This window comes from Somniosus microcephalus, chromosome 3, assembly GCF_052327205.1.
Source record: "Somniosus microcephalus isolate GS21.2 chromosome 3, FLI_Smic_1.0, whole genome shotgun sequence".
Lineage (NCBI taxonomy): Eukaryota > Metazoa > Chordata > Chondrichthyes > Squaliformes > Somniosidae > Somniosus > Somniosus microcephalus.
In genome coordinates, this window is record NC_140989.1 from 238244135 (window position 1) to 238388313 (window position 144179).

A 144179-nucleotide genomic window follows, 5' to 3' on the forward strand; every position below is an offset into this window, starting at 1 on the left:
CCCGCCAAAATTGAAACAATGAACTAACCTGATTTGGCACGCAGATAAGGGGCCATCGGAAAGAGTATAACTGTAGGCCCTTAGTAGCAATCGGCGCTGCTGTCTTCTTCTCTCTGGTCACTCTGCTCTTGTCAGGCTTGGGGCTGCCGCCGCTAGCACTCATGCCTTGGCCTTGTGGCGGGTCTCTCCTCGCTCCCCACAGTAAGATTCCAGCAGTCAAGGACATCCATACCAACAGCAGGAGAGGGGAACAAGACCCAAGTCCATAGTCATCCAGGACACCCAGGCCGCAAGTAGGGGCGAGACGAAACTGAGCAGGTAGGCCAGGACTTGTATAGTAGCCATACGTGATGAGACGAATCGAGACGAAGAGTAGGGTAGACCCGACAAAGAGCAGAGAAGGGCAGCAGAAGACGTATTAATTAAAAAACCCGAGCGCCGAGTTATAAGCTGACGCTCGGGGAAGAAAGTATCTGAGGACAGTGAGACAAAGATGGTTGGGCGAACCCTGCAATTAAGCTGGCACTTGGGGGCAAGCCTCTCGTTGAACATTGCGAATAAATGCAAGTGTCCATGCCATGACGAATATGTTGGCGTTCTAAGAATGGGTAGTAAAATCTAAGCAGTAAAAAGTGCTAATCGTCTCATTGACACAACGTTACCGCTGACGACCGCCCGAGGGAGAAGAAGAAGAGAACCCATCGTGACGAGACGACGACGGCAGCTGAGGAGAAAAAAGGAGTGTCGCAGCAGCAGCTCCAGCACCGCACCCTGAGACCACGTGGCGATGGGGTACCTAAAAGGATAGAAGACCAAACCTCAAAAACCCTCATCGGTTAAAAACAGCTGGCTTTGCTTTGGATTGGTGAGCATGAATTCTGGCCCCTCATAGCTTAATCTAGTTAGGTATAGGGGTGGGATAAGGATTAAGGGGATTGTTAAAGTAATTTTTTTCCCCTCGATGTGTCGTGTGTTCCCCATTCCCTGTATAAGTATATAATAGTTATTTTGTATTTGCCTGTATTTTATACTAGTGACTTCTCATAAGACTGTTTTAATTTCTGTTTTAATAAAATCTTGGTTTTTCTTACACCGAACCACTTGTCTACTCGAGCCTTTCTGTATCGCCGCCTGTACCTAAGTCCGGTGTCTAGAACCCAGGGGCATGGGAGCGATTCGAACCGCTCACCAACAGTCAGGGGCATAACTGACTGGGCGCACGCGCCACCCGCCACCCCCTACAGTTTCTCCATATAATAGCTGCCTGTTCAGCTTTAATTACTCCAATATATTTCTACGGGGTAGGCCTTAATGCACTACTGTGTACTTTGGAAGCTTCTTCAGAGGCAAGCACACCCATCGCAGTGCATCATACTTTCAGTGGCACTGCATGAAAGAAAGCATGTGGCCATGAACTAGCATAAACTGATTGCACCTGCTATGCCATCTGAAGCAAGGGCATCTTTAGGTGCCATTCAGCATGGGGCTTGAAACTAAGGTCTGAAACTTGGATCCACCTCTTTTTCAGGCATGCTGCAGTACTGACCGATGTGGACACTTCTATGGACTAGTACAAAGGACAACTTGTTTGGCAACTAACTTTTTCATCATGAACATGCCATCATCATCATCAGCCATTTAACAGGGTCAAATACTGAAGTGCATTTGTAGGCTCATATCTGAATCTTGGGTTAATTTTCCTTAATTTTTGCCTGTCTCCTCTTGGTCCCCAGCCCTTTACACTTGACAAAGGCTGCTAGTATAGTTGGGATGCGCGATTTTCTGCTCCCTGGACCCACCCGTATCTTCACCCGAATCAATGCTGGTGAGCTACAATGGAAAACTGAGCATAAATAACACAGCAGAGATCCTGGTAAGCAGAAGGCCCTGTGGTGATCTCCTGCTCACCCACTGTAACTTCAGCAGAAGGCTTGTGGAAATGTCATTTCTCAGGGGTATCTGCGGCTCTTCCGCTGAAGTTACGGTGGGCGAGCGGGAGCACCACTGCAGATTCGAACCTCAGCAGTTATACTCCCACCACAAAGTGGACAAAAAAATACTTGTCAATAGTCACTAAATAATAACAATACTGGAAAATCAAGGCGTGTATTTTGTTTATTCGTTGAGTTTGAGAACCGTTGCTTTAATGTGTGCAATTCCTGGGTTTAGAAGGAGGGACATAATCCCATTTATCTTCCCCTTTCCTAGCCCAATGAATCATGTGCATTCAACAAGAGTGCAAAATCAATAGGTCATTGATGAGATTGAGTGCTTGTAATGCTGGAGTCTGCAGAAAATAGTTGCATCTGAACATGTTACATGCACTCGCCAGCTCCCATTACAAAGGCTTTCATTCAATCTCTTCAAAGCTCTAATGATACCATCAGGCTTTGTGCTGGTCACTGTCAACATCTCCCATGCTGGAAGGGAACAAAGAACAGTAAAAATTACAGCAATAACAATATATTATCTTAATGTTCAGAATGTGGCATCTACTAAGAACCGAAATTGAAAACATTTTAATACATGCAAACTAATTTCCAATGTAAATTTCAAAGCATCTGAAAATTTTCTGTTGGAATGTATTTTCAGTCTTGTTGGCTCAAAACTTCTTAGTGTTACTTCAGATTACAACTATCTCACTTATTCTTGAAAAGGGGAGAAAATGATTTGCTCTTGTTTTTAGTTCCATAAGTTTATTGGAATGATTTATGAAGAATGGAACTTTCTAAAATTTTCAACCTCTGATGATTTCTACTTTTGTCGAAAATTAGTCCTCTGATGTAAAGTTTCATTTATTTCTAGCCACTTCCTCCATCACCACCGATTGAAGCTCGTTCCCTGTACTGTTATATGAAAGCACCTTGAAGAGCCAAGTTCTATAGGCCACACACCACCAATGTTAAATAGGAGAGAAGAAGAGGTAAATTGGGAAACAGTGTTGAAGAAATGTCAAGCTAGGGCTTCAAAAACCTGAAGGCGGATGTGTAAACCATTGGGGGGAAAGGGTGTGAGGGTTTCCCTAGTATAAAGATCCTGGATAAGGATGTTAGATATGAATGTGAGAAAATGGCCAATCTTCTCGTCCATCTCTGAATTTGACATCTCGATGATTATGTTGCCTTGTGGCCACACAGCATTGTTTAGTTTTGAGATACAGCTGTTTCTTCTTAGACATCCACACATTTACATGAGAGATCAACTGCAGCAGTTGGAGAGATGTGTCAAACAGCCCAGCAGCTCTTACTCTGTGCAGTAAATGTGGGTCCCTTACAGGCAGAGACAGGAGAAATTAAAATGGGGAATAAGGAAATGGCAGTGACATTAACAAGTACTTTGTATCTGTCTTCACAGAAGAAGACACAAAAAACAATCCGGAAATAGTGGGGAACCAAGGATCTAGTGAGAATGAGGAACTTAAAGTAATTAGTATTAATAAAGAAATAGTACTGGAGAAATTAATGTGGCTAAAACCCGGTAAATTCCCTGGACCTGATGGCCTACATCCTCAGGTTTTATAAGAGGTGGCTACAGAGATAGTGGATGGATTGGTTTTGACCTTCCAGAATTCCCTTGATTCTAGAACGGTCCCTGCAGATTGGAAGGTAGCAAATGTTACCCCGCTATTCAAGAAAGGAGGAAGAGAGAAAACTATTCACCAGTTAGCCTGACATCAGTAGTAGGGAAAATACTAGAATCTATTATTAGGGACGTGGTAACAGGGCACTTAGAAAATCTTAATATGATTTGGCAGACTCAACATGGATTTATGAAAGGGAAATCATGCTTGACAAATATTTTGAGTTTGTAACTAGCAGGGTAGATAAGGGAACCAGTGGATGCAGTGTATTTGGATTTTCAGAAAACATTCGATAAGGTGCCACACAAGAGGTTATTGCACAAAATTATGGCTCATGGGGTTGGGGGTAATATACTAGCATGGATTGAGGATTGGTTAACGGACAGAAAACAGAGAATAGGGATGAACGGGTCAATTTCAGGTTGGCAGGCTGTAACTAGTGGGGTACCGCAAGGATCAATGATTGGGCCTCAGCTATTTACAATCTATATTATTGACATAGATGAGAGGACCGAGTGTAATGTATCCATGTTTGTTGACAATACAAAGCTAGGTGGGAAAGTAAGCTGTGAGGAGGGTGCAAAGAGGTTGCAAAGGGCTATAGACAGGTTAAGTGAGTGGGCAAGAACATGGAGTTAGGAAGAATGAGAAGTGATCTCATTGAATTGTATAAAATTCTTAAGGGGCTTGACATGGTAAGGGAATGGTAGTGTAGTGGTAATGTCACTGGGCTAGTAATCCAGAGGCCTCGACTAATGATCCAGAGACGTGAGTTCAAATCCCACCATGGCAGCTGGGGGATTTAAATTCAGTTAATTAAAAGCTAGTAACCATGAAATTATTGGATTGTCAAACCCATCTGGTTCACTAATGTCCTTTAGGGAAAGAAATCTGCCGTCCTTACCTGGTTTGGCCTATATGTGATTCCAGACCCACAGCAATGGCACACCATCTCTGGGTGCATTCTGTCCCACCGGCAGGACAGACCCATCAGGGGTGGCGGCACAGTGGTATATAGTCAGAGGGGCAAGGCCCTGGGACTCTTCAATATTGACTCCGGACCCCATTAAGTCTCATGGCTTCAGGTCAAGCATCGGCAAGGAAAGCTCATGCTGATTACCACCTACCGCCCTCCCTCAGCTGATGAATCAGTGCTCCTCCATGTTAAACACCACTTAGAAGAAGCACTGAGTGTAGCAAGGGCATAGAATATACTCTGGGTGGGGGACTTCAATGTCAGTCACCACTACTGGCTGAGTCCTGAAGGACATAGCTGCCAGTCTGGGCCTGCGACAAGTGGTGAGGGAACCAACATGAGGTAAAAACCTGCTTGACCTCGTCCTCACCAATCTACCTGTCGCAGATGCATCTGTCCATGACAGTATTGGTAGCAGTGACCAGCGCACAGTCCCATCTTCACACTGAGGACACCCTCCATCGTGTTGTGTGGCACTACCACCTTGCTAAATGGGATAGATTCAAAACAGATCTAGCAGCTCAAAACTGGGCATCATCCATGAGGTGCTGTGGGCCAACAGCAGCAGCAGAACTGTATTCCACCACAATCTGTAAGCTCATGGCCTGGCATATCCCTCACTCTACCATTAACATCAAGCCAGGCAAACAACCCTGGCTCAATGAGGAGTGTAGAAGAGCATGCCAGGAGCAGCACCAGGCGTACCTAAAAATGAGGTGCCAACCTGGGGAAGCTGCAACACAGGACTACATGCATGCTTAAAAAGTGGAAACAGCATGCTATAGACAGGGCTAAGCGATCCCCCAATCAACAGATGAGATCAAAACTCTGCAGTCCTGCCACATCCAGTCGTGAATGGTGGTGGACCATTAAACAACTAACGGGAGGAGGAGGCTCCATGAATATCCCCATCCTCAATGATGGTGGAGCCCAGCACATGAGTGCAAAAGACAAGGCTGAAGCGTTTGCAACTATCTTCAGCCAGAAGTGCCGAGTGGATGATTCATATCGGCCTCCTCCTGAGGTCCCCACCATCACAGAAGTCAGTCTTCAGCCAATTTGATTCACTCCACGTGATATCAAGAAATGGCTGAGCGTACTGGATATAACAAAGGCTATGGGACCCGACAACATCCCGGCTATCGTGCTGAAGACTTGTGCTCCAGAATTAGCCGCACATCTAGCCAAGCTGTTCCAGTACAGCTACAATACTGCCATCGATCCGACAATGTGAAAAACTGCCCAAGAATGTCCTGTCTACAAAAAACAGGACAAATCCAACCCAGCTAATTACCACCCCATCAGTCTACTCTCAATCATCAGCAAAGTGATGGAAGGTGTCATCGACAGTACTATCAAGCGGCAATTACTCACGAATAACCTGCTCAGTGAAGCCCAGTTTGGGTTCCGCCAGGACCACTCGGTTCCCGACCTCATTACAGCCTTGGTCCAAACATGGAAAAAGGAGCTGAATTCCAGAGGTGAGGTGAGACTGACTGCACTTGACATCAAGGCAGCATTTGACCGAGTGTGGCATCAAGGAACCCTAGTAAAACTGAAGTCAATAGAAATCGGGAGGAAAATGCTCCATTGGCTGGAGTCATACCTAGCACAAAAGAAGATGGTTGTGGTCGTTGAAGGCCAATCATTACAGCCCCAGGACATCACTGCAGGTGTTCCTCAGGGCAATGTCCTAGGCCCAACCATCTTCAGCTGCTTCATCAATGACCTTCCCTCCAACATAAGGTCAGAAATGGCGATGTTCGCTGATGACTGCACAGTGTTCAGTGCCATTCACAACTCCTCAGATAATAAAGCAGTCCATGCCCGCATGCAACAAGACCTAGACAACATTCTGGCTTGGGCTGATAAATGGCAGGTAACATTCGCGCCACAGAAATGCCAGGCAATGAATATCTCCAACAAGCGAGAGTCTAACCACCTCCCTTTGACATTCAACGGCATTACCATTACCGAATCCCCCACGATCAACATCCTGGGAGTCACCATTGACCAGAAACTTAACTGGACCAGCCACATAAATGCTGTGGCAACAAGAGCAGGTCAGAGGCTAGGTATTCTGCGGAGAGTGTCTCACCTACTGACTCCCCAAATCCTTTCCACCATCTACAAGGCACAAGTAAGGAGTGTGATGGAATACTCTCCACTTGCCTGGATGAGTGCAGCTCCAACACTCAAGAAGCTTGACACCATCCAGGACAAAGCAGCCCGCTTGATTGGCACCCATCCACCTCCTTAAACATTCACTCCCTCCACCACCGGCGTACCGTGGATGCAGTGTGTACCATCTACAAGATGCATTGCAGCAACTCACCAAGGCTTCTTCGGCAGCACCTCCCAAACCCACGACCTCTACACCTAGAAGGACAAGGACAGCAGGCGCATGGGAACACCACCACCTCCAAGTTACCCTCCAAGTCACACACCATCCTGACTTAGAAGTATATCGCCGATCCTTCATTGTCGCTGGGTAAAATCCTGGAACTCCCTACCTAACAGCACTGTGGGAATACCATCACCACCACAAGAAGGCGGCTCACCACCATCTTCTCAAGGGCAATTAGGGATGGACAATAAATGCTGGCCTTGCCAGTGATGCCCAGATCCCATAAACAAATAAAAAAAAATGCTGGGCAGATGTTTCCTCTGGCTGAACTTGGGGTCACAGTCTCAGAATAAGGGGTCGGCCATTTAGGACTGAGATGAGGAGAAATTTCTTCACTCAAACGGTTGTGAATCTTTGGAATTTTCTATCCCAGAAACCTGTGGATGTTCAGTCATTGAGTATATTCAAGACAGAGTTCAATAGATTTTTACATACTAAGGGAACGAAGAGATATGGGGATAGTGTGGGAAAGTGGAATTGAGGTAGAAGATCATCTATAATCCTTTTGAATGGTGGAGCAGGCTTGAAGGGCAGAATGGCCTACTCCTGCTCCTATTTCTTTTGTTGTTAGTTATGCTTAACTTAAGTTACAGATACTGACAGTGGACTCCATAAGATGGATGTTGAGTCAAAGGGGGAGTGTTGGATAAGCAAAGTAAGGATATGTTGGTTGGCATGCTGTGGGAATGGCCTCATACAGTTTAGTCCTGTAAGGATGTCTGTTTCTCTTTTCTCTAGATGGCATTTCATGTCAGAGCCTCCTTCTCCCTGGTATTAGCCGAATCCTGTCTCTCTGCTCCTGTAAGGGGAGCCTGGGTTTTTTCGCTCCAGGTTATTGGTCATTGAATGATGAATTGTGCAAATGAAGCATTGTTAGAAAAGATTGGTTTCAGACTTTAGTTAATTTACAGGGTGATTATCACCACCCCTCCAAGAGCTTTTGCAGCTGCTTTAAGGTGCAAAATAAACAACTGCCATTACCTTGCCCATCATTTATCTTCTCCCTTTCTAAGAATCTCCAGTGTATCGCCTTCTCCTCCAGGCACACATCCTTTTTCCATTGGTTGCCATTCAGAAAGCCTTTCTGGCCCTGCCTCACCTTACCTCACTACAGTGGTGGCAGAATGCTGATAGTCTTCTACCTATTTATTTTGTGTTATGATATGGTGCCTTTGGTCATCGGCATCTCCAACCCATTTTCTTGGTCAAGTCTATCCTGTTTCTCCGTTGTACAGAAAAGCAGTTTAATAAAAGAAGGGCCGCAGAGCTGTGTTATTTTTATTGGTGTGCAATAATCAGGCTGAAGATCTACATGTCACAAAATATTATTTTCTTCGAGATTACTGAGCCATGTGTTGCACAGCAATGATCCCCTGCAGCTAAATGATGCTTTTGTGACCTCAATTATTAACTCCTATTCACATTTGGTGCTTGTATTTTTATTATTATAGGCCAGCCACTCATTGTCATTTAAGCACTGACATATATCATTATGAAGTTTGGAGTTACATCTTATACTTTCTCCCAGCTAGGGCCATTTTGTTTACTGGTTAGCATGCAATTCAGAGTCAATGACTTGTAAACACAACAAAGGGCAATACCTGCAGCTCAAGTTGGCACTTGGCATTGTTCCCCCACCCCCGCCTCCCCCTCCCGTTTTCTCCTCTCCTGAAAGAATTGTGCCATGCTAGGATACAGTTCCATGAGTGCTGGTTGCCCTCTGCCAAGTCACCTTAGTGCCATCCTTCATGAGTCACGCTGTAAGGGGTCGTTTTAACGAGCTTGTGGTGTGCGAGATCGGTTTTTGATTTCACACTGCTCGTGAGCGGTTCTGAAGCGCTCCCCCCTCACCGGTTCTAGACACTGGGCTTATTGCCAGACCACCTTGATGTGTTGGCCCAACTTGTGACTCGGAAGACAAATGGATCAGGTGAGACAAGGTAAGTTTTAAATCAAAGGTATCTTTATTTTTAAGGAGAATAAAACATAGAGAATGAAGAAACAATGCAGACAAAAATCATGAACACGCCTCTCAATGGGAACTAAAATTTAACACACAAGAGTTACTTTGACTACCATAATACATCAATTCTAGATCAGCGATATAATAAAACGGGGGTGGAGAAAGCACATGGCACAATGAAGGATGAATAACACTCCCGAATTACAAAGCCCTTAATATTAAAAACCCTCCCGTCTCTACAGTGTACCTCAACTAGATCAGCTAGGTGGAGTTGGGCCTCTATGCTCACCAGGGTTTTTAAAACTGTCCTTGACCTTGGTGCTCCTGTATCGTCCAGGATCTCCAATCTTCCTTATGGGACCGGCTCCTGAACCTGCTCTCCTGCTCGAACTTGTAGGCCCTCCGTGCTCCTCGAACCATAATCGAACCTCTCCACTCGCTCTGCCTTTGACCTCGTGTCTGTGTGAAACTGTGTTTTTTAATGTCTCTTTTCCCCCAACAGTTTACTGTTTTCTTGCCCTTATCTTGGCGCCAAATCAGGGGTTTTCTTTTGTTAAAGTAATGGGCAGGCTGCTTTGACAAAAGCGGGTACTTTATTTTAATGTCATGTAAATGAAACTAATGGGATCTGTCCTGTGTCCCTCTGAGTTTGGTACAGATAATAGATTTTGTCTGTGCTCTGCGATTTCAGAGATGGGTTTGCGTTTTGCTAGCAATTAACACATCTTGAGGTGTAAATACTTTTGTTTTGACTTCGTTACTACTGTAACCATTTTACCATATCAATTGCAGTCAGTTCTGGAATCTTCTAATCGGTGGTGACTCAGGTTTCTTTAAGATACTGCAGTGGTATGTCCTTCTGAAATGAGTCACGTGATCTGCCAACTCCATCTTGTGTTCATAAAATGTGGCCATTTCAGGGGTTTTACAATGTAGACTGTATTTTCCTGGATTTTTGCGAATCCTACAACGCTACTAAGAGTGAGCAGGCTGTTCCACTGTGGGCATCGCCACTGCCAAGCCCCCTCCTGTCTTCATCCAACATTGTCACAAAACTAGATTGAGCCTGCTTTGGTTAAGCAGATTGATTTACGCTAACAAAAATAACTGAATTGCTTTTAGTTTCGCTTTCACAAGCTGACTGCCTTTACAGAGACTCCTTCTCTCTGGAAAATTCCTCAGCTCAATCCTTTGTCAGCCGCCTGACTCTCTCAAACCTGACTTTTATTTCAAAAGGAAGCAGCTAGTCCTGTAATGTGACTGCAACTGTGTCCAACATGTGCACAGATCACAGTGCAGTGATCAGGATTGGGAACACTGTTTGGGGTTTCCCCCCCTTCCGTGGCCCAGGATGCTGTGCCCAGTTTGTGGTATCCTGGCTGAGATCAGCTCAAGGACCAAATCTGGCAGTTTTCTAGATGGTATTGCTGACTTCAGGGCATCAGCACAGCATCATCTTCATTTCCATCCCTCCTTCTGATTAGATAGAATTACATAAAATTTGCAGCACAGAAACAGGCCATTCGGCCAAACTGGTCAATGCCAGTGTTTATGCTCCACATGAGCCTCCTCCCACCCTTCTTCATGTCACCCTATCAGGGGATGGTTCTTATCTCTGAATAGCAGACCCCTGGAACAGGCTGCCGTCTCGTGCGGTGGATGTTAACTCGCTGAATTCCTTTAAATGAGAGCTGGACCTGTTTCTGGTTGGGTTGGACATCACCTCTTACAAAAGGTAGGTACTTCAGGGAATTTGGGGCCAGAGTGATCGCCTGAACAAGTTCCACTGCCTAGTTGGATCAGAGAGGAATTTCCCAGATTTTCTTTTCCACAAATTGGCCTGGGTTTTTACCTGTTTTTTTTGCCTCTCGCAGGAAATCACATGGTTTCAGGTGTGGTGGAGAGTGATACTGTGATACACAAGGTATCACAAGTGTGTGGGACAGGCTGGAGGGACCAGAGGGTCTTTACCTGTCCGACATTGATCGTCATTGTTTGTATGCTCATATCTTCATATAACCTTCTATTCCTTTATCACTCATGTACTTACCCAGCTTCCCCTTGAATACATCTAGGCTATTCGTCTCAGCTACTCCATGTGATAGCAAGTTCAGATTTTCACCACTCTCTGGGTAAAGACGTTTATCCTGAATTCCTTATTGGATTTATTAGTGACTATCTTATATTTATGACCACCTATTTTTGGTTATCCCTACAAGTGGAAACATCTTCCCTAAGATAACACATTCTTTATATTGTGGCGACACGCCACCACGGGACATAATCCGCTCACGGCGGCACAGACAGTCTAAGCAGAAGCCCCCAGCCGGGGGCCCTTTCCTCCAGCAACTTGTTTCCCGCAGGGACAGGCTGCCGGGAGCACTTCCTGTCTGGGAAGTATTTAAGTGGATGCGTGGGCTTTTCTAGTTCCTGTTTGTCATGTGGTTGGAATAAAGCAGTTGTGTTTTCAATAGCTCTGGTCTCGACTCCCACGTTTGCCGTGGTATCTCAACACTGGTGACCCCGACGCTCAGGATGAATCCTAAGCTAGCATGGCGGATACAAACGCAGTCATGGTTAAATTACCAGACTTTTGGGAGAACCTCGCCGAAGCCTGGTTCGTTCAAGCTGAGTCCAGATTCCGGCTGAAAGGCATTACAGTCGACGCCACGAAGTACGACTACCTCGTCGCCTCGCTCACCTACGCTACAGTCCCCAAGGTTTGGGCAGCGCTGCAGAATCCACCAACGGAGGGCAAGTACGAACATCTGAAGGCTGCGCTATTTAAAAAATTTCAAACGTCCTCTTACCAGCGCCACTGCCAACTCCTGGACCTCCCCGGCCTTGGTGACGCTTCACCATCAGACCTGCTTTCCCACATGCTGTCCCTCTCAGACGACAAAAATCCCGGCGCCCTTTTTCGCACGCTTTTCATTCGGCAGCTCCCCGCCAGCATCCGCCCGCTCATTGTGGAGTCTGACTCCACGGACCTGAATGATATAGCCGAAAAGGCCGACCGGCTGCTCTCTGCACAGGCCGCTCGCGACGTCGCGCCCGACCTCACGGCAACGACCACGCGGTCTTCCCGGGCCGCTAGGCCCGACCGCCCTACCACTCCGGGTCACTGCTACTACCACACCCGTTTTGGCGCTAGGGCTCAATGCTGCACGCCACCGTGTTCCTTCAACCCCACCGCGCACCGGCCCCCGCGATGGCCGCGGGGCAGAAGGAGCCCCTACTGTACGTCACTGACGACAGAACCAACCGCCGATTTCTGTGCGACACAGGGGCCCAGCACAGCATCACCCCCGCCTCCGCACTCGAGATCCAACGCGGCACACGGGGTATCACACTGGCTGCAGCCAACGGCTCTGAAATCCGCACATATGGCACCCGCATGGTCACGCTCGGCCTCGCGGGCCGCCGCTACCGCTGGGAGTTCCTCACAGCCAAGGTCCTCTGCCCACTCATCGGCGCCGACTTCCTACGCGCCCACGGCCTCCTTGTCGACATTCCGAGGCACCGCCTCGTCAACATCAACACTATGGCCCCCATCCCCGGCGCCTTTACCCCGGCCCGTTCGGCCGGCCTGACGACCTGCTGCCTCGCCAGAGCCATGGACGACTACTCGGCACTCCTAGCTGAGTTTCCCGCCCTCACTAACCCGACCTTTTCGGCCAAAGCCACCAAGCACGGTGTGGAACACTATATCCCCACCACCGGCCCCCCAGTTTCTGCCCACGCCCGCAGACTCAACCCGGCCAAGCTGGAAATCGCGCAGGTCGAGTTCACCAACATGGAACAACTCGGCATCGTCCGCCGCTCCAGCAGCCCTTGGGCCTCGCCCCTCCACATCGCCCCCAAGCCCGGCGGAGGCTGGCGCCCTTGCGGGGACTACCGCCGCCTCAACGACGCCACCACCCCCGATCGATACCCGGTGCCACACATCCAGGACTTCTCGGCCCGACTGGCTGGACGAACCGTCTTTTCCAAAGTCGACCTGGTGCGCGGTTACCACCAAGTCCCCGTACACCCCGCGGACATCCCCAAAACGGCCGTCATCACCCCATTCGGCCTGTTCGAGTTCCTGAGGATGCCCTTCGGCCTCAAGAATGCAGCACAGGCTTTCCAGCGCCTTATGGACTCAGTCCTCCGGGACCTGAACTTCCTATTCGTCTATCTAGACGACATTCTCGTGGCCAGCTCCTCCAAACAGGAACACCTCGAACACCTTCGCATCCTGTTCGGGCGCCTAGCCCAACACGGGCTCATCCTCAGCCCAGCGAAGTGCCAATTCGGCCTAACCGAGATCGATTTTCTCGGTCACCACATCACCCCTGCTGGGGCCGTCCCCCTGCCCAACAAGGTGCAGGCCGTCCAGCAATTCCCCCGCCCCACAACCATCAAGGGCCTCCAGGAGTTCCTCGGGATGGTGAACTTCTACAACAGGTTCATCCCCAGAGCCGCAGCCCTCATGAAGCCCCTATACGACTCCCTCCGAGGAAAATCCGGCAAGATGGACGTAGCCTGGACCACTGACACGGCAGCCGCCTTCGACGCCACCAAAAACGCGCTCGCCGACGCCACTCTGCTCGCGCACCCGAGGGCCGATGCCCGGGTCGCGCTCACCACCGACGCCTCCGACCACGCGGTCGGGGCCGTGTTCGAGCAGTGGGTCAATGGCGCGTGGCAGCCACTTGCCTTCTACAGCCGCCAACTGCGCCCCCCGGAGGTCAAATACTCCACTTTCGACCGCGAGCTTCTCGCACTCCACCTGTCGGTCCGCCATTTCAGGTTCCTCCTGGAAGGCCGCCCCTTCACCGCGTATGTGGACCACAAGCCACTCACATATGCGATGGCCAAACACACCGAACCCTGGTCCGCTAGGCAGCAACGCCAGCTCGCGGCCGTCTCCGAGTTTACTACGGACATTCAGCACGTCTCCGGTAGAGACAACGTGGTCGCCGACTGCCTTTCCCGTCCCGCCGTCTGTGCGAATCACCTCGCGGTCGACTACGCACAACTAGCAGCGGCTCAGCTCACGGACCCAGACCTCCTCTCGGCGGCTACCAGCCTGCCAGGGCTACGCCTAGCCAAGGTCGCGCACGGGCCCGAAGCCACGGCAGTCACGTGCGACGTCTCACTCGGCCAACCCAGGCCGGTCGTCCCTGAGACCTGGCGCCGCCGCGTCTTCGACACGCTCCACGGGCTCTCTCACCCGGGTTCCTGCGCATCCGTCAAACTCCTCTCCAAGCGCTTCGTCTGGCGCGGCCTCAGCAGAGATGTTCGGACTTGGGCCACCTCCTGCCTCGCCTGCCAACGGGCTAAGGTACAGCTGCACACCAAAGCACCCCAGGGAGACTTCGAGGTACCCAGCCGCCGCTTCGACCACGTACACGTCGACATCGTCGGTCCCCTGCCGCCATCGCAAGGCCAAACTTATCTCCTCACGATGGTCGACCGCTACACACGCTGGCCTGAGGCAGTGTCGCTGACCTCCACCACCACAGCCGACATCGCCAGGGCGTTCGTTAACACCTGGGTTGCGAGGTTCGGCGTACCGGCCGACATAACCTCCGACAGAGGCGCCCAGTTCACCTCCGAACTCTGGACGGCCACAGCACGCAACCTCGGGGTGACGCTCCACCGCACCACGGCGTACCACCCGCAGGCCAACGGACTTTGTGAACGTTTCCACAGGTCACTCAAGGCCTCACTCCGCACCGGCCTGCAGGACAGTACCTGGACTGACCGCCTACCGTGGGTGCTACTCGGCCTACGCACCGCGGTCAAGGAAGACCTCCAGTCCTCGGCAGCGGAGTTAGTCTACGGACAACCGCTGCGCGTCCCAGGTGAATTCCTTCCGGAGCCTACCAAGCCTTGGTCGGCCGAACAGCAGCGGCTCGACTCTTTCTCTTCCGCTCAGCAGTTCGCCCCACTTCCGGTCAACCGACACGGCGAACTCGCACCTCACATCCCGCCAAATTTACAGCTGGCGCGCTTCGTCTTCGTGCGACACGACGCGCACCGCGGGCCCCTGCGACCGCCGTACGACGGTCCGCACGAGGTACTACAAACCGGGGACAAGGTCTTCAAGCTGCGACTCGGCGACAGGGTCGAGACAGTCTCCATCGACCGGCTCAAACCAGCACACACAGAACCAGGGGAACAGGTCCCCGTGGCCCAGCCTCCAACTAGAGGCCGTCCCCCCGGCAAGCCAGCACAGCCGGCGGCGAACCGCCCGACCCAACCAACCAGACCGGCGACCACTCAGAGCCGCTGCGGCAGAACCATTAGACCACCGTCACGACTCGTCCACTCCTCCTAAGCGGATTCTGGGGGGAGCTCTGTGGCAACACGCCACCACTGGACATAATCCGCTCACGGCGGCACAGACAGTCTAAGCAGAAGCCCCCAGCCGGGGGCCCTTTCCTCCAGCAACTTGTTTCCCGCAGGGACAGGCTGCCGGGAGCACTTCCTGTCTGGGAAGTATTTAAGTGAATGCGCGGGCTTTTCTAGTTCCTGTTTGTCATGTGGTTGGAATAAAGCAGTTGTGTTTTCAATAGCTCTGGTCTCGACTCCCACGTTTGCCGCGGTATCTCAACAATATACTGATTATGAAGATACTCATTTGAAAAGAAAATACTAGAGATTGAAAAAATCAAGCAATTTTATTTTACACATTACAGTCCAAGATTGAGGTGTTCAGTGTTTCTTTCAACCCCTTGGGCTTTTTCTTTAGGTAGCTGATGATATTGGTTCAAAACAAGCTTTCCTACTCAGCATCCAATGCAATTTTGTCTGAAAATCTTGTCAATAGTGATGAAGTTAAAAGAAAGATAGATTGAGTGGTTGAACAAGTAATGAAATATTGCTGAAATTGGACACATGATAGTAACACAAACTTGGTAAACTGGGCTAGCACAGTGAATAAAGAATGATTTGATCTACAAATGACAAGATTACTATATAACCAATCAGATTAGGTTCATTGCTAGTGCCACAGCAGTTCTCTATATCAAGTAGCTGACCATACAAAAGAAAAGACAAAGCACCTTTCATGACCTCAGGACAGCCCAAAGTGCTTTACAACCAATTTTGAAGTATAGTCACTGTTATAATGTAGGAAACACGGCAGCAAATTTGTGCAAAGTAAAGGCAGACGTTAAACAAAGGGGCTTTGGTTATAACGTCTCAGCCGAAAGAGGGCACCTCCGACAGTGCAGCACTCCGTCAGTGCTCAGGTCTCTGGAGTAGGACTTCTGACTCAAAGGAGAGACTGGTACCAACTGAGCTGTAGCTGACACCTATAAATCAGGAAGTCTCAGGTTGAATCCCCAATTTGTGATGACCTACCAGAGGATGGTGGGATGGAGATAGAGGTTCAACAGGCCCAAACAGGAACATTTCTGCAGTACGTATTTTGAAATTACTTTAGATAGAATGATGCAAATATAGAATTGTCTTTCAGTTAGCTCTGGCTAAGACATAGGCCCGGGTTTTGCGGTTGTAATGATGGCAAAACTGTCAGCGTTCGGTGTCATTACCCTGTGAAACTGACAGCAACTTCTGGCATCTGCACATGCACAGATAAATGCGGAAATCTAAAAGTTGCTGTTAGTAATTTCCTGCTCCTCCACAGGACACGCAGTTGAAGACCCCGCAGACAGCAATCTTTGAGGAATCACTGAACTGATGAGAACTTTCCCTTTTATACTGTAATAGCGCTGTTAAAACCTCCCCGCAAAAGTTAAGCCTTGTTCAATGAGGAGTAAATGGGTTTTTAATAGCATACTAAGTCATAATTACTGCTGAACAACATCTCTGACCCTGACAAATGAATTTTATATTTGTGGAATGTCAAATTTTTCCATTATGATAAAAATTCCATTTTTTTTAATATAATAAAAATTACTTATTTAAACAAAAAGTTTGATTATCATCTTTCAGTTTCTACCTTAATCCCATGTGTATGTCTCAATCTTTATTTTGTTCTTTGTAAAATTGATAAAAAAGTGTTGAATAATTAGTGCATTTTACTTCCTGGTTTGCTGTCTGTAAGAATTCTTCAATGTGATTAGCTGGTTAACCAGCTTGATGACATCACTGTTGCTGGATGCTGGAGATCCCCTAGACTTGGCACCTGAATCAAACTAACATTGGGAAAGGTGAAATCACTAGATCTTTGTGGACAGCTTTGATCAAGGTCAGCGACGAGCGCTGTCATTTCGCTGCTGACCGCAAAATCTGGGCCATAGAGTTCTGTTGTCTTGATGTCAGGGGAGAAAAAGACAACACAACTGTCTGGAGGTGTCCGTACCTTTAGGACCATCTGGGCTCTGTGGCTTTAGGAGAGCGGGGGAGGGGAGAAATCTGATGAGGTAAAAATGGCCAGTAGATTGATTTAAGTTAAACTTGTTTGCGACTATGGGTTGCTGGGGCTAACGATAGCATCCCTACCATCACCCTAACAAAAATTCATTAACTCAATGCAGACTGGGAACTGAAGAAAGGATCCTGTTGGTCTATAAATTCCTTAGCTTGGTACTGGGCTGTCCATATACCAACTGAGCAAAGAAAGAACTTGCATTTATATAGGACCTTTCATGTCCTTAGAATGTCCCAAAGTGTTTCACAGCCAGTGAATTACTTTTGAAGTGCCATCACTGTTGTTATGCAGGCAAATGAAGCAGCCAAGTTACACACAGCAAGATACAACAAACAGTGTGGCCAGAATTTTCACAGGAAAAAAAGGGTGGGTTGGAGGGGGGGAGGAAGTGAAAGTTGTCAGAATCTAAATCCCGCCTCCAACCTGCCCACTTTCACCTTTTACTCAGGCGGGGCTAGGGGCAGGCAGCCAATCCGCTGCCAGGAGGCCTGAAGCCTCTGCTTTAACCTGCTGTACAGGGTTTACTGCAGGCAGCCAGGGATCCCAGGGCTCGTGATTCCCGGCAGCTACAGCGAGGCAGCCACAGTTTCAGGGAGCAATCCTTGTGGGTCAGGAGGAGCAGGAGTGTTTCCTCCTGGCCCCCCCAAGCTCCCCCACCAGCAGCCCACAACCCCTGGGGTCGGGGTTCGGACCCCCCCCCCCAGATTCGACCCCCCAGGCTTGGAACCCCCACCCCACCCTCGGATCAATCTTACCCCCTGGGATCATGGATCGGATGCCCTGCTGGGCTCAGACTCCCCCTCACGGCTTGGAACCTGCCCCTCCCCCCCACCCACCATCCTGGGTCCAGCACCTACCTTGTCCGTGTTCCCTGCTCGACTAGAAGCCAGCTTGTCAGCTTGGCTTCCAGGCGAGGAATCCCCACCTTACGTTGCACGCACACTGTGGAGTTAAATCTCCACAGCGTGCCGGGAAACCCAAACTTCCGGATTTCCCACCGTCTCCCAGGTACCCCCGCACCATGCGGGTGGGAAACAGGAAAATCCCGGCCTTCATCTTTTTTAAAAATTCATTCTTGGTCTGTGGGCATCGGTGGGAAGGCCAGTATTTATTGCCCATATCTCATAGCCCTTGAGAAGGTGATGGTGAGTCTTGTTGAACCGGTGCGGTCTGTGTAGTAAAGTTGCTCCCACAGTGCTGTTAAGTCGGATCATCCAGGATTTTGACCCAGCGACGACAAAGGAATGGCTATATATATCTACATCAGGATGGTGTGTGACCTAGAGAAGGAATTGGAGGTGATGGTGTTCCTGTGCACCTGCTGCCCTTGTCCTTCTAGGTGATGGAGTTTGCGGGTTTGGGAGGCACTGACGAGGAAGCCTTGGTGACCTGCTGCAGTGCTTCTGTTCTTGTGTTATTGGTTGAAGGATAAATGTTGGCCAGGACACTGGCATTTACCCGATAGGCAGACAGTTCATCTAAAAGGACGGCACCCCACTCACTTACTGCACTCAACTATCAGCCTAGATTCCGTGCAAAGATCTGGAAGTTAGGGTTGAATGCACAATCTTCTGATTCCACTAAACCTGGCTGATGCATACATGGCTACAGAGCAGCGATGTACGAGCAAGTTTAACAATGTGTTAAACGTCTTCTGCTACTGAATTTAAAACATCAGTTTAGCATATTAGTAGGCAAATTGCATTAATGTTAGCCTGCCATTTTCTGTTACTTTCAGCCGCAAAGGCTCTCAATGGTTAGATAAACCAGTTTATATTACCCATGACAGTGTAAAGCCAATAAATTTTAATTCAATTTCTTTTTGCATTTGACAGGTTTTGAAATATAAAGTACTGCTTAAATCTGAATGATGCACTGAGATTCATCATGAAACAGTCCAAGCACGTTTCCTATCAAAAATGCAATAAACATATTCTCATGACTCTGTATTACTGCATTGCGTTGAATGGACATTTGGGAAAAAAATTGCAGTTGCAATATTTTTCAATTATATCTTTCAAGAAGCACGGGGCAAGCCAACCTCTGCAGGAACCTATTAATGAAAACAGGACCCTGTGTGTCAGGTACTGTAAGAGGCACTGGCTGATGAGGTTTACCTCTCTCAGAAATATGAGATGGAGGAGGAGAAAAGGCACTAGACATAAAAGCGATGAAAAAGAAGCCAGTCAACTGACCATATTAGATGTCATACAATCATATAGCACACAAGGAGGCCATTCAGCCCATCATGCCAGTGTCGGCTTTTTGAAAGCTATCAAAATAATCCCATTCCCCTGCTCTTTCCCCATAGCCCTGTGATGTCTTTCCATTTTCAGTGCATATCCAATTAACTTTTGAAAGTTTCTATTGAATCTGCCTCCACTACCCTTTCAGGCAGTGCAGTCTCGATCATTACAACATCACATGACAGGTTTCTTTCATACCCTTCTGTGAGTTTTGTGTTTCATGGAAAGGGGTGTCAGTGCTGGGGAATGAAACAAATCAGCATCAAGCACTCACAGGTCAAGGTGATTTTGTGAGGCTATTTCACCACACACAGTCTCAGTGCATATCACGTATCACAATGGCACTTCTCCCAGTCACAATGTGTCACAGGGGACAGTATCACTGCTCCCAGTCGCACTGTAACATGCGTTCACTGCCCTCCTCCCTAAATCTCTCCCTTCATATAAACTCTCTTACGTGTATTCACGGTCACCCCCTCAACCTCGCTTTCTCACGTGGCCTCGCGACTCCCATCGTGACCATCACAGATAAGGCCATCTCTGATCACTTCCTTGTTATCGCTCTCCAGCCACATCCCCTTCCCAAATCCAGTTCCTTCTGTATCCGCCCCTGGAATAAGCTCTCCCTCAAGTCACTTACCACTGCACTTTCAAATTCCCAGCTATCTAGCCTTTGGCCCTCCATTCATCAGGACATTTCTGCATCTACTGATCAGCTAAATCACATTCACTCCTCCACGTTTGACGCCCTTGTCCCAATTAAAACCATTGCACTCTTTACCCTCGTCGCCCCTGGTACGACCCTTATCTGCGCTCCCTTAAGTCTAAGGGATGCGGATTTGAACGTCTATGGTGGACAACTTTTTTAAAATTCATTCATGGGATGTGCACATCGCTGGCAAGGCCTTCATTTAATGCCCATCCCTTGAGAAGGTTGTGGTGAGCCACCTTCTTGAACCACTGCAGTCCGTGTAGTAAAGGTACTCCCACAGTGCTGTTAGGGAGGGAGTTCCAGGATTTTGACCCAGCGACAATTAAAGAACGGCGATATATTCCCAAGTCAGCATGGTGTGTGACGTGGAGGGAACCTTGGAGGTGGTGGTGTACCCATGTGTTGCTGCCCTTGTCCTTCTAGGTGATAGAGATCGTAGGTTTGGGAGGTACTGCCGATGAAGCCTTTGCGAGTTGCTGCAGTGCATCTTGTAGATGGTACACACTGCAGCCACGGTACGCCGGTGGTGGAGGGAGTGAATGTTTAAAGTGGTGAATGGGGTGCCCATCAAGTGGGCTGCTTTGTCCTGGATGGTGTTGGGCTTCTTGAGTGTTGTTAAAGCTGCACTCATCCAGGCAAGTGGAGAGTATTCCATCACACTCCTGACTTTTGCCTTGTAAATGGTGGAAAGACTTTGTGGAGTCAGGAGGTGAGTCACTTGCTGTAGAATACCCAGCCTCTGACCTTTTCTTGTAGCCACAGTATTTATGTTACTGTCCAGTTAAGGTTCTGGTCAATGATGACCCCCAGGATGTTGATGGTGAGGGATTCGACAATGGTAATGCCATTGAATGTCAAGGGGAGGTGATTAGACTCACTCTTGTTGGAGATGGTCATTGCCTGACACTTGTGTGGCATAAATGTTACCTGCCACTTATCAACCCAAGCCTAACTGTTGTTCAGGTGTTGCTGCATGCAGGCATGGACTGCTTCATTATCTGAGGAGTTGTGAATGGAACAGAACACTGTGCAATCATCAGCGAACATCCCCACTTCTGACCTTATGTTGGAGGGAAGGCCATTGATGAAGCAGATGAAGATAGTTGGGCCTAGGACTCTGCCCTGAAGAACTCCTGCATCAATGTCCTGGGGCTGAGATGATTGGCCTCCAATAGCCACAACCATCTTCCTTTGTGCTAGGTATGACTCCAGCCAGTGGAGAGTTTTCCCCTGATTCCCATTGAGCTCAATTTTACTAGAGCTCCTTCATGCCACACTCGATCAAATGCCTTGATGTCAAGGGCAGTCACTCTCACCTCACCTCTAGAATTAAGCTCTTTTGTCCATGTTTGGGTCAAAACTGTAATGAGGTCTGGAGTCAAGTGATCCTGGCGGAACCCAAACTGAGCATCAGTGAGCATGTTATTGGTGAGTATGTGTCGCTTGATAGCACTGTCTACGACCCTTCCATCATTTTGCCGATGATTGAGAGTAGGCTGATGGAGCGGTAATTGGCCAGATTAGATTTATCCTGGTTTAACCGTCCATTGCCAGATCTGATTTGACCACATAAAGCACTACAGGGTCCTGCTCTCCTTTGCCAAAACTTCTCACTATTCAAAGGTCATCCTGGAATGCAAAGATAACCCTGGCTTGTCTTCAACACAAACCATCTTTTTAAACTACCCTAACTTGCCTCCTCCACCCTCACCTCCAATAGCAAGTGTGAGGAGCTCAAGGACTTTTTGTCACAAAACTCAAGACCATCCGTTCAGCTACCTTTGTCGCTTTCCTCCCTTCCCCTAGCCCACAGGGCCAAACTTCCACTAATGTTCCCTGCTGCCCTAGCCCTGAACTTACATCTTATTCTAGATTCTATCCCATCTCCGCTGTGCTCTCTCCAAGCTCAACTTGCCCTTGAGACCCATGTCCTGCTCCCTCATCCCTATTCCCACCAAATTGTTGATCACCAAACTTCCCTTCCTGGCCCCTATGTTAGTTGATGTTGTTAATGGTTCTGTTTCCTCAGGTTCCCTGTCTCCCTCTCCTTCAAACCTGCCGTCATCACCCCTCTGCTCAAAAAACCCACCCTTGGCCCCTCTGTCCTTGCAAACCACCGTTCCATTGTCAACCTCCCTTTCCTCTTCATAGTCCTTAAATGTGTTGTCGCCTCCCAAAACCGCACCCATCTTTCCCGCAATTCCATGTTTGAATCCTTCCAATCAGGTTTCTGCACCTGCCACATTACCAAAACGACTCTTATCAAAGTCACTAATGACATCCAATGTGACTGTACCCTTGGTAAACTATCCCTCCCCATTCTTCTCAACCTATCAACACAGTTAGCCACATCCTCCTCCAATGCCTTTCCTCCATTGGCCAGCTGGGTGTCATAGAGTCATAGAGTCATAGAGTTTTACAGCACAGAAAGAGGCCCTTCGGCCCATCGTGTCTGCGCCGCCCATCCATCCCTGTCCAGTCTAATCCCATTTTCCAGCATTTGGTCCATAGCCTTGTATGCAATGGCATTTCAAGTGCTCATCCAAATGCTTCTTGAATGTTGTGAGGGTTCCTGCCTCTACCACCCTTTCAGGCATTGAGTTCCACATTCCAACCACCCTCTGGGTGAAAAAGTTCCTCCTCAAATCCCCTCTAAATCTCCTGCCCCTTACCCTGAATCTATGCCCCCTTGTTATTGACCCCCCTACTAAGGGGAAAAGTTCCTCTTTATCTACCCTATCTATGCCCCTCATCATTTTGTACACCTCAATCAGGTCCCCCCTCAGCCTTCTTTGCTCCAAGGAAAACAACCCCAGCCTGTCCAGCCTCTCTTCATAGCTGAGGCGCTCCATCCCAGGTAACATCCTGGTGAATCTTCTCTGCACCCTCTCCAAAGCAATCACATCCTTCCTATAGTGAGGCGACCAGAACTGCACACAGTACTCCAGCTGTGGCCTCACCAGCGTTTTGTACAGCTCCATCATAACCTCCCTGCTCTTATATTCTATGCCTCGGCTAATGAAGGCAAGTATCCCATATGCCTTTTTAACCACCTTATCTACCTGTTCCGCTGCCTTCAGGGATCTATGTACATGTACACCAAGGCCCCTCTGACCCTCTGTACTTCCTAGGGTCCTACCACTCATTGTGTATTCCCTTGCCTTATTTGTCTGTCCAAAATGCATCACCTCGCACTTTTCAGGGTTAAATTCCATTTGCCACTTTTCCGCCCATCTGACCAACCCGTTTATATCGTCCTGTAGCCTGAGGCTTTCCTGCTCACAATTTACCACCCCACCAATTTTCGTGTCATCTGCGAACTTACTGATCATACCTTTTACATTCTCATCCAAATCATTTATGTAGATCACAAACAACAAGGGACCCAGCACCGATCCCTGAGGTACCCCACTGGACACAGGCTTCCAGTCACAAAAGCAACCTTCGACCATCACCCTCTGCCTCCTGCCACTCAGCCAGTTTAGGATCCAACGCGCCAAGGCACCCTGGATCCCATGGGCTCTTACCTTCTTGACCAGTCTCCTATGCGGGACTTTGTCAAAAGCTTTACTGAAGTCCATGTAAACCACATCCACAGCATTTCCCTCATCCACCCCCCTAGTCACCCCCTCGAAAAATTCAATCAGATTTGTCAGACATGATTTACCCTTGACAAAGCCATGCTGACTATCCCCGATTAATCCTTGCCTCTCCAAGTGGAGACTAATTTTGTCCCTCAGAATTTTTTCCAATAATTTCCCTACCACAGATGTTAGGCTCACTGGCCTGTAATTCCCTGGTTTATCCCCGCTACCCTTCTTGAATAAGGGTGGAATTGCCCTTGCATGGTTCCATACTTATCTATCAAATTGTCACCAGAGAATCACTTGCAATGGCTTCTCTTCCCACTCCTGCACCATTACCTCTGGAGTCCCCCATGTATCTATCCTTGGCCCCCTCTATTTCCCATCTACATCCTTCCCCTCGGTGACATCTACGAAAAAACAACATCAGGTTCCACAAGTACGCTAACGACATTCAGTTCTACCTCACCACCACCTTTCTTGACTCATCCACTGTCTCCGATTTGTCACGCTGCTTGTCCATCATCCAGTATTGGATGAGCAGAAATTTCCTCCAACTATATATTGGGAAGACCGAAACCATTGTCTTTGGTCCAAGCCCCAAACTCCATTACCGATCAATCGTTTCCATCCCTCTCCCTGGCCACTGTCTGAAGCTGAGCCAGACCATTCGCAACCTTAGCGGTGTGTTCGACCCCGAGATGAGCTTCCGACCAAATATCCGCTCCTTCAGCAAGGCTGTCTACTTCCACCTCCGTAACTTCGCCCCACTCCAACCCTGCCTCAGCTCATCTGCTGCTGAAACCCTCATCCAAGCCTTTTTTACCTCCAGACGTGACTATTCCAGTGCCCTCCTGGCCGGCCTCCCATCTTCCACCCTACATAAACTTGTGTTCATCCAAAGCTCTGCTCTCCATATCTTAAATCGCACCAATTCCCATTCACTCATCACCCCAGTGCTGGCTGACCTATACTGGCTCCCGGTTCGACAATGCCTCAATTTTAAAATCCTCATCCTTATTTTCAAATCCCTCCATGGCCTCGCCGCTCCTTATCTCTGTTACATCCTCCAGCCCTACAAGCCTTCGAGATCTCTGCACTCCTCCAATTCTGGCATCTTGCGCATTCCCGACTTTAATCGCTCCACAATTGATAGCCGTGCTTTCAGCTGCCTTGGCCCTAAGCCCTGCAATTCCCTCCCTAATCTTTCTGCTTTTCTACCCCTCCCTCCTCCTTTAAGATGCTCCTTAAAACCTACCCCTTTGATGAAGCGCTTGGTCAGCTGTTCTCACATCTCCTTCTGTGGCTCGGTGTCAAAAGTTTTTATTCATAACGCTCTTGTTAAGCGTCTTGGGATGTTTTGTTGGGTCGAAGGCACTACATAAATGCAAGTTGTTGTTGTTTGTTGTTGTTTCAGTGTCACTGCTCTCAGTTACAGTGTATCACATATCACAGTGTCACTGCTCTCAGTCACAGTCTATCATGTGTCACAGTGTCACTGCTCTTAGTCACGGTGTATTAGGTGTCACAGTGTCACTGCTCTCAGTCACAGTATATCACGTGTCACACTGTCACTGCTCTTAGTCACGGTGTATTAGGTGTCACAGTGTCACTGCTCTCAGTCACAGTATATCATGTGTCACAGTGTCACTGCTCTTAGTCACGGTGTATTAGGTGTCACAGTGTCACTATTCTCAGTCACAGTATATCATGTGTCACAGTGTCACTGCTCTCAGTCACAGTGGAAGAAATAAAAAAAATGGCTTGCATCTATATAATGCCTTCTATGACCTCAGGATGTCCCAAAATGCTTTACAGCCAATTAAATACTTTTGAAATGTAGTCACTGTTGTAATGTAGGAAATGTTGCAGACAATTTGTGCACAGCAAGGTCCCACAAACAGCAATGAGATAATGATTAGATATGCTGTTTTTTAATGATGTCGGTTGAGGGATAAATATTGGCCAAGACACTAAGAGACCTCCTCTGCTCTTCTTCGAAATAGTGCCATGGGATCTTTAAGGGCAGATGGGGTCTCGCTTTAATGTACATCTGAAAGTTAACACCTCCAACAGTGCAGCACTCCCTCAACAGTGCACAGAAGTATCAGCCTAGATTATGCAATCAAGGCTCTGGTGTAGGACTTGATCCACAACCTACTGACTCAGCGGTGAGAGTAATACCCATTGTGTAGGGGGTGGTGTGTACAGTCAGCTTTGCCCCTGACTGTTTTTGAGCGGTTCGAATCATTCCCACGCCCCTGGGTTCCAGACACCGGACTTAGGTACAGGCAGCGATGCAGAATTGGAGTAGACAACTGGTTTGGTGCAAGAAAACTGTATTTTATTTAGAGTCACAATGAAATTGCCCACTTAAATTACTGGCCTAGTTACAGACATTCAAGAGTACACTTAATTAAGAATGGGGAACACATGGCACAATGAGGGAAAATCACGATAATAATCCCCCTACCCTTGTCCCAAACCAATATCTAACTAAATTGAACTACAAGAGCCAGGGATTATGCTCACCAATAGGGGTTTCTTGACAGTTCGAATCCTGTCAATTAAGCCAGTTGCGTTTTTGGGATTCACTCTTTGTGACCTTTGGGGCCTGCCACTGCCACGTGGTCCCAGTCTTAGAATCTGCGAAGATTCTTCAGTTGGGTGGAGTCCGCAGGTGCGGTAAGGGCGCGGTTGTGGATTTGCCTGGGTAAGTAACTTCTTTTCTTGGTTAGAAATAGGGAATAAAGTCTTTGTTGGGTACTTTAGCTTGTAGAGTGAAAAACTTCGGGTTTTGTTCTTCCGGTGGTGGTCTGGTCGTCGAGTTTTGTTGCGGTTAGGGTTCGGTTGGTGGTCTTCGGTGTCGGCTCGGTCGCGGTGGCGTAGATCATTACCTGTGCAGTGGTATTGATCTGAAGGTATAGTTTACCTGGCCCTTTGTTACCGCGGTGCTCGTGGTTGGTCTCCGTGTAAGGCTGCGGTTGCGGCCTAGTCGTCTTCGGTCGAGCCTGCCCCACCGTGCCTCCTCGCCATGATGTTCTGTGAGCCTTCCGGTTGGATGCCCCTGTGGCCTGAAGGTTTCTGCGAGTATTGTCAGCGAGCCTGCTTGCTTGCTTGCTGGTTACCAGTGGGCCTACAATTATACTGTTGTTGAGTTTGTTATCTGCGCGCCAAATCAGGGTTAGTTCTTTGTCTGATTTTTGGCGGGCTCATTAAGGTGATTATAGCCGTTCACCTTAACTGGTTTTTGGATAGTTGTCCCATTGTTAAATGGTTTTTAATGTCTTTGTGTTTGTTTATGCACAATGAAAATCGCTGTCTTCCTGGTTTGGTAGCTATTTTGAACTGTAGGCGATTATATATGCATAGTCTTGATGGGTTTTAAGTTTGTGCATGATTAAGTCTCTTCCTGAGTTGATTTGTTTTAAAGGGAAGAATGTATGTTCTGTCTCCTTTAGCTGTCTGGTTTGAAATCACAAATCAAAGCTGTCTCCCACAGGCCCGGGCATGTCAAGTTTGAGTTTTGAACTTGACATGCTGCGCAGGGCCCTGCTTTTAACCTTGCAGGTCTTTGTCATAAAGTCCAAAAGCCATTGTCCTTCAGGGTTCCCTCATTTAATAACTGGGAAATGTGGGAATTTTGAGAATCCTACACCACCCCCCCACCCCCGTGATACTGTAAACGCTCTTCAAGTATCATACTTACAAAGGTGAGCAAATTTCTCGACTCTCCGTAGCCAATATTCCCCTGTAAATTACCTATCTAAAATCCCATGACACACACATTCCCCATTCTTTAAGAATGTAGTGCACATAAGTATACATAGGCAAAATACAATTATTTACATACATCCAAGCATGGAGGGGGTCCAACACTCCTGCACCACTTGGTACACTTATATCTTTATTAAAAATAACACGTCAAAGTCTTTATTGAAATAACAAAACACACAAAACAACAATCTTTATTTCAGAAACACACAAAAAAAAATTCAAACAGGTGTATCTCTCTCCACCTTAACATAATGCTTCTTCCAAGTCCTTTGCTTACAGAATTCTAGTGTTTTGCCTTTTCCCTTGCACTGAGTGCATAACAGATACAATACTATTCCCAGCTGGCAAACCACGAGGATGTGGGAAGCCATTCTAACCCATGAAGGGACCTCTATATTTTCAAAAATGTCCCACCAGGGTGGAACCACAATGTCCAATATCTTGGCCCCTATCTCTACTGTCTTCTGCTCCAATGTGTAGAAATGTTTTTGTGAGACGACTACTGCTTTTAGTAACTTGGTAAGATGTTCTGGGAGGGGGGGGATTTCGTAGCCGAAATGTGCTACATATTTTTGCAGGTTGGTAAAATTTTCTGTTACAGTGAGGTGAACAGTGGAGGGTTCAGGAATGGGGGCAATCCGTTCCTGGGCCACTTGAACTTCCGCCTCGGGTTTAAAGCAGAAACTGCTGTCACTTACCGGACACCAGTTATGCTGTCCAAGCTGGTAGTGGGGCACACTGGTAGTGACACAATATGTCCCACCTCCTATGTATGCTACCTATGGGGGAACATGGCCTTGTGCCATTACCTCCATGGTACAGTTTATAGGGCGTGCACCAGCAACTTTAAACCCGCACTGTGGTTTAGAAAAGGTGTTCAAGTGCTGCGGATACAGTATTATGTGTGCTCCCCGGCTCCACCACCCCGAGAGGTCAGTACCTGAAATAGCGTGCTCCCACTCTATAAGGTGGGACCGCTGTAAAACGGATGTGTGCACCCCCTTGAATGACTCCAATGTTCTCTACCTTGTATACCGGTGCGGGTCGGGCTGTCCCACCCATGACCGGCATTCTCACTACTATCCCCATGATAGTGTGGTTAGAGCGCCCACAATCTACTGGGACAGGGTAGGCCTCAGAAGCTAGCCGGAGTTGGCACGGGTTCAATGCATTCTCAAATGGGTGGAGGGCTGCAAGGTGCTTGTTGCTGATCCAGGAGGGCACTAAACCCTGTTTTAAATCCTCCAGGTTGCTCTGGCCCTCGCCTAGCAACCATGCCCCATACAGTACGCACACCTCGTTCTGTGCAGCCTGATCTGAAGCATTCCTGTCCTCTCTTATGAGGGCATTTACAGTTTTTGCGTGCTTCTCCAGCTCAGCAATGATCTCTTTTAAATGGACATTCATAGCTTGGTCCTCATGTAACTCTGAGCCTACAACTGTATTTTCATCCATTAAGATTTTTCGTAATTGTGTTTTTAAACCGTTTATCTGTGTCTGCAATTCTATGTCATCCAGGCTGTTTATAACAGAGGACCCTGTGTTAAATGCAGTAAAAACATAATTCCAGGTTCCCCTTCTTTGTCTCCCCGTGTTGCTAAAGTACTCAGTGTGTGTAGTGTATAGTTCTGTTTTGTCTACGCTGGCAAAATCGAACTCGTAAAATTTCCTGAACGTTTCTCTTAACAGGGCCTGGTATAGCTGTTCTGTCTCTGTGGGGCACCACTCAGGTAAGTGTACCTCGGTAAGGTTTAAAATCACGGAAGCTACCGCATAGTGTACCCCCGGGAATAGCACCTGTTCCGTTGGCACTAGTACCAGCCCATTCCCTGGTCCCTTGGTGGTGGCAGGGCATCCCTCTATGCGTGTCCTTTCTGTCTGAGTCGTGGGCAGGGGCTTTTGGGCGCGTGCCACGAGTTCCGTGGCTTTGACTGGGGCTGGGGAGTTTGGGACTATGCAGGAGTGTAGGTGGGAATCCCATTCCACCCCCTTCCCCTTATCCTGCCATGATGTGGAGATTATGATGGATATGCCCGTGGGGCAGGCCCTTTGCGACCCCCACATGCAGACATAAATTCCCTGTTCCGAATCCCACCACGTATCCCAGCATATACTAGTTCCCCCTTGGGTCCCTGTGACCGTCTGGTAGGTGTCGTTCCCCAGTCGTTCCCAGTCAGCTGTCTCTGCTCAGCTTTCTGAACCACCACCACCTTCCCAGGGGAATCTGTCCTCTGCAGGTCAGGCACATGCGTTTCCCCTCAGTGACACCGACCCATGAGGCCACAACCTGTACGCTGGGGCAGGGGAGGGAGGCCTCCCCGTAGGTGAACCCGGTCTGGCTGGAGTACCGGGTGGAGTTAGATCCCAGCCACCCTGGCCATCTTCCCTCATGGGAATAGATAATGAGTGTAATGTATATACCTGTAAGGGGGGAACTACTTTTTACAGCTCATGTATACTGTAGTACCGGCAGTAACCACACCTGTATATTGCACTGAGTGGTAATCTGTATAGTTCAGTTCCAGAGTGAGCCATGTTGAGTAAACACCTGTTGTACCGTTCTCCTGCAGTCTGTGTCTTACTACTGACGGACACAACATTGGCGACGAGGCAAATTCGATCCTACATGCAACTCTGCATCACCTCACAGGTATTCGTTCCTGGAGACCAGTAGATTGGAGGTCAAGGCCAGAGACACGGGCGTCGACCACGGGCAACCACACAATCATCCAGCAGAGACTCGAGAATTGCGGGGGAGGCTGTTGAGAGCCAGGCTTGGCTTTCCAGTCGCGGTGGTCCAGCGAAACGGGCTGGCAACCGATAGTGGGCAGACCCTTACCGGACAGCGGCGGGCTAGAGCCCGACTGAGCGGCACAGCAAAGGGCCAAGCAGCGTCGACGGGAGAGAGAGAGAGAGAGAGGGCAGAGCGAACAGGGCGCAGCCGGTGTTCAGGGGCCGAGCAGCGTTGAGGAGAGGGAGAGAGACGCGCAGAAACAGGCGAGGCACCGCCATTGCCACGAGGACCGCCGAGAGCGGCGTTGGCAGCAGCGCAGGAGAAGCACGCGAAACCTACAGGGTGCCGCCATTGCCACGAGGACCGCCGAGAGCGGCGTTGGCAGCAGCGGGGGAGGAAGGAAAGCGCGGAAGATGCCATTTTAAGCCATTTTAAACCACACCCAAAATGCCGAAGAGTGGCATTATCACCGTATTTGACAATGAAATCGAAGATTGGACTACATATGTCGAACGAATAGAGGTATACTGCAAGGCAAATGAGGTGTCAGGTGACAAGAAAGCACCGGTATTGTTAAATTTAATGGGTGCAAAGACGTATGGCTTATTACGAAATCTAGTAACCCCAGCGAAGCCAGTGGAAGAGAGTTTTGGAGACATAGTGATGATACTACAGGAATATTTAAACCCCACACCGCTGCTGATAGCAGAAAGATTCAAGTTTCACAAACGGAACCAGCATAAGGATGAAAGCAATGCTGATTATTTAACAGAACTGCACAAACTATCGAAACACTGCCAGTTTGGAGCGGGACTGGCAGATACCTTAAGGGACAAGTTTGTGTGTGGGCTTCAAAGTGAAGGAACCCAGAAACGGCTTTTATCTGAAAAGGACCTTACACTGGACAAGGCTTTCAGCATTGCGGTATCATATGAAGCAGCAGCATGGGGCGCTGCAGAGATACAACAGAGACCGCAAGAATATGGCACAAACAAAATGTCATACAGAACAGAGAAGTGCTATCGCTGCGGCAGAACAACACACGACCACAATGATTGCTGTTTCAAAGACAAAGTGTGCAGACAGTGTGGAAAAGTAGGACACATAGCACGAGTCTGCATGTCGGGAAAGAAAACCAGCAATAAGAAATCTCCAAAAGAAAAGTACAAGAAGGTACATAAGGTGACGGAGAATAGTTCAGATGAACAAAAGAGTGATACCGACTCCGAAAACAGGGAGCTGAGTTGTCTGAAACTACATAATGTGATCAAAACGGAGGATCACCGAACCATTTGGGTCACTCTCAAGATAGCAGGAGTCCAGGTAAAAATGGAATTGGACACAGGATCAGCCCTAACAGTCATAAACTGACGGGACTATGAGTGGCTATTCTCACACATACCCTTGAGAGACACAAAAATTATTTTGAAGACGTACACGGGGCAAAAAGTCTACACAAAGGAAAAATAAGGGTGACCGTTATATATAACGGTAAGGAAACACCAAAACTAGACCTGCATGTATTGCAAGATGGAGGACCACCATTACTGGGACGTGAATGGATCCGGAAAATACAGCTGGATTGGCATTCCATACAAGCACTGACTGTGGCTGCCAAAAAGGATGACGACGTCACACCTGGGCGACTGTCAAAGATCCTAACCGACGCGCAAGAAGTGTTCCAGCAAGGACTCAGAACACTAAAAGGCATGACAGCAACAATTAAAATCGAAGAAAACGCAAGCCCAAAATTTTTTAAGGCCAGACCGGTACCTTATGCGATCTGCCCAGCTGTCGATGCACAGCTAGCGAGTTTGGAACGTTCAGGAGTACTGTCCAAGGTAGACTGGAGCGAATGGGCTACAACCATCATCCCTGTGATGAAAAAGTCGTTGAGCAGCACGCCTGGGGAGCCAAGGAAGGTTCGCATCTGTGGGGACATTAAGGTAATAGTGAACCCAGTCCTTCACACCGTGCAATATCCACATCCGCGGATTGAAGATATTTTCGCCTCGCTATCTGGGTGGAAATGCTTCACTAAGATTGATCTGGCCCAGGCGTATCTGCAAATGGAGGTAGAAGAAGCATCAAAAAAATACCTCACAATCAACACCCATAAAGGTCTCTACCAATACAACCGGCTGGTATTCGTGGTAGCATCAGCTCCGGCTACTTGGCAAAGGGCAATGGAACAAGTCCTGCAAGGGATCCCAGGGACCCAGTGTTATTTGGACGACATCCTGGTCACGGGCGAAAATGACAGTGATCACCTCGCCAACCTGGAGCAGGTGCTCACTAGATTGAAGGAATATGGGCTCCGAGCTAACTGCTCCAAATGCAAGTTTTTTAAAAAACAGATCTCGTATTGTGGCCACGTTATCGATAAAGAGGTGTTACATATGTCCCCAGAAAAGATTGAGGCAGTAGTCAAGGCTCCAGCACCGGAAAACGTGTCACAACTGAGGTCGTTCCTCGGGCTGGTAAACTACTACCATAAGTTCTTGCCAAATTTGTCTACAATACTACACCCACTGAGCACCCTACTGCAAACTGGAGTGCCATGGATGTGGAGTGACGAATGTAAACGAGCTTTCCAGAAGAGCAAAACACTAATCACATCGAAAGAGGTATTGGCCCATTTCAACCCAGCACTACCAATTCGGTTGGCGTTTGATGCGTTACCCTACGGCATTGGAGCGGTGCTGTCGCACAAATTCTCGGACGGCTCAGAGAGGCCAATAGCCTTTGCGTCACGATCACTAACCTCAGCCGAGCGTAACTATGCCCAGATTGACAGGGAGGCCCTCAGCCTAGTGTGGGGAGTGAAAAAGTTCAATCACTATCTGCACGGGCAGAAATTCACCTTGCTGACTGACCACCAGCCTCTTGTCTCCATTTTTAATCCGAAGAAGGGCGTTCCGGTGATGACTGCACAACGACTACAAAGATGGTCACTCTTTCTAGGGGCGCACCACTATGAGATTGAATATAAGGGCACGAAACAGCTGATGGGCTATCATGCCTGCCACTGCCTACTGCAGAGGAAGCACCAGCAGTGGATCCTGTCGAAATATTTCATTCGACTATAGTTGAATACCTACCGGTAACTAACGCTCGTATAGAAAAGGAGACCAGAAATGACCCGACACTGTCTCGGGTATATGATTTGACGGTGAAGGGATGGCCAGCACATGGCGACTCACTGTTGCCAGCATTCTCGACAAGAAGAGAACAGCTGTCAGTGTGCCGGGGGACCTTGATGTGTGGATCCCGAGTGGTAATTCCACCCAAGTTAAGGGATAGAATGCTCAATGAGCTTCATGAGGGTCATCTGGGAGGGGTAAAAATGAAAAGCCTTGCCAGGGCTTATGTGTGGTGGCCGGGAATCGATAAACAAATCGAGAACCTGACCAAGAGCTGCTCAGGATGCCAGAAAGTCCAAAATGCACCACCACATGCCTCTCTACACCCATGGGAGTGGCCCTCATCTCCATGGCAATGGGTGCATATTGATTTTGCTGGTCCATTCATGGACTCAATGTTTTTAATAGCCGTGGATGCGCACTCGAAATGGCCTGAGGTCATCAAAATGTCCTCCACCACCACGGAGAAAACTAGTGCAGTCCTACGGACCATTTTTGCCAGGAACGGCTTGCCGGAACAGATTTGCTCCGATAACGGACCACAGTTTGTGTCCGAAGAGTTCCGGAGGCTTATGCAGAAGAATGGGGTGAGGCATTACACATCCGCCCCGTATCATCCAGCCACAAATGGATTGGCTGAGAGGTTCGTACAAACCTTTAAGAAGGCAATAAAGGCTATGTACAATGAAAACATTCCGCTGCAGCATAAGGTGGACAATTTCCTGTTCGCCTACCAGAATGTGACACATGCAGTCACCAACCAGGCCCCGGCCATGATGTTCTTTAACCGAAGGTTAAGATCTCGCCTGGATTTGCTCAGACCAAACGTACGAAGAGATGTTGAGAGTAAGCAATTCCAGCACATCCATGAGAAGCCAACAAGGAGATTCAATGTAGGGCAACCAGTCTTGGCCCGCGACTACGGAACAGAAAAAAGGCAGCCAGGAACGATATGCACACGGCAGGGCCCACTAATGTACACAGTGGACGTTGGGGAGAACATCGTGAGACGCCATGCTGACCAGGTCCTAGAGTCACAGGAACAAGTCAACCCCATGCCTCGCCAATACGTACCTGGTGAAGAACCCGACGTACAGGTCGCATCTACCCCAGAAACAGTAGCATCGGAAGCTGATGACCCAACCGACGACAGGGTGCCAGAATCGCCTCCGCACCAAGAGTGAGACACTCGGGAAAGGCGCTATCCAGAAAGGATCAGAAAGCCTCCCCAAAGACTGAATATATAAATGGACTATTTTCAGCTAACGTTGTATGTTAAAAGTGTTAATTGTAATTAGTTTGATATTTAATTGTTAAATGAGTGTTATGGTACTGTTAATCTAAAAGGGGAGGAATTGTAATGTATATACCTTTAAGAGGGGAACTACTTTTTACAGCTCATGTATACTGTAGTACCGGCAGTGACCACACCTGTCTATAGCACTGAGTAGCAATCTGTACAGTTCAGTTCCAGAGTGAGCCACGTTGAGTAAACACTTGTTGTACCGTTCTCCTGCAGTCTGTGTCTTACTACTGACGGACACAACAATGAGCTCCTCCACGCCTCGTTCACCGCCCCCAGCAGTCACAACCGGTGCTCTCTCTCCTGAGCACCCATAAATGTGGGAGTCCTCCACATCACCTCGCTTCCCAGTGCTCATTCCTATCAGGGCGAGTAGGAGTATGCCCCCCTTCATTTCGAAATCCCTTCTGTAAAGAGACACAAGAGCATATAGCCAGGTCCCAAGAAGATTCTCTGGCTTGGCTAAAGCATAGTTGAGTCTTGCGACCTCGACTCAATACGAACACTTTTAAAACAATAATACTTAACTACCAATCACCTTGTTGAAAATTAAACTAAAACACCCAAATTTAACAATCCCAAAACTACATTACAGAAACTATGTACATCCGCTGCTCATCTCCAGGTGGCCCGCCTAATCCCTGTTCGGGCTGCAGCACACTACTCCCTCCGATGTGGCTGTCTTGTCCTGTCCCTTTGGTCCCTCGCAGCCTGCGGCTGCTGGCTGGGAACCTCTGTCCTCAGACCGATCCCTGACTTAAGAGGCTGCCCGTTTAAACTGGGGAGCCGGTGACCACGGTTTCATTGGCCGTGGTGTTCATGGGGACCTTCTAGGGACTTTGGCTGGTGGGGGTTTTCCGGCTGGTGGTTCTTTAACACGAGCCACTGCCCCCTCCTGTGCGGTCTGTGGGCTTTCCACTACCGCTGGCTGGGGATTTTTATCCTCAGGGTTTTCCTCTCCTAAACCTGTGCTAGGGGCAGGCAACTCTACGCAGCCTGATGCTGCTGGCTGCGCGTCCTCGCCCTCACATCCCACCTCTCCTAAACCTGTGTTAGGGGCAGGTAACTCTCTGCAGCCTAATGCTGCAGGCTGAGGGTCCTCGCCCACAGGTCCCACCTCGCCTGAGTCCCAGATGAGTGGGGGAGTGTCCCAAACAGTGGGTGGGATGGCCCCTCCCTTAAAACAAGCCACTACACCTGCCTGTGCAGTCTGTGAATTTGCTCCTGCTGCAGACTGAGGATTTCTATCCTCAGACCTTGCCCCAACTGGCTGTTCCCTTTTCTCGGGCTTGAACAACTTGCATTGGTTAATGTAACTAGCAGCCTGCCAGTAACCCTGTTTTAAAGTTTCGTCTGCTGCCTCGAACGGGCCTTCTATGGACTCCCCATTCTTTCTCCTTACCGGGACGGTCTTAAGGACGGGATCCTGGGCTTGGACCTGCTTTAGGTCCGGGGCCAAAGCTACCCCGTGTGTGCATCCCTTGTCCCAGACTGCGGTTACCGAATCTGTCTGACAGGGGTCCCAAGACTTTCCTTCCCTAGCCCTCTGCTTGGCCACCTTGTTGGTCTTTTGGTTACCCTCCCACGTGGTATGGAGGGATCCTAAATCTATGGCCAAAGGTTTGGCCATTCCCCCAGCCTGCTCGTTCCCTGTGAATCCCATTAGGCTAAATGGGACCTTGTTCGGCCTGGGTGAATTGGTCGGGTCTTCCGAATGGACCACCGGGCTGGAAGCTCCAGTGTCCACCAAGTATCTCCCCTGCCCTGTCTCCACCCCCATCTTAGCACAGGGCCTGCTCCCCTCGTCATTTTCAAGGGGACACAGTTCGACAGGCTGCGCCGGCTCTAGTCAGGGCTGTGGGTTGGATGGGGCGGATGGGGTCAGAGCACCGGTGGTGGCTGCTACCTTCCCTTGGCCAGTCAATAGGGACCTCATTGCGTCCAAAAATGACTCGACCATGGCGGGAGGGATTTCTGTCTCTGTCTTTTGGGCTGGGGCTGAGGAATTCTTTCCCTTGTTATCCTTCCAAGGATTTCTACACTCCTTCCTCCAGTGACCATCCTTCCCACACCCGTAACAGTTAAGCTTTGTGTTGGAAGGGTTATTCCCTTCCTGATGCCACTCCTTCCTTCTCTGGCCGGGTTTTATCTCATGTACCTTCCCCTTAGGTGGGTGTGCATCAGTTCCCTTACCATTCTGGTAAGCTACGGTCAATTGTCTGATCACCGTGAGCTCGGTGGTCAGGGGATGTTTTGGTTCAAACCACATTTCTGCCTTGGCCCTGACCTGTGGCAAGCTGTTTGCCACCAGGCAACGAAGCCAGTGGGCCAGCTGATCCTGGTCCAGGTGAGCCCGGTTAGGTGCCCCTGTACAGGCACTCCTATACACCGGCCACAATCTGTCCGCAAAAGCCTGCGGGGTTTCCCCTGCGAGCTGCACTGTTTTCTCCACCCGGGGGAAAGGACTTCCCTGGTTCATCCGCATGGCCTCTAAACTTCCTCATTGAGCTCCCCATATTCGCACTGTCCCTTCTTACACTGGTCAGAGAGGGACTGGAGGAGCTTACTTTCCAGGGAAAATAGCAGCATTTTGGCCTGTTCAGCATCATCGCACTCGTTGATGCTGGCTGCCTGCTCCACTTCCCTGAAGTGGACCGAGGGGTCCCCATTTTCTGTGAGTTTTGGTATATGGCTTACCATAGCCCTAAGCTGATGGGTGCCGTAGGGAACTATGAACTGGTTTTGGAGGGGTCCCTCCTCTCCGTCCTCAGCGGGTGGGCCAAACCTTCGCTGCCGGGCCGGGCACATCGGCCCCAGTCCCGACCTCTCTCATGGGGGTTTTTCCACCTCAGCTTCTACCCCTAACTCCACCCTCCCTTGCGGCCAGACCTCGCTGAAACCTGGCGCTACGGGTGGTGGTCGTGGGACCTCTTGCTGCTCAACCGGGTCGTCCCTTGGCACTACCAGTGGTATCTGAATCGTTCTCCCCAGGTTCCCTGTAAAGTCCACCTGGGCTGCCTTCAGGCTTATGAGGCACACCATGCTCTTTGCCTTCCTTAGGGCAAGGCTCAGATTCTCTATCTGTTCCTGGCAGGGGCCATGATCTGCATCCTCAAACCCCTGTGCGCTCACTATCTTATAGGCTGCCCTTCATTTCTCTTACTTTCTCCTCCTGCTCTCTTACTTGTCTTGCTAGGCGGGCATTCTTTTCCCGCAACCTCAGCTCATTGCTCTTGGCCTTGGTGACCTGACACTGTTGGTATTCCTGCCTGGCCTTGTGCTCCTGCAGTAACTGCACCCTTTCCTGGTTCAGAGCCTGCAATCCTGCCAGTAACTTTTCCCCTGCCAGAGCCCTTGCTTCGGCTTCCAGGGCTGACTCCCGTATCTCGGCTGCCTGTGCTTCAATGAGCCTGCCCAAAAGCTGGATCTGTTTCTTGAAGCACATCAGCCAGACTGCCTTTTCTATGGATTTCATATGATCCTTCCCTTCTGTCAATTTAGCTGCAGCACCTACCGGATGCCCAGCCTTTAACAGATTAGTGATCCACTTCTTACTGATATTCATCTTACTGAATAGATAATTAGAAATCCTCTCTTCCATTACAGTTTGCTCTTCCGAATCAGTGTCTACTGTATCGCACCCCTGTTGCTGGAGTCCTGCCGCGGTCGCCATTCTGTAGGGGGTGGTGTGTGCAGTCAGCTTTGCCCCTGACTGTTTTTGAGCAGTTTGAATCGCTTCCACACCCCTGGGTTCTAGACACCGGACTTAGGTACAGGCAGCGATACAGAATTGGAGTCGCCAACTGGTTTGGTGCAAGAAAACTGTATTTTATTTAGAGTCACAATAAAATTACCCACTTAAATTACTGGAGTAGTTACAGACATTCAAGAGTACACTTAATTAAGAATGGGGAACACACGGCACAATGAGGGAAAATCACATTAATAATTCCCATACCCTTGTCCCACCCCCAATATCTAACTAAATTGCACTACAAGAGCCAGGGATTATGCTCACCAATAGGGGTTTCTTGACAGTTCGAATCCTGTCAATTAAGCCGGTTGCATTTTTGGGGTTCACTCTTTGTGTCCTTTGGGGTCTGCCATCGCCACGTGGTCCCAGTCTTAGAATCTGCGAAGATTCTTCAGTTGGGTGGAGTCCGCAGATGCGGTAAGTGTGCGGTTGTGGATTTGCCTGGGTAAGTACCTTCTTTTCTTGGTTAGAAATAGGGAATAAAGTCTTTGTTGGGTACTTTAGCTTGTAGAGTGGAAAACTTCAGGTTTTGTTCTTCCGGTGGTGTTCTGGTCATCGAGTTTTGTTGCGGGTGGGGTTCGGTTGGTGGTCTTCGGTGTCGGCTCAGTCGTGGTGGCCTAGATCATTACCTGTGCAGTGGTAATGATCTGAAGGTATGGCTTACCCGGCCCTTTGTTACCGCGGTGCTCGTGGTCGGTCTCCGTGTAAGGCTGCGGTTGCAGCCTAGTCGTCTTCGGTCGAGCCTGCCCCACTATGCCTCCTCGCCGTGATGTTCCGTGAGCCTTCCAGTTGGATGCCCCTGTGGCCTGAAGGTTTCTGCGTGTTGTCAGTGAGCCTGCTTGCTTGCTTGTGGTTACCGGTGGGCCTACAATTATACTGTTTTTGAGTTTGTTATCTGCGCGCCAAATCAGGGTTAGTTCTTTGTCTGATTTTTGGCGGGCCCGTTAATGTGATTATAATTGTTCACCTTAACTGGTTTTTGGGTGGTTGTCCCATTGTTAAATGGTTTTTAATGTCTTGGTGTTTGTTTATGCATAATGTAAATCGGTGTCTTCCTGGTTTGATAGCTAGTTTGAACTGTAGGCGATTATATATGCATAGTCTTGATGGGTATTAAGTTTGTGCAAGATTAAGTCCTAGAAATTCGGTGGGCTGCACCACCAGTTAGCGCCTAAAGAGGGCACTCAGTGGCTTTAGTGCCACTGGCCATGCCTCCCGCGAAATTTAGCGGGGCGCTAATGGCGGCGTTAGCCTGTAGCGCTGCACCGCCACCGATGACATCACCGGTGTGCGCAGCGCCCTGCTACCACCCCGAATGCGATATTGGGTCGTGCCCCCCCCGTAGAGCTGGTCGCAAATCGCGACCGGTTCAGGGGGGCCTACCTGTGGCGGTAGTGGCACAAATTAAAGGGGAGGTGTGGGGCGGCCATTGTTTTCGGTGGCCGCCTGCCAGCACCTCTTCACACCGCCCTCCCCGGCCTCCTGATCTGCCCCCCCCCCCGGGCAGTGCCGGCTGTGTCCCGAGAGCCCGGCACCTCTCCTCGGTGCTGGGCTCTTTTGCCAAGACTCGCGATCAGAGATCATGCTGGTGCAGGCCCCTCCCCTTTAAGAAGGGGAGGAAGGCCTACAGTACCGCAGCGTGACGTGACGCAGCGTGTGGCGCTGCGGCATGTTGCGCTGCGATATTCAGTTTCAGCGCCCCAAGACGGACGCGGGACGCCTCGAGCAGCGCCCCGCTTCCGTTTGGGGCGCTCAAACTGAATATCCCGCCGGCGCTCTCGGCTCCTTCCGGGGCGGGAGTTCCGGCGACCAGGCGAGCTTGGCGCCCCAAATGGGGCGCCACCGAATTTTTAGGCCTAAATCTCTTCCTGAGTTGATTTGTTTTAAAGTGATGAATGCGTGTTCTGTCTTCTTTAGCTGTCTGGTTTGAAATCACAAATCAAAGCTGTCTCCCACAGGCCCGGGCATGTCAAGTTTAAGGTTTGAACTTGACATGCTGCGCAGGGCCCTGCTTTTAAACTTGCAGGTCTTTGCCATAAAGTCCAAAAGCCATTGTCCTTCAGGGTTCCCTCATTTAATAACTTGGGAAATGTGGGAATTTTGAGAATCCTACAATTGTGCCATAGCTGACACCAGCAACCAAATGAATAACTGTAACAAGAGAACCACAAACACATGGGGAAGGTAGCATAGTGGTTATGTTACTGGAGTAGTAATCCAGAGGCCTGGACTAATGATCCGGAGACATGAGTTCATAATACCAACACAGCAGCTGTGGAATTTAAATTCAATTAATTACATAAATCTGGAATAAAAAGCGAGCTAGTATCAGTAATGGTGACCATGAGACTACTGGATTGTTGTAAAAACCCATCTGGTTCACTAATGTCCCGTAGGGAAGGAAATCTGCCATCCTTACCTGGTCTGGCCTATATGTGACTCCAGACCCACAGCAATGTGGTTGACACTTAACTGCTCTTAATTGGCCTAGCAAGCTATTCAGTTGTATCAAAACTGCACAGACGGCAGCAGTTCAAGAAGACGGCTCACCACCACTTTCTCAGGGCAACTAGGGATGGGCGATAAATGTAGGAGTTGCTAGCCCATAAACGAGAAAAGAAAACAAATTATACAAGCCTAACATGCGTGTTGCCAATCTGGAGGAACCAGCGTCATAAACCATCATAAATAATCAGAAAGATCAACCCAATGACCATCAAATGTGAGCAGGCATCTGATGCACTCAATTAATTAAAATACTGATTGCTCCCAAGTACCAAACTCTGGAAATTTTGGCCCAGAAATTCACTGGCGCCCCGTTTGGGGCGCCAGTCTCACCAGGGCACTGGAAGTACCGCCCCAGAAGGAGTCGCGAACGCCCACCGGAAATTCAGTTTCAGCACCCCAGACGGAAGCACAGTGCTACTCGAGGCGCCCCGCATCCCTCTTGGGCGCTGCAACTGAAAATCGCAGTGTAACATGCCACAGCGCCACACGCTGCGGAACGGCGCGCTGCAGTACAGCGGGCCTTCCTCCCTTCTTAAAGCGGAGGGGCCTGCTGCAGCGCGATTGGTGATCGCGAGTGCCGGCAAAAGAGCCCGGCACCGAGGAGAAGTGCCGGGCTCTTGGGACACAACCGGCACAACGTGGGGGGGGGGGGACTCAGGAGGCCGGGGACGGCAGCGCGAAGAGGTGCTGGCAGGCAGCCAGCAAAGAAAATGGCCGCCACGCACCTCCGCGCCTCTACCGCTGCAGGTAGGCCCCCCTGAACCGGTCGCAAATTGCGACCGGCGTTAAAGCAGGGGGCGCTACCAAATTTCGGGATCGGGGCAGTAGCGGGGCACTGCGCACGCCGATGACATCATCGGTAGCGGCGCAGGGCTAACGGCTAGTGCAGCCATTAGCGTCCTGCTAAATTTAGCAGGAGGAGTGGCCAGTGGCGCTAAACCCGCTAAGTGTCCTCTTTGGGCACTAACGGGTGGCACAGCCCACTGAATTTCTAAGCCTTTGGGCTGGATTTTGCTAGGGCCGGGGAGGCGGGATTGGAGGCGTGTGGGGGATAAAAATCGCAAAACTGGCGTGCGGGCCCAAACCAGCCTCCATCCCGCTTCCACGCAATTTTCCTAAATTCGTGTCTGCTCGTCCCGACTCCGTCCCGCCTCCAGGAGGCGGGATAGGCCATTAAGGCCCTTAACAAGCCCTCAATTGGCTCTATAATCCCATTTTCCTAACCACTTGCAAGTTTACTCATTTTCCCACGTGAAACACGCCTGGTGGGAAACACACATCTGAAACCTGGCGGGAGCACAACTGGCTTGTGGAGTAGCAGCTGCAGCTCAACCATTAAATGGCAGATTTGAACAGGCTTTAATTGCAGGTGGCATAACTTTGCTCTCTCAGGTCTGGGGGACCTTTCAGAAGGCATACCCACAGCTCTGGAAGTTTGCAGCCTGACAACCATCTCCAGTGTGACCTCCTGGGAAACCCCTCTCGCCACCTTCACTGAGCGCTTCCTCAACTGAGGCATCTACCAGAAGCATGGAAGCCATTTTTGTCCTGCCCTTCTGGATATTACATGAGGCCGCCCAACAGCAGCAGCAACAACAGTTGCGCCAAGCTGCTGCTGCCCCACCTGAGGATGCACAGGCCAGAAGGGGCCAGCGCATGGAAGGCCGTCGGTGCAGGAGATACCCCCCAAACAGGGTCTACAGACGCAGGGTCAGCTACCTCAACATGTCTGAGCAGCAGTGCCAAAGGCGGCTCCGACTTTCGCGAGAGATAGTGGCTGACATCTGCGCAATGCTGCAGCAAGACCTGGAGCCCAGAGGAGCAGCTGGACACCCCTTATCAGTGGCCGTCAAAGTCACCATCGCACTCAACTTTTTTGCCTCAGGCTCATTCCAGGGATCAGCAGCAGACATCAGCGGCATCTCCCAGGCGGCCGCACACACCTGCATCAAGCGGGTAACCGATGCCCTCTTTGCCATCGCGCACAATCACATCCATTTCACCAAGGATCGAGCAAGTGTCATGGCGAGAGCGGTTGGATTTGCGAATCTTGCAGGCTTTCCAAGCGTGCAGGGCATCGTTGATTGCACACATGTGGCCCTTAAGGCTCCCCATCGCAATCCTGGTATTTTTGTCAACCGCAAGGCCTTCCACTCCCTCAACGTTCAGCTGGTGTGTGACCACAAGAAGGAAATTTTGCATGTTTGTGCCAAGTACCCTGGCAGTTGCCATGACTCCTTCATACTGCGCCAGTCTACTGTGCCTCCGCTATTCAGTCCGCCACACCAACTTAACGGATGGCTACTTGGAGACAAGGGCTATCCCTTGAGGACGTGGCTATTGACGCCACTGAGCAGCCCATCCAACGCAGCTGAGGAGAACTACAACTCCAGCCACCTTTCCACCAGAGCCATGATCGAGCAGACCATTGGTCTGCTGAAGATGCGCTTCAGATGCCTGGATAGATCAGGTGGAGCCCTGCAATACTCAGCAGCCAGGGTCTCCAGAATCGTTGTGGTTTGCTGTGTGCTTCACAACATGGCACAGCGTCGTGGCTTGCAGATGGCCGAGGACCAAGTGGCTCCTGACATATCCTCCTCAGATGAGGAGGAGGAGGAGGGGAGGAGGAGAGCGAAGACGAACATCTTGCAGAGGCTCATCAACCAGCGGCAGCAGTGCGCGAGAACATTGGTGGCCGGCATGCAAGGAACGCGCACATATTGGGCAGATTTGCTGAGCCTCGCCCATGAGGGACTATTGCCTCGCATCCTTTTACCTGAGCACTGATATTAGCCAGGAACCAGCTGACTTCTAGCGATGTGACCACCATACTGACCTCAAAGTGAAAGTCCCATTCACGAAATGACACACGCCACAACTACAGCAGTAGCCAACAGAAGATTTATTAACATTATTCTGATGGCTTTCAACCATAACACATTAAATTCCACCCAAGTGACTACCCTTGTGACTATTTGTGCAGTTTCTTTCTCTTACGCGTGCTCCTACGTAGTGGTTCCCCAGTGGCATCAGCAGATGTGGAGGCCCCTTGCTCACTTCCTTGCTGCTCCTGTCTGGACACCTTTGGCGGGCGTCCTCTGGGGTTGCGAGCCTGTAAGGGCTGTGCAACAGTCTGCTGCTCCTGTGGCTGAGCAGGGGTTGAGACGCCGATCTCACTTGGGTGCTGACTCAGGTGGGGCTCTGACTGAGGACTTGTCAGTGGCATGGAAGTTTGAGCGCTTGGAGAGGAGCCCCCACCTCCCTGCTCTCTGTCGCTCCCTCCACCAATGCCTGGAGGGCTGCCTCGTCAAATCTGGGGGATGCCTTACTCTGATGTGTCGCCATGATTGATGATGGTAGCAGCAGCTGCCAGGGCCAGAAGCTTGGCAGTCTGCTGAAGTGAGCAAGGCTTGTGGAAGCCCTTAAATGAAGCAGCTGTGATGATGTCATCGGAGGCGAGCTTCCCACCTGAAAAGCTCACTGGCTAGGGGTTCCCACACGTGGGGAATCAATTGGGCTATAAAATCAAAATTGCATCAATTTCCCACATCGTTCAGGATTCGTGTGGGAAACAGGAAATGTGGGGAACACGACCCCTACCCGCCCCCGTAGCAAAATCCAGCCCTTTATGTCTACTCTAATATGCTAAAAATGTGAAAGCAGCATTTTATTTTAAATTCCCACAATATTCTGCCTCAGCTGATTGAAATCCAGATTTGTAAGGACAGTGTTCCACATCAAGGTACCATATAACCCCTACAAGTGCGAACTTTTTCAGCTCTGCATGAGTTTGAACAGATTGCAGGATACATAAAAATGAATTTCGTTCAAAATAGATTCAGTGTATCACGGGGTAGTGTCACTGCTCCCAGTCACAGTGTATCAGGGGAGACAGTGTCACTGCTGCCAGTCACAGTGTATCACAGGGGACAGTGTCACTGCTTCTAGTCACAGTGTATCACAGGAGACAGTGTCACTGCTCCCAATCACAGTGTATCACGGTTGACAGTGTCAGTGCTCCCAGTCACAGCGTATCACAGGTGGCAGTGTCACTGCTCCCAGTCACAGTGTATCACAGTGGGCAGTGAAACTACTCCCAGTTACAGGAGAGGAGCCACTGCTGGTGCCTTCCAGTGTTCCTGACAAGTGCTGCATGTCTTTACTAGATTTTCTAACTCCTCATCTAGCTTTGGCCACCACAAGTAACTCCTAGCCAAGGTATTTGTACGCGAGACCCCAGGATGACACTGATGTAGTTGCTCTAGGATAGACTGTCATGCTGGCTGTGGAATAATCACTCGTGCTCCCCCCAACATGCAAGCATCCTGCACACTCAGCTCTGTTTTCCTGACACTGTAGCGTGTGAAGTCAGCCCCTTCCGGATGCTGTGGACATCCCCTCACCACAATTTTCAAACTCTAGACAGTACTGGATCTTTACCTGTCCATGTTCTTACTTGCTCTGCAGTCACAAGTGCTGTGTCAGTGTCCTGCAACATCAACACTCTGTCCTCTGGAGCTGCACGGATAGGTGTGCCTGGCAGTGGAAGACGGCTCAAGGCATCTGCGTTCCCATGGTACTTGTCCGCCTTATAGACGATGAAATACTCATATGCCCTCAACGTCACGGCCCACCTCTGGATCCGGGGTGACACCATCTGTGGAACTGCTTTCATTTCATTGAAAAGAGAGATAAGAGGTTTATGATTGGTGCATATGGTGAACTTCCTGCCATATATGTAGTTGTGGAACCTCTGTAACCCAAACATTACTGCTAACCCCTCTCTGTCTAACTGGGAATAGTTTTTTCCGCTGGTGTTAGAGTTCGGGGGATAAACCCTATTGGTCGTTCAGTTCCATCTTCCATGCAGTGTGAAAGAACTGCCCCCACCCCATAAGGTGAAGCATCACAAGAGAGAATGATGTCTTTCTCTGCATTGTAGTGAACCAGCAGATCCGACGACAGCATCAGTTTCTTGGACTGTTCAAATGAACCCCCCTGCTCCTCTCCCCACTGCCACTGTGTCTCCTTCTGCAGTAGTTTATGAAGAGGTGCTAACAAAGTTGACAAGTTTGGTAAAACCTGTTATAATAGTTCAGCAGTCCCAGGTAAGCTTTTAACTCACCCACATTTGCAGGAGCAAAGGCGTCCTGCAGTGCTCGTACCTTCTCCTTGAGTGGATGGAACCCAGTTGTGTCCACTCTGTGTCCCAGGAACACTGACTCATTCCCCAGGAAAGTGCACTTACTCCTCTTGAGCCAGACCCCTGCCCTCTCCAATCTCTGTAGTACCTCTCTCAGAGTGCTCAGATGCTCCTGGTCGGTTCTTCCCGTCACCAGAATGTCATCCAGATAGATGGAAACATATGGAATCCCTTGCAGTACACCTTCGATTGTCCTCTGGAAGATAGCTGGAGTAGATGAGACACCAAACGATAAGTGGTTATATGTAAACAAGCCCTTGTGTATATTTATGGTGACATACTTCTTTGATTCGTCATCCAGTGTAATCTGCAAGTAGGCATGACTCATTGTGAATTTCTTTCCTCCAGCCAGGTTTGCAAAGAGATCCTTTGTTTTGGGAATAGGATACTGCTCTAGTTTGGACACCCGATTGACTGTCAATTTATAGTCTCCACAGAGTCTTACTGAATTGTCCAGTTTTAAATCAGGTACTATGGGAGCTGCCCATTCCGAACATTTCACTGGCTCCAGTATGTTCTCTCTCAATAGACGGTCAAGCTCAGCCTCTACCTTTGGCTTCATGGCATAAGGCACAGGTCGTTGTTTAAAAAACCTTGGCGGTGTCTCTTTGTCTACATAAATCTTAGCTGGGCAGCCATTAAATGTGCCAAGTTCCTCCTTGAACATATTCTCATGTTCACTCAACACTTCTTGCAAAGTCAACTCTTTGCCCGCATCTATTTGATGTACTGCTCCCCAGTCTAATTTAAGTTCTTTTATCCAGCCCCAACCTAACATGTTTGGTCCGGTACCCGATACTATAACTACAGGTAGCTGTTCCACTGTGTCCCTGTGTTGCACAGTTACCTTAGCTGTACCTAATGCCACTACTCGTTCACCTGTATATGTTTCAAGATGCAGGGAGCAAGGCTTTAACTCTGGAACTTTTTCACGGTTCCACAATTTTGAGTACTCTGCCTTGTTCATTATGGTCACGCCGCACCCTGTATCCACTTCAAAGTTCACCTTAGAGTCATTTACTGTCAGTTGCAATGTGATAGGAGCCACTTTTGGAATGTTCTCTAAAATGCCATACATTATGAACATGTCCTCTTCTTCCTCAACTTCCCCGCTGATGTGGTGTGCTCCATGTTTTTTCACTTCTCTCCCTTGGTTTTGCTGTCCTCCCCCTTTTGGTTTGGATTCCTCCACAGGTGATTTCGCCCTGCAAGCTCGTTTTATGTGTCCTTGTTTCCCACATTTGTAGCACTTTTCCTCCAGAAACCGGCATTCACTCGCCAGGTGATCGCCCTTGCATCTATAACATGCTCACGTTGTGGTTTCTGACGCATGTTCAACTTGTGCACAACAACCTGACCTGCAACTTGCATAGCATTAGCCCTGTCTGAACCCTATATTTCTTTTACATCTCGGTTCGCTGTCTCTATGGCTTGAGCAAGTTCCAATGCTTTTTCATAAGTAAGCCCAGTCTCGGATAATAATCTGCGCTGCATTCGGTCATCCATTATTCTGCAAACTAGCCTATGTCTCAGCATTTCCTTCAGGTTGCTCCCATAATTGCAATCTTGTGCCAATTTACGCAACACCACTACATAGTCCATTACACTCTCTTCCTCTTTCCTGTTCCTTGAATTAAACTTGAACCGCTGTACAATCTCACTAGGCTTAGGGTTGAAATGTTCTTTTAGCATAGCCACGAATTCAACAAATGATTTGTCTCCAGGCTTTTTGGGACTGAGCAGGTTCTTCATCAAACTGTAGGTTTGGCTTCCCACTGAACTAAGCAGAATTGCTTTCCTTTTTCTGGCATCATTTATTTCATTTGCTTCAAAAAAATAACCCAACACTTCCCAGTATTCCTCCCAAGTTTGTGCTTGAATGTCAAAAGCGGAGACCGTTCCTACCATGGCAGCCATGCTCTCTTCCAACTGGCAGCTAACTGCAGCTTGTGCTTTTTTTGTTTAAATGTCCTGGCAGACTTCTCTTATTCAAGGTCCTGTTTTGCCTCATTGCCAAATGTGATAAATCCATGTAGTGAGACAAGGAACTCGAAGAGGTGAGGTATGAGGATTAAGACGAGTACTTTATTGAATGACTGCGAGACAACCAGGCAGGCCTGCTTCCAGGCATTGCACCTTTGCTGACCTTAGCAGGAAGCTAATCCCTGACCTTAACAGGAAGCAACCCCTGACCTTAGCAGCAGCATTGGCTACAGCACCACCTGGTGGATAACCTTAATCATAACATCCCAGATTACTGTACTTTCACAGTGTATCACAGCGGGCAGTCTCACTGCTCTCAGTCACAGCGTATCACAGGGAGCAGTGACAGTGCTCCCAGGCACAGTGTACCAATGGGGGCAGTGTCATTGCTCCGAGTCACAGTGTATCACAGGAGAAAGTGTTGTTCTGCCAGTCACAGTGTATATTGGGAGACAGTGTCACTGCTCCCAGTCACAGTGTATCACAGGCGGCACTGTCACTGCGCTCAGCCACAGTGTATCACAGGGGGCAGTGTCACTGCTCCCAGTCACAGTGCTTCACAGGTGACAGTTTCACTGCTCCCAGTCACAGTGTATCACATGAGACAGTTTCACTGCTCCCAGTCACAGTGTATCACAGGGGGCAGCGTCACTGCTCCCAGTCACTGTGTATCAAAGGGCGCAGTGTCACTGCTATCAGTCACAGTGTTTCACAGGGGTCGTGTCACTGCTCCCAGTCACAGTGTATCACGGGAGACAGTTTCACTGCTCCCAGTCACAGTGTATCACAGGGGGCAGTGTCACTGCTCCCAGTCTCAGTGTGTCACAGGGGGCAGTGTCACTGCTCCCAGTCACAGTGTATCACAGGAGACAGTGTCACTGCTCCCAGTCACAGTGTATCACAGGAGAGAGTTTCGCTGCTCCCATTCACAGAGTATCACAGGAGACAGTTTCACTGCCCCCAGTCACAGTGTATCACAGGAGAGAGTGTTGCTGCTCCCAGTCACAGCGTATCACAGGGGGCATTGTCACAGCTTCCAGTCACAGTGTATCACAGGATGCAGTTTCACTGCTCCGAGTCACAGTGTATCACGGTAGACAGCCTCACTGTTCCCACTCAGTGTATCACAGGGGGCAGTGTCACTGCATCCAGTCACTGTGTATCACTGGAGATATTGTCAGTGATCCCTGTCACAATGTATCACAAGGCACAGTATCAATGCACCCAGTCACAGTGTATCACAGGGGGCAGTGTCACTGCTCCAAGTCACAGTGTATCACAGGGGGCAGTATCACTGCACCCAGTCACAGTGTATCACAGGGGGCAGTGTCACTGCTCCCAGTCACAGTGTATCACGGGAGACAGTGTAACTGCGCCCAGTCACAGTGTATCACAGGGGGCAGTTTCATTGCTCCCAGTCACAGTGTTTCACGGGAGACAGTTTCACTGCTCCCAGGCACAGTGCATCACAGGGGGCAGTGCCACTGCTCCCAGTCACAGTGTATCACGGGAGACAGTGTAACTGCGCCCAGTCACAGTGTATCACAGGGGGCAGTTTCATTGCTCCCAGTCACAGTGTTTCACGGGAGACAGTTTCACTGCTCCCAGGCACAGTGCATCACAGGAGACAGTGTCACTGAACCCAGTCACAGTGTATCACAGGAGGCAGTGTCACTGCTACCAGTGACAGTGTATCATGGGAGACAGTATCACTGCTCCCAGTCACAGTGTATCACAGGGGGTAGAGTCACTGCTCCCAGGCACAGTGCATCACAGGAGACAGTGTCACTGAACCCAGTCACAGTGTATCACAGGGGGCAGTGTCACTGCTACCAGTCACAGTGTATCATGGGGGACAGTTTCACTGCTCCCAGTCACATTGTATCACAGGAGACAGTGTTACTGCTCCCAATCACAATGTATCACAGGTGGCAGTTCACTGCTCCCAGTCACAGTGTATCACAGGGTGCAGTTTCACTGCTCAGAGTCACAGTGTATCACAGGGGGCAGTGTCACTGCTACCAGTGACAGTGTATCATGGGAGACAGTTTCACTGCTCCCAGTCGCATTGTATCACGGGAGACAGTGTAACTACGCGCAGCCACCGTGTATCACAGGAGGCAGTGTCACTGCTCTTAGTCACAGTGTATCATGGGAGACAGAGTAACTGCTCCCAGTCACAATGTATCACAGGGGGCAGTTTCACTGCTCCCAGTCACAATGTATCACTGGGGGCTGTTTCACTGCTCCCAGTCACAATGTATCACTGGGGGCTGTGGCACTGCTCCCAGTCACAGTGTCTCACAGGGGCAAGTGTCACTGCTCCCAGTCATATTTTATCATGGGAGACAGTTTCACTTCTTCCAGTCAAAGTGTATCACAGGAGACATTTTCACTGCTCCCAGTCACAGTGTATCACAGGCGGCTGTGTCACTGTTCCCAGTCACAGTGTAACACAGGGGCATTGTCACTGCTCCCAGTCACAGTGTATCACAGGAGACAATTTCACTGCTCCGAGTCACATTGCATCACTGGGGGCTGTTTCACTGCTCCCATGCACATTGTATCACAGGGGGCAGTGTCATTGCTTCCAGTCACAGTGTATCACAGCGGGCATTGTCACTGCTCCCAGTCACAGTGTATCATGGGAGACAGATTCAATGCTCTCAGTCACAGTGCATCATGGGAGACAGTTTCACTGCTCCCAGTCACAGTGTAACATAGGACAGTGTTTTGCTGCTCCCATTCGCAGTGTATCACAGGAAACAGTGTCACTGCTCCCAGTCACAGTGTATCACAGGGGGCAGTGTCACTGCGTCCATTCACTGTGAATCACTGGAGACAATGTCACTGCTCCCTGTCACAATGTATCACAGGGCACAGTATCACTGCTCCCAGTCACAGTGTATCACAGGGGGCAGTGTCACTGCTCCCAGTCACAGTGTATCACGGGAGAAAGTGAAACTGCTCCCAGTCACAGCGTATCACAGGGTCAGTGTCACTGCTCACAGTCACAGTATATCATGGGAGATAGTTTCACTGCTCCCAGTCACCGTGTATCACGGGAGACAATGTCACTGTTCCCAGCCACCGTGTTTCATGGGAGACAATTTCAATGCTCCCAGTTGCATTGTACCACAGGGGGCAGTATCACTGCTCCCAGTCACAGTGTATCACGGGAGACAATATAACTGTTCCCAGTCGCATTGTATCACAGGGGGCAGTGTCACTGCTCCCAGTCACAGTGTATCATGGGAGACAATATAACTGCTCCCAGTCACATTGTATCACAGGGGGCAGTGTCAGTGCTCCCAGTCACAATGTATCTTGGGAGACAGAGTCACTGCTCCCAGTCACAGTGTATCACGGCAGACAATGTAACTGCTCCCAGTCACAGTGTATCACAGGGAGACAGTGTCACTGCTCCGAATCACAGTGTATCACAGGGAGCAGTGTCACTGCTCCCAGACACAGTGTATCACAGGGGGCAATGTCAATGCTCCCAGTCACAGTGTATCAGAGGGGGAGATGTCACTGCTCCCAGTCACAATGTATCACAGGATCAGTGTCATTGCTTCCAGTCTCAGCGTATCAGAGGGGGCAGTGTCACTGCTCCCAGTCGCAGTGTATCACGATGGACAATGTTGCATCCCCATTCACAGTGTATGATGGGCGACAGTGTCACTCGTCCCAGTCACAGTGTATAACATGAGACAGTTTCACTGCTTCCAGTCACAGTGTATCACAGGAAACAGTGTCACTGCTCCCAGGCACAGTGTATCACAGGGAGACTGTGTCACTGCTCTCAGCCACAGTGTATCACAGGGGCATTGTCACTGCTCCCAGTCACAGTGTATCACAGGAGACAGTTTCACTGCTCCGAGTCACAGTGTATCACAGGGGGCAGTGTCACTGCTCCCAGTCATAGTGTATCACGGGAGACAATGTAACTGTGGCCAGTCACAATGTATCAAAGGAGACAGTTTCACTGCTCCCAGTCACATTGTATCACAGGCAGACAGTGTCACTGCTCCCAATCAGACTGTATCACAGGGAGACTGTGTCACTGCACCCAGTCACAGTGTATCACAGGAAACAGATTAACTGCTCCCAGTCACAGTGTAACACAGGGGGCAGTGTCACTGCTCCCAGTCACAATCTGTCACAGTGGGCATTGTCACTGCTCCCAGTCACAGTGTATAACAGGAGACAGTGTCACTGCTCCCAGACACAGTGAATCACAGGAGACATGGTCACTGCTCCCAGTCACAGTGTATCACAGGGACAGTGTCACAGCTCCCAGTCACAATGTATCAAAGGAGACAGTTTCACTGCTCCCAGTCACAGTGTATCACGGGAGACAGAGTAACTGCTCCAAGTCAGTGTATCACAGGGGGCAGTGTCACTGCTCCCAGTCACAGTTTATCATAGGCAGACAGTGTCACTGCTCCGAGTCAGACTGTTTCACAGGGAGACAGTGCCACTGCTCCCAGTCACAGTGTATCACGGGAAACAGAATAACTGCTCCCAGTCACAGTGTATCGCAGGGGGCAGTGTCACTGCTCCCAGTCACAGTGTATCACGATGGACAATGTCACAACCCCAGCCACAGTCCATCATGGGTGACAGTGTCACTGCTTCCAGTCACAGTGTATCACGGGAGACAGTTTCACTGCTCCCAGTCACAGGGTATCAGAGGGGGCAGTGTCATTACTCCCAGTCACAGTGTATCATGGGAGACAATGTAACTGCGCCCAGTCACAATGTATCACATGGGGCAGTGTCACTGCTCCCAGTCACAGTGTTACACAGGGGGCAGAGTCACTGCTCCCTGTCAGAGTGTATCACAGGTGACAGTGTCACTGCTCCCAGTCACAGTGTATCACAGCGGGCAGTGTCACTGCTCCCAGTCAGAGTGTATTGTAAGGGTTTGGGGGCTTCTATAAACTGGTTCAAAGTAATTTTCCTGGTCTTGCAGCCTTTGCCTGCAGTCAGACCAATTCCAATCAAACCAATTTTAAAACAACGGTTTCGAATCGCTACCCCACCTTCCACTTCTGACTGCAGGGCTTATAATTATTGATATTAAAACAGACACGTAGTTTGGATGAGAGAAAAAAATCAAGTTTTATCAACTAAAAGAAACTATAATCAAAATATCAAACTATACCACACGAACACAGTAATTACAGTAAATCTATATAACAGGATTTGCAGACGGCGAAAACGAGGGATACAATGGCTACAATTTTATTTAAACAATCTTAGCAATACCCTTAAATCACCACCCCTTAACTCCTGCTAGGTTGCCTGGTTGAGGAGTCAGAAACTCTGCTCACCTGTGATCCAGCAAAGTAAGAGAGAGAGATAGCTTCTCAGCCGCTATCTTTATACCTGGTGAGGCCCCTGCCATTCTGCCTTGCAAGGGCTGTGTGCAAAATTCCCCACCCAAAGGGTCCAATACACAAGAGAAATCTGTGATTGGCTAACTCAAAGTGGTTAGACTGGGTTAATGTGTCTTCTGGAGCTCCCTGGGCTGAAACAAAAGAATGCAACAGCCCTATTGTCCAGTGCTGGGTGATTTAAAACCCATTCAATTGTTAAATGTTTCCCATTCAAGGTACAAAAGTCTCTTCTGCAGTTTAGATGTATCCACTCAATATACAAACAAATGCTAATAGCATTCAATTGCTTTGTAAACAAAGCTTTGTCCTTTGTCTTCAGCCATGTGGTGACAGCCATTTTTATCCCTGGAAATTTAAAAGCACAACGCCCAGGGATTCTTTAATCAAAAAAATTCATCTTCAGAACTGTAAATTATTGCAAATTCTTACAGTCCGCCCTTGGATACTTCCAGCTTGCTTGTAGTATCCTCTTGAAGAAATGAGCAATAATTTCTGACCCCTCACAAACAACCATCCCCTGTATTTACCTAATAGCTATCTGCCACTGATCCCCGTCCTGTCTATTCCCCTTAAATTCAAGAATAAAAAACCATGGTACGGTAGGCATCTTACAGATACTTCAGTTTTCAACAAGGGGTCTCAGACCCCTACACGCTTGTAAAATTATACAGTGTAAACCAAATTTACAATCACCTTTTTACATCATAAGTTATTACAAAATGTTGCAATCTTAGTTACACAATGTAATCAAAATGATCCCAAGCACGGAGAGAGTCCTACGCCTCTGCTCAACTTGGAGTTGTCACAAACTGGTCCAAGCACGGAGAGGATCCTACGCCTCTGCTCCACTTGGGGCTGTAACACAAAATACAAAAAATCATTAAACAACATGCTTAAATGAACCCCGATCATCACGTGCCGATGATGGGTCGCGAAATTCGAGTGGGCATTGCTCCTCCCACTCGGGCAGTAAAAGTACCTTCCACCCCCCTTTGATCGTCTTAAACATTAAAACAGGCAGAATGGATTTACAGACCAGTCTGCTCCACCAGCCCCGAGCCGTTCCCTTGTCCCTGTGTGGAGTCGGGGTACCCCTCATGTTTAAAAATTACCTTGGCACAGACCGAGACCGGGGAGTATGGGATCTCATGACTCCCAGTCCCTCCCCCTCCCGTCTTCCCTCGACTGGCTGCAGAAAATGATGGGTGCCTGTGTGACGGCTCTCCCTGGCCCCACACTGATCCGGCCACCCACTCATCCTTCCCAGCCACACTTATCCTCTTTGCCCGTGAGCCCCCGGGTGAGTTCCTCCCTCCCCCGACCACACCCACGCGACTCTTGGGTCTCCCCCTCCTCTATACAATCTTTCCCGGGCCATCACCAACCACCCCCGAGGTATGCGTCCCTATCACAAGGCGCCCGCGCGTCCCCATCATGTCTCCTCAACAGCGAGGTCTCCCGCAAGTGAACTTCGGTCAGGATGGTGCTGGGTTGGGGGCCGTGCCCCACCCAGCTGGGGCCCATCTCCTCCCCGTAGGAGGAGTAGGCAAGTTCCTCCGGACCCTGTCCGGTTTTTCCCGAATTTCGTTGCGGGGTCTCCTGGATTCATCCAGTGGCGAGGTGATCCCCAACATTCTGTCTCCATATCTTCATTCGATGCCCAGCTCAGGCTGGGCGAACATGGCTGCTTCTTGGTCCAATCTCCTGCAAAACTTAAAAGGACATGCAGCCAGGTCTGACTGACCTGCTGCCTTAGGTGGAGACATGGTCGGGTCCCTTGACCTCGGACCATAATACAAACATTTGACACACATGTTAACTTAAACTCTTTAAACTTAAACTTAAAACTAGTTATATCAACAAAACTTAAAATACACCTTAAAGCAAGCTATATACACACACATAGCTATAATTCAGATGCCGCCCGTCTCCGGACGGCCAGACTAATCTCTGACACTGTCACAGATTGCTGCTGGCTGCAGCGAAGCTGGACAGCCTCCTGTCTCTGGTCCCTCGCAGCTTATGGCTGTTGAGTGGGGGCCTCTGTTCTCTGGCTTCTCCCTGGCTTGGGAGACCGCCCTACTCCACTGTAAAGTGGGTGGCCATGCTTTCTTAGGCTGGGGCACCCGCTGAGACCTGCTGAGGGGTGTCTTTCTGGGGGAAACTTTGGCTGGCGGACCCTGAGCTTGGGTCACAGCCCCAGCTGGCTGGGAACCTTCTCCCCCATGTCCAAATAGCCCGCACTGTATAATATACCTGGCAGCCTGCCGGTGCAAATCTCTCTCTGGGTTTGTCTGCTCTTCCCTGCCCACTCCTGTGCTGGGGGCAGGTATACTCTCACCACCCGCTGCTGGTGGCTGGAAATTTTCCTCCCCATGTTTAAAACCTTGTGTCAGCTCCCTCCCTATGTCTCCTGCAAGAGGGATTGCTATCCCTACCCCCGCAGGGTCCCACATCATGGGGGGGACCACTCTAGAAGCGGGCTGGGAAGCTGGTCCTTTTAAACAGGCCACAGTGCCTGTCTTTACAGGCGGTCAGCTTGAACTTGCATGGACAGAAAACTCATGTTCCCTCACCCAGGTGGCTTTAACTGGGGAATTTTGGACCTGCCTTTTTTCTGGGGCCAAAACTATACCATGTGTGCCTCCCTTGTCCCAGATTTCTGCTACTGGACCTGCTCTACAGGGGTCCCAGAACTCTCCTTCCCTGTTCCCTGGCTTAAACAGCTTACTCTGAACATGAATGGCTCCTCCCCCCACACAAGCCACAGTGCTTGCCTGTGAACTTGAACTTGCTGTGGGCTGAGGATTCCTATTCTCAGGCTCACTCCGCACGGGCGGACCATACCTTCGTTGTTGGAGGGGGTACACTGGTCCTGGTCCCCGCCTGCCTAGCGGGACCTGCTGGTGATCTCCTACCACCCCATTGTCCACCCCTCCTCGCTGCCAGAGCTCCTCAAGACTCGGAGCTGTGGGCTGCGGTCTTGGGGTCTCTAATTCCTAATCCAGCACTGTTCTGGGTGCTGCCTGTGGGATGGTTCTACTTGGGCTGCCAGTAAAATCCGGCTGACCTGCCTTCGGGCTGATCATGCAAATCATTCCCTTTGATGCCTTTAAAGCCATGTTAAGGCTTTCTATCTCTGCCCTACAGGGGCCATGATCTGCTTCACCAAACCTGGCATTCTCTTCCCGCAGTCTCATCTCATTTAGCCTGGCCTCAGTGATTTGGTACTTTAGGAATTCTATCTCGTTTCTCACATGGCTCTCTCCCTCACTAGCTTCTTGGGTGAGGTGTGCATTCTCCTCTTGTAGCATCATCTCTCTGTCCCTCGCCTCTGTGACTTCCTGCACAAGGCGCTCTATAAATGCCTGGCATTTCGTGACCTCTATTGTGAGGCGTGCATTCTCTTCCCGCACCCTCATAACACTAGCTCTGGCCTCATACACCTCTCTGAGGCGTTCTACCTCCGCCTGGCATTTTTCAAGCTGGGACTCCCGATTCTTGGCCTCTTTAACCTCCTCCTGCTCTCCCATCTCACCCTTCCTTGCCCAGCCACCTATACCCCGATAGGTCAGCTTACACACTGCCACGACCTTCCGCAGGGCTGCCCACAGACTGAAAGCAAGAAAGACAATAACTGATGCTTTCTCTAGATCCAGACCACTTATCATATCAAAAACGGCCTGCAGTCCTGCTGTGGTCACCATTGTAAGGGTTTGGGGGCTTCTATAAACTGGTTTAAAGTAATTTTCCTGGTCTTGCAGCCTTTGCCTGCACTCAGAGCAATTCCAATAAAACCAATTTTAAAACAGCGGTTTCGAATCGCTACCCCACCTTCCAGTTCTGACTGCAGGGCTTATAATTATTGATATTAAAACAGACACGTAGTTTGGATGAGAGAAAAAAATCAAGTTTTATCAACTAAAAGAAACTATAATCAAAATATCAAACTATACCACACGAACAGAGTAATGACAGTAAAACTATATAACAGGGGATTGCAGACGGTGCAAACGAGGGATACAATGGCTACAATGTTATTTAAACAATCTTAGCAATACCCTTAAATCACCACCCCTTAACTCCTGCTAGGTTGCCTTGTTGAGGAGTCAGAAACTCTGCTCACCTGTGGTCCAGCGGAGTAAGAGAGAGAGATAGCTTCTCAGCCGCTATCTTTATACCTGGTGAGGCCCCTGCCGTTCTGCCATGCAAGGGCTGTGTGCAAAATTCCCCACCCAAAGGGTCCAATACACAAGAGAAAGCTGTGATTGGCTAACTCAGAGTGGTTGGACTGGGTTAATGTGTCTTCCGGAGCTCCCTGGGCTGAAACAAAAGAATGCAACAGCCCTATTGTCCAGTGCTGGGTGATTTAAAACCCATTCAATTGTTAAACGTTTCCCATTCAAGGTACAAAAGTCTCTTCTGCAGTTTAGATGTATCCACTCGATATACAAACAAATGCTAATAGCATTCAATTGCTTTGTAAACAAAGCATTGTCCTTTGTCTTCGGCCATGTGGTGACAGACATTTTTATCCCTGGAAATTTAAAAGCACAACGCCCAGGGATTCTTTAATCAAAAAAATTGATCTTCAGAACTGTAAATTATTGCGAATTCTTACAGTATCATGTGAGAGAGAGTCACAGCTCCCAGTCACAGTGTATGATGGGAGACATTGTCACGGCTCCCAGTAACAGCGTGTCACAGCAGAAAGTTTTGCTGCTCCCATTCACAGTGTATCACGAGAGACAGTTTCACTGCTCCCAGTCACAGTGTATCACAGGAGAGAGTGTCGTTGCTCCCAGTCACAGTGTAAAACAGGGGGCTGTGCCACTGAGTCAACTCACAGTGTATCACGGGAGACAGTGACACTGCTCCCAGTCACAATGTAACACAGGGGGCAGTGTCAGTGCTCCCAGTCACACTGTATCACAGGATGAGGTGTCACTGCTGTGAGTCACAGTGTATCACGGGAGACAGTATCACTGTTCCCACACACAGTGTATCACAGGGGGTAGTGTCACTGCTCCCAGTCACAGTGCATCACAGGGGTTAGTGTCACTGCATCTAGTCACAGTGTATCACTGGAGACAATGTCACTCCTCCCTGTCACAGTGTATCACAGGGCACAGGATCACTGCTCCCAGTCACAGTGTATCACAGAGGGCAGTGCCACTGCTCCCAGTCACAGTGTATCACGGGAGACAGTGTCACTGCTCCCAGTCACAGTGTATCATGGGAGACAATGTCACTGCTCCCAATCACAATGTATCACAGGGGGCAGTATCACTTCTCCCAGTCACACTGTATTGCAGGACGCAGTGTCACTGCTCCCAGTCACAGTGTATCACAGGGGGCAGTTTCACTGTTCCCAGTCACAATGTATCACAGGAGGCAGTGTGAATGCTCCCAGTCACAGTGTATCACAGGGGGCAATGTCAATGCTCCCAGTCACATTTTATCACAGGGGGCAGTGTCACTGCTCCCATCACAGTGTATCACAGGGGGCAGTGTGAATGCTCCCTGTCGCAGTGTATCACAGGGTCAGTGTCATTGCTCGCAGTCTCTGCGTATCAGAGGTGGCAGTGTCACTGCTCCCAATCACAATGTATCACAGGGGGCAGTGTCACTGCTCCCAGTGACAGTGTATCACAGGGGGCAGTGTCACTGCTCCCAGTCACAGTGTATCACGGGAGGCATTGTAAATGCGCCCAGTTACAGTGTATCTCAGGGGGCAGTGTCACTGCTCCCAGTCACAGTGTATCACAGCAGGCAGGGTCACTGCTCCCAGTCACAATGTATCACAGGGGGCTGTGATACTGCTGCAAGTCACAGTGTATCACAGGAGACAATGTCACTGCTCCCAGTCACAGTGTATCACAGGGGGCAGTGTCACTGCTCCAAGTCACAGTGTATCACGGGAGCCAGTATCACTGCTCCCAATCACAGTGTATAACAGGGGGCAGTGTCACTGCTTACAATCACAGAGTATCACAGTGGGCAGGGTCACTGCTCCCATTCACAGTGTATGACAGGAGACAGTTTGACTGCTCTGAGTCACAGAGTATCACAGCAGGCAGTGTCACTGCTCCCAGTCACAGTGTATCACAGTGGGCAGTGTCACTGCTCCCAGTCACAGTGTATCATGGGAAACAGAATAACTGCTCCCAGTCACAGTGTATCACAGGGGGCAGTGTCACTGCTCCCAGTCACAGTTTATCACAGGCAGACATTGTCACTGCTCTCAGTCAGACTGTATCACTGGGGGGAGTGTCACTGCTCACAGTCACAGTGTATCACAGTGGGCAGGTTCACTGCTCCCAGTCACAGTGTATCACAGGAGACAGAGTAACAGCTCCCAGTCATGGTATCTCAGGGGTCAGTGTCACTGCTCCCAGTCACAGTGTATCACAGGCGATAGTGTCACTGCTCCCATGACAGACTGTATCACAGGGAGACAGTATCACTTCTCCCAGTCACAGTGTATCACGGGAGACAGTGTCACTGCTCCCAGCCACAGTGTATCACGGGAGACAGTATCACTGCTCCCAGTCACAGTGTATCACAAGAGCAAGTATCACTGCCCCCAATCATAATGTATCACAGGGGGCAGTATCACTGCTCCCAGTCACAGTGTATCACGGGCGACAGTGGAACTGCTTCCAGTCACAGTGTAAAACAGGGGGCATTGTCACTGCTTCGAGTCACAATGAATCACAGGAGACAGTTTTACTGCTCCCAGTCACAGTATGTCTCAGGGAAATCGTGTGACTTCTCCCAGTCACAGTGTATCAAGGGAGACAGTTTCACTGCTCCCAGTCGCAATGTATCACAGGGGGCAGTGTCACTGCTCCCAGTCACAGTGTATCACAGCGGGCAGGGTCACTGCTCCCAGACACAATGTATCATGGGAGACAGAGTCACTGCTCCCAGTCACAGTGTATGTCAGGAGACAGTATCACTGCTCCGAGTCACAGTGTATCACAGGGGGCAGTATCACTGCTCCCAGTCACAGTGTATCACAGGTGGCAGTGTCAATGCTCCCAGTCACAGTGTACCATGCGAGACAATGTCACTACTCCCAGTCACATTGTATCACAGGGGACAGTGCCACTGCTCCCAGTCAGACTGTATCACAGGGAGACAGTGTCACTGCTCCCAGTCACAGTGCATCACGGGAAACTGAATAACTGCTCCCAGTCACAGTGTATCACAGCGGGCAGGGTCACTGCTCCCAGACACAATGTATCATGGGAGACAGAGTCACTGCTCCCAGTCACAGTGTATGTCAGGAGACAGTATCACTGCTCCGAGTCACAGTGTATCACAGGGGGCAGTATCACTGCTCCCAGTCACAGTGTATCACAGGGGGCAGTATCACTGCTCCCAGTCACGTTGTATCACAGGGGACAGTGCCACTGCTCCCAGTCAGACTGTATCACAGGGAGACAGTGTCACTGCTCCCAGTCACAGTGCATCACGGGAAACTGAATAACTGCTCCCAGTCACAGTGTATAACTGGAGACAGTGTCACTGGTCCCAGTCACAGTGTATAACAGGAGACAGTTTCACTGTTCCCAGTCACAGTGTATCACGCGAGACAGTGTCACTGCTCCCAGTCACATTATATCACAGGCTGCAGTTTCACTGCTCCAAGTCACAGCGTATCAAAGGAGTCAATTTCACTGCTCCCACTCACAGTGTATCACAGGGAGACAGTGTCACTGCTCCCAGTCAGACTGTATCACAGGGAGACAGTATCACTGCTCCCAGTCAGACTGTATCACAGGGAGACAGTATCACTGCTCCCAGTCACAGTGTATCACGGGAAACAGAATAACTGCTCCCAGTCACAGTGTATCACAGGAGACAGTTTCTCTGCTCCCAATCACAGTGTATCACAGGAGACAGTTTCACTGCTCTAAGTCACAGTGTATCACAGGGGGCAGTGTCACTGCTCCCAGTCACAGTGTATCACAGGAGACAGTTTCACTGCTCTATGTCACAGTGTATCACAGGGGGCAGTGTCACTGCTCCCAGTCACAGTGTATCACAGGAGACAGTTTCTCTGCTCCCAGTCACAGTGTATCACAGGAGACAGTTTCACTGCTCCAAGTCACAGTGTATCACAGGGGGCAGTATCACTGCTCCTAGTCACAGCGCATCACGGGAGACATTGTCAAGGCACCCAGTAAAAGCATATCACAGCAGAGAGCTTTGCTGCTTCCATTCACAGTCTATCATGGGAGACAGTTTCACTGCTCCCAGTCACAGTGTATTACAGGAGAGAGTGTCGTTGCTCCCAGTCACAGTGTAAAACAGGGGGCTGTGCCACTGTGTCAACTCACAGTGTATCACGGGGGAGAGTGACACTGCTCCCAGTCACAATATATCACAGGAGGCAGTGTCACTGCTCCCAGTCACAGTTTATCACAGGGGGCAGTGTCACTGTGCCCAGTCACAGCATATCACAGGGGGCAGTGTCACTGCTCCCAGTCACAGTGTATCAAAGGATGAGGTGTCACTGCTCCGAGTCACAGTGTATCACGGGAGACAGTATCACTGTTCCCACTCACTGTGTATCACAGGGGGTAGTGTCACTGCTCCCAGTCACAGTGTATCACAGGGGGCAGTGTCACTGCTCCCAGTCACAGTGTATCACTGGAGACAGTTTCTCTGCTCCCAGTCACAGTGTATCACAGGAGACAGTTTCACTGCTCCTAGTCACAGTGTATCACAGGAGACAGTTTCACTACTCCAAGTCACAGTGAATCACAGGGGGCAGTGTCACTGCTTCCAGTCGCATTGTACCACGTGAGAAAGTGTAACTACGCCCAGCCACAGTGTATCACAGGAGGCAGTGTCACTGCTCTCAGTCACAGTGTATCATGGGAGACAGTGTAACTACGCCCAGTCACAGTGTATCAGGGGAGACAGTTTCACTGCTCCCAATCACAATGTATCACAGGGGGCAGTATCACTGCTCCTAGTCACAGTGTATCACAGGAGACATTGTCAAGGCACCCAGTAACAGCGTATCACAGCAGAGAGTTTTGCTGCTTCCATTCACAGTCTACCATGGGAGACAGTTTCACTGCTCCCAGTCACAGTGTATTACAGGAAAGAGTGTCATTGCTCCCAGTCAGTGTAAAACAGGGGGCTGTGCCACTGTGTCAACTCGCAGTGTATCACGGGAGACAGTGACACTGCTCCCAGTCACAATATATCACAGGGGGCAGTGTCACTGCACCCAGTCACAGCATATCACAGGGGGCAGTGTCACTGCTCCCAGTCACAGTGTATCAAAGGATGAGGTGTCACTGCTCCGAATCACAGTGTATCACAGGAGACAGTATCACTGTTCCCACTCACAGTGTATCACAGGGGGTAGTGTCACTGCTCCCAGTCACAGTGCATCACAGGAGGCAGTGTCACTGCGTCCAGTCACAGTGTATCACTGGAGTCAATGTCACTGCTCCCAGTCACAAGTATCACTGTGCAGAGGATTACTGCTCCCAGTCACAGTGTATCACTGGGGGCAGTGTCACTGTTCCCAGTCACAGTGTATCATGGGAGACAGTGTCACTGCTCCCAGTCACAGTGTATCACAGGGGGCAGTGTCACTGCTCCCAGTCACAGTGTATCACGGGAATCAGTATCACTGCTCCCAGTCACAGTGTATCATGGGAGGCAGTATCACTGCTCCCAGTCAGAGTGTATCACAGGTGACAGTGTCACTGCTCCCAATCACAATTTATCACAGGGGGCAGTATCACTGCTCCCAGTCACACTGTATCACAGGACGCAGTGTCACTGCTCCCAGTCACAGCGTATCACAGGGGGCAGTTGCACTGCTCCCAGTCACAGTGTATCAGGGGAGACAGTGTCACTGCTCCCAATCACAATGTATCACAGGGGGCAGTATCACTGCTCCCAGTCACACTGTATCGCAGGATGCAGTTTCACTGCTCCCAGTCACAGCGTATCACAGGGGGCAGTATCACTGCTCCCAGTCACAGTGTGTCACGGGAGGCAGTTTCACTGCTCCCAGTCAGAGTGTATCACAGGAGACAGTGTCACTGCTACCAATCACAATTTATCACAGGGGGCAGTATCACTGCTCCCAGTCACAGTGTATCACAGGGGGCAGTGTCACTGCTCCCAATCACAATGTATCACAGGGGGCAGTTTCACTGCTCCCAGTCACAGCGTATCACAGGGGGCAGTGTCACTGCTGCCAGTCACAGTGTATCACAGGGGGCAGTGTCACTGCTCTCAGTCACAGTGTATCATGGGAGACAGTGTAACTACGCCCAGTCACAGTGTATCACGGGAGACAGTTTCACTGCGCCCAATCACAATGTATCACAGGGGGCAGTATCACTGCTCCCAGTCACACTGTATCGCAGGATGCAGTTTCACTGCTCCCAGTCACAGCGTATCACAGGGGGCAGTATCACTGCTCCCAGTCACAGTGTATCACGGGAGGCAGTTTCACTGCTCCCAGTCAGAGTGTATCACAGGAGACAGTGTCACTGCTACCAATCACAATTTATCACAGGGGGCAGTATCACTGCTCCCAGTCACAGTGTATCTCAGGGGGCAGTGTCACTTCTCTCAGTCACAGTGTATCACAGGGGGCAGTATCACTGCTCCCAGTCACAGTGTATCACGGGAGACAGTGTCACTGCTCCCAATCACAATGTATCACAGGGGGCAGTTTCACTGCTCCCAGTCACAGCGTATCACAGGGGGCAGTGTCACTGCTGCCAGTCACAGTGTATCACAGGAGGCAGTGTCACTGCTCTCAGTCACAGTGTATCATGGGAGACAGCGTAACTACGCCCAGTCACAGTGTATCACGGGAGACAGTTTCACTGCGCCCAATCACAATGTATCACAGGGGGCAGTATCACTGCTCCCAGTCACAGCGTATCACAGGGGGCAGTGTCACTGCTGCCAGTCACAGTGTATCACAGGGGGCAGTGTCACTGCTCTCAGTCACAGTGTATCATGGGAGACAGTGTAACTACGCCCAGTCACAGTGTATCACGGGAGACAGTTTCACTGCTCCCAATCACAATGTATCACAGGGGGCAGTATCACTGCTCCTAGTCACAGTCTATCACAGGAGACATTGTCAAGGCACTCAGTAACAGCGTATCACAGCAGAGAGTTTTGCTGCTTCCATTCACAGTGTATCATGGGAGACAGTTTCAATGCTCCCAGTCACAGTGTATCACAGGAGAGAGTGCCGTTGCTCCCAGTCACAGTGTAAAACAGGGGGCTGTGCCACTGAGTCAACTCACAGTGTATCACGGGAGACAGTGACACTGCTCCCAGTCACAATATATCACAGGGGGCTGTGTCACTGCTCCCAGTCACAGTTTATCACAGGGGGCAGTGTCACTGCACCCAGTCACAGCATATCACAGGGGGCAGTGTCACTGCTCCGAGTCACAGTGTATCACGGGAGACAGTATCACTGTTCCCACTCACAGTGTATCACAGGGGGTAGTGTCACTGCTCCCAGTCACAGTGCATCACAGGAGGCAGTGTCACTGCGTCCAGTCACAGTGTATCACTGGAGACAATGTCACTGCTCCCAGTCACAATGTATCACTGTGCACAGGATTACTGCTCCCAGTCACAGTGTATCATGGGAGACAGTGTCACAGCTCCTAGTCACAGTGTATCACGGGAGGCAGTATCACTGCTCCCAGTCAGAGTGTATCACAGGAGACAGTGTCACTGCTCCCAATCACAATTTATCACAGGGGGCAGTATCACTGCTCCCAGTCACAGTGTATCACAGGAGGCAGTGTCACTGCGTCCAGTCACAGTGTATCACTGGAGACAATGTCACTGCTCTCAGTCACAATGTATCACTGTGCACAGGATTACTGCCCCCAGTCACAGTGTATCACTGGGGGCAGTGTCACTGTTCCCAGTCACAGTGTATCGTGGGAGGCAGTGTCACTGCTCCTAGTCACAGTGTATCACAGGGGGCAGTGTCACTGCTCCCAGTCACAGTGTATCACGGGAATCAGTATCACTGCTCCCAGTCACAGTGTATCACGGGAGGCAGTTTCACTGCTCCCAGTCAGAGTGTATCACAGGAGACAGTGTCACTGCTACCAATCACAATTTATCACAAGGGGCAGTATCACTGCTCCCAGTCACAGTGTATCACAGGGGGCAGTGTCACTGCTCCCAGTCACAGTGTATCACAGGGGGCAGTATCACTGCTCCCAGTCACAGTGTATCACGGGAGACAGTGTCACTGCTCCCAATCACAATGTATCACAGGGGGCAGTATCACTGCTCCCAGTCACAGCATATCACAGGGGGCAGTGTTACTGCTGCCAGTCACAGTGTATCACAGGGGGCAGTGTCACTGCTCCCAATCACAGTGTATCACAGGGGGCAGTGTCACTGCTCCCAGTCACATTTTATCACAGGAGACAGTTTTACTGCTCCCAGTCACAGTATGTCTCAGGGAAACCGTATGACTGCTCCCTGTCACAGTGTATCAATGGTGTGGAGATGCCGGTGTTGGACTGGTGTGGGCAAATGTAAGAAATCAAACAACACCAGATTATAGTCCAACAGTTTTATTTGAAATGACAAGCTTTCGGAGTGCTGCTCCTTCGTCTGGTGAAGTGGAGAGATTAATAAAGACGCAGCTTATATAGTCAGAGAACAATGCCAGATGATTACAGGTAATCTTTCTAACTGCCATTTATCACACCTCGGCAGAGAGATAATCACAGAAATCAAAGGTGTGAATGGAGTCCAAACAGGTCAGTCAGGAAAACATTACATCAAAGAACAATGAGGTGGGGTCACAAGGGGTCAAATGTTGCAGATGCTGGGGTCTGTATGAAAAACAAAAAACAGACAAAAAAGAAATCACAGCAGGTCCGGCCGCACCTGTTTAGAGAGTACAAGCCAACGACGACTCGAGTCTGGATGACCCTACGTCAGGTGGGGTTAAATGTAACGTGACATGAACCCAAGATCCCGGTTGAGGCCGTCCTCATGAGTGCGGAACTTGGCTATCAGTTTCTGCTCTACGATTTTGTGTTGTCATGTGTCTCGAAGGCCGCCTTGGACAATGCTTACCCGAAGATCGGAGGCTGAATGTCCTTGACTGCTGAAGTGTCCCTCGACTGGGAGGGAACACTCCTGCCTGGCGATTGTTGTGCGGTGTCCGTTCATCCATTGTGGCAGTGTCTGCATAGTCTCGCCGATGTTCCATGCTCCGGGGCATCCTTTCCTGCAACGTATGAGGTAGACAACATTGGCCGAGTCACATGAGTATGTACCATGTACCTGGAGGGTGGTGTCCTTATGTGTGATGATGGTATCTGTGTTGATGATCTGGCATGTCTTGCTGAGGTTGCCGTGGGAGGGTTGTGTGGTGTCGTGGTCGCTGTTCTCCTAAAAGTTGGGTAATTTGCTGCGAATGATGGTCTGTTTGAGGTTAGGCGGCTGTTTGAAGGCGAGTAGTGGAGGCATAGGGTTGGCCTTAGTGTGGTGTTCATCGTCATCGATGACATGTTGAAGGCTGTGAAGAACATGGCGTAGTTTCTCCGCTCCGGGGAAGTACTGGACGACGAAGGGTACTCTGTTGGTTGTGTCCCGTGTTTGTCTTCTGAGGAGGTCTATGCGATTTTTTGCTGTGGCCCGCTGGAATTGTCGATCGACGAGTCGAGCGTCATATCCCATTCTTACGAGGGTGTCTTTCAGCGTCTGTAGGTGTCCATCGCGTTCCTCCTCGTCTGAGCAGATCCTGTGTATTTGCAGGGCTTGTCCATAGGGAATGGCTTCTTTAACGTGGTTAGGGTGGAAGCTGGGGAAGTGGAGCATCCTGAGGTTGTCCGTGGGCTTGCGGTAGAGTGAAGTGCTGATGTGTCCATCTTTGATGGAGATTCGTGTGCCCAAGAATGAAACCGATTCGGAGGAGTAGTCCATGGTGAGTTTGATGGTGGGATGGAACTTGTTGATGTTACCGTGTAGTCTTTTCAGTGATTCTTCGCTGTGGGTCCATAGGAAGAAAATGTTGTCGATGTATCTGGTGTATAGCATTGGTTGGAGGTCCTGTGCAGCGAAGAAGTCTTGCTCGAACTTGTGCATGAAGTTGTTGGCGTATTGGGGTGCGAATTTGGTCCCCATGGCTGTTCCGTGTGTTTGGGCAAGGAACTGGTTGTCGAAGGTGAAGACATTGTGGTCAAGGATGAAGCGGATGAGTTGTAGGATGGCGTCTGGAGATTGGCTGTTGTTGGTGTTGAGTACTGAGGCTGTCGCAACGATGCCATCATCGTGGGGGATACTGATGTAGACTGCCGAGATGTCCATCGTGGCAAGGAGTGTTCCTGGTTCAACTGGTCCGTGGGTGCTGAGTTTCTGTAAGAAGTCTGTAGTGTCGCGACAGAAGCTGGGGGTTCCCTGTACGATGGGTTTCAGGATGCCCTCAACATATCCAGAGAGGTTTTCACACAGTGTTCCGTTGCCTGATACGATAGGACATCCGGGTGTGTTGGCTTTGTGTATCTTTGGGAGGCAGTAGAAGTCTCCCACGCGGGGAGTACGTGGGATGAGAGCGCGTAGGATGCTTTGAAGGTCTGGATCGAAGGTCTTGATCAGTCTGTTGAGTTGGCGGGTGTGTTCTTTGGTTGGATCTGCGGGTAACTGTCTGTAGTGTTCCTGGTTGTCCAGTTGTCGGTATGCTTCTTTGCAATAGTCCGTTCTGTTCTGTATGACGATGGCTCCTCCTTTGTCTCCTGGCTTGATGACGATGTTGCGGTTGGTCTTGAGAGCGTGGATGGCATTGCGTTGTGCTCGGGTGACATTCTGGACTGTCTTGTGAGTGCGGCTGATGAATCTGGCGTTGATGCATCTCCTGACAGCTTGAGCATACATGTCAAGCTTAGGGCAGCAACCCTCCGGAGGGGTCCAATTTGACTCTTTCTTCTTCAGTTGCTGCACTGCGGATCCCTCTGTCTGCTGTTCCGGATCATTGATTGTCTCATTGGGTTCACTGCTGACATCTTGGGATTTGTGGAAGGATTCCCGGAGCCTCATTCTCCTGATCAGTTCCTCTGTGTCTGCCGCGAGACCGATGGGGTTCATTTTGGTGGTGGGGCAGAAATTGAGCCCTCGGCTGAGAACTTCAATTTCGTCTGGTTGAAGGGTGTGGTCGAACAAGTTGATTATGGACCTCCCTGTGGTTTCATCCATGGTACCGGGGGAGGCTTGGTTGCTGCTGGTGGTGATGCCGAGTTTCTCAAGCTTCCTGTTTTGGTGTGCATGTAGGCAGTGTAGTTCCGTTGCCTCATCTGTTTGGTGGTGTCTCGTAGCTGGTCTGCTGTGTCTTGAGCACAGGCTGAGAACATGGACTCTATCTCAGTTTCGAGGTTGCGGCATCTGCTGTAGAGCTGGTGTACGAGATGGTTGAGGAGTGTGCGAGGGGTACGATGGCAGAGTCTCTCAGCGTAGATTGTGTTGTAGGTCGACTTGAGTGGGTTCGTGATCTGTATTCCTTTTGGGATCTGGTCTGCTTTCTTGCATCTCTGTAGAAACTTGATGTCTGTGTCGGGGAACACTTCAGCAGTCAAGGACAATCAGCCTCCGATCTTTGGGTAAGCATTGTCCAAGGCGACCTTCGAGACACATGACAACGCAAAATCGTAGAGCAGAAACTGATAGCCAAGTTCCGCACTCATGAGGATGGCCTCAACCGGGATCTTGGGTTCATGTCACGTTACATTTAACCCCACCTGACGTAGGGTCATCCAGACTCGAGTCGTCGTTGGCTTGTACTCTCTAAACAGGTGCGGCCGGACCTGCTGTGATTTCTTTTTTGTCTGTTTTTTGTTTTTCATACAGACCCCAGCATCTGCAACATTTGACCCCTTGTGACCCCACCTCATTGTTCTTTGATGTAATGTTTTCCTGACTGACCTGTTTGGACTCCATTCACACCTTTGATTTCTGTGATTATCTCTCTGCCGAGGTGTGATAAATGGCAGTTAGAAAGATTACCTGTAATCATCTGGCATTGTTCTCTGACTATAAAGGCTGTGTCTTTATGCACCTCTCCACTTCATCTGAGGAAGGAGCAGTGCTCTGAAATCTTGTGATTTCAAATAAAACTGTTGGACTATAACCTGGTGTTGTGTGACTTCTTACAGTGTATCAAGGGAGACAGTGTCACTGCTCACAGTTGCAATGTATCACAGGGGCAGCATCACTGCTCCCAGTCACAGTGTATCACAGGGTGCAGTGTCACTGCTCCCAGTCACAGTGTATCAAAGGGAGCAGTGTCACTGCTCCCAGTCACAGTTTATCAAAGGGGACAGTGTCACTGCTCCCAGTCACAGTGTATCACAGGGGGCAGTGTCAATGCTCCCAGTCACAGTTTATCACAGGGGGCAGTGTCACTGCTCCCAGTCACATTTTAACACAGGGGGCAGTGTCACTGCTCACAGTCACAGTGTATCACGGGAGACAGAGTAACTACGCAAAGTCACAGTGTATCACAGGGGGCAGTGTCACTGCTCCCAGTCACAGTGCATCACAGGCAGACTGTGTCACTGCTCCCAGTCAGACTGTATCACAGGGAGACAGTGTCACTGCTCCCAGTCACAGTGTATCACGGGAAACAGAATAACTGCTCCCAGTCACAGTGTATCATGGGAGACAGGGTCACTGCTCCCAATCACAGTGTATCACAGGGTCAGTGTCACTGCACCCAGTCACAGTGTATCATGAAGGACAATGTCGCATCCCCAGTCACAGTGTATGATGGGAGACTGTGTCACTGGTCCCAGTCACAGTGTATAACAGGAGGCAGTGTCACTGCTCCCAGTCACAGTGTATCATGGGAGACATTGTCACTGTTCCCAGTCACAGTGTATCAGAGAGGGCCGTGTCACTGCTCCCAGTCACAGTCTATCACAGGGGGCATTTTCACTGTTGCCAGTCACAGTGTATCACATGATCAGTGTCATTGCTCCCAGTCTCAGTGTATCAGAGGGGGCAGTGTCACTGCTCCCAGTCACAGTGTATCACGATGGAAAATATCACAACCCCAGTCACAGTCTATCATGGCAGACAGTGTCACTGCTTCCAGTCACAGTGTATAACAGGAGACAGTGACACTGCTCCCAGTCACAGTGTACCACGGGAGACAGTGTCACTGCTTCCAGTCACAGTGTATCACAGGGAGCAGTGTTACTGCTCCCAGTCACAGTTTATCATGGGAGAAAATGTAACTGCGCCCAGTCACAGTGTATCACAGGGGGCAGTGTCACTGCTCACAGTCTCAGTGTATCACAGGAGAAAGTATCACTTCGCACAGTCACAGCGTATCACAGGAAACAGTTTCACTGCTCCCAGTCACAGTGTATCACAGGGGGCAGTGTCACTGCTTCTAGTCACAGTGTATCACCGGAGAAAGTTTCACTGATCCCAGTCACAGTGTATCAGAGGAGGCAGTTTCATTGCCCTCAGCCACAGTGTATCGCAGGAGACAGTATCACTTCCCACAGTCACAGTGTATCACTGCTCCCAGTCACAGTGTATCACATGAGACAATGTAACTGCTCCCAGCCACAGTGTATCACAGGAGACAGTTTCACATCTCTTATTCAAAATGTAAGACAAGGAGCATTTTCAGTGCTCTCAGTCACAGTGTATCACATGGGGCAGAGTCACTGCTCCCAGTAAAAATGTATCACAGGGGGCTGTGTCACTGCTCCAAGTCACAGTGTCTCATAGGGGCAAGTGTCACTGCTCCCAGTCACAGTGTATCACGGGAGACAGTGTCACTGCTCCCAGTCACAGTGTATCACAGGGGGCAGTGTCACTGCTCATAGTCACAGTGTATCACGGGAGAGAGTTTCACTGCTCCCAGTCACAGTGTATCACGGGAGGCAGTATCACTGCTCCCAGTCACAGTGTATCACAGGAAACAGTGTCGCTGCTCCCAATCACAATGTATCACAGGGGGCAGTGTCACTGCTCCCAGTCACATTGTATACAGCACACAGTTTCACTACTCCCAGTCACAGTGTATCATGGGAGATAGTGTAACTGCACCCAGTCACAGTGTATCACAGGGGGCAGTGTCACTGCTCCCAGTCACAATTTATCACAGTCAGACAGTGTAATTGCTCCCAGTCAGACTGATTCACAGGGAGGCAGTGTCACTGCTCCCATTCACAGTGTATCACGGGAAACAGAGTAACTGCTCCCAGTCACAGTGTATCACGGGAGACAATGTCACTGCTCCCAGTCACAGTGCATCACAGGGTCAGTGTCATTGCTCCCAGTCTCAGCATATCAGAGGTGGCAGTGTCACTGCTCCCAGTCACAGTGTATCACGATGGACAATGTCGCATCCCCAGTCACAGTGTATGATGGGAGACAGTGTCACTGGTCCCAGTCACAGTGTATAACAGGAGGCAGTGTATCACAGGGGGCAGTGTCACTGCTCCCAGTCACAGTCTATCACAGGGGGCATTGTCACTACTCCCAGTCACAGTGTATCACAGGGTCTGTGTCATTGCTCCCAGTCTCAGCGTATCAGAGGTGGCAGTGTCACTGCTCCCAGTCACAGTGAATCACGATGGACAATGTTGCATCCCCAGTCACAGTGTATGATGGGAGACTGTGTCACTGGTCCCAGTCACAGTGTATAACAGGGTCAGTGTCATTGCTCCCAGTCTCAGCGTATCAGAGGGGGCAGTGTCACTGTTACCAGTCACAGTGTATCACAATGGACAATGTCACAACCCCAGTCACAGTCTTTCACAGGAGACAGTTGTAGAGTTCGTAAAATTGAACATTGTACTATAAGGGTCTATTGGCAGAAAAGGCCTTAATTTTAAAGACTGTTTTAAAAGAAGCCCAGAAAAAGGGGCACACAAAATGGCCGCCAGACTCCGTGACCAGCTTTTGGGATGTTTTAAAATGGTTCCTGCAGTCCCCAGACAGCTTTTGTGGATTCAGCCCACAGTAAGTTCTGGAAGGCAGTTTCAGAGTAAACAAAACCAGACAGAGCCCCATACGTACAGATTGGATGCAGATCCGATCAGATCGGCCTGTAGATAAAGGCCATCTAATTGTTTACCCAGACAAAGGGGAACAGATTCAAGTTTGAAGAGTGACATTAAAGACAATACAAGGTCATTCCAGACCAGAGATGGCAGTTACCTGCCATCCCGAAGACACTTTATAAACAAAGACTACCCCGCTGTGCTACAAGCCTGCCAAAAGTTAAACAAAGACTAACCTTGATTTGGCGGGAGATAAGGGCCTCCATGGAAAAGTATAACTGGAGTCCTGGGGGAGCGTTGAAAAGGTTGAAGAAGGAATTTGGATCGGAGTCCTGGGGTAAAAGTCTGGAGAGAGAATTGGGATCGGAGACCATCGGGTTTTCGGTAGCCATTGAGGAGCATCAGCTTCATTGGTGCAGAGTTCAAGTGGAGACGACGGATGATCGAGATTTGAGTTCGGAGAGGTTCGAGAGGGGAGATCAAGTCAGCATCCAGCCCCGGGGTAACTGTCGGGAGATCATCGAACAACCTCGGGACGTTGATGAGACGAGAAGAAACCCATGTGGTAATGGTAAAACAGATGGCCTCTCTCCACACCGATGTCCAGGCCTGCTAACATCCAGCCTGTCCGAGTCCATTACCTCGAGGGAGGAAAGAGTGTGTCGCAGCCCGCTGCATTCCGCTGAACACGTGGAGACAGGACGCCTGAGAGGACCAAAACACAGACTTCAAAACCTCTATGTTTCTAACTGGGATTGGTGAGCATGGTTCTGGCCCCTCATAATCTAATCTAGCTAGGTTTAGGGGGTGGGCATTTTAGGGGATAATTAACAATGAGTTTTTGTCCCTCGATGTTCCGTGTGCTTCCCTGTTTCATGATGAACCTTGTAAAGTGTAATATGCCTATAGATATGTTGGTTAGTACTGTATTATGATTTGTTTTTCCCTCCCATGTACCTTATTGGCTTACATTCAATTTTTCCTTCATGCAATAAAATTTCATTTTGTTTCATTAAACTTGGTCTATAGAGTATTCTCTGCATTGTAGTTCCTGCCTCAAAGTCCAGTGTATAGAACCTAAGGAATGAGTGGGTGAAACCACTCGGTAAATTACTGTGCAAGAGAGAGAGGCCTCTAGAGCGAGAGAGAGAGACCTCGTCCATTGAAAACCCCTTACAGAAAATGGCGACCGCGGCAGGACACTGGCAGCAGGATTGCAACGTATTAGACCCAGGTTTAAATGGACGAAATGTTATGAATGAGAGGATAGCGGATTATGTTTTTGGTAAGGTAAGTCTCACTAAGCAGTGGATTTCTGATCTCTTACTGGATGGGCATCCGGTAGACACAGCCGTCAGGTGGACAGAGAGTAAAGAACATAAAAATTCAGTAGAGAAGGCAGTGTGGCTGATGTGCTACAGAAGACAAGTCCAGATTTTGGACAAAGTCGTTGCAGCGCAGGCAGCCAAGATCAAAACCCAGGCTTCAGAAATAGAGGAAAAGGCCATGGGTGGGGAAAAGCTGATTGCAGCGCTTCACGCTCTGAATCAGGAACGCCAAACTGTAGCCAGCCAACATCAGGCTAAAGTAGAGTACCTGGAATGCCAGGTTACTGAGGCAAAGATTCACGAAGCGAGAGTACGGGAGAAAAGCGCCCGCCTCGCACAACAGCTAAGAGCGCAGGAGGAGAGAGTAGTAGAGGTCAAGGCAGCTTACAAGCTGGCCATTGACAACGGGTTTGAGAGCGCAGACCACGGCCCCTGCCAGAAGGCGTTAGAAGACCTAAGAACAGACCTGGCGAAGGCAAAAGGCATGGTATGCCTCGTAAGCCCAAAGGCAAGTCAAATAGACTTCCTGAAGGAATCCAAAAGACCGATTCCACACGAAGTAGTTGTGGCACCAGCCACTGAACCCTCAGCACCGAAGGGGAGGTGGTAGAAGGGGAGGAAGCTGAGGTAGAACCAGAGGAAGAACAACCCCCGGTAGTGAAGCCGGAGCCGGCACCCATGTGTCCTACTCGGCATCAGAGGTACGGTCCCGGCGACGCAAATGGCGTTGACGGACCCCTCCTGAACCAGATCGTGTTGCCCCACGGTGCCCAATAACTTAGAGCGATGGTGAGCCACCTTCCAAAACTCTCCGAGAAGGGAGATCCCTCAGTCCATTTCAGGGAGATAGAGCAGACAGCCGCCGTCAATGACTGTGACGGTCCGGAACAGGCTAAGATGTTGCTATTCTCCCTGGATAGTACAATCCTTTAGTGCCTCTCAGACGGGAGTAAGAGGGGGCAGAGAGGGTATGAAGAACTCCGGGACGAGGTCCTGGGGGTTATGGGAGTGGACGATGGCAACCCATTCCTCCGTGTGGAAGGGACTGTGCAGCTAACTGGAGAATCCCCACGGGTTTTCGCAGAAAGGCTGTGGCCAGTGTATCGGCGCAGCTGTCCGGGAATGCCTGAATGGGCCGCAATGAACAATGTCCAGCGGGTTCATTGGCTCCGCTGCCTGGTTGCCAACAGCTCACCGCAGATACAGGCCCAAGCAAATCTTGGTTTGACCCCCAAGGTCCCGGGATCACGGAGGAGACAGTTCTCCAACAGCTCACCATTGCATTTAAGAATTGCAGGAGTCAGGAGACACCTACCTCTAAGGGAAAAGCACATGAGACAAAACCCGCAGCCCCAAGTAAAAAGGAGTGGCATCAGGAGGGGAATCGCCCTCCCCAGGCTAAGCTCAATTGCTACGGGTGTGGGAAGGATGGACATTGGCGCAGGGACTGTAAAAATCCGTGGAAGGATAATAAGGGAAAATCTCCCGCAGCCCAAGCCCAAGCCCAGACTGTCACCCCAGCACGAGTCCAGGTCCAAGCCGCAGCTCCTGTCCCAGAAAGGGGAACCGGTGCAGCCATGGATCCCGCTGCGATAGAGTCAATTTTAGAGACAATGCGGTCTCTTAGAATCTCGCAGGGGAGGGTAGCAGCCACCACCGGTCCTGTCATTCCCGCAGCCCCGACCGCTTCACCCCAATGACTAGAGCCAGCACAGCCCGTTTACCTGTGTTCGCTGTGATATGATTTATGGAGACGACCCCTCATGGAGATGGAGGTAGAGAAGGGAAAGGGGACCTATCTGTTGGATACGGGGGCATCGTGCACCGTGATCCACACAGCTAACCCTACCACCTCACCTCTGTCCACCGGGGCTCCATATATTCTGTCGGGCTTCACGGGCAAAGAACAGGCTGGTGCATTCTCCATCCCTCTCTCCATTCATTTAGGACCACTCTGCACCACGTGGAAGTGTATACTGGTGAAGTGGGAGGTGGAGGGTGGAAAAGGGATCCTTGGGTCTGATTTCCTAGTAGAACACGGGATTCTCGTGGATCTTAGAAATCACTGTCACTGGGGAGTGAGTACGGGTAAGAGAGGCAAGGTAGTCATCATCCCAGGAAAGGAAGGGAAAGGGACCCTATGTACCGTGAAGCCAAAAGAGGGCTACGACCCCGAGCTCATGGTCATAAGTGTCCCACAAGATCTACAGGCATTCGTGTCAGACCACCTGACTACGTTTGCCACTCACAAACATGATTGCGGGAGGGTCACCGGGTTTGAGGTCAGAGTAGACGGGGACCCCATGGCCCGACCCCAAAAACAGTACAACTTCCCCAGGGAAGCGGAGCCCGACATGAAGACAGCAATGTCTTCACTGGTGCAGCAGGGCATGTTGAGGCCGATAACCACCGACGTAAACTCTCCTTTGTGGCCGGTGAAGAAGCCGGACAATTCATGGAGAGCCACGGTGGACTACAGAGTCCTCAATAGTAACATCCCAGCCTGTGCGCACCGACGGTAGCAGCAGTTGCCGACCTGATAGGGAGTATTCCAGCATCCGCGACCACGTTGACGGTGCTGGATATTTCCAATGGGTTTTGGTCCATCCCTTTAAGGAGGGAGGATCAGTACAAGTTTGCCTTTACTTTTAAAGGGCAACAGTACACCTGGAACTGCTTGCCACAGGGTTTCCATAACAGCCCCAGCATTTTCCATCAATGTATGGCAGGGAGCTTAAAAGAGTTCAGCCAGCCCAATCAGCTAGTGCAGTATGCGGACGACCTGCTCCTGTTCACAGATTCCAGAGAGGAGCATGGTCCACTATTGGCCGAGCAAGTGGAGCTGTTAGGCAGAAAGGGTTTCAAGGTGAACCCAAAGAAGGCACGGATCGGCCAGCAGGAAGTAAAATTCCTGGGTCTGACCATCCGCGCTGGAGAGAGAGCCATAGACAAGGCTAGACGGGAATCGGTGCAAGATCTACCGATCCCCACTACCGTAACGGGTGTGAAGTCCTTTCTGGGACTGACCGGGTACTGCAGAGACTTCATTGAGGACTATGCAGCCACAGCAGCCCCACTGCTCCGACTCCTACACAAAGGAGGGGAATGGTCCTGGGATGAGGGTTGCCAGGCAGCATTTGAAAAACTCAAGGGGGACTTGCAGACCGCGCCAGCTCTGGGGGCCATAGATGGGGGAGAAGAGTTTTTCCTGGAGGTAGCGGCTAGCGGGGATAGCCTGAGTGCTGTACTGCTCCAAGAGCGACACGGCAAGCTAAGGCCGGTCATTTACTCCTCCAGGGTGCTCACAGATGTGGAAAGGAGTTTTTCCAATTGCGAGCGGCATCTTTTGGCCACGCATTGGGCTGTGAAAAGGTCTTTGATCTTCACAGGCACCTCTCCCATCACTCTCCTCACCCATCACACAACCACCCGAATGCTTCTGGATGGAAGGATTAAGGATGGGACAGTAAGTAGTGCCCGCATTGCGTGCTGGACCCTCCTTCTTTCCCAGATGGATTTGAAGGTGAAGGGTCTCTGCGAGCCCAAGCTCGCGGCTAACATGGTATATTGCGGAACAGCCCATCGGTGTTCCATAGAAGGGGTATGGGAAGTGAACGTAGGTTTACGGGCCGGGATACATCCCACGGGCCATGAGATCTACGTAGACGGTTCCAGCACTAAATGGTTTCACGTAAATCAGTGCAAACTATTTAAGCCAGGTGCAAAAGAAACAACAACCGAAGCCAGGTCTGAGGGTAAAAATCCTCAGCCTGAGGCATGCAAAAAGTCACAGACCACACAGGCTGGAACCGCAGCCTGCTTGAGGGGAGGAGCTATCCCGCCCACCTGGGAGGTTTCCCCATTGGCCTGGGACTCGGACGGGGAAGAGCCCGAACAGCTAGGCCCCGCCCATGACACGATTCTGGAGGAGGTGGAGTCGGAGGACGGAGGTCCCGCCCTCGATTCAAGCTTAGGGGAGGTAGAACTTGGGGGCGGAGATTCTCCACCTGTAGGGACAGGTAGGGAGGAGTCATCTGCCACAGACCCAAATCCTGAAGGGGCGGAGCCTGAGGGAAGGGAGCCGAAGCCGGCAGTCGTGGAGGAGCCACGGGCTTTGAGGGCTAAAGTCCCAACCAAAGGTCCACTCGCTAAGGGAGCCTCGCCCAAGGCACCCCCTCGCAGGTCGTCTCGGACGCCTCAGCCAGTAAAGCCCTGGCCCGATTCTCCCTACTTCAGCAGACACAGACTTGGGAAATCCCTAGAAAGACACAGTCCCCAGTTGGCAGCAAAAGGCTGCGAGGGACTCAAGCTACAGGTCAGTGCGGCTTCACCACAGGGAACGGTGCGCTGCATTCCGAACAGGGATTAGGCAGGCCGCCCGGGGACGGGCGGCTCTGTACATAAGTTTAGTTAAGTTTAAGTTTGGTTAAGTATAAAGTGTGTAAATTTTTATGGTGATGGGTGTTATAAGAAATAGTTTTGGAATCTGCCCAGCATGTGTGTTTGTTTGGATCAAGGTCAAAAGACCCGATCATGCCTTCACCTAGGCGAGAATCTCTCGGGAGCCTGGCTGAATCGTTTAATCTGTTGCAGGAACCAAAGGTACTATGGAAAGGATTCTCATCGTGTTCACGGTGATTGGGTGTAGCTTGGCCTATCGGGGCTACACCAAGGACTCCATCGTGTATGGATGCTCTGGGAACACAGCCCCCATCGCGACTGATGGGACAGCTAAACAAGACGTTGAGGAAACAGCTACCTACTTCCACGAATGGAGGTGGCCAGGATGGCTGGGGTCGAACTCTATGGAATACTCCAGCCAGTCCGGGTTTGCATACAGAGAGACTTCTCTAATGTGTCCCAGGGTGAGGATCATCGTGCCCAGAGTCAGCGTAACCGTCGGGAGGAAGATTTGTTTGATATGTAACGGACATGTTCCTTTGGACAGATGGTGGTGGCTTCGGAAGCTGAGTAAGACCATGAAAAACTCCACGTCGAATGGGAGCGACTGGGTAATAATACCCATTGGACTATTACGGGGACTCATGGGGGATTGTGTGTCTGTTGGGACAAATGGTGGGAACCAGATGAGGGGATTTACATCTGTATGTGGGGTTCAGAACGCGTCTGCCCCACAGGCGTCTCCATCTTTTTCCAAAGACAGTGGCAGGATGCTGGGAAAGGGATGAGGTGGGACGTCAGCACACGGGCGTGTGGAGTCCCATACTCTCAGATCCCGGTGAATGCCACTGAGCTCATCACCCGCCCCCGTAAGCCCCTGCCCACGATTCCGGCAGCCAAAGCCCGCAAGGAAGGGTACCCCACCACTACCAAGGGACCCGGGAATGGACTGGTATTAGTACCCACAGGTCAGGTGCTGTACCAAGGGGTCCACTACGCGGTGGCCTCGGTGATTTTAAACCTCACCGAGGTGCAGTTGCCAGAGTGGTGCCCCAAGGAAACGGAGCAATTGTACCAGGTCCTGTTAACAAATATGTTCAGACAATTTTATGAGTTCGACTTTGCCGATGTCGAAAGAGCTGGATTGTACACCACACCAGATGAGGTCTTGGACAGGGTAGGGGGACAAAGAAGGGGTACAGTCAATGATATTTTTACCGCCTTTAACACAGGGACTTCCGTCATCAACACTCTGGATGACGTGGAGCTGCAGACCCAGATCAATGGTCTAAAAGCGCAGTTAAGAAAGATACTGACAGACGAGAATAAGGTAGTGGGTTCTGAGTTACATGAGGACCAGGCCATGACACTACACTTAAAAGAAATCATAGCTGAGCTGGAGTAACACGCTAAAACGGTAAATGCTCTCATCAGAGAGGATCAGAATGCGTCAGATCAGGCTGCGCAGAACGAGGCGTGCGTGCTGAATGGGGCGTGGTTACTGGGCGAGGGCCGCAGTAATCTGGAGGATTTAAAACAAGGTTTGGTCCCCTCCTGGATCAGCAATAATCACCTCGCAGCCCTCCACCCTTTTGAGAATGCATTAAGTCCGTGCCAGCTCAGACTAGCTTCAGAGGCCTACCCAGTCCCAGTAGACTGTGGGCGGTCTAATCACACCATTATGGGTATAGTGGTAAGAATGCCGGTTATGGGAAAGACAGCTAAACTCGCCCCAGTATACAGGGTGGAGAACATTGGAGTCATTCAAGGGGGTGCACACATTCGCTATACAGCGGTCCCACCGTACGTCATTCGATGGGAGCATGCAATGACGGGTACCGGCCTCTCGGAGTGCCGGAGCTGGGGAGCACACATCACCCTGTGTCCCCAGCAATTGAATGCCTATTCAAAACCACAGTGAGGGTTCAGAACTGCTGGCGCGAAGCCTAAAAATTGCACCATGGAGGCAATGGCATAAAGCCATGTGCCCCCGCAGGTGGCATATTTGGGAGGTGGGGCATACTGTGTCACCACTGCAGCGCCCCACTACAAACATGGACAGCACGACTGCTGTCCGGTCAGTGACAGCAGTTTCTGCTTCAAACCCAAGGCAGAAGTTCAAGTGGCCCAAGAGCGAATTGTCCCTATTCTTGAAACTTCCACTGTTCACCTCACTGTCAAGGAAAATTTCACCAATCTGCAATGATTCGTTGCACATTTTGGCTACATCATTCCCCCTCTCCCTGGACACCTCACCAAGATACTAAAAGCCGTTGCCGTTTCACAGAAACATTTTTACACGCTGGAGCAGAAGACATTAGAAATAGGGGCAGACATATTAGATATAGTGACCCCACAGTGGTGGGACCTGTTCACTAATATAGAAGTCCAGTCATGGATTAGGATAGCCTCCCACATCCTTGTAGTATGTCAGATTTTTATTGTGATTTATTTACTTTTTGTACATTGTAAGAGGGACAAACGTTTCCAAAAGTATGAGAACAGAGGAGAGTGGAGGGAGCATTATGTGCGGGTAGACGAGGAGACACCCGTTTAAATTTTGCTGCTTTGTATAGAGTTAAAGTTTTTCCTCCCTCCTCTATTTTTGATAGTATTCATGTGCGATCTTGTGTGTATTTTCTTTCTTTATTATTTTTATTGAAGTTTATTATGTATGTTGTTATAAATAAAAATAATATGTATGAACCAGGTGGTGTAGGGATATTAGGCCCCCCTCCACACCTGGAAATGTGTGTGTCAGATTTTAATTTCAATGTAATACCATCTATAGATGCTTAATGTAAACTGTGGGTTTTTCTGAAATGGGAAATGCCTCTGTTGTGGGGTCATAGATAGGTAAATACAGGGGGTGGTTTGATTATGGAGAGTCAGAAAAGTTTGCTCACCCAGAATTATGATACTTCAAGCAAGTTATAGTATCATCAGGGAGGACTGTAGGATTCGCAAAATTGAACATTGTCCTATAAGGGTCTATTGGCAGAAAAGGCCTTAATTTTAAAGACTGTTTTAAAAAGAAGCCCAGAAAAAGGGGCACACAAAATGGCCGCCAGACCCCGTGACCAGCTTTTGGGACGTTTTAAAATGTTTCCTGCAGTCCCCAGAGAGCTTTTGTGGATTCAGCCCACAGTAAGTTCTGGAAGGCAGTTTCAGAGAAAACGAAACCAGACAGAGCCCCATACATACAGATTGGATGCAGATCCGATCAGATTGGCCTGTAGATAAAGGCCATCTGAATGTTTACCCAGACAAAGGGGAACAGATTCAAGTTCGAAGAGGGACATTAAAGACAATACAAGGCAATTCCAGACAGAGATGGCAGTTACCTGCCATCCCGAAGATACTTTAAAAACAAAGATTACCCCGCTGTGCTACAAGCTCGCCAAAAGATAAACAAAGACTAACCTTGATTTGGCAGGAGATAAGGGCCTCCACGGAAAAGTATAACTGGAGTCCTGGGGTAGCGTTGAAAAGGTTGAAGAAGGAATTTGGATCGGAGTCCTGGGGTAAAAGTCCGGAGAGAGAATTGGGATCGGAGACCATCGGGTTTTCGATAGCCATTGAGGAGCATCAGCTTCATTGGTGCAGGGTTCAAGTGGAGACAACGGATGATCGAGATTTGAGTTCGGAGAGGTTCGAGAGGGGAGATCAAGTCAGCATCCAGCCCCGGGGTAACTGTCGGGAGATCATCGACCAACCTCGGGACGTTGACGAGACGAGAAGAAACCCATGTGATAATGGTAAAACAGATGGCCTCTCTCCACATCGATGTCCAGGTCTGCTAACTTCCAGCCTGTCCGAGTCCATTACTTCGAAGGAGGAAAGAGTGTGTCACAGCCCACTGCGTTCTGCTGACCAGGTGGAGACAGGACGCCTGAGAGGACCAAAACACAGACTTCAAAACCTCTATGTTTCTAACTGGGATTGGTGAGCATGTTTCTGGCCCCTCATAATCTAATCTAGCTAGGTTTAGGGGGTGGGCATTTTTGGGGATAATTAACAATGAGCTGTTGTCCCTCGCTGTTCTGTGTGCTTCCCTATTTCATGATGAACCTTGTAAAGTGTTGAGTCTGTGGTTTCAATTGCAGTTATACTGAATAACAGGACACAGATTACAGAAGTAACTAAACAGGTCTTTAGTGATTGAGGGTCCTCTTTTTGTTTGAACCCAGAAAACCCAATTGGACTGCAAATAAACAAAAGTTCAACTAAATCTTAACAAATCAAATTAAAATTTGGTTTTCCGAGTTGATGATGCACTCCAGTCCCCACGGCACCCACCGGTCGTGGAAATACTCAAGCGCACCGGCGGACACCGCGTGCTCCATCTCCAGGGCCACCCGGGCGCGAACATGGCCACGGAAGAGAGGCAGGCAATCCGGCTGGGCGACGCCCTCGACCGCCCGCTGCCTGGACCAATTGATTGCTTTTTTAGCCAGGCCCAGGAGCAGGCCCACAAGGAGGTCCTCCAGCCTGTCCGCTCCCCTCCGCACCGGGTGACCGTAGATCAAGAGCGTGGGACTGAAGTGCAACCAAAAATCGAGGAGCAGACCCTTCAAGTAGTGAAAGAGGGGCTGCAACCTCTCACACTCCATATAAACGTGAAACACGGACTCCTCCAGGCCGCAAAAAATGCAGGCAGCCTGGGAGTCCGTGAACCTACTTAAAACCTTATTGCACGGGACCGCCCCGTGCAACACCCTCCAGGCCAAGTCCCCGATGGAACAAGGGAGGACTCCCGCGTAGAGAGCCCTCCATTGGGGACCTCCGCCACCGCCAGTCGGCAAGACGCCACGCCAAGGCGTGTCCGGACGGTAGACGAAGATGGCAAAGTGGAGAGTGTGCAGGAGCAGCCCGTACAGGAAACTCCTCCGTGCGGAATGAAAAGGCACGGAGGGTATTTCCTCGAGACGGCTCAAGTTGTGAGGTGCCGGCTCCCGAGGGGAGTTTCGGGGCTGGGCGCCGATGAGGAATTCCGTCCGGACGGGGGTAAGCTCGGACGGGATCGCCCCATGTGCTTGAGCCGCCTCGATACACCTAGTGGAGTCGGGGCCCAGTGCCGCCTTCACTGATTCGATGGCTTCGGCCGCGAGCCGGACTTTGGCCCAGGACAGGCGCCGCGCCAGCTCCTCCGGCTCCATCCAGCCTGCTCCTCTGACATCGAGCAGGTCCCCGACTCTGGTCACCTTGCTAGGCACAGCCCTGCCCTCCGCCAGCCGCCCGAACCCGCGTTCGTGGAGGTGCGGATTCCTGAGCAGCGGCTCTCGAAGGAGAGCCGCCGCTCCTGATGGGGGACAGCTCCACCTGGAAGCAACGTAGTTCCAAACCCATAGTAGTTCCTGGTAGAAGACCGGCAGCTCCCGCAGGTCGGCACGCCTGCCGCCCACTTTCACAAACAGGAGCTGCGTGTCGTAATTGAGGCCGTGCAGCTGGCGGAAGAAAAACGTTGCCAGCGCACACCATCTCGGAGGATTCTCGACGTACAGGTATCTCTGCAGCGTCTGAAGACGGAAAGTCACAGCCTGGGTGCGAAGGCACAACAGCGCCTGACCGCCTTCCCTAAGCGGGAGACACAGAACCACGGCAGAGACCCAGTGCTTCCTTTTGTCCCAGAAGAAGTCGATGAGCTTCTTCTGCATCTTGGCGACAAACGCAGGGGGAGGGATCAAAGTGACCAACCAGAACCACAACATGGCAGCCACCAGCTGGTTTATGACCAGCGCTCGACCCCTGTAGGACAACACTCGGAGCAGTCCTGTCCAGCGTCCTAGGCGAGCGGTGACTTTGGCCTCCAGCTCTTGCCAGTTCGCCGGCCAGGCATCCTCGGCAGGGCTAAGGTAGACTCCCAAATAGAGGAGGTGCGTAGTGCTCCAGGCGAAAGGCCTGAACTCCTCCGGCAGGGAGTCCACCCGCCATTGACCCACCAGGAGTCCGGAACATTTCTCCCAGTTGATCTTGGCGGAGGATGCGTCCGAGTAAATCTGCTGGCATTCCCGCATCCTCCGCAAGTCAGCGGGATCCGTGACCGTGAGGAGCACGTCATCGGCGTAAGCCAAGAGGACCACCTCCACGCCCGGCCCTTGCAGAGCCAGTCCCGTCAACCTCTTCCACAAGAGGCGCAGGAATGGCTCCACGCAAATGGCATATAACTGACCGGACATGGGGCATCCCTGAGGCAACCCCCTCCCGAAGCGAGGGGGCGCCATCAAGGACCCATTAACTTTAATCAGACACTCTGCGGCGGCGTACAGAAGTCGGATCCGGGCGACGAAATGCGTCCCGAACCCGAATGCGCGCAGAGTCCCGAAGAGATACTCGTGATCCACCCTGTCGAACGCCTTCTCCTGATCCAGGGAGAGGAAGGTGACCAACAGACCAGCCCTCTGGGAGTGGTGGACCAGGTCCCGGACCAGATGGATGTTATCGTGGATGGTCCGGCCCGGGACCGTGTAGGACTGGTCGGGGTGGATCATGTGGGCCAGCACGGTGCCAAGGCGAGTAGACATGGCCCTGGCAAAAATTTTATAGTCCGTGCTGAGGAGGGAGACCGGGTGCCAGTTCTTAAGGAGGTGGAGATCGCCCTTCTTAGGCAGCAGGACAATGACTGCCCTGCGCCAAGAGAGGGGCATCTCCCCGGTCGCCAAACTTTCCCCCAGGACCCGCGCGTAGTCACCCCCCAAGACGTCCCAGAACGTCCTGTGGAACTCCACGGTCAGCCCGTCCAGCCCCCGGGACTTTCCACTAGAGAGCTGGCGGAGGGCGCCGGTCAGCTCCGCCAGGCTTAGCGGAGCGTCCAATTTTACGGTGCCCTCCGGACTGACCTTAGGCAGGTCCTCCACAAAACTCTGCGCGCATCCTCGCTGGACGGATCCGGAGAGAACAGAGCCCCGTAGTAGGCGCGGCTCTCCGCGCTGATTCCCTCCGGATCCGCGACCAGAGATCCGTCGTCAGCCAGCAGCCCCAAGAGCTGCTTACGGACCCCCTGTCTTTTTTCCAGCGAGTAGAAGAAGGGGGAGCCGCGGTCCAGGTCCTGCAGGAGCTGGATCCGCGACCTCACGTACGCACCTCGGGACCCGAGGGGCTGCAGGTCCTTCAGGGCGCCCTTCTTCTCTTCGTACACCTTCCGCAGGGCCGGGTCCTCGACGACTTGACCGAGACGGGACTCCAGGTCGAGCACCTCCTTCTCCAACCGCCCGACCCGGGCCTCACGCCTCTTGGTCGACCTCTTCGCGTACTCCTGACAGAAGAGACGGATGTGAGCCTTGCCCACGTCCCACCATAGCCTCAAGGAGGGGAAGCCCCCCTGCTTCCTTCTCCAGTCGGCCCAGAACCGACGAAACTAATCCCGGAACCGCGCGTCCTCCAGCAGCAGGTTGTTAAAGTGCCAGTACATGGATCCCCCCCGCGCGTGCAGCGGAATGAGCTCCGCCCACACCAGGTGGTGGTCCGTGCACGGCACCGGCCGCATGGAAGCCGCCGGAACGCAGGAGACGTACGCCCGGGAAATGTAGAGGCGGTCGATTCTGGACTCTCCTCCTCCAGACCTCACGCTAGTGAAGGCGCTGGAGTCGGGATGAAGATTTTGCCAGACGTCCACCAAGTCGAAGGACCCGACCAGGTCCCTCAACTTCTCCATCGCCGCCGGGCATCGCGGGGGACCCGGACGGACCCTCGCATCGAGGGTGCAGTTAAAATCCCCCCCGAGGATGACGCACTCGCCCATGTCGATGGAGCCCAGCAGAGCGGATACTTCTTCAAAGAAGTGCACTTGCTGCGCACCGGCCTGAGGGGCGTACACGTTCACTAGATGGAGCGGCACGCCCCCCAGGCGAACAGTGACCTGGAGCAAGCGGCCCGGCACGTGCTCCTTGACCCCCAAGATCTCCGGCTGAAAATGCGGGGCCAGCAAGATAGCCACCCCACTGGAATTGTTGGAGAGGTGACTCATGCTGACCCCTTCTTGCCACTCCAGGAGCCACGTGGCTTCGTCTCCCGGAACGGTGTGGGTTTCTTGCAGGAAGCACACCGCATACTTCCCGTCCCGAAGGACCGAGAAGATATTGAATCTGCGGCGCGCATCCCTGCTGCCGTTGATGTTGAGGCTGGCTGTGGTTATTTTCATGTCAGAAGCATAGTGCAACCTCTACCTACACCTAACGGGGGGAGGAAGCGCAGCCGCTGGTCAGCTGCCACTTCCTCAGCAGCCCAGTGAGCAACGTTCTGAGCCGACGCAGCTCAAGCGGGTTCACACCCTCGTCCGCGCCCATGGTCTTAACGGTGGCGCAGACGGATGCGATGAGCAGCGCGAGCTCTGACCACCTGTCGAGGGCCAGCCGGACCTTATTGCGCCGACCCAGGCACGTGGCCATAAAATCCCGGAGTTCCCTTACGGGAATGAGGGGAGACTCAGCAAGGGGCATGAGGTCGTCCATCGCCTCGTCGGCGCTGGAGTCCGAATCGTCCTCCGCGCCCATCACTGAGTCCCCATCCTCCTCCAGGGGGTCGTCACCAGCGGCCGACCCGTCCACCGCGCAGTGCGCAGCGAACGGCTCGGCCGTACCAGCCAGCCCCGCCTCCGCCCGGATCCCACCCCCAGGATCGGCAGCAGAGGATTCCACCCTGGGCTCCTCTCGGGGTGCTGGGCCAGAAGACGGCGGCGGTTCAGAGCTCCCCTCCACCCCAGACGCCGGAACGACCGGAGAAACCGGGGAGAGAACAATTCCCAGCTCCTCCAGTACGTCCGGCACCAGAGACGCAGCCAGGGCGCCATCCTCCTCCCCGCCACCAACCTCCGACCCAGCGGATGGGGTGTTCTGAATTAAACCCTCTACCAGGTCGAGCAGCCCCTGGGAGATGTCCGGGTCGCATTGGGCGAGCTCATTATCCTCGAGCTCGCCCGACCCAGACCCCAGGCCGCCCGACCCGGCGAGGGGTAACGGCACCGATAGAACGTCAATTTCAGTTTCCGCCGCGGGTTGTTCCGCGACCCCCCCCACGGGCAGGGTCTCATCCCCACCCCCGGGAGGCACGCGTCGGACAGACACATCTGCCTCAGCCTCCCGAGGGACAGGCGACCCCTGCCGATCACTGGTGATGACGACAGCGGGGGGGGGGGGAGGGCGCAGTACCCGCGGCGGGCGACGACTCCCCCTGCTCGGAGGGACCTTCCTCCTCCCGGTCCTCCTCCTCTTCCAGGGGATCGCACCTTCTTTTTAGCATGGAGGGAGCGAGGGAGACCTCCATGTCTGCAAAGGCCTCCTCCTCAGCTCCCTCCGGCGGAGCAGGTTTGTCGGGTTCCTCGGGCCCGAGCCCGGCTGCAGGTATCGGCGTTACCGCTGCGGTGGTTGCGGCCACAGGCTCGGGCACGAGGCCCCTCCCGCTCGCGTCTGCCCCGATCAACTCTGCGAGGAGCGCGGGTGTAAGGGGCTCAAGGGGCAAGGGCTGGTCATCCACGGGGGGACCCGCCCTAAGGTGTTTATTTTTTCCCCACGCCTTCCTTCCGGCTGGAGACGCTCCCTCCCCCCCGCCGGAGGCCTTGGTGGCATCGGCCCCCGACGTCAACCGCGCATCAGACGTTCTTGACGCGCGGGCAGATCTGGGGGGAGGAGCGGCGGCGGCGCCAGCCTCGGCCGCACGAGATGATCCGCCGGCCTTGGAGGCGGGGCAGTTTTTCCTGATGTGCCCCACCTCCTTGCAGGCGTGGCACCGCACACCGTCCAACATCCAAAAGACGCGATAGGCGGTCCCCTCGTGGAGGACAACGAACGCCCCGTCGGTGTCCTCCTCCCGCGCCAGCTGGATAAACAGCTGGTGCCGGAAGGAGAAGACGTGGTGAAGGCTGGCCTCCCGGAAGCCGAGCGGGATGGGCGTGATCTCCGCCCTCACCTCCCCAAGTTGACGCAAATGGGGAAGGAGGAGCTCACCAGGAACATAGGGCGGGACGTTGGAAATGACGATCCTCTGCGCGGTGACCTCGAGAAGATCCACCGGCAGGAAGGTCCCGCCCACAGTGAGCCCCTTGGCGACGGCCAGGGACACCGCCCGTTCCAACCCCAGGAAGAACACAGCCTTCCCATACATTTTTGAGGCCGCGACGATGGCTGAGGGGCCGACAACCCCAGCCATGGCTTTAACGCAGGCCTCAATGGTCATAGTGGGGTGAGTGTAGCTCTTCACCCCAAGCTTTTTTGTTATTAATCTGAATGGTGACGGGGCAGCAGAAGCAGCGGGAGCAGCTGTGGCTGTGGCTGCCACTCCCGCATAAGTCCTGGCTTGCCCCGCCACCGGCGAAGATGCAGCCGCCATTCTGGGGTGCTTTTATAAGGGCTACACTCACCCCAAGTCACAGGCCTGAAGGTTTTAATGGCCTCGGGTAATTTTTTTTTGTCCTCTATTGAGCAGAGGGAGCTGATTAAAATGAAGACACACCTCTCCCCTTATTGATTTAAATTGGGAGAGGGGCCTTCTCCCCTCTGCTCAATAGGCAATTAATAAAAAAGAGATGAAGCTGAGGTGCCTTAGAGAAACAGGCAGAGAGAGACAAAGAGTGAGAGAGAGGGGGGTGGGAAGGAGGGAGGCCGCAAGGGCAGTGTTGCCACTCAGGATGGTGGGTGGGTGTTGGCAGGGGTGCACTCTCCGATGGGATTTAGAAGTCTTTGGTGGTGGTCATCTTCTGGCAGGGGGAGAAGATGTCTTCACCTGGGAAAGCTGGAGATGCCCAGGCTCAGTCCTGCAGCAGGTCTTAACGATGCAATTAATAGGATTAAATTAAAGACTTCACCTAGGCAGCTCCAGCTCTCCCAGGCCAGGCAATAGAAAGGGGTGCTAATTAGTGGTGTGCGTGGCCTAGCTTTTAACAAGAGACACACACACACACACTACACCCCTTGATGATCCGGCCTTGTTTCTTCTTTTCTCCCCCCACCTAAAATACAAAGTCTTTGGGAGAGTGCCCCAAATAACACCCACCTGTAGATGTTCAGAAAGATGTTTCTTCTCTCCTTCCAAACAGTTGGTTGTTTTCTGCTGATGTTGGTTTCTCTCCCCTCTCTCCCTCTCCTGAAGTGGAGGCCAATTTGGGGAGGCAGTGATAGAAAAGGCCTCTCCCCTGGTTGGTGTTGATGCTGGCCTCCTTTCTCCTTCTCCTCCTCTGTCTTATCTCTCCAGGCACCCCAGTTGCTGTGATGATGTTGGAGGAGGTGGAGGTGGTGGTCTATCGTTCTCCTCCACTTCCTGGTCAGGAGACCACCACTTTCCACTCTCCACTCTCTTGGTTTGGCTGCTCCTTCTCCTCCTGCTGATTGAGACAGCTGCACAGCCAGAAATGCACTGAGGTCTTTAGTGATTGAGGGTCCGGGCTGAACACGGATAAACTTTGCTCTGCAGGGTTTATATACCGGTGTGGTCACCACCGGTGCTACAATGCACAGGAGCCATCAAAAAGTAGTCCATCACCTTAAGGTATCCTCTTAAGGTGGTACAGGTTACATACACTACATAAAGCGTAATATGCCTGTAGATATGTTGGTTAGTACTGTATTATGATTTGTTTTTCCCTCCCATGTACCTTATTGGCTTACATTCAATTTTTACTTCATGCAATAAAATTTCATTTTGTTTAATTAAACTTGGTCTATAGAGTATTCTCTGCATTGTAGTTCCTGCCTAAAAGTCCAGTGTATAGAACCGAAGGGGTGAGTGGGTCGACCCACTCGGTAAATTACTGTGCAAGAGAGAGAGGCATCTAGAGTGAGAGAGAGAGACCTCATCGATCGAAAACCCCTTACAAGTGTCACTGCTTCCAGTCACAGTGTATAACAGGCGACAGTGTCACTTCTCCCAGTCACAGTGTATCACGGGAGACAGTGTCACTGCTCCCACTCACAATGTATCACAGGGGGCAGTGACACAGCTCCAAGTCACAGAGTATCACAGGGGGCAGTGTCACTGCTCCCAGTCACAGCGTATCACAAGGGGCAGTGTCACTGCTCCCAGTCACAGTGAATCACATGGTCAGTGTCACTGCTCCAAGTCACAGTTTATCACAGGGAGACCGTGTCACTGCTCCCAGTCACAGTGTATCACAGGGGGCAGTGTCGCTGCTCCCAGTCACAGTGTATCACGGGAGACAGTGTCACTGCTCCCAGTAACAGTGTATCACATGAGAGAGTTTCGCTGCTCCCATTCTCAGTGTATCACGGGAGACAGTGTCACTGCTCCCAGTCACAGTGTATCACAGGAGACAGTGTCACTGCTCCCAGTCACAGTGTATCACAGGAGACAGTGTCACTGCTCCCAGTCACAGTGTATCACGGGAGACAGTGTCACTGCTCCCAGTCACAGTGTATCACAGGAGACAGTGTCACTGCTCCCAGTCACAGTGTATCACAGGAGACAGTGTCACAGCTCCCTGTCACAGTGTATCACAGGGGGCATTGTCACTGCTCCCAGTCACAGTGTATCACAGGGTCAGTGTAATTGCTCCCAGTCTCAGCGTATCAGAGGTGTCAGTGTCACTGCTCCCAGTCAGAGAGTATCACGATGGAAAATGTCACAACGCCAGTCACCGTCTATCACGGGAGGCAGTGTCACTGCTCCCAGTCACAGTGTATCACGGGAGAGAGTATCACTGCTCCCAGTCACAGTGTATCATGGCAGACAGAGTCACTGCTCCCAGTCACAGTGTATCATGGGAGACAGTGTCACTGCTCCCAGTAACTGTGTATCACAGGAGAGAGATTGGCTGCTCCCATTCACAGTGTATCACGGGAGACAGTCTCACTGCTCCCAGTCACAGTGTATCACAGGAGAGAGTGTCGCTGCTCCCAGTCACAGTTTATAACAGGGGGCTGTGCCACTGAGTCAACTCACAGTGTATCACAGGAGACAGTGACACTGCTCCCAGTCACAGAGTATCAGAGGGGGCTGTGTCACTGATATCAGTCACAGTGTATCACAGTGTCAGTTTCACTGCTCCAAGTCACAGTGTATCACAGGGGGCAGTATCATTGCTCCCAGTCACAGTGAATCACAAGGTCAGTGTCACTGCTCCAAGTCACAGTGTATCACAAATGGCAGTGTCACTGCTCCCAGTCACAGTGAATCACAGGATCAGTCTCACTGCTCCAAGTCAAAGTGTATCACAGTGGGCAGTGTCACTGCTCCCAGTCACAGTGTATCACAGGGGGCAGTGTCACTGCTCTCAGTCACAGTGTATCACAGGGGGCAGTGTCACTGCTCCCAGTCACAGTGTATCACAGGAGGCAGTGTCACTGCTCCCAGTCACAGAGTATCACAGGGGGCAGCTTCACTGCTCCCAGTCACAGTGTATCACAGGGGGCAGTGTCACTGCTCCCAGTCACAGTGTATGACAGTGGGCAGCTTCACTGCTCCCAGTGACAGTGTATCACAGGTTCAGTGTCACTGCTCCAAGTCACAGAGCATCAGAGGGGGCAGTGTCACTGATATCAGTCACAGTGTATCACAGTGTCAGTGTCACTGCTCCAAGTCACAGTGTATCACAGGGGGCAGTATCATTGCTCCCAGTCACAGTGAATCACAGGGTCAGTGTCACTGCTCCAAGTCACAGTGTATCACAAATGGCAGTGTCACTGCTCCCAGTCACAGTGAATCACAGGATCAGTCTCACTGCTCCAAGTCAAAGTGTATCACAGTGGGCAGTGTCACTGCTCCCAGTCACAGTGTATCACAGGGGGCAGTGTCACTGCTCCCAGTCACAGTGTATCACAGGAGGCAGTGTCACTGCTCCCAGTCACAGTGTATCACAGGGGGCAGCTTCACTGCTCCCAGTCACAATGTATCACGGGATAGAATGTCACTGCTCCCAGTCACAGTGTATGACAGTGGGCAGCTTCACTGCTCCCAGTCACAGTGTATGACAGGGTACAGTGTCACTGCTCCCAGTCACAGTGTATCACAAGGGGCAGTTTCACTGCTTCGAGTCACAGTGTATCACAGAGGGCAGTGTCGCTGCTCCCAGTCACAGTGTATCACAGGGGGCAATGTCACTGCTGCCAGACACAGTGTATTACAGGGGACAGTGTCAATGCTCCCTGTCACAGTGTATCATGCGAGGCAGTGTCACTGCTCTCAGTCACAGTGTATCAGAGGTTGCAGTGTCACTGCTCCCAATCACAGTGTATCACGGGAAACAGAATAACTGCTCCCAGTCACAGTGTATCACAGGAGACAGTGCCTCTGCTCCCAGTCACAGTGTATCACGGGAAACAGAATAACTGCTCCCAGTCACAGTGTATTACAGGGGGCGGTGTCACTCTCCAGTCACAGTCTATCACAGGGTCAGTGTCATTGCTCCCAGTCTCAGCATATCAGAGGGGGCAGTGTTACTGCTCCCAGTCACAGTGTATCACGATGGACAATGTCACAACCCCAGTCACATTCTCCCATGGGAGACAGTATCACTGCTTCCAGTCACAGTGTACAACAGGAGACAGTGTCACTGCTCCCTGTCACAGTGTATCACGGAAGACAGTATCACTGCTCCAAGTCACAGTGTCTCACAGGGGCAAGCGTCACTGCTCCCAGTCACAGTGTATCACAGGGGGCAGTGTCACTACTCCCAGTCACAGTGTATCGCATGGGGCAGCTTCACTGCTCCCAGTCATAGTGTATCAAAGGGGGCAGTGTCACTGCTCCCAGTCACAGTGTATGACAGGGGGCAGTATCACTACTCCCAGTCACAGTGTATCACATGGAGCAGTGTCACTACTCCCAGTCACAGTGTATGACAGGGGGCAGTGTCACTACTCCCAGTCACAGTGTATCACGGGAGACAGTGTCAATGCTCCCAGTCACAGTTTATCACAGGGAGCAGTGTAACTGTTCCCAGTCACAGTGTATCACATGGGCAGTGTCACTGCTCCCACTCACAGTGTGTCATGGGAGACAGTTTCACTGCTCCCAGTCACAGTTTATCACAGGGGGCTGTTTAACTGCTCCCAGTCACAGTGTATCACAGTGGGCAGTGTCACTGCTCATAGTCACAGTGTTTCACGGGAGAGAGTGTCACTGCTCCCAGTCACACTGTATCACAGGAGACAGTATCACTGCTCCCAGTCACAGTGTATCACAGGAGACAGTTTCACTGCTCCCAATCGCAATGTATCACAGGGGGCAGTATCACTGCTCCCAGTCACAATGTATCATGGGAGACAGAGTCACTGCTCCCAGTCACAGTGCATCACAGGGGGCAGTGTCACTGCTGTCAGTCACAGTGTATCACAGGGTAAAGTGTCACTGCTCCCAGCCACAGTGTATCACAGGGGGCAGTGTCAGTGCTCCCAGTCACAGTGCATCACGGGAGCCAGTGTCACTGCTCCCAGTCACATTAAATCACAGGAGGCAGTTTCACAGCTCCCAGTCACAGTGTATCACAGGAGACAGTGTCACTGCTCCCAGTCACAGTGTATCACAGGGGGCAGTGTCACCGCTCCCAGTCACAGTGTATCACGGGAGACTGGGCCACTGCTCCCAGTCACAGTGTTTCATGCGGGACAGTTTCACTGCTTCCAGTCACTGTGTATCACAGGGGGCAGTGTCACCGCTCCCTGTCACCGTGTATCACTGGGGGTAGTGTCACCACTCCCTGTCACAGTGTATCATGGGAGACAGTTTCACTGCTTACAGTCACAGTTTATCACAGGGGGCATGGTCATTGCTCCCAGTCACAGTGTATCACAGGGAACAGTATCACTGATCCCACTCACAGTGTATTAAAGGGGGGAAGTTTCACTGCTCTCAGTCACACTGTATCACAGGGGACAGTGTCACTGATTCCAGTCCCAGTGTATCAGAGGGTGCAGTGTCTCTGCCCTGAGTCACAGTGCATCACAGGTGGCCGTATCACTGCTCCCTGTCACAGTGTATCACAGGGGGCAGTGTCACCGCTCCCTGTCACTGTGTATCACAAGGGGCAGTGTCACTGCTACCAGTCACAGTGTATCACAGGGTTTATTGTCACTGCCTCCAGTCACAGTGTATTACAGGGGTCAGTATGACTGCTCCCAGTCACAGTGCATCACAGGGGGCAGTTTCACTGCTCTCAGTCACAGTGTATCACAGGGTAAAGTATCACTGCTCCCAGTCACAGAGTATCACAGGGGGCAGTGTCACTGCTCCCAATCACAGTGTATCACAGGAGATAGTTTCACTGCTCCCAGTCACAGTGTATCACAGGGGCAGTATCACAGCTCCCATATCACAGTGTATCACACGTGGCAGTGTCACTTATCCCAGTCACAGTGTATCACAGAGGGCAGTGCCCCTGCTACCAGTCACAGTGTTTCACGCGAGACAGTTTCACTGCACCAGTCATGGTGCATCAAGGGAGACAGTGTCACTGCTCCCAATTACAGTGTATCACAGGGTCAGTGTCAATTCTCCAAGTCACAGTGTATCACAGGAGACAGAGTCTGTACTGGCCACGCTAGATGTGCTCCTATCTAGTTATTCAGCAAGTTAAACACTTATTCAAAAACAATTCTTCGTGAAGCCGTTTGCTGTTTTGAAGCTTTACTTGAACAAATTTGTGAAACTGTAAACAAAGATAAAGTATGTTTTGTACATAAACTGAGCACTATACATTCGATATTACATAAGATATAAACATATTTACAACAGTAGAATAGATTAATTGTATAACTAACTAACATTTGGACTCACTTCTGTAACTATCAAATATTAACCTTTTATAAACATATTATTGTCAAAATACTACTCTGACAACGTTGCTGTTATGCTAACAAACAAAGATACTCACAGATATTGCACTTGGCCTAACACATGAAATCAGATTACATTGGATTGCGAAACCCTTATGGAATGCTCCATTATTGCCAGGTTCTTCCTGGAACTCTATTTCCTGGATTACACAGGAGGAAAGGTACGAAGGTCAAATGACCTCTCACAGGAAGAAAGGTACGAAGGTCAAATGACCTCTCACAGGAAGAAAGGTACGAAGGTCAAATGACCTCTCACAGGAAGAAAGGAACAAAGGTCAAATGACTTCTCACAGGAAGAAAGGAACAAAGGTCAAATGACCTCACACAGGAAGAAAGGAACAAAGGTCAAATGACCTCTGCTTCATACAAACACACTGCTAACACAATAACCACCACCAGAGGGTGCTACTGCATGTAAAAATGTCCAGATTGTCACATAATGTCCAGAATACTCCCCGTCTGAGGTCATTAATGACTCCACATAGTCCGAACTCTACTTGTCACTGGAGTACTCTGGCGATAAAAGAAGAACCACCTCAGAGATGGTCCGTCGGTGTCAATGATAGGATGCAGCTTCATTAGACTGCTGTGAGGAGGTAGTTTGCGTTCTGCTACACACAGTTCCAATCTGGGTATGGTGAGGTCTGGCTGGGGCACCAACTTGCCTCTATCAAAGACAAAGCCAATTTTGCTTTGTCCTTCTTGAGTGGTGACCTTCAGATAAGCCACGCTTGCAATGGCCTTAGCGGATGCGTCTGCAAAGACGCAAAACTCTTTGATTTGGGCATTTAAGGGAGAGAAAGACGAATAGCAGCGAGGTATTCGGATCTCCTGTAAGTCTTGGTGTGAGTCTCTCCATCTGTCCCACTCTGCTTCCATCTCTTCAGGGAGAGGTGAATCCCACTCTTCAGCGCATGTGGAGAGTTCCCTGAGGAGCAGCCTGCGTTGTATAGTGACAGGGGCTAAGAAGCCGAGTGGGTCGTATAGGCTGTTGACTGTAGAGAGCACTCTTCTACGTGTGAAGGGTTTCTTGGCATCTAAGACTTGGAACGTGAACTTGTCTGTTGCTATGTTCCACAACACCCCTAGGCTACGCTGTAGGGGGAGGTCATCAGTGAAGAGGTCTAGGTCTTTGACGTCCTTAGCACGATCTTCAGGGGGGAATGCCTCCATCACTGCTGGTCTGTTAGAGGCTACCTTATGCAGCCTGAGGTTGGATAGTGCAAGTAGTTCCTGGGCTCGCCCGAGGGTACTGATGGCTTCTGCTTCGGTCGGGAATGACTTCAGTGCGTCGTCGACATAGAACTCTCGTTCGATGAACCCTCTCACATCACTGCCAAAGTCGTCGTCTTCTTCCTTGGCAGCCCTCCTTAGTCCGTATATGGCGACAGCAGGGGATGGGCTATTCCCAAAGACATGGACACACATTCTGTAGTCCACAATGTCTCTATTGGGGTCATTGTCCCGATACCACAGGAAGCGGAGGAAGTCTCTGTGATCTTCTCTCACCACGAAGCAATGAAACATGTGCTGGATATCGGCAGTGATGGCGACGGGCTCGTTCCTGAATCTCATGAGCACTCCCAAGAGGCTGTTGTTAAGACCGGGCCCTGTGAGGAGTACGTCATTCAGAGAGATGCCCTGATATGGTGCACTGGAGTCAAACACCACGTGGATCTGTTCCGGCTTTTTGGGGTGGTAGACTCCAAAGGAAGGGAGGTACCAACACTCTTGGCCTTCCTGGCCTGGAGGAGCTATCTCTGCATGATCGTTGACAAACATTTTCTTGACAAATTCTAGGAAGTGTGCTTTCATCTCTGGCTTCTTCTCTAGTGTGCGACGGAGTGAGTTAAGACGATTATAGGCATACCCCCTGTTGTTCGGCAGCCGTCGTCTGGGGTTCCGGAAGGGTAAGGGTGCAACCCAGCTGTTAGAGCTGTCACGAGAGACCTCATTGTCCATTATCTGGAGGAACCTCATGTCGTCGATCGATGGAGCAAGTTTGTGGTCGTTGGCGGTGCGACAGAAGACTGACTGACCCGGGTTCTCTCCAGTGAGCATCATCTGTGTGCTGTCTGCGGAGATCAGCGCTGGGGTTTTCTGAGGCTGAGCCGTATGACTGAACTTCTCTGTCACTCGGATCTGACTACTGCATGGGGTAAGGTAGCTTGGATGACCATTCCCCAAGATGGAAGTCTTGAGTGTGCTCACCTGAGATGGCTTGTGAGCGCCCTTGAGGCACACATCTCCAACAACGACCCAGCCGAGGTCTAGCCTTTGGGCGAAAGGGGCGTCATGTGGACCGTTGATCTGCTCCCTTATCTTATGTACCCTCAGGATGTCTCTTCCCAACAACAGAAGTATGCTTGCATCTGGATCAAGAGGTGGGATCTCGTCTGCAATGCATCTCAGATGACGGTGATGATGAGCTGCATTCAGAGTGGGAATCTCAGAATGGTTGTCGGGGACTTGATTACATTCGATGAGTGTAGGAAGGGGGAGACTAATCTTCCCATCGGCTGACTCAACAACGTAACCGCAGGCCCTCCCGCCGGCTGTTTCTGAAAGTCCAGCACACGTCTTCAGTGTGTAAGGCGACGGACTTCCTTTGACCTTGAAGATGTTGAAGAACTCGGATCTTGCTAGAGAATGATTGCTTTGTTCATCTAGTATGGCATACATCTTTTCAGATTCCTGGCGACATCCTGCAGGGTACACATTAACGAGGCATATCTTGGAGCATGCTCTTGCGCTCACTCCTTCTCCACACACCTCGGTGCACCTGGATGTAATCTCTGGACCAGCAGCTCCCTCTCTCTCCCCGCCATGCTCTGAAGCAGGAGGAGGTGTCTCTGACTTCCAAGGAGCTGGGCCTGGGTGTTGTGCTGAAACATGCCGATCACTTTCACATTCTGTGCATTTTGCATCCACCTTGCAGTTCTTGGCGAGATGGCTCGTGGACGAGCAGCACTTGAAACATATAGAGTTCTCTTTAAGATATTGTTTCCGATCTTCCAGGGACATCTCCCTGAAGCCTCTGCACTTCTTTAAAGGATGGGGCTTGTTGTGGATAGGGCATTGCTTGCTTGTATCCTCAGGTTTCTTCTGAATCTTTGTATGCTCATTTGAGGACACTTGCATTTTGTGGACAGATATTGGTGTCTTTCCATGTCTGTCAAACTTGTCTCTTCTGGCAAGTGCTGGGTGGGCAGAGAAGAAGTTGAAGCTGGGGTTGTTCCTGGCTTTGGCTTCTTTACGGATGAATTTAACGAACGCAGAGAATGGTGGGAACGCCACGTTGTGCTTTAGCTTGAACTTTGATCCAAACGTTATCCACTTCTCCTGCAGGTTAAATGGAAGCTTCGCAATGATGGGACTTACCCCTCTGGAAGTGTCTAAGTACGATAGACCGGGTAGGTAGCCGTCCTGCTTTGCGGCTTCGAGTTCCGAGCTTCTGGGGTTCCTTACTCGTCAACCTCAGAAAGTTCTCCAACCTGTCAAAGAGAGCCCTTTCAATGGCTTCGGGCGAGCCGTAGCTTTCTTCCAGCCTCGCCCAAGCCTTCTTCACCCCCTCTGACAGCTGTCCCACATTGGCCGCTTTTATCCTGCGTGCCTGTCCGGCGGACTCTGGGCTGAGCCATTTGATAAGGAGGCCGAGCTCTTCTCCTGCCGACAGGTCTAAGCTCGATATGGCATCGTGGAAGCAGGACTTCCAAGCCCGATAATTCTCCGGCCTGTCATCAAAGTTAATTAACCCCGAAGCCACCAGCTGGGTGCGTGCAAGGTATTTGGCAAGGTCGTAGGTGCTGGGACCTGTGCCAGGGTTGCCTTGGCTGGGGGCTCTGTTGGGGGTCTCAAGGAACCGAGAGCGGATTTGCCTCTGACTTTCTCTATTCGACGTCCTATTCCTTTGCACCGTGTCTTCCGTTCTGCTGGGGGAGACTCTGCGGCTTGAGGCACGCCGTCTGCTTTGATCTTGGTTGGCAACTTGTGGCATGTTATACGAAGTGCTTGCGTCTGTAGAGATGTGCGGGCCTCCATCCCTTTCTCCTGTAAACTGTATGTCGGCATGGTCGCTCACGTAATCTATGGTGCGCTGTCGTGGACTCTGCCATGGAACGGGAATTAAAGGTTTGTAAGCTGTCTCGGGATCAGCTCCCTCCAAAATTGCCTCGAATACTTGTGTCTCGGCTAATGCAGCATCTATCTCTTTTTGTTGCTGCAGAGCGTCTAATGTGGCTTGGAGACGGGCCTGTTCAGCTTGTCGTTCCACTTGGTGACGGGCCTGTTCGGCTTGGGATCGGGCCTGTTCGGCTTGGAGTCGGGCCTGTTCGGCTTGTGATTCAGCTTGGAGACAGGCCTGTCTTACTTTTATTTCTATTTCACTGTTCGCATGCGCAGCTCTGGCTTGAGCTGCCAGTAGCTTAGCTCGTGCTCTGGCGATAGTCACGCTTATTCTAGAACCACCTGATGACCGTGAACCAGCTTGCGATCTGATGTAACCGGAGCTTATAGACCGATTGTCACGTTCGACAGTTTCGTCTGCCTGTTTAAGGTCCTCTACTTCCTGCAAAGCATTTTCGTTATTATCTTCTGACATGTTGATGTGGGGTAGATGTGCTCTATGAGGTTAAGGCTTACTCTGGGTTCCTCCTGCTCCGCTCTTCACAGCTAGCCGTATTGCTGTCTTTTCACTGATATCCTTTCACTGATATCTTTTCACTGTACTGGCCGCGCTAGACGTGCTCCTATCTAGTTATCCAGCAAGTTTAACACTTATTCAAAAATAATTCTTCGTGAAGCCGTTTGCTGTTTTGAAGCTTTACTTGAACAAATTTGTGAAACTGTATACAAAGATAAAGTATGTTTTGTACATAAACTGAGCACTATACATTCGATATTACATAAGATATAAACATATTTACAACAGTAGAATAGATTAATTGTATAACTAACTAACATTTGGACTCACTTCTGTAACTATCAAATATTAACCTTTTATAAACATATTATTGTCAAAATACTACTCTGACAACGTTGCTATTATGCTAACAAACAAAGATACTCACAGATATTGCACTTGGCCTAACACATGAAATCAGATTACATTGGATTGTGAAACCCTTATGGAATCCTCCATTACTGCTAGGTTCTTCCTGGAATTCTACTTCCTGGATTACACAGGAAGAAAGGTACGAAGGTCAAATGACCTCTCACAGGAAGAAAGGAACAAAGGTCAAATGACCTCTCACAGGAAGAAAGGAACAAAGGTCAAATGACATCTGCTTCATACAAACACACTGCTAACACAATAACCACCAGAAGAGGGTGCTAATGCATGTAAAAATGTCCAGAATGTCACATAATGTCCAGAACAGAGTCACTGCTCCCAGTCACAGTGTATCACAGAAGACAGTGCCACGGTGCCTAGTCTGTATCACAGGGGGCAGTATCACTGTTCTCAGTCACAGTGCATCACAGGGTCAATGTCACTGCTCCCAGACACATGTATAACAGGAGGCAGTGTCACTGCGCCCAGTCAAAGTGTATCACAGGGGGGATTTATCACTGCTCCCAGTCACAGTGTATCACAAGGGGCAGTTTCACTGCTCCCAGTCACAGTATACCACAGGAGAGAGTGTCACTGCTCCCAATCAGAATGTATCATAGGGGGCAGTGTCACTGATCCCAGTCACATTGTATCACGGGAGACAGGGCCAATGTTCCCAGTCACAGTGTATCTCAGTGGGCAGTGTCACTACTCCCAGTCACAGTGTATCACAGCAGAAAGTGTCAATGCCCCCACTCATAGTGTATCACGTGAGATATTTTCACTGCTCCCAGTCACGGTGCATCACAGGGGGCATTGTCACTGCTCCCAGTCACAGTGTATCACAGGGGGCATTGTCACTGCTCCCAGTCACAGTGCATCACAGGGTCAGTGTCATTGCTCCCAGTCACAGTGTATCACAGGGGGCATTGTCACTGCTCCCAGTCACAGTGTATCACGATGGACAATGTCACAACCCCAGTCACAGTCTATCGTGGGAGACAGTGTCACTGCTTCCAGTCACAGTGTATAACAGGAGACAGTGTCACTGCTCCCAGTCACAGTGTATCACAGGGGGCAGGGTCACTGCTCCAGGTCATGGTGTATCACAGGAGACATTATCACTGCTCCCAGTCACAGTGCATCACAGGGGGCAGTATCACTGCTACCAGTCACAGTGCATCACAGCAGGCAGTGTCACTGCTCCCAGTCACAGTGTATCATGGCAGACAGAGTCACTGCTCCCAGTCACAGAGTATCACAGGGGGCAGTGTCACTGCTCCCTGTCGCAGTGTATCACAGGGGGCAGTGTCACTGCTCCAGGTCATGGTGTATCACAGGAGACATTATCACTGCTCCCAGTCACAGTGCATCACGGGCGCAGTATCACTGCTACCAGTCACAGTGTATCACAGCGGGCAGTGTCACTGCTCCCAGTCACAGTGTATCATGGCAGACAGAGTCACTGCTCCCAGTCACAGTGTATCACGGGAGACAGTGTCACTGCTCCCAGTAACTGTGTATCACAGGAGAGAGTTTCGCTGCTCCCATTCACAGTGTATCACGGGAGACAGTCTCACTGCTCCCAGTCACAGTGTATCACAGGAGAGAGTGTCGCATCTCTCAGTCACAGTTTATAACAGGGGGCTGTGCTATTGAGTCAACTCACAGTGTATCACGGGAGACAGTGACACTGCTCCCAGTCACAGAGTATCACATGGGGCAGTGTCATTGCTCCCAGTCACAGTGAATCATATGGTCAGTGTCACTGCTCCAAGTCACTGGGTATCACACGGTGCAGTTTCAATGCTCCATGTCATAGTGTGTCACAGGAGACAGTTTCACAGCTCCCGTTCACAGTGTATCACAGATAGACAGGGGCACTGCTCCCAGACATAGTATATTACAGGGGACAGTATCACTGCTCTCAGTCGCAGTTTATAACAGGGAGACAGTGTCACTACTCCCAGTCATAGTGTATCAAGGGGAGACCATGTCACTGCTCCCAGTCACAGTGTATCACAGGGGGCAGTGTCACTGCTCCCAGTCACAGTGTATCATGGGAGACAGTTTCACTGCTCCCAGTAACTGTGTATCACAGGAGAGAGATTCGCTGCTCCCATTCACAGTGTATCACGGGAGACAGTTTCACTGCTACCAGTCAAAGTGTATCACAGGAGTCAGTGTCTCTGCTCACAGTCACAGAGTATCACAGGGTCACTGTAATTGCTCCCTGTCTCAGCATATCAGAGGTGTCAGTGTCACTGCTCCCAGTCACAGTGTATTACAGGGTCAGTGTAATTGCTCCCAGTCTCAGCGTATCAGAGGTGTCAGTGTCACTGCTCCCAGTCAGAGTGTATCATGATGGACAATGTCACGACGCCAATCACAATCTATCACGGGAGACAGTGTCACTGCTTCCAGTCACAGTGTATAACAGGAGATAGTGTCACTGCTCCCAGTCACAGTGTATCACGGGAGACATTGTCACTGCTCCCAGTCACAGTGTATCACAGGTGCCAGTGTCACTGCTCCCAGTCACAATGTATCACAGGGGGCTGTGTCACTGCTCCAAGTCACAGTGTCTCACAGGGGCAAGTTTCACTGTTCCCAGTCACAGTGTATCACGGGATAGAGTGTCACTGCTCACAGTCACAGTGTATCATGGCAGACAGAGTCACTGCTCCCAGTCACAGTGTAACACGGGAGACAGTTTCACTGCTCCCAGTCACAGTGCACCACGGGAGACAGAATCGCAGCTCCCAGTCACAGTTTATAACAGGGGGCTGTGCCACTGAGTCAACTCACAGTGTATCACGGGAGACAGTGACACTGATCCCAGTCACAATGTATCACAGGGGGCAGTGTCACTGCTCCCAGTCACAGTGAATCATATGGTCAGTGTCACTTTTCCAAGTCACAGGTATCACACGGTGCAGTTTCAATGCTCCATGTCACAGTGTATCACAGGAGACAGTTTCACAGCTTCCATTCACAGTGTATCACAGATAGACAGTGGCAGTGCTCCCAGTCATAGTATATCACAGGGGCCAGTGTCACTGCTCTCAGTCCCAGTTTATCACAGGGAGACCGTGTCACTACTCCCAGTCACAGTGTATCACAGGGGGCAGTGTCACTGCTCTCAGTCACAATTTATCACAGGGAGACCGTGTCAGTACTCCCAGTCACAATGTATCATGGGGAGACCATGTCACTGCTCCCAGTCACAGTGTATCACAGGGGGCAGTTTCACTGCTCCCTGTCACTGTGTGCCATGGGAGACAGTGTCAATGCTCCCAGTCACAGAGTATCAAAGGGGGCAGTGTCACTGCTCCCAGTCACAGTGTATCATGGGAGACAGTGTCACAGCTCCCAGTAACTGTGTATCACAGGAGAGAGTTTTGCTGCTGTCATTCACAGTGTATCACGGGAGACAGTCTCACTGCTCCCAGTCACAGTGTATCACAGGAGACAGTGTTACTGCTCCCAGTCACAGTGTATCACAGGAGACAGTGTCACTGCTCCCAGTCACAGTGTATCACAAGAGAGAGTGTCACAGCTCCCAGGCACAGTTTATAACAGGGGGCTGTGTCACTGCTCCAAGTCACAGCGTCTCACAGGGGCAAGTATCACTGCTCCCAGTCACAGTGTATCACAGGAGTCAGTGTCACTGCTACCAGTCACAGTGTATTACAGCGGGCAGTGTCACTGCTCCCAGTCACAATGTATCATGGCAGACAGAGTCACTGCTCCCAGTCACAGTGTATCATGGGAGACAGTGTCACTGCTCCCAGTAACAGTGTATCACAGGAGAGAGTTTCGCTACTCCCATTCACAGTGTATCACGGGAGACAGTCTCACTGCTCCCAGTCACAGTGTATCACAAGAGAGAGTGTCACAGCTCCCAGTCACAGTTTAAAGCAGGGGTCTGTGCCACTGAGTCAACTCACAGTGTATCATGGGAGAAAGTGACACTGCTCCCAGTCACAATGTGTCACAGGGGGCAGTGAACAGCTCCAACTCACAGTGTATCATGGGAGACAGTGACACTGCTCCCAGTCACAATGTATCACAGGGGGCAGTGACACAGCTCCAAGTCACAGAGTATCACAGGGGGCAGTGTCACTGCTCCTAGTCACAGTTTATCACAGGAGACAGTGTCACTGCTCCCAGTCACAGTGTATTACAGGGTCAGTGTAATTGCTCCCAGTCTCAGCGTATCAGAGGGGTCAGTGTCACTGCTCCCAGTCAGAGTGTATCACGATGGACAATGTCACAACGCCAATCACAGTCTATCATGGGAGACAGTTTCATTGCTTCCAGTCACAGTGTATAACAGGAGATAGTGTGACTGCTCCCAGTCACTGTGTGTCATGGGAGACAGTTTCACTGCTCCCAGTCACAGAGTATCAAAGTGGCAGTGGCACTGCTCCCAGTCACAGTGTATCACGGGAGACAGTTTCACTGCTCCCAGTAACTGTGTATCACAGGAGTGAGTTACGCTGCTCCCATTCACAGTGTATCACGGGAGACAGTCTCACTGCTCCCAGTAAAAATGTATCACAGGAGACAGTGTCACTGCTCCCAGTCACAGTCTATCACGATGGACAATGTCACAACGCCAATCACAGTCAATCATGGGAGACAGTGTCACTGTTTCCAGTCACAGTGTATAACAGGAGACAGTGTCACTGCTCCCAGTCACAGTGTATCACGGGAGACAGTGTCACTGCTCCCAGTCACAGTGTATCACACGTGGCAGTTTCAGTGCTCTCAGCCACAGTGTGTCACATGTGGCAGAATCACAGCTCCCAGTCACAGTATATCACAGGTGGCAGTGTCACCGCTCCCAGTCACAATGTATCACAGGGGGCTGTGTCACTGGTCCAAGTCACAGTGTCTCACAGGGGCAAGTTTCACCGCTCCCAGTCACAGTGTATCACGGGAGACAGTGTCACTGCTCCCAGTCACAGTGTATCATGGCAGATAGTATCACTGCTGCCAGGCACAGTGTATCACGGGAGTCAGTTTCATTCCTCCCAGTCACAGTGTATCATGGGAGACGGTGTCACTGCTACCAGTCACAGTGTATCACAGCGGGCAGTGTCACTGCTCCCAGTCCACAGTGTATCATCGCAGACAGATTCACTGCTCCCAGTCACAGTGTATCACAGGGGGCTGTGTCACTGCTCCCAGTCACAGTGTATCACAGGGGGCAGTATTACTACTCCAAGTCACAGTGTATCACAGGGGGCAGTGTCACTGCTCCCACTCACAGTGTATCACAGTGGGCAGTGTCACTGCTCCCAGTCACAGTGTATGACAGACAGACAGTGTCACTGCTCCCAGTCACAGTGTATCACGGGAGACAGTTTCACTGCTCCCAGTCACAGTGTATCACAGTGGGCAGTGTCACTGCTCCCAGTCACAGTGTATCACAGGGGGCAGTGTCACTGCTCCCAGTCACAGTGTGTCACGGGAGACAGTTTCACTGCTTTCAGTCACAGTTTATCACAGGGGTCATGGTCATTGCTCCCAGTCACAGTGTATCACAGGCGACAGTATCACTGATCCCACTCACAGTGTATTAAAGGGGGGAAGTTTCACTGCTCTCAGTCACACTGTATCACAGGGGCAGTGTCACTGATTCCAGTCCCAGTGTATCATAGGGTGCAGTGTCACTGCACTGAGTCACAGTGTATCAAAGGTGGCCGTATCACTGCTCCTAGTCACAGTGTATCACAGGGGGCTGTGTCACTGCTCCAAGTCGCAGTGTCTCACAGGGGCAAGTGTCACTGCTCCCAGTCACAGTGTATCATGGGAGTCAGTGTCACTGCTACCAGTCACAGCGTATCACAGCGGGCAGTGTCACTGCTCCCAGTCACAGTGTATCATGGCAGACAGAATCACTGCTCCCAGTCACAGTGTAACACGGGAGACAGTGTCACTGCTCCCAGTAACTGTGTATCACAGGAGAGAGTTTCGCTGCTCCCATTCACAGTGTATCACAGGAGACAGTTTCACTGCTCCCAGTCACAGTGTATCACAGGAGAGAGTGTCGCAGCTCCCAGTCACAGATTATAACAGGGGGCTGTGCCACTGATTCAACTCACAGTTTATCACGGGAGACAGTGACACTGCTCCCAGTCACAATGTATCACAGGGGGCAGTGACACAGCTCCAAGTCACAGAGTATCACAGGGGGCAGTTTCACTGCTCCCAGTCACAGTGTATCACGGGAGACAGTGTCACTGCTCCCAGTCACAGTGTATCACACATGGCAGTTTCAGTGCTCTCAGCCACAGTGTGTCACAAGGGGCAGTGTCACTGCTCCCAGTCACAGTGTGTCACAAGGGGCAAGTTTCACTGCTCCCAGTCACAGTGTATCATGGGAGACAGTGTCATTGCTCCCAGTCACAGTGTATCTTGGGAGACAGTGTCACTGCTACCAGTCACAGTGTATCACAAGGGGCAGTGTCACTGCTCCCAGTCAGTGTATCACAGGGGGCAGTATCACTACTCCAAGTCACAGTGTATCACAGGGGGCAGTGTCACTGCTCCCAGTCACAGTGTATCACAGTGGGCAGTGTCACTGCTCCCAGTCACAGTGTATGACAGATAGACAGTGTCACTGCTCCCAGTCACAGTGTATCATGGGAGACAGTGTCACTGCTCCCAGTCACAATGTATCACAGGGGACAGTATCACTGATCCCACTCACAGTGTATTAAGGGGGGGAAGTTTCACTGCTCTCAATCATACTGTATCACAGGGGACAGTGTCATTGATTCCAGTCCCAGTGTATCAGAGGGTGCAGTGTCACTGCACTGAGTCACAGTGTATCAAAGGTGGCCGTATCACTGCACTGAGTCACAGTGTATCAAAGTTGCCGTATCACTGCTCCCAGTCACAAAGTATCACAGGGGGCTGAGTCACTGCTCCAAGTCACAGTGTCTCACAGGGGCAAGTATCACTGCTCCCAGTCACAGTGTATCATGGGAGTCAGTGTCACTGCTACCAGTCACAGTGTATCACAGCGGGCAGTGTCACTGCTCCCAGTCACAGTGTATCATGACAGACAGAGTCACTGCTCCCAGTCAAAGTGTATCACGGGAGACAGTTTCAATGCTCCCAGTAACTGTGTATCACAGGAGAGAGTTTAGCTGCTCCCATTCACAGTGTATCATGGGAGACAGTCTCACTGCTCCCAGTCACAGTGTATCACAGGAGAGAGCGTCGCAGCTCCCAGTCACAGTTTATAACAGGGGGCTGTGCCACTGAGTCAACTCACAGTATATCACGGGAGACAGGGACACTGCTCCCAGTCACAATGTATCACAGGGAGCAGTGACACAGCTCCAAGTCACAGAGTATCACAGAGGTCAGTGTCACTGCTGCCAGTCACAGTGTACCACAGGAGACAATGTCACTGCTCCCAGTCACAGTGTATCACAGGGGGCATTGTCACTGCTCCTAGTCACAGTGTATCACAGGGGGCATTGTCACTGCTCCCAGTCACAGTGTATTACAGGGTCAGTGTAATTGCTCCCAGTCTCAGCGTATCAGAGGGGTCAGTGTCACTGCTCCCAGTCAGAGTGTATCACAATGGACAATGTCACAACGCCAATCACAGTCTATCACAGGAGATAGTGTCACTGCTCCCAGTCACAGTGAATCACACATAGCAGTTCCAGTGCTCTCAGCCACAGTGTGTCACATGGGGCAGAGTCACTGCCCCCAGTCACAGTGTATCACAGGTGGCAGTGTCACTGCTCCCATTCACAATGTATCACAGGGGCAAGTTTCACTGCTCACAGTCACAGTGTATCAGAGGAGAGAGTGTCACTGCTCCCACTCACAGTGTATCATGGCAGACAGAGTCACTGCTACCAGTCACAATGTACCACGGGAGACAGTGTCACTGCTACCAGTCACAGTGTATCACAGCGGGCAGTGTCACTGCTCCCAGTGACAGTGTATCATGGCAGACAGAATCACTGCTCCCAGTCACAGTGTAACACGGGAGACAGTGTCACTGCTCCCAGTAACTGTGTATCACAGGAGAGAGTTTCGCTGCTCCCATTCACAGTGTATCACGGGAGACAGTTTCACTGCTCCCAGTCACAGTGTATCACAGGAGAGAGTGTCGCAGCTCCCAGTCACAGTTTATAACAGGGGGCTGTGCCACTGATTCAACTCACCGTTTATCACGGGAGACAGTGACACTGCTCCCAGTCACAATGTATCACAGGGGGCAGTGACACAGCTCCAAGTCACAGAGTATCACAGGGGGCAGTGTCACTGCTCCCAGTCACAGTGTATCACAGGAGACAATGTCACTGCTCCCAGTCACAGTGCATCACAGGGGGCATTGTCACTGCTCCCAGTCACAGTGTATTACAGGTTCAGTGTAATTGCTCCCAGTCTCAGCGTATCAGACGGGTCAGTGTCACTGCTGCCAGTCAGAGTGTAGCACGATGGACAATGTCACAATGCCAACCACAGTCTATCACGGGAAACAGTTTCACTGTTTCCAGTCACAGTGTATAACAGGAGATAGTGTCACTGCTCCCAGTCACAGTGTATCATGGGAGACATTTTCACTGCTCCCAGTCACAGTGTATCACGGGAGACAATGTCACTGCTCCCAGTCACAGTGTATCACACATGGCAGTTTCAGTGCTCTCCGCCACTGTGTGTCACATGGGGCAGAATCACTGCTCCCAGTCACAGTGTATCACAGGAGACAGTGTCACTGCTCCCAGTCACAGTGTATCACACGTGGCAGTTTCAGTGCTCTCAGCCACAGTGTGTCACAAGGGGCAGTGTCACTGCTCCCAGTCACAGTGTATCACAAGGGGCTGTGTCACTGCTCCAAGTCACAGTGTCTCACAGGGGCACGTTTCACTGCTCCCAGTCACAGTGTATCACGGGAGAGAGTGTCACTACTCCCACTCACAGTGTATCATGGCAGACAGAGTCACTGCTCCCAGTCACAGTGTATCACGGGAGACAGTGTCATTGCTCCCAGTCACAGTGTATCATGGGAGACAGTGTCACTGCTACCAGTCACAGTGTATCACAAGGGGCAGTGTCACTGCTCCCAGTCAGTGTATCACAGGGGGCAGTATCACTACTCCAAGTCACAGTGTATCACAGGGGGCAGTGTCACTGCTCCCAGTCACAGTGTATGACAGATAGTCAGTGTCACTGCTCCCAGTCACAGTGTATCATGGGAGACAGTGTCACTGCTCCCAGTCACAATGTATCACAGGGGACAGTATCACTGATCCCACTCACAGTGTATTAATGGGGGGAAGTTTCACTGCTCTCAATCATACTGTATCACAGGGGACAGTGTCATTGATTCCAGTCCCAGTGTATCAGAGGGTGCAGTGTCACTGCACTGAGTCACAGTGTATCAAAGGTGGCCGTATCACTGCACTGAGTCACAGTGTATCAAAGTTGCCGTATCACTGCTCCCAGTCACAAAGTATCACAGGGGGCTGAGTCACTGCTCCAAGTCACAGTGTTTCACAGGGGCAAGTGTCACTGCGCCCAGTCACAGTGCATCATGGGAGTCAGTGTCACTGCTACCAGTCACACTGTATCACAGCGGGCAGTGTCACTGCTCCCAGTCACAGTGCATCATGACAGAGAGAGTCACTGCTCCCAGTCACAGTGTATCACGGGAGACAGTTTAGCTGCTCCCATTCACAGTGTATCATGGGAGACAGTCTCACTGCTCCCAGTCACAGTGTGTCACAGGAGAGAGCGTCGCAGCTCCCAGTCACAGTTTATAACAGGGGGCTGTGCCACTGAGTCAACTCACAGTGTATCACGGGAGACAGTGACACTGCTCCCAGTCACAATATATCACAGGGAGCAGTGACACAGCTCCAAGTCACAGAGTATCACAGAGGTCAGTGTCACTGCTGCCAGTCACAGTGTATCACAGGAGACAATGTCACTGCTCCCAGTCACAGTGTATCACAGGGGGCATTGTCACTGCTCCCAGTCACAGTGTATTACAGGGTCAGTGTAATTGCTCCCAGTCTCAGCGTATCAGAGGGGTCAGTGTCACTGCTCCCATTCAGAGTGTATCACAATGGACAATGTCACAATGCCAATCACAGTCTATCACAGGAGATAGTGTCACTGCTCCCAGTCACAGTGAATCACACATAGCAGTTCCAGTGCTCTCAGCCACAGTGTGTCACATGGGGCAGAGTCACTGCTCCCAGTCACAGTGTATCACAGGTGGCAGTGTCATTGCTCCCAGTCACAATGTATCACAGGGGGCTGTGTCACTGCTCCAATTCACACTCTCTCACAGGGGCAAGTTTCACTGCTCACAGTCACAGTGTATCACAGGAGAGAGTGTCACTGCTCCCACTCACAGTGTATCATGGCAGACAGAGTCACTGCTACCAGTCACAATGCGCCACGGGAGACAGTGTCACTGCTACCAGTCACAGTGTATCACAGCGGGCAGTGTCACTGCTCCCAGTGACAGTGTATCATGGCAGACAGAATCACTGCTCCCAGTCACAGTGTATCACGGGAAACAGTGTCACTGCTACCAGTGACTGTGTACCACAAGAAAGAGATTCTATGCTCCCATTCACAGTGTATCACGGGAGACAGTCTTACTGCTCCCAGTCACAGTGTATCACAGGAGAGAGTGTCGCATCTCCCAAGTCACAGTTTATAACAGGCGGCTGTGCCACTGAGTCAACCCGCAGTGTATCACGGGAGACAGTGACACTGCTCCCAGTCACAATGTAGCACAGGGGGCAGTGACACATCTCCAAGTCACAGAGTATCACAGGGGGCAGTGTCACTGCTCCCAGTCACAGTGAATCATATGGTCAGTCTCACTGCTCCAAGTCACAGGGTATCACACGGTGCAGTTTCAATGCTCCATGTCACAGTGTATCACAGGAGACAGTTTCACAGCTTCCATTCACAGTGTATCACAGATAGACAGTGGCAGTGCTCCCCGTCATAGTATATCACAGGGGGCAGTGTCACTGCTCTCAGTCACAGTTAATTGCAGGGAGACCGTGTCACTACTCCCAGTCACAGTGTATCACGGGGAGACCATGTCACTGCTCCCAGTCACAGTGTATCACAGGGGGCAGTTTTGCTGCTCCCAGTCACTGAGTGTCATGGGACAATTGTCACTGCTCCCAGTCACAGAGTATCAAAGGGGGCAGTGTCACTGCTCCCAGTCACAGTGTATCACGGGAGACAGTTTCACTGCTCCCAGTCACAGTCTGTCACAGGAGACAGTGTAACTGCTCCCAGTCACAGTGTATCAGAGGGGTCAGTGTCACTGCTCCCATTCACAGTGTATCACGGGAGACAGTCTCACTGCTCCCAGTCACAGTGTATCACAGGAGACAGTGTCACTGCTCCCAGTCACAGTCTGTCACAGGAGACAGTGTCACTGCTCCCAGTCACAGTGTATCACAGGGGGCATTGTCACTGCTCCCAGTCACAGTGTATCACAGGGTCAGTGTAATTGCTCCCAGTCTCAGCGTATCAGAGGGGTCAGTGTCACTGCGCCCAGTCAGAGTGTATCACGATGGACAATGACACAACGCCAATCACAGTCAATCATGGGAGTCAGTGTCACTGCTTCCAGTCACAGTGTATAACAGGTGGCAGTTTCACTGCTCCCAGTCACAATGTATCACAGGGGGCTGTGTCAGTGCTCCAAGTCACAGTGTCTCACAGGGGCAAGTTTCACTGCTCCCAGTTACAGTGTATCACGGGAGACAGTGTCACTGCTCCCAGTCACAGTGTAACATGGCAGACAGAGTCACTGCTCCCAGTCACAGTGTATCACGGCAGACAGTTTCACTGCTACCAGTCACAGTGTATCACAAGGGGCAGTGTCACTGCTCCCAGTCAGTGTATCACAGGGGGCAGTATCACTACTCCAAGTCACAGTGTATCACAGGGGGCAGTGTCACTGCTCCCAGTCACAGTGTATCACAGTGGGCAGTGTCACTGCTCCCAGTCACAGTGTATGACAGATAGACAGTGTCACTGCTCCCAGTCACAGTGTATCATGGGAGACAGTGTCACTGCTCCCAGTCACAATGTATCACAGGGGACAGTATCACAGATCCCACTCACAGTGTATTAAGGGGGGGAAGTTTCACTGCTCTCAATCATACTGTATCACAGGGGACAGTGTCATTGATTCCAGTCCCAGTGTATCAGAGGGTGCAGTGTCACTGCACTGAGTCACAGTGTATCAAAGGTGGCCGTATCACTGCACTGGGTCACAGTGTATCAAAGTGGCCGTATCACTGCTCCCAGTCACAAAGTATCACAGGGGGCTGAGTCACTGCTCCAAGTCACAGTGTCTCACAGGGGCAAGTGTCACTGCTCCCAGTCACAGTGTATCATGGGAGTCAGTGTCACTGCTACCAGTCACAGTGTATCACAGCGGGCAGTGTCACTGCTCCCAGTCACAGTGTATCATGACAGACAGAGTCACTGCTCCCAGTCACAGTGTATCACGGGAGACAGTGTCACTGCTCCCAGTAACTGTGTATCACAGGAGAGAGTTTAGCTGCTCCCATTCACAGTGTATCATGGGAGACAGTCTCACTGCTCCCAGTCACAGTGTGTCACAGGAGAGAGCGTCGCAGCTCCCAGTCACAGTTTATAACAGGGGGCTGTGCCACTGAGTCAACTCACAGTATATCACGGGAGACAGGGACACTGCTCCCAGTCACAATGTATCACAGGGAGCAGTGACACAGCTCCAAGTCACAGAGTATCACAGAGGTCAGTGTCACTGCTGCCAGTCACAGTGTATCACAGGAGACAATGTCACTGCTCCCAGTCACAGTGTATCACAGGGGGCATTGTCACTGCTCCCAGTCACAGTGTATTACAGGGTCAGTGTAATTGCTCCCAGTCTCAGCGTATCAGAGGGGTCAGTGTCACTGCTCCCAGTCAGAGTGTATCACAAAGGACAATGTCACAACGCCAATCACAGTCTATCACAGGAGATAGTGTCACTGCTCCCAGTCACAGTGAATCACACATAGCAGTTCCAGTGCTCTCAGCCACAGTGTGTCACATGGGGCAGAGTCACTGCTCCCAGTCACAGTGTATCACAGGTGGCAGTGTCACTGCTCCCAGTCACAATGTATCACAGGGGGCTGTGTCACTGCTCCAATTCACACTCTCTCACAGGGGCAAGTTTCACTGCTCACAGTCACAGTGTATCACAGGAGAGAGTGTCACTGCTCCCAGTGACAGTGTATCATGGCAGACAGAGTCACTGCTCCCAGTCACAGTGTATCACGGGAGAATATGTCACTGCTCCCAGTGACTGTGTATCACAGGAAAGAATTTCGCTGCTCCCATTCACAGTGTATCACGGGAGACAGTCTCACTGCTCCCAGTCAGAGTGTATCACAGGAGAGAGTGTCTCATCTCCCAAGTCACAGTTTATAACAGGCGGCTGTGCCACTGAGTCAACCCGCAGTGTATCACGGGAGACAGTGACACTGCTCCCAGTCACAATGTAGCACAGGGGGCAGTGACACAGCTCCAAGTCACAGATTATCACAGGGGGCAGTGTCACTGCTCCCAGTCACAGTGAATCATATGGTCAGTGTCACTGCTCCAAGTCACAGGGTATCACACGGTGCAGTTTCAATGCTCCATGTCACAGTGTATCACAGGAGACAGTTTCACAGCTTCCATTCACAGTGTATCACAGATAGACAGTGGCAGTGCTCCCAGTCATAGTATATCACAGGGGGCTGTGTCACTGCTCTCAGTCACAGTTAATTGCAGGGAGACCGTGTCACTACTCCCAGTCACAGTGTATCACGGGGAGACCATGTCACTGCTCCCAGTCACAGTGTATCACAGGGGGCAGTTTTGCTGCTCCCTGTCACTGAGTGTCATGGGACAATTGTCACTGCTCCCAGTCACAGAGTATCAAAGGGGGCAGTGTGTGGTAAACCACTGTATTGTATATTGCCACCTCTGGGTGGCGCTGTGTATGGAGGCATGCCTCAGCTGACTCCACCCACCACTGTGTGGGTTTCGTTCAGACTTGTTCAGTCACTCACGAAGAAGCATGGTCTCTTCTTAGCTAATAAAAGCCTTATTCATCTCTTCTTTCGACTCATCATCTCTTCTTCGACTCATCACCTTTTATGAAGTAATTGATAAGCGTATCAATTTTATTAGCTAAAAGTTAAATGGCGACACCTGAGGAGCAACAACAGCAACGGATACAGCAGACATTGCTGAGAGCCCTCAGACCACCACGCCTGGACCTCGACCCTCAAGATGTGGGTGCATCAGCCAAGTTTGAACACTGGCTGAGCTGCTTTGAATCCTACCTCGCAATCTCACAGGTTACAGAGGAGGATCACAAACTGAAAATTTTGACCGCCCAGGTGAGCCATCAAGTATATATGCTAATCCGGGACTCTAATACGTACGTGGCGGCCCTCGAGCTACTAAAAGGGCAATATACGCGCCCAGTGAACACAATTTATGCCCGACACCTCTTGGGATCCCGCAGGCAGCAACCGGGAGAATCGGTAGGGGCATTTGCACGGGCGCTACTGGCACTCTGCAGAGACTGCGATTGTAAAGCGGTAACGGCTGTGGAGCACGCGCAGGGACTCGCCTGTGATGCCTTCGTCAGGGGCCTCCAGTCAGACCACACCCGGCAGAGACTGCTAGAAAGCAAGGAACCCGACCTGAAGACGGCCATTGCCCTTGCGCTATCGTTAGAGGAGGCCCACCGAAACCTCGAGGCATACCCCCGTAACGGCGCCGAGACATGGCAATCGAAACCGTGGGACACGGGACCGCCGCCCCCGGCACCAACCGCTGCAGCGACCCAACCGAGACAGCAGCCTCCGGTAAGAACTGCTTCGATGCCCAGTAACCAGGCCCAAAAATGCTATTTCTGTGGCCAGTTAAAACATCCCAGAGCGCACTGCCCAGCTAAGACAGCTACCTGCTCGGGCTGCGGGAAGAAAGGCCATTACGCTAACGCCTGCAAGGGGAAGCCAGCCAGCAGCGCAGCGTGCGGGCCGTGGGAGCAGCCATCTTATCCGCCATTTTGTTTACCCCCGGCCGCATGGCATCCGCCGCCATTGTATCCAACGCACTCAACCGCCATTTCGTCACCGGAACCGACCACCGTCTCGGCGGATGACTATAGTGACTCACTAAGCCACATACTGGCCTCCGTGACGCTGGATCAAGGCCACCCTCACCATCTATCCAGCTCCATGATGGATATCGTGGTAAACGGCCGCGCCACCAGTTGCCTGATCGACAGCGGGAGCACAGAGAGTTTCGTCCACCCCGACACGGTACGTAGCCACTCCCTCACGATTCTGCCAACGCACCATCGCATTTCTATGGCGTCCAAGTCCCAGTCAATGGACATCAACGGCTACTGTGTGGTGACCCTGTCAGTAGGGGGCACTGAATATCAAAAATTTAAACTGCTAGTCCTGCCCCGTCTTTGCGCTGCCGTCCTGCTAGGGTTGGATTTTCAGTGCCACCTTAAGAGTGTCACACTAGCATACGGTGGACCCCTCCCCCCACTCACAGTCTGCAACCAACAACTTTTAAATCGCCCGCTGCAAACCACCTGCAGCCTTTCCACATTAAAAGTCCCCCCCCCTCCCCTGTTCGCTAACCTCACCCGCGACTGTAAACCCATCGCTACCAAAAGCAGGCGGTACAGTGCCGGGGACAGAGCTTTTATCAGCTCTGAGGTGGAGCGGCTCTTGAAGGAGGGCATTATCGAAGGTAGCACTAGCCCCTGGCGAGCCCAGGTTGTAGTCGTTAAAACCACTGCAAAACGCCGCATGGTAATCGACTACAGCCAAACCATAAACCGGTACACCCAGCTGGACACGTACCCCCTCCCTCGCATATCTGATATGGTCAATCAGATTGCGCAATACAAAGTATTCTCCACCATCGACCTTAAGTCAACGTACCACCAGCTGCCCATCCGCCATGAGGACCGCCAGTATACTGCCTTCGAGGCAAACGGCCGCCTCTACCACTTCCTTAGGGTCCCCTTCGGCGTCACCAACGGGGTTTCGGTCTTCCAAAGGGAGATGGACCGAATGGTTGACCAGAACGCGCTGTGGGCAACCTTCCCCTATTTGGATAACGTCACCATCTGCGGCCACGGCCAGCAGGACCACGACGTTAATCTAGCAAATTTCCTCCGTACGGCCCAACGGCTGAACCTAACGTACAATAAGGAAAAATGTATGTTTCACACCAAGCGCCTGGCCATCCTCGGCTGCGTGGTGGAGAACGGAGTCATCGGGCCCGACCCCGACAGAATGCGCCCCCTAATGGAGCTACCCCTTCCCCACTGCCAAAAAGCACTGAAGAGATGCCTGGGGTTTTTCTCCTACTACGCCCAGTGGGTGCCCCTCTATGCAGACAAAGCCAGGCCCCTCATCAAAGCCACCTCCTTCCCCCTGACACCAGAGGCGTGTGCAGCCTTCACTCTTATCAAGAACGATATCGCGAAGGCCGCAATGCACGCGGTGGATGAGTCCATCCCCTTCCAAGTGGAGAGCGATGCCTCCGACTTCGCCCTAGCCGCGACCCTTAACCAGGCGGGCAGACCCGTGGCCTTTTTCTCAAGGACCCTCCAGGGCCCCGAGACGAGACACTCCTCCGTCGAAAAGGAGGCCCAGGCTATTGTAGAAGCGGTGCGTCACTGGAGGCATTACCTGGCCGGGAAACGATTTACCCTGCTCACTGACCAGCGTTCAGTAGCTTTTATGTTTAATAATAAGCAGAGGGGTAAAATCAAGAACGACAAGATCTTGAGGTGGAGAATCGAACTCTCCACCTACAATTATGATATCTTGTATCGGCCAGGGAAACTCAATGAGCCCCCAGATGCCCTATCACGTGGTACATGCGCCAACGCGCAGAGTGATAGGCTGCAGTCCCTCCACAATGACCTCTGCCACCCGGGGGTCACCAGGTTTTTCCATTTTATCAAATCCCGTAACCTGCCCTACTCCATCGAGGAGGTCAGGACCATGACCAAGAGCTGCCAAATCTGCGCCGAGTGCAAACCGCACTTCTATAGGCCGGACAGAGCAAGCCTGATCAAGGCCACCCGCCCCTTCGAACGCCTGAGCGTCGATTTTAAAGGGCCCCTCCCCTCCGCTGACCGCAATGTGTACTTCCTCAACATAGTTGATGAGTACTCCCGTTTCCCCTTTGCCATCCCTTGCCCAGACATGACCAGTACCACGGTCATCAAGTGTCTGAATGACATCTTCGCTCTGTTCGGGTTCCCCAGCTATATACATAGCGACAGGGGCTCATCGTTCATGAGCGACGAACTTCGGCAGTACCTGCTAACAAGAGGTATCGCCACGAGCAGGACCACCAGTTACAACCCCCGGGGGAACGGCCAGGTGGAAAGGGAGAACGCGACGGTTTGGAAGGCTGTCCTCTTAGCACTAAAATCTAAGGGCCTTCCGACCTCCCGCTGGCAGGAGGTCCTCCCTGCAGCGCTTCACTCCATTCGGTCACTGCTTTGTACTGCCACTAATGCGACCCCTCATGAGAAAATGTTCGTTTTCCCCCGGAAGTCTACATCGGGAACCTCGCTACCGGCATGGTTGACTTCTCCTGGGCCCGTCCTACTGCGGAGGCACGTGAGGACGCATAAAACGGACCCCCTGGTCGAGCGGGTGCACCTCCTACACGCCAACCCCCAGTATGCCTGGGTGACATACCCAGACGGGCGGGAGGACACGGTCTCCATACGAGATCTCGCACCCTCGGGTACCCCTGAATTACCACCGTTATCCCCCTTACCACCGTTATCCCCCTTACCACTGTTATCCCCCACCACCCCTCCCAACCCAACCCCTGCAGACGGCATGCCAAAGCCCCAGGAATCTTCGCCAACCACCCAGACACCAGACCCGACGTCGGATGCTGCAACACCACCGCCGCCACCACGACGATCAGGACGTCAGACAAGGCCTCCTGATAGACTTAACTTGTAGTACCCTTCACCCCGCCGGACTTCACATTAAACAAGGGGTGAATGTGGTAAACCACTGTATTGTATATTGCCACCTCTGGGTGGCGCTGTGTATGGAGGCATGCCTCAGCTGACTCCACCCACCACTGTGTGGGTTTCGTTCAGACTTGTTCAGTCACTCACGAAGAAGCATGGTCTCTTCTTAGCTAATAAAAGCCTTATTCATCTCTTCTTTCGACTCATCATCTCTTCTTCGACTCATCACCTTTTATGAAGTAATTGATAAGCGTATCACAGTGTCACTGCTCCCAGTCACAGTGCATCATGGGAGACGGTTTCACTGCTCCCAGTCACAGTCTGTCACAGGAGACAGTGTAACTGCTCCCAGTCACAATGTATCAGAGGGGTCAGTGTCACTGCTCCCATTCACAGTGTATCACGGGAGACAGTCTCACTGCTCCCAGTCACAGTGTATCACAGGAGACAGTGTCACTGCTCCCAGTCACAGTCTGTCACAGGAGACAGTGTCACTGCTCCCAGTCACAGTGTATCACAGGGGGCATTGTCACTGCTCCCAGTCACAGTGTATCACAGGGTCAGTGTAATTGCTCCCAGTCTCAGCGTATCAGAGGGGTCAGTGTCACTGCTCCCAGTCAGAGTGTATCACGATGGACAATGTCACAACGCCAATCACAGTCAATCATGGGAGTCAGTGTCACTGCTTCCAGTCACAGTGTATAACAGGTGGCAGTTTCACTGCTCCCAGTCACAATGTATCAGAGGGGGCTGTGTCAGTGCTTCAAGTCACAGTGTCTCACAGGGGCAAGTTTCACTGCTCCCAGTTACAGTGTATCACGGGAGACAGTTTCACTGCTCCCAGTCACAGTGTATCACGGCAGACAGAGTCACTGCTCTCAGTCACAGTGTATCACAGGGGTCAGTATCACTTCTCCCAGTCACTGTGTATCACAGGGGGCAGTATCACTACTCCAAGTCACAGTGTATCACAGGGGGCAGTGTCACTGCTCCCAGTCACAGTGTATCACAGTGGGGAGTTTCACTGCTCCCAGTCACAGTGTATGACAGATAGACAGTTTCACTGCTCCCAGTCACAGTGTATCACGGGAGACAGTATCACTGCTCCCAGTCACAGTGTATCACAGTGGGTAGTCTCACTGCTCCCAGTCACAGTGTATCACAGGGGGCAGTGTCACTGCTCCCAGTCACAGTGTATCACAGGGGGCTTTGTCACTGCTCCAAGTCGCAGTGTATCACAAGATCAGTGTAATTGCTTCCAGTCTCAGCGTATCAGAGGGCTCAGCGTCACTGCTCCCAGTCAGAGTGTATCGCGATGGACAATGTCACAACGCCAATCACAGTCAATCATGGGAGACAGTGTCACTGCTTCCAGTCACAGTGTAAAACAGGAGACAGTATCACTGCTCCCAGTCACAGTGTATCAGAGGTGGCAGTTTCACTGCTCCCAGTCACAATGTATCACAGGGGGTTGTGTCACTGCTCCAAGTCACAGTGTATCACAGGGGGCAGTGTCACTGCTCCCAGTCACAGTGTATCACAGTGGGGAGTTTCACTGCTCCCAGTCACAGTGTATGACAGATAGACAGTTTCACTGCTCCCAGTCACAGTGTATCACGGGAGACAGTATCACTGCTCCCAGTCACAGTGTATCACAGTGGGTAGTCTCACTGCTCCCAGTCACAGTGTATCACAGGGGGCAGTGTCACTGCTCCCAGTCACAGTGTATCACAGGGGGCTTTGTCACTGCTCCAAGTCGCAGTGTATCACAAGATCAGTGTAATTGCTTCCAGTCTCAGCGTATCAGAGGGCTCAGCGTCACTGCTCCCAGTCAGAGTGTATCGCGATGGACAATGTCACAACGCCAATCACAGTCAATCATGGGAGACAGTGTCACTGCTTCCAGTCACAGTGTAAAACAGGAGACAGTATCACTGCTCCCAGTCACAGTGTATCAGAGGTGGCAGTTTCACTGCTCCCAGTCACAATGTATCACAGGGGGTTGTGTCACTGCTCCAAGTCACAGTGTCTCACAGGGGCAAGTTTCACTGCTCCCAGTTACAGTGTATCACGGGAGGCAGTGTCACTGCTCCCAGTCACAGTGTAACAGGGCAGACAGAGTCACTGCTCCCAGTCACAGTGTATCACGGCAGACAGAGTCACTGCTCCCAGTCACAGTGTATCACGGGAGACAGTCTCACTGCTACCAGTCACAGTGTATCACACCGGGCAGTGTCACTGCTCCCAGTCACAGTGTCTCATGGCAGACAGAGTCACTGCTCCCAGTCAAAGTGAATCACAGGGTTCAGTGTCACTGCTCCCAGTCACTGTGTATCCCAGGGGTCAGTGTCACTGCTCCCAGTCACAGTGTATCACAGGGGGCAGTTTCACTGCTCCCAGTCACAGTGTATCACAGTGGGCAGTGTCACTGCTCCCAGTCACAGTGTATCACAGGGGGCAGTATCACTGCTCCCAGTCACAGTGTATCGGGGGTGGCAGTGTCACTGCTCCCAATCACAGTGTATCACGGGAGACAGTTTCACTGCTTTCAGTCACAGTTTATCACAGGGGGCATGGTCATTGCTCCCAGGCACAGTGTATCACAGGGGACAGTATCACTGATCCCACTCACAGTGTATTAAAGGGGGGAATTTTCACTGCTCTCAGTCACACTGTATCACAGGGGACAGTGTCACTGATTCCAGTCCCAGTGTATCAGAGGGTGCAGTGTCACTGCATTGAGTCACAGTGTATCAAAGGTGGCCGTATCACTGCTCCTAGTCACAGTGTATCACAGGGCGCAGTGACACAGCTCCCAGTCACTGTCTATCAGAGGGGGCAGTTTCACTGCTCCAAGTCACAGAGTATCACAGGGGGCAGTGTCACTGATATCAGTCACAGAGTATCACAGGGGGCAGTGTTGTGTATGTACCTTTAAGAGAATAACTGGTCTCAGGCTGCAGTACCGGCAGTGACCACCCCTGCATAAAAGGCGCTAGAGAGCCTCTGTTTTTTAGTTTCGCTATTGACTTCCACCAGTAAAGACTTGTTTGTTTTCACTCCTGCTGGTCCGTGTCTCAATCATTCACGGACTTAACACTGGCGACGAGTAAGAAACGAACTTACCTGCAACTCGGCAGCACCTCAGATGACGTTGTTGAAGGTCGGAGCCAGAAGAAAGAAAAAAAAAAAAAATAGAGTCCAAAGAAACTTGAGAAACGGGCGTCGACCGTCAATCATCGGTTTGAAAACTTGCAGGAGAGACGTTCCAGAGCCAGGTTGGGTTCCTCGGTCCGTGGTTTCCCAGCTAATCGGGCTGGTGGCAGGTAGTGCTCTGATTCTTCCTGGGCTGCAGCGGGCTGAAGCTCGATCGGGTGGCTTTTCAACGGGGCCGGGCAGCGAGTCGGGAAGCAAAGAGAGAGAGAGAGGGTGGAGCACACAGGGCGCGGCTGGTGCTTCGAAGCCGGGCAGCGTTCGGACCTAAGAAGAGGGAGGGAAGTGTCCCAGAGGGTCCGCTCCACGACGGGAAACAAATAAAAGAAAAATAATCAATATTTAACGTGCAAGAAACCGTGGAAAGCAGCGCTAACAACAGCGGGGAAGAAGGCAAAGCGCGGGAGGCGCCATTTTGTTAAATTGGGGAAGAAGGCAAAGCGCGGGAGGCACCATTTTAGATTTGCAAGATGCCAAAGACTGGCTGTATCACTGCTTTTGATAATACATTAGAGGACTGGACCACGTATGTGGAAAGAGTCGAGGTATATTTCGAGGCAAACGAAATACCGGAGGGGAAAAAGGCATCGATATTGCTAAACTTAATGGGCGCTAGAACGTACGGCCTATTGCGGGACCTGATACTCCAGCCAAACCGAAGGCGAAGAGTTTTAACAAAATTGTTGTTGTCCTACAGGAACACTTAAACCCTGCACCGCTGTTGATAGCAGAAAGATTTAAATTCCACAGGAGAACTCAGCACAAAGATGAGAGCAATGCTGAGTATCTTACGGAACTACGCAAGCTATCAAAGCACTGCCAGTTCAGAGCAGGACTGGCAGATACCCTACGGGACAAATTTGTCTGTGGACTCCTGAGTGAAGGAACACAGAAGAAGTTACTCTCAGAAAAAGAGCTGACGCTAGATAAGGCTTTCAGCATGGCAGTATCGTATGAAGCAGCAGCCAGGGGAGCTGCAGAAATTCAACAAAAACCACAGGAATACGGCACCCACGAAATGACACGGGGATTTGCAAAATGTTATCGCTGCGGCAGAACTAACCATGACCAGAAGGACTGCTGGTCCAAAGACAAAATATGCAGACAATGCGGGAAGAGCGGACACATTGCACGAGTTTGCAGGTCTGGGAAGAAGACCAGCGACAACAAAAAGGCTACTAAGGAACCGTACAAGAAAGTACAAAAGATGACGGACAGTAGATCCGAAGACCAGATGAGCGATAGTGAATCCGGAAACAGGAGACTAAGCTGTCTCAAACTTCACAATGTAATCGCAGAAGAGGATCACCGAACCATTTGGGTCACCCTCACGATAGCAGGGTCCCAAGTTAAAATGGAATTGGATACAGGATCAGCGCTAACATTCATGAATCGACGAGACTACGAGCGGCTATTTTCACACATACACTTGAGAGAGACATCCATCGTCTTGACGACGTATACGGGGCAAAAAGTATACCCCAGAGGAAAAATAAGGGTGCCTGTCGAATACAATGGCAAGAAAATACGGAAATTGTATCTCTACATACTGCCAAATGGTGGACCACCGTTATTGGGACGGGAATGGAGCAGGAAGATAAACTTAGATTGGCATTCCATTCATGCAATGACGGTGGACGGTAAAAAAGATGAAGACGTCACTCCTGGACGATTGTCAACAATCTTAGCTAACGCCAAAGAGGTATTTCAACAAGAACTGGGCACGCTTAAAGGCGTAACCGCCTCGATAAAAATAGAAGAGAATGCAGTTCCCAAGTTTTTCTAAGCAAGACCGGTACCATATGCAATTCGCCCAGCCGTCGAGGCAGAGCTGGAGAATCTGGAGAAGGCGGGCGTGTTTTCTAAGGTCGACTGGAGCGAGTGGGCGACACCCATCGTTCCTGTCATGAAGAAAACGTTAAGCAATAAGTCCGGAGAGCCAAGGAAGATTCACATCTATGGGGATTTCAAGGTGACGGTGAACCCTGTCCTTCACACAGCACAATATCCTCTTCCAAGGACAGAAGACATCTTCGCCTCACTGTCTGGAGGGAAGCGTTTTACAAAAATTGACCTAGCACAATCATATTTGCAGATGGAGGTTGAAGAGTCCTCTCTCGGAAGTATCTCACGATAAACACTCACAAAGGTCTTTACCAGTATCATCGATTGGTATTCGGAGTAGCATCGGCTCCGGCGATATGGCAAAGGGCGATGGAACAAGTCCTGCAAGGGATTCCGGGGACTCAGTGTCACTTGGATGACATCCTTGTAACAGGTGAAGATGACAGTGAACACCTTAACAACCTAGAACAGGTGCTCACTAGACTACGGGAACATGGGCTGCGAGCCAACCGCCCCAAGTGCGAATTTTTTAAGAAACAGATATTGTATTGTGGCCACGTGATTGATGAAGAGGGGTTACATAAGTCCCCTGACAAAATTGAAGCGGTTGTTAAGGCCCCAGCGCCTGAAAATGTGTCGCAACTGAGGTCATTCCTCGGGTTGGTGAATTACTATCATAAATTTTTGCCGAATTTGTCGACAATTCTGCATCCACTGAACGCCCTGCTACGAATGGGGTAGCATGGAAATGGAACGATGATTGTAAGCGTGCTTTTCAGAAGAGTAAGGACTTAATCACTTCAAGGGAAGTATTGGCTCACTACAACCCAGCACTGCCAATCAGGCTGGCGTGTGATGCGTCTCCCTACGGCATTGGGGCGGTACTGTCACATAAATTCCTTGATGGCTTGGAGAGGCCGATAGCTTTTGCGTCACGCTCGTTAACTTCTGCCGAGCGTAACTACACCCAGATTGACAGAGAGGCCCTCAGCCTAGTGTGGGGGGTGAAGAAGTTCAATCACTATCTGCACGGTCAAAAATTTACTCTACTAACCGATCATCAACCTCTTCTCTCCATTTTCAACCCCCAGAAGTGCATACCGATAATGACGGCACAACGGCTGCAGAGATGGTCCCTTTTCCTAGGGGCACACCAATATGACATCGAGTACAAAGGAACTAAACAGCATGGAAATGCTGATGGATTGTCACGCCTACCGTTGCCGATGGTGGAAGAAGAAGACCTTGCATTGGATCCAATGGAGTTATTCCACTCGACTATAGTCGAATGTCTCCCTGTGACGAATGCAAACATAGAAAAGGAAACACGGAATGACCCGACACTATCACGGGTCTATGATTTAACGGTGAAGGGATGGCCAGCACATGGCGAACCACTGCTGCCAGCATTCTCGCCGAGAAGAGAACAGCTGTCAGTGTGCAGAGGAACCTTGATGTGTGGATCCAGAGTAGTAATTCCACCTAAGTTGACGGATAGAGTACTCAATGAGCTTCATGAGGGTCATCTGGGTGGGGTAATAATGAAGAACTTAGCCAGAGCGTTTGTGTGGTGGCCGGGAATAGATAGAGAAATCGAAGGGATGACCAAGAGCTGTGCAGGATGCCAGAAGGTCCAAAACGCCCCACCACAAGCTCATCTGCATCCATGGGAGTGGCCCTCATCTCCATGGCAATGGGTGCACATTGATTTTGCTGGTCCCTTCATGGACTCGATGTTTTTAATTGCGGTGGATGCACATTCAAAGTGGCCAGAGGTAATAAAAATGTCCTCAACCACCACGGAAAAAACTATCACAGTTTTGCGAACCATATTCGCCAGGAATGGGCTGCCTGAACAGATTTGCTCTGACAATGGACCACAGTTTGTGTCTGAAGAGTTCCAGAGGTTCTTAAAGAACAATGGCGTTAAGCATTACACATCCACCCCATATCATCCAGCCACAAATAGATTGGCCGAGAGGTTTGTCCAAACATTCAAGAAGGCTATCAAGGCAATGTGTAATGAAGATATACCCCTTCAACACAAGGTGGACAACTTCTTGTTTGCCTACCGGAATGCGGCACATGCGGTTACCAACCAAACTCCAGCCATGATGTTCTTCAATCGAAGACTACGATGCCACTTGGATTTGGTTAAGCCAAACGTCCGAAGAAATGTGGAGAACAGGCAGTTTCAGAATATGAATGAAAGGCCAACCAGGAGTTTTAAGATAGGTCAACCAGTTTTGGCCCGGGACTACCACACTGAGAAATGGCAGCCAGGAAGGATTTGTACACGACAAGGACCTTTCATGTATACCGTGGACGTTGGGGAGAGCATTGTAAGATGCCATGCTGACCAGATTCTAGAGTCACTGGAAAACGTCAACTCCACACCACGATCTGATACACCTGGTAATGAAATTGACGTTCCAATTGCAGCTACCGCAGAACCGGTAATATTGGAAGCAGATGAACCAAACAAAGACATTGATCCCGACGCAACATTGCCAGAAGAACCTGATACCCCAAAGAGGCGTTATCCAGACAGAATCAGGAAGCCTCCTCAAAGACTGAACTTATAATTGCTTAAACTTAACCAATGTATCTAGCAACAGTAATTGTGATTGTAATTCGTTATCATTTAGTTGTTAAATGAATGTTATGTACTGTTTATCTAAAAGGGGAGGAATTGTTCCTTTAAGTGAATAACTGGTCTCAGACTGCAGTACCGGCAGTGACCACCCCTGTATAAAAGGCGCTAGAGAGCCTCTGTTTGTTAGTTTCCCTATTGACTTCCACCAGTAAAGACTTGTTTGTTTTCACTCCTGCTTGTCCGTGTCTCAATCATTCACGGACTTAACAGGCAGTGTCACTGCTCCCTGTCGCAGTGTATCACAGGGGGCAGTGTCACTGCTCCCAGTAATGTTGTATCACAGGAGACAGTTTCATTGCCCCCAGTCACAGTGTATCGCATGGGTTAGTGTCACTGCTCCCAGTCACAGTGCATCACAGGGGGCAGTTTCACTGCTCCCAGTCACAAAGTACTCCAAGTCACAGTGCCACACAGGGGCAAGTGCCACTGCTCCCAGTCACAGTGTATCATGGGAGTCAGTTTCACTGCTAACAGTCACAGTGTATCACAACGGGCAGTGTCACTGCCCCCAGTCACAGTGTATCATGGCAGACAGAGCCACTGCTCCCAGTCACAGTGTATCAGGGGAGACAGTGTCACTGCTCCCAGTAACTGTGTATCACAGGAGAGAGTTTCGCTGCTCCCATTCACAGTGTATCACGGGAGACAGTCTCACTGCTCCCAGTCACAGTGTATCACAGGAGAGAGTGTCGCAGCTTCCATTCACAGTTTATAACAGGGGGCTGTGCCACTGAGTCAACTCACAGTGTATCACGGGAGACAGTCACACTGCTCCCAATCACAATGTATCACAGGGGGCAGTGACACAGCTCCAAGTCACAGAGTATCACAGGGGGCAGTGTCACTGCTCCCAGTCACAGTGTATCACAGGAGACAATGTCACTGCTCCCAGTCACAGTGTATCACAGGGGGTATTGTCACTGCTCCCAGTCACAGTGTATTACAGGTTCAGTGTAATTGCTCCCAGTCTCAGCGTATCAGAGGGGTCAGTGTCACTGCTCCCAGTCAGAGTGTATCACGATGGACAATGTCACAACGCCAGTCACAGTCTATCACGGGAGATAGTGTCACTGCTTCCAGTCACAGTGTATCATGGGAGACAGTGTCTCTGCTCCCAGTCACAGTGGATCACACGTGGCAGTTTCAGAGCTCTCAGCCACAGTGTGTCACATGGGGCAGAGTCACTGCTCCCAGTCAAAGTGTATCACAGGGGGCTGTGTCACTGCTCCAAGTCACACTGTCTCACAGGGGCAGGTTTCACTGCTCCCAGTCACAGTGTATCACGGGAGAGAGTATCACTGCTCCCAGTCACAGTGTATCATGGCAGACAGAGTCACTGCTCCCAGTCACAGTGTATCACGGGAGACAGTTTCATTGCCCCCAGTCACAGTGTATCATGGGAGACAGTGTCACTGCTCCCAGTCACAGTGTATCACAGGGGGCAGTATCACTACTCCAAGTCACAGCGTATCACAGGGGGCAGTGTCACTGCTCCCTGTCACAGTGTATCACAGTGGGCAGTGTCACTGCTCCCAGTCACAGTGTATCACAGGGGGCAGTGTCACTGCTCCCAGTCACAGTGTATCACGGGAGACAGTTTCACTGCTTTCAGTCACAGTTTATCACAGGGGGCATGGTCATTGCTCCCAGTCACAGTGTATCACAGGGGACAGTATCCCTGATCCCACTCACAGTGTATTAAAGGGGGGAAGTTTCACTGCTCTCAGTCACACTGTATCACAGGGGACAGTGTCACTGATTCCAGTCCCAGTGTATCAGAGGGTGCAGTGACACTGCCTTGAGTCACAGTGTATCAAAAGTGGCCGTATCACTGCTCCTAGTCACAGTGTATCACAGGGGGCAGTGACACCGCTGCAATTCACAGAGTATCACAAGGGGCATTGTCACTTGTGATGAAATATGCCATTCATCAGCCACTCTGTATTCCCTGTGTTTGATTGTGCCTGTGACTGTGACAAGCAGGGGAGTTTAGTTTCAGTTTCATTTCCTTACCTGTATTGTATTGTGTGTAGGGCTCCGCCCATACCTGGCCCCTACTTAAGCAGGCCCCAGCGTGTCTCACAGGCAGTACAGCAGATCTCTGGATGAGAGACACTTCTCCACTGTGTATTACTTTCTGAGTTAATAAAAGCCTTGCTTTGCTCCGTTAACGTTGAGTCTCGGATTCATTGAGGCACATCAATTTTATTAACTCAATTTTCAACGCAATGGATCAACTCTTGAAACCCGAACGTTTGGAGTTGGACCCGCATGCTTCGGACGCATCGGCACGATTTGGACACTGGTTTAAGTGTATGGAATTCTTCCTGGACAATTCCGCAGCCATCACAGACGCTACGGACTCTGAAAGTATGAAACTCGGAATCCTGCGGAATTGGGGAAGCCACCGGGTTTACCCCCTCATCCAAGACGCCGACACGTACCCGGCTGCCTGCGACATCCTAAAGGTGCATTACCAGCAGCCTACAAACGAGGTGTACGCTAGGCATCTGCTCGCTACTCGCACACAGCGACCTGGGGAATCGCTAGATGAGTTCCTAGTCACCCTGAAAACGCTTGGCAAAGACTGCAAGTGCCAAGATGTAAAAGCCGCAGTATGCACTGACGAGCTTGTTTGTGATGCCTTTATCACAGGCCTCAGCTCCACTTACATCCGGCGGAGACTCCTGGAAAAAACGGGATTGGACCTGAAACAGGCTGTGGACACAGCACGATCCCTGGATGTGGCCCAGAGAAACTCGGATGCCTACGCTTCAGCCCGCGCCGCCCACGCCGTCACGTTTGCACCAAGGGCGCCGCCATCTTGGAAGGCATCTTCCCCGCCCGGCAGCCCGACACCGTCGGGGCCCCGCTCTCCCCCCAGAAGCCCTACGACAGCCGCGACGCGTCGGGGCACCAACTGCTACTTCTGCGGGCAGCCGAAGCACACCAGAAACCTGTGCCCGGCGAAAGGCACCACCTGCTTTAAGTGCGGTAAGAAGGGGCACATCGGGAAGGTGGGCAGAGGGAACCCCGCTGGAAAACCCGCCACCGCCGCGTGTTCGCCGTGGGAGCGGCCATCTTGGACGCCATCTTGCCCGACCTCGTGGGGTCCGCCATCCTGTGAGCAGACAGCGTGGACGCCATCTTGTCTCGATCAGGGCCCTACAGTGGCATCGGTCACAGTGGACCAGACCAGACCGCACCCGCTATCCAAATCAATGGTGGACATCGAGGTAAACGGGTGCAGGGTTAAATGTTTAATTGACAGTGGAAGCACGGAGAGTTTTATCCACCCTGAACTGGCACAACAACTCTCTCTAACGGTGGTCCCTGCTCGGGGCACCATCTCTATGGCTGATAAAAACCCAGACATTGACCATTATGGGTTACTGCGCGGTACAATTGTCCGTTAACGGAACTGTATACGATAATTTTAAATTACTAATCATGAAGAGTCTATGTGTGAGCGTGATCTTAGGCCTGGGTTTCCAGTGCCACCACCAAAGCATCACACTCAATTACGGTGGGTCCCAGCCGCCCCTCACAGTGTGCGGTCTGGCTACCCTGAAGGTAAAGCCGCCTTCGCTATTCGCGAACCTTACTCCCAACTGCCGGCCAATAGCGACCAAAAGCAGGAGGTACAGCTGGGAGGACAGGCGGTTTATCGCGACCGAGGTGGACAGGCTGCTGAGGGAGCGCATTATTGAATGCAGCAACAGCCCGTGGCGTGCCCAAGTGGTGGTGGTGAGGGGTAGCGAGAAGAAACGGATGGTGATCGACTATAGCCAAACGATCAACATGTACACCCAACTAGATGCCTCCCCGCTACCCCCATATCAGAAATGGTGAACCAAATTGCCCAATACCGGGTGTTCTCCACCATCGACCTCAAGTCAGCTTACCACCAGCTCCCTATCAGACCAGTGGACCGCCCGTACACCGCCTTCGAGGCGAACGGACGCCTCTACCAATTCCTCAGAGTCCCCTTTGGGGTGACGAATGGGGTCTCGGTCTTCCAGAGGGAGATGGACTGCATGGTCGATGACCACAACTTGCAGGCAACCTTCCCCTACCTCAACAACGTCACCATCTGCGGTCACAACCAGCAGGATCACGACTCGAACCTCGAGAGGTTCCTGAAAACCGCACAAAAACTCAACCTCACTTACGAGGACAAGTGCGTTTTCAACACCACGCGCTACTGCATACTAGGCAGCGTGGCGGAGAATGGGGAAATCGGACCAGACCCCTACCGACTGCGCCCCCTACGGGAGCTGCCCCTGCCCAACACTCCCAAAGCCTTGAAAAGGTGCCTGGGGTTATTTTCTTATTATGCCCAATGGGTCCCCAACTACTCCGACAAAGCACGCCCCCTCTTGAAAGCATCCTCTTTTCCGCTCTCTGCTGAGGCCCACGCCGCCTTCAAAAGCATTAAGCGGGATATTGAGCAGGCCACGCTACAGGCAGTGGACGAGAACACTCCCTTTCAAGTGGAAAGTGATGCGTCTGACTTTGCCTTGGTGGCCACCCTCAACCAGGCGGGGCGGCCCGTAGCTTTCTTCTCGAGGACCCTCCAAGGGCCCGAGATCAGACACTCCTCCGTGGAAAAGGAGGCCCAAACCATCATGGAGGCAGTGCGCCACTGGCGCCACTACCTAGCCGGCAAACGCTTCACCCTACTTACCGACCAGCGGTCGGTAGCGTTTATGTTTAATAATAAACAGAAGGTGAAGATTAAAAATGATAAGATTCTCAGGTGGTGGATCGAGCTCTCCACCTTCGAGTATGACATCATTTACCGGCCAGGGGCCCTTAACGAATCCCCCGACGCCCTCTCACGAGAGATGTGTGCCAGCGCCACCGTGGATCAGCTACAGACCCTCCACAACGACCTCTGCCACCCAGGGGTCACACGGCTGTTCCACTTCATAAAGTCCCGCAACTTACCCTACTCGATTGAGGAAGTTCGGTCTCTGACCAGGAACTGCCGCACTTGCGCTGAGTGCAAGCCTCAGTTCTACCGCCCAGATAGAGCCCACTTAATCAAAGCTACACGGCCCTTTGAGCGGCTCAGCTTAGATTTCAAGGTCCCCCTCCCGTCAGTCGACCGCAATGTTTACTTAATGCACATTGTGGACGAATACTCCCGTTTCCCATTCGCCTTCCCCTGCCCAGACATGACCAGCGCCACGGTCATTAAATGCCTCAACAGCCTGTTCTGCCTGTTCGGTATGCCGAGCTACATCCATACGGATAGGGGGGCGTCCTTCATGAGTGAAGAGCTACGCCAGTACATGCTGTCCAGGGGGATTGCCACGAGCCGTACCACCAGCTACAACCCCCAGGGTAACGGCCAGGTGGAGCGAGAGAACGGGACAGTATGGAAAGCAGTCACTCTAGCTCTAAGGACCAAGGGCCTCCCTATCTCCCGCTGGCAGGAAGTCCTCCCAGATGTGCTCCATTCGATACGGTCGGTCTTGTGTACTGCCACTAATGCCACGCCTCATGAACAAATGTTTGTCTTTCCCCGGAAATCCACCTCAGGCGTATCCATGCCGTCATGGCTCTCCACCCCAGGTCCGGTGTTTGTACGAAGGCATGTAAGGGGCTACAAGACAGACCCTCTCGTGGAGTCAGTGCACCTACTCCACGCCAACCCCCAATACGCGTATGTCCGGCACGCCGACGGAATGGAGGACACCGTGTCCATAAAAGATGTCGCCCCAGCCGGTAATGACAACAACCACGACAACAACAGCAACAACGATCACAGCAACTCTTACCCACCCACTATCCTTTCATCACCCCCGGAAGAACATCGACCAACGGTGCCCCCACCAACTACCCCTTCAACAACCCTTGCGGCGCCACCGGCAGAGACCCAGGAGGCCACCGGGGACACCCAGCCGACACCCGCGGCACCACAACAGCTACGTCGGTCACAGAGGACTACCAAACCCCCGAACAGACTAAATCTGTAGAAGGGGTGAATGTGATGAAATATGCCATTCATCAGGAACTCTGTATTCTCTGTGTTTGATTGTGCCTGTGACTGTGACAAGCAGGGGAGTTTAGTTTCAGTTTCATTTCCTTACCTGTATTTTATTGTGTGTAGGGCTCCGCCCATACCTAGCCCCTACTTAAGCAGGCCCCAGCGTGTCTCACAGGCAGTACAGCAGATCTCTGGATGAGAAAAACTTCTCCACTGTGTATTACTTTCTGAGTTAATAAAAGCCTTGGTTTGCTCCATTAACGTTGAGTCTCGGATTCATTGAGGCACATCATCACTGATATCAGTCACAGAGTATCACAGGGGGCAGTGTCACTGCTCCATGTCGCAGTGTCTCACAGGGGGCAGTGTCACCGCTCCCAGTCATGGTGTATCACAGGAGACAGTTTCACTGCTCCCAGTCACAGTGTACGGCATGGGTTGTGCCACTGCTCCCAGTCACAGTGCATCACAGGGGGCACTGTCACTGCTCCCAGTCACAAAGTATCACAGGGGGCTGTGTCACTGCTCCAAGTCACAGTCTGTCACAGGGGCAAGTGTCACTGCTCCCAGTCACAGTGTATCATGGGAGTCAGTGTCACTGCTACCAGTCACAGTGTATCACAGTGGGCAGTGTCACTGCTCCCAGTCACAGTGTATCATGGCAGACAGAGTCACTGCTCCCAGTCACAGTGTATCACGGGAGACAGTTTCACTGCTCCCAGTAACTGTGTATCACAGGAGATAGTTTCGCTGCTCCCATTCACAGTGTATCACAGGAGACAGTCTCACTGCTCCCAGTCACAGTGTATCACAGGAGAGAGTGTCGCTGCTCCCAGTCACAGTTTATAACTGGGGGCTGTGCCACTGAGTCAACTCACAGTATATCACGGGAGACAGTGACACTGCTCCCAGTCACAATGTATCACAGGGGGCAGTGACACAGCTCCAAGTCACTGAGTATCACAGGGGGCAGTGTCACTGCTCCCAGTCACAGTGTATTATAGGGTCAGTGTAATTGCGCCCAGTCTCAGCGTATCAGAGGGGTCAGTGTCACTGCTCCTAGTCAGAGTGTATCACGATGGACAATGTCACAACACCAATCACAGTCTATCACGGGAGACAGTATCACTGCTTCCAGTCACAGTGTATAACAGGAGATAGTGTCACTGCTCCCAGTCACAGTGTAACACGGGAGACAGTGTCACTGCTCCCAGTCACAGTGTAGCACACGTGGCAGATTCAGTGCTCTCAGCCACAGTGTGTCACATGGGGCAGTGTCACTGCTCCCAGTCACAATGTATCACAAGGGGCTGTGTCACTGCTCCAAGTCACAGTGTCTCACAGGGGCAAGTTTCACTGCTCCCAGTCACAGTGTATCACGGGAGAGAGTCTCACTGCTCCCAGTCACAGTGTATCATGGCAGACAGATACACTGCTCCCAGTCACAGTGTATCATGGGAGACAGTGTCATTGCTCCCAGTCACAGTGTACAACGGGAGAGAGTGTCACTGTTACCAGTCACAGTGTATCACTCCGGGCAGTGTCACTGCTCCCAGTCACAGTGTATCATGGCAGACAGAGTCACTGCTCCCAGTCACAGTGTATCACGGGAGAATATGTCACTGCTCCCAGTGACTGTGTATCACAGGAAAGAATTTCGCTGCTCCCATTCACAGTGTATCACGGGAGACAGTCTCACTGCTCCCAGTCAGAGTGTATCACAGGAGAGAGTGTCGCATCTCCCAGTCACAGTTTATAACAGGCGGCTGTGCCACTGAGTCAACCCGCAGTGTATCACAGGAGACAGTGACACTGCTCCCAGTCACAATGTATCACAGGGGGCAGTGACACTGCTCCAAGTCACAGAGTTTCACAGGGGGCAGTGTCACTGCTCCCAGTCACAGTGAATCATATGATCAGTGTCACTGCTCCAAGTCACAGGGTATCACACGGTGCAGTTTCAATGCTTCATGTCACAGTGTATCACAGCAGACAGTTTCACAGCTTCCATTCACAGTGTATCACAGATAGACAGTGGCACTGCTACCAGTCATACTATATCACAGGGGGCAGTGTCACTGCTCTCAGTCAGTTTATCACAGGGAGACCGTGTCACTAATCCCAGTCACAGTGTATCACGTGGAGACCATGTCACTGCTCCCAGTCACAGTGTATCACAGGGGGCAGTTTCGCTGGTCCCAGTCACTGTGTATCACAGGAGAGAGTTTCGCTGATCCCATTCACAGTGTATCACGGGAGACAGTCTCACTGCTCCCAGTCACAGTGTATCACAGGAGACAGTGTCACTGCTCCCAGTCACAGTGTATCACAGGGGGCATTGTCACCGCTCCCAGTCACAGTGTATCACAGGGTTAGTGTAATTGCTCCCAGTCTCAGCGTATCAGAGGGGTCAGTGTCACTGCTCCCAGTCAGAGTGTATCACGATGGACAATGTCACAACGCAAATCACAGTCAATCATGGGAGACAGTGTCACTGCTTCCAGTCACAGTGTATCACATGGGGCAGAGTCACTGCTCCCAGTCACAGTGTATCACAGGTGGCAGTGTCACTGCTCCCAGTCACAATATATCACAGGGGGCTGTGTCACTGCTCCAAGTCACAGTGTATGATGGGAGACAGTGTCACTGCTCCCTGTCACAGTGTATCACAGTGGGCAGTGTCACTGCTCCCAGTCACAGTGTATCACAGGGGGCAGTATCACTACTCCAAGTCACAGTGTATCAGAGGTGGCAGTGTCACTGCTCCCAGTCACAGTGTATTACAATGGGCAGTGTCACTGCTCCCAGTCACAGTGTATCAGAGGTGGCAGTGTCACTGCTCCCAGTCACAGTGTATCACGGGAGACAGTTTCACTGCTTTCAGTCACAGTTTATCACAGGGGGCATGGTCATTGCTCCCAGTCTCAGTGTATCACAGGGGACAGTGTCACTGATTCCAGTCCCAGTGTATCAGAGGGTGCAGTGTCACTGCACTGAGTCACAGTGTATCAAAGGTGGCCGTATCACTGCTCCTAGTCACAGTGTATCACAGGGGGCAGTGACACATCTCCCAGTCACAGTGTATCACAGGGGGCAGTTTCACTGCTCCAAGTCACAGAGTATCACAGGGGGCAGTGTGAATGCTCCATGTCACAGTGTATCACAGGGGGCAGTGTCACTGCTCCCAGTCATGGTGTATCACAGGAGAGAGTTTCACTGCTCCCAGTCACTGCGTATCGCATGGGTTAGGGTCACTGCTCCCAGTCACAGTGTATCATGGAAGTCAGTTTCACTGCTACCAGTCACAGTGTATCACAACGGGCAGTGTCACTGCTCCCAGTCACAGTATATCATGGCAGACAGAGTCACTGCTCCCAGTCACAGTGTATCACGGGAGACAGTGTCACTGCTCCCAGTCACAGTGTATCACAGGAGAGAGTGTCGCAGCTCCCAGTCACAGTTTATAACAGGGGGCTGTGCCACAGAGTCAACTCACAGTATATCACGGGAGACAGTGACACTGCTCCCAGTCACAATGTATCACAGAAGGCAGTGCCACAGCTCCAAGTCACAGAGTATCACAGGGGGCATTGTCACTGCTCCCAGTCACAGTGTATTACACGGTCAGTGTAATTGCTCCCAGTCTGAGCATATCAGAGGGGTCAGTGTCACTGCTCCCAGTCAGAGTGTATCACGATGGACAATGTCACAACGCCAATCACACTCTATCACGGGAGACAGTTTCACTGCTTCCAGTCACAGTGTATAACAGGAGATAGTGTCACTGCTCCCAGTCACAGTGTATCACACGTGGCAGCTTCAGTGCTCTCAGCCACAGTGTATCACATGGGGCAGAGTCACTGATCCCAGTCACAGAGTATCACAGGTGGCAGTTTCACTGCTCCCAGTCACAATGTATCACAGGGGGCTGTGTCACTGCTCCAAGTCACAGTGTCTCACAGTGGCAAGTTTCACTGCTCCCAGTCACAGTGTATCATGGGAGAGAGTGTCATTGCTCCCAGTCACAGTGCATCACGGGAGAGAGTGTCATTGCTCCCAGTCACAGTGCATCACGGGAGACAGCGTCACTGCTACCAGTCACAGTGTACCACAGCGGGCAGTGTCACTGCTCCCAGTCACAGTGTATCATGGCAGACAGAGTCACTGCTCCCAGTCACAGTGTATCACGGGAGACAGTGTCACTGCTCCCAGTGACTGTGTATCACAGGAAAGAGTTTCGCTGCTCCCATTCACAGTGTATCACGGGAGAAAATCTCACTGCTCCCAGTCACAGTGTATCACAGGAGAGAGTGTCGCATCTCCCAGTCGCAGTTTATAACAGGGGGCTGTGCCACTGAGTCAACCCACAGTGTATCACGGGAGAAAGTGACACTGCTCCTAGTCACGATGTATCACAGGGGGCAATGTCACTGCTCCCAGTCACAGTGAATCATATGGTCAGTGTCACTACTCCAGGTCACAGGGTTTCACACGGTGCAGGTTCAATGCTCCATGTCACAGTGTATCACAGGAGGCAGTTTCACAGCTTCCATTCACAGTGTATCACAGATAGACAGTGGCACTGCTACCAGTCATAGTATATCACAGGGGGCAGTGTCACTGCTCTCAGTCACAGTTTATCACAGGGAGACTGTGTCACTACTCCCAGTCACAGTGTATCATGGGGAGACCATGTCACTGCTCCCAGTCACACTGTATCACAGGGGGCAGTTTCGATGCTCCCAGTCACTGTGTGTCATGGGAGATAGTGTCACTGCTCCCAGTCATGAAGTATCAAAGGGGGCAGTGCCACTGCTCCCAGTCACAGTGTATCACGGGAGACAGTTTCACTGCTCCCAGTAACTGTGTATCACAGGAGACATTGTCACTGCTCCCAGTCACAGCCTTTCACAGGAGACAGTGTCACTGCTCCCAGTCACATTGTATCACAGGGGGCATTGTCACTGCTCCCAGTCACAGTGTATCACAGGGGGCATTGTCACTGCTCCCAGTCACAGTGTATCACAGGGTCAGTGTAATTGCTCCCAATCTCAGCGTATCAGAGGGGTCAGTGTCATTGCTCCCAGTCAGAGTGTATCACGATGGACAATGTCACAACGCAAATCACAGTCAATCATGGGAGACAGTTTCACTGCTTCCAGTGACAGTGTATAACAGGAGACAGTATCACTGCTCCCAGTCACAGTGTATCACATGTGGCAGAGTCACTGCTCCCAGTCACAGTGTATCACAGGTGGTAGTGCCACTGCTCCCAGTCACAATGTATCACAGGGGGCTGTGTCACTGCTCCAAGTCACTGTGTCTCACAGAGGCAAATTTCACTGCTCCCAGTCACAGTGTATCACGGGAGACAGTGTCACTGCTCCAACTCACAGTGTATCATGGCAGACAGAGTCACTGCTCCCAGTCACAGTGTATCACAGGAGACAGCCTCACTGCTACCAGTCACAGTGTATCACACCGGGCAATGTCACTGCTCCCAGTCACAGTGTAGCATGGCAGACAGAGTCACAGCTGCCAGTCACAGTGTATCACAGGGGGCAGTGTCACTGCTCCCAGTCACAGTGTACCACAGTGGGCAGTATCACTGCTCCCAGTCACTGTGTATAACAGATAGACAGTGTCACTGCTCCCAGTCACAGTGTATCACAGCAGGCAGTGTCACTGCTCCCAGTCACAGTGTATCATGGCAGACAGAATCACTGCTCCCAGTCACAGTGTATCGCGGGAGACAGTTTCACTGCTACCAGTAACTGTGTATCACATGAGAGAGTTTCGTTGCTCCCATTCACAGTGTATCACAGGAGACAGTCTCACTGCTCCCAGTCACAGTGTATCACACGTGGCAGTTTCAGTGCTCTCAGCCACAGTGTGTCACATGGGGCAGAGTCACTGATCCCAGTCACAGTGTATCACAGGTGGCAGTGTCACTGCTCCCAGTCACAATGTATCACAGGGGGCTGTGTCACTGCTCCAAGTCCCAGTGTCTCACAGGGGCAAGTTTCACTGCTCCCAGTCACAGTGTATCACGGGAGAGAGTGTCACTGCTCCCAGTCACAGTGTATCAAGGCAGACAGAGTCACTGCTCCCAGTCACAGTCTATCACGGGAGACAGTATCATTGCTCCCAGTCACAGTGTACCACAGAAGACAGTGTCACTGCTACCAGTCACAGTGTATCACAGCGGGCAGTGTCACTGCTCCCAGTCACAGTGTATCATGGCAGACAGAGTCCCTGCTCCCAGTCACAGTGTATCACGGGAGACAGTGTCACTGCTCCCAGTGACTGTGTATCACAGGAAAGATTTTCGCTGCTCCCATTCACAGTGTATCACGGGAGACAGTCTCACTGCTCCCAGTCACAGTGAATCACAGGAGAGAGTGTCGCATCTCCCAGTCACAGTTTATAACAGGGGGCTGTGCCACTGAGTCAACCCGCAGTGTATCACGGGAGACAGTGACACTGCTCCCAGTCACAATGTAGCGCAGGGGGCAGTGACACTGCTCCCAGTCACGATGTATCACACAGGGCAGTGACACAGCTCCAAGTCACAGAGTATCACAGGGGGCAGTGTCACTGCTCCCAGTCACAATGAATCATATGATCAGTCTCACTGCTCCAAGTCACAGGGTATCACACGGTGCAGTTTCAATGCTCCATGTCACAGTGTATCACAGGAGACAGTTTCACAGCTTCCATTCACAGAGTATCACAGACAGACAGTGGCACTGCTACCAGTCATAGTATATCACAGGGGGCAGTGTCACTGCTCTCAGTCACAGTTTATCACAGGGAGACCGTGTCACTACTCCCAGTCACAGTGTATCACGGGGAGACCATGTCACTGCTTCCAGTCACAGTGTATCACAGGGGGCAATTTCGCTGCTCCCAGTCACTGTGTATCACAGGAGAGAGTTTCGCTGCTCCCATTCACAGTGTATCACGGGAGACAGTCTCAGTGCTCCCAGTCACAGTGTATCACAGGAGACAGTTTCACTGCTCCAAGTGACAGTCTATCACAGGAGACAGTGTCACTGCTCCCAGTCACAGTCTATCACTGGGGGCATTGTCACTGCTCCCAGTCACAGTGTATCACAGGGTCAGTGTAATTGCTCCCAGTCTCAGCGTATCAGAGGGGTCAGTGTCACTACTCCCAGTCAGAGTGTATCACGATGGACAATGTCACAATGCAAATCACAGTCAATCATGGGAGACAGTGTCACTGCTTCCAGTCACAGTGTATCACAGGGGGCAGTGTCACTGCTCCCAGTAATGTTGTATCACAGGAGACAGTTTCATTGCCCCCAGTCACAGTGTATCGCATGGGTTAGTGTCACTGCTCCCAGTCACAGTGCATCACAGGGGGCAGTTTCACTGCTCCCAGTCACAAAGTACTCCAAGTCACAGTGCCACACAGGGGCAAGTGCCACTGCTCCCAGTCACAGTGTATCATGGGAGTCAGTTTCACTGCTAACAGTCACAGTGTATCACAACGGGCAGTGTCACTGCTCCCAGTCACAGTGTATCATGGCAGACAGAGCCACTGCTCCCAGTCACAGTGTATCAGGGGAGACAGTGTCACTGCTCCCAGTAACTGTGTATCACAGGAGAGAGTTTCGCTGCTCCCATTCACAGTGTATCACGGGAGACAGTCTCACTGCTCCCAGTCACAGTGTATCACAGGAGAGAGTGTCGCATCTTCCATTCACAGTTTATAACAGGGGGCTGTGCCACTGAGTCAACTCACAGTGTATCACGGGAGACAGTCACACTGCTCCCAATCACAATGTATCACAGGGGGCAGTGACACAGCTCCAAGTCACAGAGTATCACAGGGGGCAGTGTCACTGCTCCCAGTCACAGTGTATCACAGGAGACAATGTCACTGCTCCCAGTCACAGTGTATCACAGGGGGTATTGTCACTGCTCCCAGTCACAGTGTATTACAGGTTCAGTGTAATTGCTCCCAGTCTCAGCGTATCAGAGGGGTCAGTGTCACTGCTCCCAGTCAGAGTGTATCACGATGGACAATGTCACAACGCCAGTCACAGTCTATCACGGGAGATAGTGTCACTGCTTCCAGTCACAGTGTATCATGGGAGACAGTGTCTCTGCTCCCAGTCACAGTGGATCACACGTGGCAGTTTCAGAGCTCTCAGCCACAGTGTGTCACATGGGGCAGAGTCACTGCTCCCAGTCAAAGTGTATCACAGGGGGCTGTGTCACTGCTCCAAGTCACACTGTCTCACAGGGGCAGGTTTCACTGCTCCCAGTCACAGTGTATCACGGGAGAGAGTATCACTGCTCCCAGTCACAGTGTATCATGGCAGACAGAGTCACTGCTCCCAGTCACAGTGTATCACGGGAGACAGTTTCATTGCCCCCAGTCACAGTGTATCATGGGAGACAGTGTCACTGCTCCCAGTCACAGTGTATCACAGGGGGCAGTATCACTACTCCAAGTCACAGCGTATCACAGGGGGCAGTGTCACTGCTCCCTGTCACAGTGTATCACAGTGGGCAGTGTCACTGCTCCCAGTCACAGTGTATCACAGGGGGCAGTGTCACTGCTCCCAGTCACAGTGTATCACGGGAGACAGTTTCACTGCTTTCAGTCACAGTTTATCACAGGGGGCATGGTCATTGCTCCCAGTCACAGTGTATCACAGGGGACAGTATCCCTGATCCCACTCACAGTGTATTAAAGGGGGGAAGTTTCACTGCTCTCAGTCACACTGTATCACAGGGGACAGTGTCACTGATTCCAGTCCCAGTGTATCAGAGGGTGCAGTGACACTGCCTTGAGTCACAGTGTATCAAAAGTGGCCGTATCACTGCTCCTAGTCACAGTGTATCACAGGGGGCAGTGACACCGCTGCAATTCACAGAGTATCACAAGGGGCATTGTCACTTGTGATGAAATATGCCATTCATCAGCCACTCTGTATTCCCTGTGTTTGATTGTGCCTGTGACTGTGACAAGCAGGGGAGTTTAGTTTCAGTTTCATTTCCTTACCTGTATTGTATTGTGTGTAGGGCTCCGCCCATACCTGGCCCCTACTTAAGCAGGCCCCAGCGTGTCTCACAGGCAGTACAGCAGATCTCTGGATGAGAAAAACTTCTCCACTGTGTATTACTTTCTGAGTTAATAAAAGCCTTGGTTTGCGCCATTAACGTTGAGTCTCGGATTCATTGAGGCACATCATCACTGATATCAGTCACAGAGTATCACAGGGGGCAGTGTCACTGCTCCATGTCGCAGTGTCTCACAGGGGGCAGTGTCACCGCTCCCAGTCATGGTGTATCACAGGAGACAGTTTCACTGCTCCCAGTCACAGTGTACGGCATGGGTTGTGCCACTGCTCCCAGTCACAGTGCATCACAGGGGGCACTGTCACTGCTCCCAGTCACAAAGTATCACAGGGGGCTGTGTCACTGCTCCAAGTCACAGTCTGTCACAGGGGCAAGTGTCACTGCTCCCAGTCACAGTGTATCATGGGAGTCAGTGTCACTGCTACCAGTCACAGTGTATCACAGTGGGCAGTGTCACTGCTCCCAGTCACAGTGTATCATGGCAGACAGAGTCACTGCTCCCAGTCACAGTGTATCACGGGAGACAGTTTCACTGCTCCCAGTAACTGTGTATCACAGGAGATAGTTTCGCTGCTCCCATTCACAGTGTATCACAGGAGACAGTCTCACTGCTCCCAGTCACAGTGTATCACAGGAGAGAGTGTCGCTGCTCCCAGTCACAGTTTATAACTGGGGGCTGTGCCACTGAGTCAACTCACAGTATATCACGGGAGACAGTGACACTGCTCCCAGTCACAATGTATCACAGGGGGCAGTGACACAGCTCCAAGTCACTGAGTATCACAGGGGGCAGTGTCACTGCTCCCAGTCACAGTGTATTATAGGGTCAGTGTAATTGCGCCCAGTCTCAGCGTATCAGAGGGGTCAGTGTCACTGCTCCTAGTCAGAGTGTATCACGATGGACAATGTCACAACACCAATCACAGTCTATCACGGGAGACAGTATCACTGCTTCCAGTCACAGTGTATAACAGGAGATAGTGTCACTGCTCCCAGTCACAGTGTAACACGGGAGACAGTGTCACTGCTCCCAGTCACAGTGTAGCACACGTGGCAGATTCAGTGCTCTCAGCCACAGTGTGTCACATGGGGCAGTGTCACTGCTCCCAGTCACAATGTATCACAAGGGGCTGTGTCACTGCTCCAAGTCACAGTGTCTCACAGGGGCAAGTTTCACTGCTCCCAGTCACAGTGTATCACGGGAGAGAGTCTCACTGCTCCCAGTCACAGTGTATCATGGCAGACAGATACACTGCTCCCAGTCACAGTGTATCATGGGAGACAGTGTCATTGCTCCCAGTCACAGTGTACAACGGGAGAGAGTGTCACTGTTACCAGTCACAGTGTATCACTCCGGGCAGTGTCACTGCTCCCAGTCACAGTGTATCATGGCAGACAGAGTCACTGCTCCCAGTCACAGTGTATCACGGGAGAATATGTCACTGCTCCCAGTGACTGTGTATCACAGGAAAGAATTTCGCTGCTCCCATTCACAGTGTATCACGGGAGACAGTCTCACTGCTCCCAGTCAGAGTGTATCACAGGAGAGAGTGTCGCATCTCCCAGTCACAGTTTATAACAGGCGGCTGTGCCACTGAGTCAACCCGCAGTGTATCACAGGAGACAGTGACACTGCTCCCAGTCACAATGTATCACAGGGGGCAGTGACACTGCTCCAAGTCACAGAGTTTCACAGGGGGCAGTGTCACTGCTCCCAGTCACAGTGAATCATATGATCAGTGTCACTGCTCCAAGTCACAGGGTATCACACGGTGCAGTTTCAATGCTTCATGTCACAGTGTATCACAGCAGACAGTTTCACAGCTTCCATTCACAGTGTATCACAGATAGACAGTGGCACTGCTACCAGTCATACTATATCACAGGGGGCAGTGTCACTGCTCTCAGTCAGTTTATCACAGGGAGACCGTGTCACTAATCCCAGTCACAGTGTATCACGTGGAGACCATGTCACTGCTCCCAGTCACAGTGTATCACAGGGGGCAGTTTCGCTGGTCCCAGTCACTGTGTATCACAGGAGAGAGTTTCGCTGATCCCATTCACAGTGTATCACGGGAGACAGTCTCACTGCTCCCAGTCACAGTGTATCACAGGAGACAGTGTCACTGCTCCCAGTCACAGTGTATCACAGGGGGCATTGTCACCGCTCCCAGTCACAGTGTATCACAGGGTTAGTGTAATTGCTCCCAGTCTCAGCGTATCAGAGGGGTCAGTGTCACTGCTCCCAGTCAGAGTGTATCACGATGGACAATGTCACAACGCAAATCACAGTCAATCATGGGAGACAGTGTCACTGCTTCCAGTCACAGTGTATCACATGGGGCAGAGTCACTGCTCCCAGTCACAGTGTATCACAGGTGGCAGTGTCACTGCTCCCAGTCACAATATATCACAGGGGGCTGTGTCACTGCTCCAAGTCACAGTGTCTCACAGGGGCAAGTTTCACTGCTCCTGTCACAGTGTATCACGGGAGACAGTGTCGCGGCTCCAAGTCACAGCGTAACATGGCAGACAGAGTCACTGCTCCCAGTCACAGTGTATCACGGCAGACAGAATCACTGCTCCCAGTCACAGTGTATCACGGGAGCCAGTCTCACTGCTACCAGTCACAGGGTATCACAGCGGGCAGTGTCACTGCTCCCAGTCCACAGTGTATCATGGCAGACAAAGTCACTGCTCCCAGTCACAGTTTATCACAGGGGACAGTGTCAATGGTCCCAGTCACAGTGTATCACAGGAAGCAGTATCATTACTCCAAGTCACAGTGTATCACAGGGGGCAGTGTCACTACTCCCAGTCACAGTGTATGATGGGAGACAGTGTCACTGCTCCCTGTCACTGTGTATCACAGTGGGCAGTGTCACTGCTCCCAGTCACAGTGTATCACAGGGGGCAGTATCACTACTCCAAGTCACAGTGTATCAGAGGTGGCAGTGTCACTGCTCCCAGTCACAGTGTA